Raw genomic sequence first — 144,179 nt, 5'->3', positions numbered from 1 at the left:
AAGAAAGTCGGGGAAGAAGCAGACTCCCCTTGGAGATGGGAGCTGGATGTAGGACTCGATCCCGCGACTCCGGGATCATGCCCTGAGCTGAAGGCAGTCGCTTAACTAACTGAGCCACCCAGGTGCCCCGATAGGTAGCATTTCTTAACTAATCCCTCTCCTCTTCTTGAAGCACTTTCTTCTTCTTGAATTCCAGGATTCCATACTTGCCTGGTTTTCCCCTCTATCATTAGCCATTTCTTCTCAGAGCCCTTTACCGGTTTGTTCCCATTGTACCGACTTCTGAATGGGGCTGCACTTAGCACTCAGGCTTTAGACCTCTATGTACATCAGTCTCTTACTGAGCTCATGGCTTTAATTGCCATCTTTTCCTTGATGTTTCCAATTTTATATTTCTAGCAAAGACCTTTCACCTGAACTCTAGCCCCACATGCCAACTGCCTATTGAACATCTCTGCTTGATAGACAACCCGCATCTCATGTTTGACAGGTTCAAAATGGAACTCCTTACCTTCGGACGGTTCCTCCTACAATTCTTCCAGCTCAATAAATAGCAACTATAACTACCTTTCCAATTACTCAGGCCAAAAATCATAGAGTCATCCGTATATCTTCTTTTTACTCCTAGACATCTTATCCATCAGTAAACTTCAATATATATCCAGAAGTTAGCCACTTCTCATCACTCCAGTGACTTTCACTATGGTCCAACCTGCCAATGCTTCTTACTTGAGTTATTGCAATAGCTTCTTAATTGGTCTCCTTACTTTCATTTTTGCTCCTCCTCCATTCAAGCCTCAATACAGCAGCCAAAGTGATTCTTTTCAAACATTCAATGGCAAAGCTCCTCCTCTAGAAACTTCCCCAAGGGACCCATTTCCCTGAACGCAAGAGCTAAATCTTTAATATGGTTGACAAGGCCCTACAACGCCATGTGTTTCTTGCCCCCTACGCTTCTCTACCTGAGTGCTTCTACTCTTTCTTTTGTTCATGCCATGCGGTGGCCTCCTTATGAGTCCTCAGATGTATCAAGAGTGTTCTGGCTTCAAAGCCTGTGTACTTGCTTTTCTTTCTGCCTGGAATGCTCATCCTCCAGACATCTGCTTTGTTAGTTCCCCAACTCTGAACAATCATTTAACGCCAACAGCTTTATTGTAATATTTCCAGAAACCACTGTACTTAACATTTCAACTTATCTCCTCATCCTCGGCTCTGGCTCTTCTTACCCCTCTTTGTTTTTTTTTTTTAAATATTTTCCCAATACCTAACCACCATCCAACACATGTATTTATTTGTTTGTTTATTGTATGTGTTCCTTAATAGAATATAATCTTCATGGGGCTAGGACAGGGATTGTTATCTGTTTAGATTCCTGTGTTGTCCTCTGTACTTAGAACAGTGTCTGGCACATATTGTGTGTCCAATAAATATTTTCTCAATGAATGGATGAATACAGGTGAGAAGAACAGTAAGGGAAGCCAGCATATATAAAACCTAGACCACCAGTATCAGAAACCACAATCCATTAGGAGAAGGATTATAGTAAAAGAGGTCGCAAGAGAGTACTATGTTGCATAAGCAACCAATCATATGAGAAGAAAGGGAGGAACTAATTTCCTTTTAGCAATCAGATATTATCTGGTGCTTTTTCCTCCTCATCTCATGGCCAGTAGGGAGGTGAACCTCAAATGTTAATCTAAACTCAGACTTAATATAAATCTGGAGAAGTCCTAATATAATTGAACTACCTCACAGCCAATGCCAACCTAGTATCCCATTTGAAAGAAATCAGTCTAAGATCTAAAAAGGAATTTATACTTTTCTTCCAGTTTTATTGAGGTGTAATTGACACACAACACTGTATAAGCCTAAGACATGCAGCATAATGATTTGACAGGTATATATATTTTGAAATGAATACCATGATAAGGTTTAACATCCATTACCTAGTGCAGTTATAAATTTTTTTTCCTTGTTATGAGAACTTTTAGAATCCACTTTCTTAGCAACTTTCAAATATACCATACAACTTTTTAACTACATTCATCATGTTGTTCATTACATCCCCAGTACTTACTTATCTTATAACTGGAAGTTTGCACCTTTTGATCATCTTTACCCAATGCCCCCCTTCCTCAGCCTTCTGCTTCCGGTAACCACAAATCTGTTTTTTTTATCCAGTAGTTCACTTTTTTTTTTTTTTTTTTTTTTTTAGTATTTCACATGTCAGTGAAATCATATTCTATTTGCCTCTGTCTGTCTTATAGCATAATGCTCTCAAGGTCCATTCATGTCACAAATAGCAGGATTTCCTTCTTTTGAATGGCTGAATAATATTCCTCTGTGTGTGTGTGTGTGTGTGAGAGAGAGAGAGAGAGTGAGAGAGAGAGAGACAACTTATTTATCCACTCATCCATTAATGGGCAATTGGGTTGTTTCCATGTCTTGGTTATTATAAGTAATGTTACCGTGAACATGAGGATGCAGTTATCTCTTTTCTGTTGTGATTTAATTTCCTACTGGTATGTACCCAGAAGTGGAATTACTGGATCAAAGGATAGTTTTATTTATAATTTTTGGAGGAACTTCTATACTGTTTTCCATAGGGGCTGTACCAATTCACATTCCCATCAAGAGTGTACAAGGGTTCCCTTTTCTCCGTATCCTTACAGACATTTATTATCTCTTACCTTGTTGATGACAGCCATTCTAACAGTATAAGATGACATCTCATTGTGGTTTGATTTGCATTTCTTTGATGATTAATGGTGTTGAACATCTTTTCATGTACCTGTTGGCCATTCGAATATCTTCCTTAGAAATATCTATTCAGGCTACTTTGTCCATTTTTTAATTGGAATGGTTTGTTTTGTTTGGTGATTGAGTTATATGAGTTCTTTATATATCTTGGACGTTAGCCCTGTATCAGATATATGATTTGCAAATATTTTCTTTCTTTTCATAGGCTGTCTTTTCTCTTTGTTGATGGTTTCTTTTGCTGTGCAGAAGCTTTTTAGTTTGACATAGTCTCACTTGTTTATTTTTATTTTCTTGCTCACGCTTTAGGTCTCATATCCAAAAAATCATTGCCAAGATTGATATCAAGAAGTTTACCCCCATGTGTTCTTCTAGAATTTTTATAGTATCAGGTCTTATACTTATGTCTTCAGTATATTCTGAATTAATTTTTGAAAGTGGTATAAGCTAGGGATCTGGTTTCATTCTTTTACATGTAAATATCTAATTTTCCCAGGACCATTTATTGAAGAGACTGTCTTTTCTCTATTGAGTATTCTTGGCTCCCTTAGCAAATATTAGTTGACTGTATAAGCATGGGTTTATTTCTGGGCTTTTCATTCTTCTGCTCCATTGATCTATGTATCTTTTTTTTTTTAAATTCCAGTATCTTACTGTCTTAATTGCCATAGCCTTATCATATAGTTTGAAATCAAGAAGTATGACACCTTGTTCTTATTTCTTATTGTTCTTATTTCTCAAGAATGTGTTGGCTATTTGAGATCTTTTGTGATTCCATAAGAATTTTAGGATTGTTTTTCCAAAATACTATTTAAATTTTTACTAAAGACTCATTAAGAGATACGAAGTAGAATTTACTACACAACATGTGGCATAATTCCTAAAGAATTCTCTTCCCTGTTGAAAGCATTATTTTTAAAATTAAAAACACAATTCTTTTTTTTTTTTTAAGAATTTTATTTATTTATTTGACAGAGATCACAAGGAGGCAGATAGGCAGGCAGAGAGAGAGAGAGAGGAGGAAGCAGGCTCCCCACTGAGCAGAGAGCCTGGTGCAGGCCTGGATCCCAAGACCCTGAGATCATGACCTGCGCGGAAGGCAGAGGCTTTATTTAACCCACTGAGCCAGCCAGGCACCCCTAAAAACACAATCCTTATACAAAAAAGTACATAGTGAGCGTATGTCAGAGTTTTATTTTAACTCATTAAGATGATGATGAAGCCATTCAAAAATGATAAGAGAATATAATGTATATGTAGTTTAGTGAAAGGAAAAATGAATGAATGCAGGAAGAAAATTGTTAGATACAAAACTAGTTTATTTCTTAGGGACAAATTAAACCATTATCTTTGGAGTTATCTTTTCTACTTTCAGAAGTAATTTGCATCGCTACGGGGCAAAAATTATTTTCTATAGGTGTCTTCATCAACTCGGGCTGTCCTAAAAAAAAAAAGGTCATAGATTGGGTGACCTAAACAACAGAAATTTATTCTCTCAAAGTCCTAGAAGCTGGGAAGTCTAAGATCAAGGTGTCAGCATGATCAGTTTCTGATATGATCTCTCTTCCTGACTTGAGGATGACTACCTTCTCTTCCCCATATCATCAGGTGGCAAAGAGATGGAAGGCAATTTTTTCTGTCTTTTCTATTTGTTTTGTTTGGTTGTTTTTTTTTTTTTTTAATCCCCCCTGGCGTCTCTTCTTAAAATGGTACTAATTGCATCAGAGGCACTCCTCACCCCCCCGCATGAACTTATCTAAATATGTTAACCTCCCAAATGCTTCATCTCCAAATCATACTGGGGGTTAGGAATTCAACATACAAACCAAGGAAAACTGGAGGGAGGTGCAATTCAGCCCATATCAATAGGCAAAATACGTTTGCATTAGCAGTTTTCTGCAAAGTTTAAAGGCTATCCTTACAAATTGTTAAATGGTCTAATAAAAAACTGGTAGTAAGTCAGACAACTTTACACCCTTCTGAATCCAGAGGACCCTTATGAAGCCCTATGAGACAGGGACCTAAAATGGAAAGGAAGTCATTTCACCTTTCAGTGTTTGGAACATTTTTCTTAACGTCATTCATTTGCTTCTCTATAGACCCATTCACGATCCCGATTTATGAGGTCTGAAGTTTGTACAGTTGTAGGAGGAGTGCTGTCTACGAAGAACAATATAACGTAAGCATGTAAATGCAGTCCTTGAGTCCCAGCAACTTAAAAAAGGATCTGTGCTAGTGAAAACTTCATGGAAAATCCATCTCCAGCCCTTTTCGTAAGCAATTTCCTTACCTCCTTCCAAATCTTTCTTCTCTTCTAAACATTCCATAAAAATCTTCATCTTATTTAATTCTCCTTTCCCATTCAAAATTTGTGTGTGTGTGTGTGTGTGTGCGTGTGCACGTGTATTTGTGTGTAGTAAATATATGCAACAAAAAATTCACCATTTTAATCATGTTTAAGTGTACAATTCTATGGCATTAAGTACATTCACAATGTCCTACAAGCATCTCCACTATCCATTCCCAGAACTTTCCATCATCACAAACATAAAATCTGCATCCATTATAAAATAGCCCCCACCCCTCTCTGCCCTCAGTCCCTGGGAATGTTTTTCTACTTTCTTTCTTTATGGATGTGCCTAGTCCAGATACCTCATGTAAGTAGAATCATGCAATATTTGTCCTCTCATGTCTGGCTTATTTTATTTTATTTAGTGTAATGTTACCTTCCCATTCAAACCTCGTCTCCAGCTCTTCTTGGCCCATGACTTTCTTCTCATGTCTTTCTAAAATAAATCATAGTAACAGCTCCAAGCAACTTCTAGTTCTTGCTATCCATTATCTCTACAGCAAGAGGTGAAAAGAGCCCTTATTAGAACAGGAGAGGAACTGGATAAGATGGTGAATATGAAGATAGTAATATGTGCCCCCTCAACACTTACACTTTGGGAAAAATTGAATACTTCTTTACACTAAGTACGAAAGAGTAATAAAGCCTAATGTGTACCTTTTGAAACAAGAATCAGGAAGCCTTAAGTCAAAAGAACGAAAACCACTCTCTGTGGAATTTCAGGTAGAGAGGACAAGGTGTGTGATATTTGAGGGTTCTAAAGAATGGCTGTACTGATTTTTTGAAAAGTCACCAGGAACACTCCATCTACAGAATATCCATCTCCTGTCCCCATACCAGTTCATCATAGCATCATCCCCGTGTGCCATCTGCTGGGATGACGAGTGACAACACCGTCCTATCAGAACCGCCACCACTTCCCCTTGCCGTGTTCCCCCGTCTTTTTACAATGATATTGGTGGCTGCCATGGGTATGGGATACACCATGTTTTCTTAGCTTATAGTAGCTGGCTTGAGATCCACTCCACGTGAGCATCAGAATGCCTGTAAGTCACCTTCATCATGCACTACCCCTTGAGTTAGAGACGCGATTTTACTCTGAACAATGACTGAAAGAGACAAGAAAAAAAAATTGGCAAATAGATTTGCAGAATGTTGACTTCATTCAGAGAGTGCATTCAATAAATAATGTAGTGAGGCTTTTGGAGAAGGTGACAAGATAAATGTAAATGCCCATTTTTCTATATATATATATAAAAATCCTCCAAAGCATGGCTGGCACTCAGCGTGTCGAATCTGTACAGCAGTGTGGAGTGCGGCTCTGTGACGGTCTCTGTCCTGGGCTTGCAGGGCTGCTGCCTGCCCCAGCTTCCCTGCTGAGGTAAGAGCCACACGGAAGTGAGGCCTTCCCTGGTGACTGAGAACAGAGCTTGTCAACCAGCTGGGAGACAAGAGTCAAGCGCTGGGAAAAGGTGGCAGATGAAAGGCTGGTGAGGCGCTAATGTTATTCCCCCCAGAGGGTAGCAAGTTGGAAGAAAGGCTTTCCTGCCTTGTGCAATAGGCTTTGTGCTCATGGGCCCTGTGGATGCCAGCGCCACTGGGTCGTGGGTAAGGAAAAACACCTGCCACTCAGCACTGAGGTTGCTAAAGCCACTTTAATTTTCCAGGAGAATCTCTTTTATGGGGGAGAAGGAAAGCATCAGGGGCATTGCTTAGCAGATTCTGGAACACAATGAGAGCTGTAATGAATGCAAAGTTGTTGGGTCCATGGCCTGAGGTACTCATTAATAGAATGCAAATGTTCTAGAAATAGATTTTCTTTTCCATTCCCTTTAGGGCATTCTATGTATTTCTGCTATGTCCAAAGAAACCCATTTTCCTTTATGCTCTGAGCTGAAACTCTTTATTATATGACTGGTTTAAAGATACTCTAAATATCCACCCAGCTAACATATACACGGAGAAGGGCAAATTCCATGCTAAAAAGAGCAGGGGACTCTGATGGTCAGCAAGGTCTTTACCAAAGTCGTGGAATGCAAATGAACAGACCACGAACTCTGTAGAATTAGGTTTTAGTGCCTGGAATTAATACCAAGACTCAGTTTTCTTCAATGCCCTCAGAGGAACAAGCAAAAGAGGAGACAAAAGAAAGCTTCTAGGCTAATCTGATGTTTATTAATGACCCCAGGCTCAGTGGAAGAGCGTGGAGCTGAGATTCAGTAATTACCATGTGAAGCAGGAAGGAACACTAAGCTAATCATATTAGATAAGAGACATAAAGCCAGAAAATGGGAAGTGAAGAGAAAGACCAAGCATCCAGGTTTCTTATTCCTTCAGCATCTAAACCTACCTTCTTACCCCAGGTCTTTTATGTTGAGAAGAAGAAAAATTACTTTATATTCACTCCCCCAGATCCCCAGCTCTCTTACCTATAATATTTCAGAGGTCCAAGGCTAGATAGGCAAATAAGACAGGGGTTTTCAAAGTGAACTCCCTGGTTTCCTCTGCCCTCCCTAACCAGGGAGCGTATGGACCTTGAACCTGCTCCTTCCCCTGTTCCATGCTCCTTTACAAACACTTAAACTGATGTACCTGAAGAAAGACTTACCGAGCCAGGATCTTTACTCCTGCCGCTGAACTTAAACTTCCCATTAAGGAAAGACCCAAATTTATGAGGCTCCCAAAGTCTCTTCCTTTCAGAGTTGGGAATGAATGTTATCATTTAACAAAATAGAAAATCTTAGCTAAAATACCATATTTTTCTGTTTCCTACTGTTCTGTAAATGTTAGTCTTGTTGCTAATTGCTGGATCTCTTGCTGACAGGTGCTTCAAAGGAAGCTCCCATGTTCAAGCTCGGATACTGCAGGCTGAGATGCTGTAGCGTAGGGAAGATTAGGCCACAGGTGGATTTTGTGGGTAAGTAGAAGCAGTGCGGTATGACAGGACAAGCACTTGACTCTGGGCTGGTCTCAGCATGGTCACGAATTCATCCAGGGAGGGACCTTGAACCCTTCATACCTCTGTTTTCTTTTATGCAAAATGGAAAAATACATTTTATGGTATTCTGAGAGTCCAATGAGACCATACGTAGGAAAAATTTTTAGAATTATAGAGAACCATGCAAATAAGTGTTTTTATACTTAACTCCATGTAGCAGCTGCCTCACTGGTATTCCCTCCCTCCCCACAATCCCAGCAAGCACCCAATAGTCACCTACCATTCGCTTTTGGATAACCTGACCAAAATATATCACATCTAACCCATCTCCCTTTCTCATGGTCCATGTTCCTCTACGCGCTCTTAAAAAGACACACCTGGGGAAAAAAAAAAAACCCACACATTGAACGGTACATTTATAGGATTATCCATTCTCGCCCCTAAGCTCCAATTTCCCAACTGAAGAAAGAACTCAAAACCAGTCTACAATAAAAAGCTTGTTTTTATAAATGCAGTAAAAGATTTTAGCATTATTTTTAAAGAATCTTAACATGGTTGAAATAAAATATACATTAATCATAAAATCTGTTATCAAAGTAACACCTCATCTTGTATTGTTTCACATGCCTAGACTTGGAAGAAAGAAAAAAAGTTGGATGAGAATAAGAGCTAAAATTTATTGAACATCACTATGAGCAAAGCACCCTGCTAAGTATTGTCAGATCTAAAGTTAAAAGCACGACTCATTCAAATATAAAGGGAGCACATGTCAAAGATTTCTTAACTCCTGAACAGGGGAACCATAAGAAAGTTCAAAAAGAATTAGAAGATGGAAGTATTTATAGAGACAGAAAAAGGAAGTGGACCGCTTGAATAAAACTTGTAGTTTAAGTATAGATCTGGTTCATGTGTTAAACGGCATAACAGGATAATCTTGGGGTTATCTTTTCAATCCAGAAAACAGCTGTATCTCTTCTGGATAAAATTAATTTGCATTTCTCTTTGACAAGAACCATTTACACTGCTAGTGATTTTCTACAAGTTAGCTTTTATACTTACAGAGTTCCAAAATATCCTAATCAATAGTAAATAGCAACTCAAACAAAAGTACCCACCTAGAGAATCAGAATTTACCCAACAGGTCTACACACAACCCTTGCTCAACACTGAAAAGACTTACAGATTTCTAAATTTTGGATAACTGTTTTTTTAACAGTAATTTATGCATAGTGTGTGGAAGCATTTAATATTTGTTACTTTGCGTGAATAGTGGTTCTGAATAGTGGTTATTATTAATTCCATTTACACAGATGAGGAAACTGAAAATTAAGGAGACAAAGAAATTTGTTCAACCTCAATATAACAAAGGTTTATCTAGATTGTTAAATATAAAATCCTTGCTTTTCTAGCTGCAGTGTCTATACTGGCCAAGGAAAAATGTTTTCATTTTCTTTATTGAGATACAGCATACATATGGTAGAGTGTAGCTGTCTTAAGTATATAGTTTAATGGTTTTTACATATAAGGATGTGTGTGTGTGTGCGTGTGTCTGTCTGTCTGTCTTTTGCCAAACACATATTACCATGATCTAGATCAAGATGTAGAACATTTCTAGTTCCCTGGAGGTTCTCATGCTTCTTTCTACTCAATAGCCACCATCCTGACTAACCTTAGGTAACCACTGTTTTGGACATCTCTCACCATAAATTAGTTCTGTCTGTTTTTCAGAAAATGGGTCATACAATAAGTGCTCTCTTGTGTCTGGTATCTTTTACTCATATTTATGTCTATAGCATACACTTATGCTGTTGCATGTGCTAGTATTCTTTTTGTAAAAAAACTGTTTAGTATTCCATTGTATGAATCTACCCAAACTTATTTATCTGTTCTCTTACAAAAGGGCACTTGAATTTTTTCCAATTGTTGGCTATAATTCATAAAGCTGTTAAGAGTATTTTTGTCTACCCTTCCATGAGCATGAGCATATATTTTTGTTGGCTGTATACTCAGGAGTGTTATTGTTGGGTTGTAGGTTATATGTATTTTTAGTTTTAGTAAGTACTGCCAAATATTTTTCCAAAGTGGTTGCACCAGCTTATATTCCCACTGGCAGTGTATGAGAATTCCAGTTAAGTTCATGGCCTAAGCAACACTTGATACTGTCACTTTTTCCTCTTAACTATATTAACTATATTGTGAAATGATTAACTATTTGTCTGTGCTTAAGTTTGGTGACTTTCCTGTTATTAAAAAAAAAAGAAAGAATACAATAGCTCTATAAAGCACTAGTTTGGGAAAATGAAAGCAAATAATATTAGCTCTATCTGAAATGAGTGGATGGATCCCAGTTCTTCTAATTCAGGGGCTACTTTAACAGGTGAGTGTAACATACTAAAACAAAATTGTGCTTTTCTGATACATTCCCTTCTGTTCATTTTGGGTACCTTGATCTTGGTGGTATTTACTAATTAAATCTATTTGATAAAAATATTTAGTAATATTAGAAAGCTTCTTTGAATTTAGCACATATAAAAAGACTGTTAGGAACCTAATTACTACTAGGTAAAGAACTATGCACATTTAAATAAATCTAACCATAAAAGAAACAAACTACAATTAATATGGAGAGCTCTCACTTCAGAGTGGTCCTTATGCTGAGGAGATAGTGAACACATGGTGCTTAGTAAATGTTTATGAATGATGCCGATTGCATACCTCTTCTTTCATTATCTGTTCTGAGTGGAGCTTTGCCTTTTTGGGTTGATGTTCTGTGTTTTGTCCTGGTCTGTATTAGAACGTTTACCTAAATCAAGGCAGACTTCTTTAAATTTGACAGCTAATTTACAGAAAATTTGCAGTTTCTGCAGATGTCCTAGATTCACATTTTTAACAAAATACAACTGTATTTCTAAATATGTAGTTATTTTCATTACTATTGCACAAATTAATATAATTTAGGAGGATGGCTTCATTCAATGGCCAGACTTTGAGTTTGCTGTCTCTTCCCTTTATTACCGTGAGTGGGTCTTTGATAAATAGCTATGATTTGGGGCAGGGAAAAAAAAAAAACAAAAAACAAAAAACAAGCTGCCTGGCTTTCAATCCTATTTCCATTACTTAACTATGTGCCTTTTGCCAAGTAACTTAACTTCTGTGTACTTCAGGTCTCATCTGTAAAATGGGAGTAATAATAACTCTAACCCAAGAGGATTGAGAATAAAAGGAGTTATTATTTATAAAGCATATTAAACAATATCAGACACACAGCAACAATCTACAGGTGTTTATTACATCAAATAAATTAAAAATCTTACCTTAAACTCTCTTCCCTCAATCGCTCAAAAAATCTCTCTTTGGATTCCTGTACGCCCTGTTTGAATGTAGCACGCAGGATCCACAGGTCCTCTCAGGCCAGCATATACACAACAGTCTTAACAGCAGAAGAGTAAAATGTCCAGCAATGAGTGACCCAAAAAACACAGGACAACATGCACAGATCACCAAAGCACTAAGCTGAGTGAAAGCCAGACACAAGAGGCTGCATATTGTATGATTCCACTTATTTGACATGCAGGAAAAGGCAAAACCATTGGGATAAAAAGAGATTGGTGTTTGCCAGGGGCCAGAGGTCAGAGAGGAGTTGACTGCAAAGGGGCAAGAGGAAGTTTGGGGATGGGGGAGGTGATGCAACTGTTTTATATCTTGACTATGCTGGTGATTAAACAACTTAAAAGTTAAAGAACTATCCTTTTAAGAGTGTACATTGTGCTATTTGCAAATCATACCTTAATTCTTTATAAGGGGAAAAAGAACAAAAGGCACCACAAAGTGTTTTACCAAAAAAGATCATTCAATTACACATAAGGAGTCCTAGAATGTGTGCAGAACCATGTCTAACTTCAGACATGGCCAGTTTTTTGTTTTGTTTTGTTTTGGTTTTGGTTTTTAAAGATTTTATTTATTTATTTGACAGACAGAGATCACAAGTAGGCAGAGAAGCAGGCAGAGAGAGAGAGGGAGGGAGGAGGAAGCAGGCTCCTCGCTGAGCAGAGAGCCTGATGCGGGGCTCGATCCCAGGACCCTGAGATCATGACCTGAGCCGAAGGCAGAGGCTTTAACCCACTGAGCCACCCAGGCGCCCCCAGACATGGCCAGTTAACTGCAGTTCTAGGAATAGACCTCCAACAATCCTGAAACTGGCCAGTTGCAGGATGATCTTGGAGAATTCATCTTTGCTTAACTATCTTGCAGGAAAACACTTGAAATGCGCTATGGTTGTTTTGCATCGGTTACTTCCATCTGGCAGTCAAAGGTCTGTTAAGGACTCAAGAAGGTATAGAAATAGCTGTAAGAATGGGCAAGGTGAGCTTCTCATGTCTGATGAAACCGTTACTCTGCCTGGTTGGCTTCTCAGGAGTTCTATGTCATTGCCCAAGCCTGGGAACCTGAAGCCGTACAGGGTCTGAGAGCATGTCCTCTCGTCTTTTGCTTTGCTTGATTCCAAAACTTCATCCTTTATCATTTAAGCATTATGAAACTTCTCATTCCTGTCCTGTGTCTGTTGGCATCTTTGCATCAATCATGACCCCCATGACAGCTAAGAAGTGTTCCCCACAAAAGCTACCTTCAACAGAAAATCAGAGGTAGCTCATTGAGCCTGTTGGGCTGTCTCTCCTTAGCTAGCTGAGTCTCAGATCTACTCTCTAGATGCAGGCCCAACAACTGCCCAGTTCCTGGTTTCTTGAAGGAGTCCCTCCCTGGTTCCCCCCCTCCCATTTGTCTCCCAATCTCCCAAAACCCTCTGCATCTTTGATTTTGCCCCTCAGGCTTGTGCCTAGGTTGCCACTTATTCCATTTTTCCTGGAGAGAGCTGAACAGGGCTTTGGATCCAGCGAATAGATGATGAGAGAAGAAAGCTGCATTTGCCCTTCTGCCCCTCATTCTACAATCCAGAAGAAGAGTCTAATTTTTTACACCCTTTTGGCCTGACTCCTATGTTTTTAGCTACAAGAGAGCTTTGCCTTCTTTCTACATAAGTTATTACATAAGCAAGTCCCTGAAGCTTGTCCTACCTTATAGTATCTGGAGTCCTGAAACTAAGTTGAGTTACATGCATCTGTGATGCCAAAAGCATATTACCTCCCACCATAGCAAACATAGATTAATTGGAGCCCTCATATGTCTATCTGGTCATTTTTTTTTTTCCAAGAGTGGAGGTCATAGACACTGAGAAGTGACCAGAAATGTATAATATGACACCAGTTTAGTAAGAAGATGGGTGGTTCTACAGAGGTCCACCATAGGTAGGCAAATCTAGCAAATGCTACAAAATCTGAGATTTGCCATTAGGAGACAATAGGACATGGGGGAAGCTCAAGAGAATGGGAGGGAAGAATAAGGACTGCATGACAGCAGCTGGAATTTTAAGCTGTGGTTCTTAAGGGCCACTGCATGACTTGGTTGCAACAAGCCCCTCTCCGGACTGAACTCGAATGTGTGGCAGTGGACCCGGGAATCTGTATTTAAAATATCTCCCCAGGGGATTCTGACATTTGCCCAGGTCTGGGAACCCCACGTGTAGAGGCTTCACCAGGAAGAAAGAGTCCCTCACAGTGCTATATTCATTCACACAAGGCTCACATTGACTCTGCAAAGAAGATCCTATCACCCCCATTTTCCAGAGGAGAACACTAAGGCACAGGGGCGAGGTCATACAGGTGGTGGAACTTGGATTTGAACCCAGGTAATCTGGCTTCAGACATCATGATGATATTTCAACAGAATTATTAAGAGGAAATAAAACAAGCAAAATAGGAAATACAGATTAACATATTTAAGAAAATTTAATATTTACGATGAGCTAACTGTTCACACCTTGCAGCCAGAAAACCCCTTCAAAGGAAACCTGCTAATCTCTGAACATTCCTCCTAAGGAGGTTTTTATTCCACTGTGTTTTATTTTCTCATTGTGTAGAAGGCCTCCTTTTTTTTTGGTTCTAACCTAGATGAACACCATGATGTCATGCTTCTTCGCCCTTTCCTGACCTAAACAGTAATGAAATTGAGGTCCTTGAAAAACTCTCCCATTCAGAGCCAGGACACTAAAAGCTTATTCAGATATGAGACAATTGTCCTGATATCATCTAGTCTAGACACAGGGACTTATGAAAGAAGGTACAATTAGAATCTTTTAGTCTGGAGTTGAGGTCTTCAGACAAGTTTTCTACATCTCTGATTTTAATATGTGTTATTTTTGTAAAGAAAGTGAGAGGGCAAACCTCTTTCTCAGGTCTTCACGAGAGCAGTTAACAATTTCCACATCCTCTAGAACTGTCCAAGTCAGGAACTGAACCTGCGACCGGCAGGCAGAATTTTTTTTGCATCGGCCACAGGACTCTGTACACCTAAACAACTGAGAAGCTGACCATTCACCGTCCCAGTGCAGGAGTAACATTTCCTGAGCTCCCACCAGAATAGGCATGGACTTGTTCAGGGTCCAAAATTAATTTATTAAGTTTGGCCTAAGTTGCCAGACAGATGGCCCCTATGTGACCATTTTTCATAGAGCAGAGTTATTGCCAGAACTGAAGACAGACAGACACACACACACAAAATCCCTTTCCTCTGGGGAATTCTGCTACGAATCTTGGTGCCACTGAATTAACAGACTGAAATGCTGTGGCAAGAGACCCATCCATGTTGTCAGAAAGCAGGAGAGACCAACAACACAAGTAAGGTATAAGTCGCTGAACTATTTCAGGTGCTTCCAATCAACACTATTCTTACTGGGAATCACAGGGAAGGTCTTCAGGACAAAGAGAGGGAAGAAGTGTTGTTTTTCTGTTAATGCAAAGCACTAGCTGTCGAATGGAAAGATGAAAGCGCAACCAACCCGTGTGGTTGATTTGCACTTGTGAGTAACCCTCACCTCCTCTTTCCCACCCTTCTCCCCCATCACCTCCTCCCAAGACATTCGCAGATGTTCCGTGCTATGGAAACCACTCCAGCATTCTGTGGGTCTACTCTGCTCTCATCTTCCTCGTTCAAAGAAACCTAACCCACTTTGTCATGGAATAGTTTTTCCAAAATACAAATCTAGTTCTATCAGTCCTCTGATGAAAATCTTCTGTGGTTCCCTTTTTTCCACACTGGTTGTCATGTCATAGAAGGTACTTCCCAGACTGATCCCAGCCCTCCCCTGTAGTCCACAGAATACCTCCCCAGGACAGCCTGACCATTTCCTCCCACGATGCCAAACCACGGAGAAATGTCCAAGACCTGCAGTTTCTCCTCCCTGTCTCGGAAACCATTCATGGTTTACAGAATAAGTCCTGCTCTGTCCTACCCCCATTCTGAACAGACAGTTACCCCTTTCCTTTTACTGAGCCCTCAGCCACTGTCATATTTGCTAACTTTGCTCGTAATTGCTAACTTTTGCTCTCCTGGTGATCAGGCAAAATAAATCTATCTTGTCTCTATGCTTCCTCTTCTCATTGCCCCATCTGTGCTCCTACATTGCTTACATGGCTGTCCCAGTCACTTAGTCAGTTTGATTGAAGATACTCAACTTGAGGTTAAAACACAGACCCATTTTATCTTTCCCATGGCTGCTAACCCACTTTGTTCCAGTCAGCTCTCCTTTCCCTTTGGATAGCCAGCTCCCTTAACAGTAGTTCATTCTGTCCCAGAACTCTTCAGTCTCTTCTGTTTGTTAAGACAGTTCAGTCCTGGGCGCCTGGGTGGCTCAGTGGGTTAAGCCGCTGCCTTCGGCTCAGGTCATGATCTCGGGGTCCTGGGATCAAGTCCCGCATCGGGCTCTCTGCTCAGCAGGGAGCCTGCTTCCCTCTCTCTCTCTCTCTCTCTCTGCCTGCCTCTCCATCTACTTATGATCTCTGTCAAATAAATAAATAAAATCTTAAAAAAAAAAAAAAAGACAGTTCAGTCCTGTTAACTGTCTTGTATTCGGCACAAATCCCTCTCCAGGGCAGACAGGAGAAGGCTGGGTTGGGGGTGCATCTGCTTTCTGACATGGTCGTCTTCTTCTTCTTTTAAGATTTATTTATTTGAGAGAGTGAAAGAGAAAGAGAGCATGCAGGAGTGGGGTGGGGCAGAGGGAGAGAATCCCAAGCAGACTCTTCCCTGAGCGAGGGGCCAGAAGCAGGGCTTGATCTCACCACCCTGAGATCCTGACCTGAGCTGAAATCAAGAGTCAAATGCCTAACTGACTGAGCCACCCAGGCACCTCTGATAAGGTCCCCTTCTTCAAGTATCAGAGTAAGGAGGAAGAGGATCAGGAGAAGGTTCCCTTTGTCACTTTTCTCTTCATCTTCAGTGGAATTGAGGCCCCTGGCAATTCTGTTATTTCTCACAGCTGGTTGGTTGCAGGAAAGAGGAAGAGTAGTCTTATAAAGAGTCGATGTGGTCAGATGGAAGCCCCAAAATTTCCACTGAAGAGAACTCAGTTCCCAAAAGCTCCCTAAGCATTGGTGGTTCCTTCCCAAGAGAATCCATAGCAACTCTGGCTGACCTTCCCTGCACACCCAGTGGAGGCATCACTCACATCCCTCATTGCTCCTTGACACAACTTTTGCTGAACAATTGAAAGGTCTTGTGAGGCTTACTGTTAAGAGAATTTCACTTGTTGGGGCACCTGCGTGGCTTAGTGGGTTGGGCCTCTGCCTTCAGCTTGGGTCATGATCTCGGGGTCCTGGGTTTGGGCCTCACATTAGGTTCTCTGCTAGGCAGGGAGCCTGCTTCCCTCCCCTTTCTCTGCCTGCCTCTCTGCCTACTTGTGATCTTTGTCTGTCAAATGAATAAATAAAATCTTAAAAAAAAAAGAGAATTTCACCTGTTATACCTATGTTATACAATAACATCTTGACAAGAAAAAGATTTGCTCACATGCTCAGATTCAAAGTAAATATTCTAAAAGCACCTAATTTATTGTGGATTCTTTTTATTTATTTATTTCATTTCCTCTTGGCTTTCTTAAGAATCTGTCTATGGGCTTAATTAGGGTATCATATGGAGCCAATCGCTTTTTAAAATTTTGTAATTTTAAATCATAAATAAACATTTGGATGTGAGGGTGATCTGGCTGTGACATCTGCACCCCATTGATTGCCAGGGTTGATTCAGCTGATCTGGCTGGCTAGGTAGGTGTCCCCTTCCTCCCTTCCTCCCTCACTGCTCCATGTGCGTCCCTCCCAAAGCCACGTGCTCCGTTGAAGAGGACGACCTTCCCTGATAGAGGAGAGGACCATTCTGCAGTCAAGGGTATATGAGTAGGTGTGCTCCCCTGCTAGGACCTCCAAACAAGCTCTGAAGGTCCATAAATAAATATTTATGATCTTTAAGTTATAATTAGATTTTAAAGAAATCTGGCCCAGCATTTCTCAAAGCATGCTCTGAGGAACTAGAGAAGTTCCTGACCACTCCATGGTCAGGTTCATTTGAGAAACAGCATATTGTCCAGAGCTCCCTCCTGGAGAATCACCATAGATACTGGAATATCAAAATCCCTGAGAAGTTGTGCAGTAAATAAACCTGCCTAACATTCTGGAAACTAAGATTTTGCAAAATTATCTGAGCTCTGAATCTCCTGCCCCAACTTTTTACCTTGTGTGACACTTACTGACCCAGTTTGGAACATACTGGCTTTTGCAATGCGGTGGGGTCGAATGCCAGAAAGAATATTAAGAAGTGAAGTTACAGGGCCTGGCTTAGTCTGCTTTGTACTCTGGAGTACCATGGGCACAGAAATTTATCTCCTGTGTCACTTCTCTAGCATCTATAAAACACGGAAGGTTTTAACTCATTCCAGCTCCAACCTGCCCCAAGATAAGCATTCAAAGCAACTACTTTGTGATTCAATGCCAAAAATTAATAGCAAAGCACCAATAGCTTTCCTTATATGCATCTTCCAGCAAACCTATGGAAATTCTGCCTGATTAGGTTTTGGAAAACCTTTATAAGAAACAGGAGGCAAAAGGCAGAAAGATTTTTCTGAAAAAGAACAGATTAATTTTAAACAATTTGGTTCTAAGATATGATGAGAAGTCAAAGAGGCGAGTTATCCACGACTTAAGTTTTTGTATACATAGAATCATACAAAATAGAGCCTATATATTTCCTGCCAGTGCTTTTTTTAGGTATTACTAAACACAATTAACACCCGGCTATGAAAATTGTAGAAATCTGAATTAATCAATATTTGGCATATGGTTTTATCAAGATGTTACAAATAAATTTTTTAAAAATTAGAAAAATAGCATTTTATTTCTCCAAAGCTATTGAATAGAAATAAAAATTCATTGTCAAGCATTGAGCATCTGGAGCATTTGGAATCTTAATTCTAAAATAATGCAAATAATTCTGAATGATGTCCACGAGACTTTTGTTTTATTTTGTTTTCAATCAACTTGATTCTTCCACCCCAGTTAAATAGTTCAGATTTCCTTTCTGTGGGACTCAGGCTGATTACTGAGGGTTCCTGCCACCTGAGAATGGCATCTGTCTTCCTGTCACCATGCCAACTCCACTACAAAGGAGGGATTTCCCCTTCTTTTTCAGTCTTCCCTCCAGTGAAGGAGAGACACACTCCTACCTCAGAAGAACACCGTTCCCAATTACAATTGGTTCTTTACTCTGCCTTTGTGTGAGAAAAAGGCTTGCGATGAAAACTCTTTGTCTTTTTAAATATGATTTTTGTTTTCTCACTACTCTTACTGACGTCTTTGTGTGGTGCGGTGGCTGGGATCCCACTGCATTTACATGGCAACCAGGAAATCAGTCATTCAGAGTTGCCATAGCAACCAGAGTGGGGGAAGGGAGAAGTCCATTTTATCACAGTAGGCTGTGTCCCTTCCCGGAAGCCTACAGAATTTTTAGAAAGAGGTCATTCTGAATACAACAACAACAACAAACAACACCACCACCAATAAATGCCAGTTGGCATCAGGGCAGCTGTGCACCAGCATCACAAAGCTCTCTGTAGAGGAGGGTGCCAGTGAGCCTGTGGGCGGGCATTGCCTTACCCCTTCAGGGCACTGGGTGCTGACTTGGTCTCCTAGCATGTCCCTCCAGGGAAGGCCATCAGCACAAGCTCCTGTACCGAATTGCCCAGTTTTCTCTAAAGTTTCGGGTCTGCCAAGGAAAGGCAGGTAACTGATGTTGTGTAAGCAGGGTGAATGTCTGGTTTGGGTTTGGGGCACAGCTCTACTTTTATGGTAGAAGAACCTTGAACTGCGGAAATGGGGCAAAGGGTGCTGTCCCAAGAAAAACGGAAGTGTCTGTTGAGTCTTGTTTCCTGCCACATCTGCTTCTGGAGCTGAGGGTAGTCATATTTCAATTTTTTTAAAAAAGAAAGTCATGTGAGGTTAGCCAGTGAGATTATCTTTTACAGGCTTGATAATTAGAATCCTCAACTGATAGGCGGATCGTGTTTTATAACAGACAACAGGCACTCTGGAACCCAGGAACAGACATGGCTCCCAGATTTAGTTAATCTGACCTTTGGGGAGCCGGAACTGACCCATAACAGATCATATTTATAACTAAACCTGAGAATGCACTATTTGATTTTTTAAAAATTTTCTAATGGCAATACCCTAATAGGCAGGGAAATAGGAAAGTTCCTCTGTAAAGGGAGATCCTCTGTTTTGTAAAGTAAGGAAAACAAAACAAAACAAAACAAACCCTCATCCTCCTTTTTAACAGCAGAATGTTACTCTTTTCTTTTTTTGAAGATGAAATGAACAAACTCTTGGTTTCTGCCCCTCCTTCCTCCAAAATGCCCTCCTTTGCTCCCTGTTTTCCATCTCAGTAAGTGACGCCAGCATCCATCATTCACTTTGGAGTCTTCCTTACCTTTCCTTCTCTCACATCCAATTTAGTAGCAAATTCTTACAGGTCTGGCTTCAAAACATACCCTGAATTCAGTCTCTACTCTCCATCTTTATTACCTATCATACCCAAGCTGTCCTCATCTTCTTGAGTTCTAACGGAGCCTTCTGACTGGTCTCCCAGTTCCTATCCTGGTCTCACAGGGCAAGGCAAATTAGATTATGTCATGCCCCCACTGAGATCTCTCCCAACCCACCCCAGGGCTGTGTACAACACTCAGAATGCAACCACGACCTGATGTGGCCTCTGCCTAGCCCTCCATCCTCATACACTGACTCTCCCATTGGCGCATTCTAACTCTCTTACGTTGACCTTGCTGTTCTTGAACACATCAAAGATCCCCTCATCTCAGAGTCTTTGCCCCCTGGGATACTCTTCCCCATACATTAGGAGACCTCCTTCCCTCACTTCCTTTGCGTCTCTTTTGCATCAGTTTGAGTCTTGGCTGGAAATGAAAGTCACACAGGTTTTAGGAGAATGAAAGGACTTGTTCACTGTGTGTAGGGACAAGGAAGCCAACAGGGAGATCAGAGACCATAGGTAATCTTGAAGGGGGAAAAGGGAAGAAAGAGTATTACAGGAGCACAAAGAGAGTTGCATCCTGAAGACCAATGGAGCTGCACCGAACAGAATGCTAAGGCATAAGTCACTGACCTTACTGTCTGTGCATTGGCCAAACACAGCTGGAAACCAGAGTGTAAGGGAGTCTGGGTAATACAGTCGGTTTTGGGTGCTCTAGAAGTTATCTCTGGTTGTGCACCAGATTGCCCCAAAATGCAGTGGCATGAAAGAGTAAGCTCTCATTATCTCCTTCCGTGGCTCAGGAATTTGGAAGCAGCTTATTGTGCTGTTTCCCAGCCCAGGTCTCACATGAGACTGCAGTCAGAATGGCAGTTACATGAAGACTCGTGAGGGATAAAGGATCTGTTTCCAAGGTGGCTCACTTACGTGGCTGGTGAGTCGTTCTGGTTGTCAGCCAGAGACCAAAGCTCCTCTGCATGTAGGTCTCTCCACAGGGAGGCTTGAGAATGCTCACAGCATGGCGCCTGGCTGCCGCCAGTGAGAGATCCAAAAGGGCCAAGGTGGAAGCTACGATGTCCCTTCTGACCTAGCCTGAATGTCACATCCGGTCACTCCAGCCCCGTTCTAGCAGCTCTGAGTCAGTGTGAGAGGAGACCACATGAAGGTGTGCACCAGGACCCAGTAATACCTGGGGGCCATCTAGCTACCACAGCACAGAACACAGCCAAGAAGGGTGAGAATGAATGGAAAGGGGTGGGGGAAGGTAGAAATCAGGGAATAGTGAGCAACCTTTGATTTAAAACATTGTATGCCCCGGTGCCTGGGAAGTGTCAGTTAAGCATCTGACTCTTGGTTTCAGCTCAGGTCATGATCTCCGGGTCCTGAGATGGAGCCCCATGTTGGGCTCTGTGCTCCATGTGGAGTCTGCTTGGGACCCTCTCCCTCCCCCTTGTCCCTCTCCTCACTCATGCTTGCTCTCTCTCTCTCTCTCAAATAAAATCTTTAAAAAATTGTATGTAATCTTAATTTTTTTTCCACAGGACTTGATGCTGACTGACATATATTTGTGTGGTAGTGACAGTGGGCCCTTGAATAACACAGGAGTTAAAGGCTCTGACCCCCCACACAATCAAAAATCCACACATAACCTTTGACTCCCACAAAAGTTTACTACTAGCCTACTATTATTGGAAGACTTACTGTAGCATAAATAGTCAATTAACACACATTCTGTTATATATTATATACTGTATTCTTACAATAAAGGGAGCTAAAGAAAAAAATGTTAAGAAAATTGCAAGGAAGAGGAAATATATTTGTTGTACTGTATGGAAAAAAAATCCACTTGAAAGTGGACTCATGCAGTTTAACCCACTAGTGTGTTGTTCGAAGGTCAACTGTGTTTTACTTTTGATTCTCCCCACTATCATATAAACTTCATGAGGTAAGAGATGGAGTCTATTTTGTTTCCCACAGGCCCCTAGCAAGCTTCCAATAAATACCTGTGTATTTCAATGTATAAATTATATCCAATTTTAGATAAAAAGTAAATGCTTTTAAATGACCAATTCTGTAATATCTGTACTCTTTTTAGACTAAAAGCTTAGCCACTCCAACGCGCCCCCCACCCCCAAACCCTCACCAAAGAGTACTGCTACTCAGTGAATTAGAATTTGCCTCTGGGAGCTTTGCAAGCAACACAGTTGCCTCTTAATCCCAGTCACCCTCTTCTGTTTGCTATTCCTTTCAAGTATTGTTGGTGTTTTCCCTTCATTTTAAAACCAGGTTTTCACATTTCTCCCTCTTAAAAGTAAATTAAATTGTCTTCTGTTTATCTGGCTCTCAGTTGAGTTCTCTTTTCAGAGGTCTTGTTTAAAAAATGGTTTTCTTGAGAAAAAGAAACACTTCCCTCCTAATCTTCCCCTTTATTTCCCCTCTTCGGTTTCTTGGTTTCTTCCTGAAATCTGCCAGGAGCACCTGTGGAAATTTCTTGTCCTCTGTGGCACTTCTGAGGTGAAGAGGTTGCTGACCTCTGGTTACCTACAGAAGAGAACAGAGAATAAGCAGAAAACAGTTCTGCTCTGCCCCCCGCAACCCCTCCCCCCACCAGGGAGCCCATGTCCATGCTGTTTTATCCCAGCTAATTGATTGTAAGAAGGCAGCCTCCGATCCAGGGTGGGTCATGCATACCAGGTGTGCACCCATGCGCCACATGACATCTACACAGAAGCCTTCGTGATAATTCCTTTTGGTAATGAGGCACAGCTATCCAGAATCCACACCAGAACCAACAGCTTTATCTCTAATTAATACTAAACCTCATCACTTACATATATTGTGAATATGAAGAGTGACTTTCTGTTACTGTAATGTTCACTCACTTCACAAAGATTTAGAATTTACTGTGGACCAGGCACTAACAAGACACAGGCTCACTGAGATTAAGTACAGAGATGTAGGAGTAGAAAGGTGTTTTGATTTTGCCATCTGATGATTGTCAGAAATGGTGGATCTTTGAAGAATTTCCTTAGACTATTATTCCAGAATAAAATGGGAGTCTGTTTCATTAACAATTAAGAAAATCTATTCATTCTGATCACTTTCACTTCTTCCTTGAAATCTTATTTTTCTCTAGTGGCATTCCCTCAGTTATGAGCACATACAGCTTTTTGTCCATCTTTATATTATTTGAAATTGTTGCTGCCACTTTCTTCAGATATGAAACCACTGGCACATGTAATCCTTAGGTAAGAATACAGGTCATGTAGTTTTCGGCTTTTAAATGTTAGAGTGCCAAGTGTGTTTACTAGGTATTGGTGGGGTTTTCTTTAGTCATATTTATGCTATTACATTTTAGTTCATAAATATCTATCTACTTTCTAGATGCAAAATATGAGGTTGGGGAGTTAGGAGAAATGTACATAAATATTTCAGTAGCAAACAAATGACTTGGCTGTGGTCTGGGTGAATTCCAGTATCTTGAGCTGGGAAGGATGTAATGACAATAACTGATCTCGAGCAAGTAACCCATTCTTTTCAGTTGAAAACAAAGCGAGGGGCGCCTGGGTGGCTCCGTGGGTTAAAGCCTCTGCCTTTGGCTTGGGTCATGATCCCAGGGTCCTGGGATTGAGCCCCGCATCGGGCTCTTTGCTCAGCAGGGAGCCTGCTTCCTCCTCTCTCTCTCTGCCTACTTGTGATCTCTGTCTGTCAAGTAAAATAAATAAAATCTTAAAAAAAAAAAAAAAAAGAAAACAAAGACATAAAGGACAATGTTCCAAAAAATGACAACCTTGCTTACCAACAAGATACTCTAGGACCATATTAATTTTTTTGAAATTACAAATAAATCCACAAATGTTTGGCTTATAATATTCCTGCTTACATTAATTTGTATCCCTTACTTGGGACACTTTTGCCTTTATTCACACATGCAACAAATATTTATTGCATACCAACTATGTGAGGTGCATGAAGCATTGTGGAAACTGCTAGATATACTGCAGAGTAAGACATTACCTGTGTATTCCAGAATTCCACATAGATTAGAGGATAGAGAAAGAGAAACACACCATGACAATCAAGTGTGATAAGAACTATAACCAGGAGAAGCAAGAGGTGATTTGTTGGGGGGAGGGGTGCTACACCTAACCCAGCCATTTTCTTTTCTTTCTTTTTTTTTTTTTAAAAAAGATTTATTTATTATGTGTGAGAGAGAATGTGAATGACTGTGACAGGGGCACGGTGTGGGAGGGAGAAGGAGAGAATCCCAAGCAGACTCCCCACTGAGCATGGAGCCCAATGCAGGACTCGATCTCACCACCCTGAGATCATGACCTGAGCCCAAATCAAGAGTTGGATGCTTAACTGACTGAGCCACCCAGGCTTTGCCAACCCAGCCATTTTCTTTGAGAAAACATCACATGTAAAAATAGTAATTTCCTGAGGAATCATCTTGTTTATTTTTGTCAGGTCAATAATTTGAGACTTCCACATTTACTATACACCACCCAGTTCTCTGCTGAATTTGCTTTGTGCGACACTTAAAGAATGTGGAGTAATTTCTTACTCTATAATTGATGTCATTTTTGTAAAGTGTCATAGGAAGTTACGGCAAAGGTTTTGCATTACTAAAGATGCACCTCCTAGTGTACGGATTTGCAAGTAATCAATGGATAAAAACTTTATTTGAGCTTTCCACATATGGTGGGACCTCATTATCATCTGAGCAAATAATGGATTTTCATACTAGTTTAATATCAGTCAGTTGGTAACATCTTTTCCACCTTCCACATCTGCTAATTTTTCGATTTCTGGGCACATTTTGGGTGGTACTGGAAGCAGCCACGGTGGTTTGTTGGCTCATTCTCTTAGAATTTTGTAAAATGTATGTTCTGGTGTTTTTGCAGTGGTCAGTATTACTCCTAAGTGTCTCCCACTGGGTCCGATTGTTCAGATTCAGTTAAAGTCACCAAACATGTACTGAGCACACACGATACGCAAGTGCTAGGCAAGGCGCTGAACCCGCAGAGAGGCACAACCCTTGTCCTCAGCACTCAGGGGGCTTCGTAGACTGGAGTGGATTCTGTAGGAGAGACAGACTCACCACCCAACACCTCACACCACAGAGCCTTCTTCAACGTTGGCCCGTGCTTCTGTTTCTGAAATTTTATCATAGGAAAATTCAAAGTGAGAACCTAGAAGGAAAATAGAGCTCGGTCGGGGCGGGGGAGAGGGGGAACCAAGGTCATAAGTAAACCTATGAATCCTCTTTATGTTAGGGAAATCAACAAAGACACCACGATTTTGAGGCCTCCCAACATCTCCTTTGGTTCTCCAGCCTTTTGTTAACCCATTTCCTGTGGAAATAGATCATCCTTCCTGGTTGACATATTTGGCCCCGAAAAATCACGTCCTGCCTTTCTGCCTTGCCCACAAATGATGGGAGTTCTTACTATATCGCTTTTCTTCCAAGACTCTTCGAAATGGTTTATTTGTGTGATGTTAATCTCACCGATTCATATCCTTTAATTCTGCTATTCCTTCCAACGGTTGTTTTTCCGAGGCTTTGCTGCACGCTGCGTTCTCTCACCTCTGTCATACTTGGTTGCTGTTCCTGTTCTTCTTGATCCTGTTCCTCACTTCCTGTTGTCCCTGATTTTCTGTGTGGATCTTCAGAGACTTTTTAGAAGGAACACGTTGTATTTGCAGAGCTGCTGTTCCTGTTTTGATGGTAATAACACATTTGATTTAAACTCTTTTATCAACCCTGCCGATGGTCTGGCTCCCATTTCTGCCGCTGGAGGGTCTGGAACGTTGTCTTCTTTTGGGAAGACCAGAACAGTAGACACATCGCAGGCAGTGTCCACTCAGGCAGTGTCTAGCTTTCTTCAGCCTGGCCAGAATCCCCCTGTTTGGCTGCATATCCAGGCCTCTCTGACTTACTTCCAGCTCTGATTCTGCCTCCCTCCCCATCTCTGGCCTTCTTCCTTCCTGGTTCCCTCCATAATTAGTGTCTTTTCCAGCTTCATGGTTAGCCTCCCTGCTCCGAGCTTCCAGCCTCCCTCAGCCTCTGAATCCACCCTCACCCTTCTCATCAACACTTGGGTTTGTTTTCTCGTGAGGTGTTAGGAAAGCGAATTTCTAGAACGCCTTCATCAGTGACAACTTCCCCAGGGCTTTATGTATGCAACGGACACACACACATATATTTTTGGGTTAATAACCCAAATTTAATTTTGGTGACATTTCAGGCATTATCAGAGGAGTATCTGGGGGGCTTCACTCTATTCCACTGAATCCCCCTTGTTAGCCCTGCCCAAGCTAAAGGGAAAGTGGAACTCATGCCTTTAACATCTTGTCCTCTAGAAGAACCCTTGGCCATTATTCTGCAGACCCCTGGTCCTGCTAGGTTTTCTCCTGGACCATGAACCAGGGACTGCCATTTTTCATTAGCGAGGGGTAGCCACTATCTATCTAGAAAAAGCTACTCTCTGCCTCCCTCACCTCCTGACTCTCTTTAAACCAAACATGAGTCAGTCTTCTTGCCTCCTAACAGCTGGAGGTAGGCTCAGATGTCTAGGCAGAGGCAATGACCTGGTGACATATAGATCTGAGTGGGACAAGATTTATTTGTACGTGAATTCACCTTCTTCCCATTCACTCTCTTCTTTGTGACAGCCCACATGTGCACTCCAAGAATGGCTCTGCTGGTTTATGGCTCCTGCCTGGTACGATAGAGTGAGGAAGGAGAGACTTCAAAACTGAAACATGGACAGAAAAGGAGGGAGGGCTTAGCCAGAGAAAGCAAGTGAGTCAAAATAGTAAAGAACTAGTAGGCAGACGAGGGCGGAGGAGAGAGAGAGGAACAATATTGTCAGGAGATTGGAGAAGAGTTTGGGGATCTGGCATGTGAGAGCCTCTGGGACAGCTGCGAGGTGGCAAAAACTGGAGTGTGCAGGAGGGAATGTGAAAAGTGTTTCTGGCTTATAAATTAGTCTCTTTAAAGTTCATCCAGAAATGCAAGTAAAGAACAGCTTTCTTTCCTTTTTTTTTAAATTTCTTTTTAAAATCTATTTTTTAAAATTACTTTTTATTGCCAGATTGTGCTTCTTTATAAGCAATTCCAGACATAGAACCAGGATTCACCTATATAATAAAAATACAGAATTTGGTGCTCGGGTACGATGGTTTTCTGCAACTTGCAAAAAAAATCGAGGGATTATTGTTTTTTATCCCATGACCAGGTTCTTGTATCAGACCTTTCCCTTTTCTTTCCCTCCTCTGGCACCCATAGGAATACAAAGGCAGGTTTGGAATTTCTGCCAACGATGCCTTTTTATTATACAAACATCTGTTTGCGAGCTGCTCTGGGACACACAAAGATGAATGGAACATGGCCCTAAATTTAAGGGGCTCAAGTAGTCACAGGTGAGGTGGACCTATAAGAGCTGATTAAAGCCAGGCAGTTCGCACTGACACAGAGGGCGAGGCAAGGCACCGTGCATTCCTAGAGGGGGAAATGCCCAATGCTACATGTATTTGTGTTCAGAGTGATCTTCTGAGTAAAGCTGAGCCTGAAAGGGTGAGTAGGGGTTGCCAACAGACCAAATGGTGGAAGGGAAAAGGGTATTTCTGGCAAAAGGAAGAGCGTATGCCAAGAGGCAGAGGTCCCTGGTGAAGCGTGCCGTGGTGGTGGCCTTGCAGCAGGCTGGGTAATAAGGTGAGACTGTAGCTGGGTGCCGTTCTACAACATCTTGTGTGCCAGGTGGAGGAATTAAGACGTGTCCTGTAGGCAACGTACCGTAGTACAGTGACAGTATCAACTGCTCATGTTAGCACTGTACTTCAAGTGGACATAGCTTAGAGACTGGAGGTAGAAGGATAAAGTCCAGAGTCTTGCAGTCATATAGGGGAAAGTGAAGCATTTGTGTAATAAGGCCGTGACAAGGAAAGAGAGAGGAGGGATTGGGTCAAAAGGATAGTTTGGTGCTGGAATGAAAGGATGAGGAACCTTGAATTGGACACAGGGTAACCGAGACAAATTGCTCCAATGGTGTTCCTATATTCTTTCTGTGGGCAACTGGTCTGTATGCCTCATTACATGAAATGGAGACTATGGAAGGGGGAATACGCTTTGGTTGAGGCAATATATAAAATTTGGGGAAGGTTAACTTCAAAGGACATTCAGCTAGAGCATGCTGTAGTACAGGAGAGATATCAGGCAAAATGATGGCCTCTTTATGACCATCAACCTCTTCTATGTGGTGGACATAAGAAATACAAGGTATCAATGACTACCAATAGGGCCATTGATGAAAGGTGGACTGTTCTACAGGTTTTGTGTTATGCATTGATAAAATGCATTAAGGATAGGCTCATATTTAGTTACTAACGGCACGAATGGTTAAAGGTGAGATGTAATGATATCTCCTAAGAGATGAACACTTTGTAGACTTAGTGTGTACTTACCACGCTTGTGTTAAGAGATCTGAACAGGATTAATCTTGCATATTTTCCTTTCTTCTTCAGAAAAAGAGGCAGTTAGGACAAGTTGAAAGCAATGGGTTTAATGACAGAAAGAGAAAGATCTTAAAATCTTGGTTTCAGCTGTGAACGGAGGTTGTTTGGAAGTTTCACAGCAACGGCCAGGTGAACCTACTAAGAGTTTTCTTTTTTTAAAATTTTATTTATTTATTTGACAGACAGAGATCACAAGAAGGCAGAGAGGCAGGAGAGAGAGAGAGGGAAGCAGGCTCCCCACTGAGCAAAAAGCCCGATGCAAGGCTTGATCCCAGGACCCTGAGATCATGACCTGAGCTGAAGGCAGAGGCTTAACACACTGAGCCACCCAAGTGCCCTACTACTAAGAGTTTTCTAAGGGCCAGAGGTGGAAGAGCTAGTCAGAAGGCAGCGGGCCAAATTCCTGGTAGATTTCATTGTCTGAAAGTGATTTTCCTATATAGAATACCACTATATAGGAACCATTCTCTACTGGTTGAGAGAGTGTGTGAGAAAGAGAGAGAGAGAGATTAAAAAAAGAGACAGAACTGTTTGAATCCAGAGTTACCACCAAAATCCCCTAGTCTAAAATTAGCCAGAGATTGTTTCCATAATCTTTCCAGTCATTAATAATTGCGATTCTCATTTTTTTGTTGTTTAAAAATTTTATTTATTTATTTGACAGGGAGAGAGAGAGAGAGATACAAGTAGGCAGAGAGCCAGGCAGAGAGAGAGGGGGAAAGCAGGCTCCCTGCTGAGCAGAGAGCCCACTGAGGGGCTCCACACCAGGACCCTGAGATCATGACCTGATCTGAAGGCAGGGGCTTAACCACTGAGCAAACCAGGTGCCCCAATTCTCAATTTTTTTAAGCCTTGCATCATATATACTGTATTTAAACTTTCCTTTAAAAGCTCCTGGTAACCTTTGACATGAAGACTTGTGATTTGGAGGAAATTCACGTCTGATTTCCATTGGATTGCAGGACACAGTGGGAATCTATATGTCCATTCTTTCCCCCTCCTACAATTCTGTTTGCTGGTGATTCAAAAGTAGTTCTTTATTTTTAATCTTTAAACAATCCATTTTGTAATTTTCTGATGTTAGTGAGTTGACATACGGATCCTTTTTGATCAAAGATTTCCAGAAAGAAAAGCAAACTCTGTTCACAGATTATTCAATCAAAACACAGAGTATACTAGGACTGTCTAGGACCATTTCATAGAAATTAAATTCTGTACCTTCCATGTTAATGTGCTGTGGTCTCAAGGTGGGTTAGGAAGATCTGCTGGAGGATTACGGCAAGACTGGATTAAAAAGGTGGAGCTGGGGATTAACTCCGTTGGTTAGGGAGGATTAGCTTTCAGTGCACTGAAAACTAGAGAGAGGTTTCTTAACAGCACTGCAGGGATACTGGAAGAATTTCCCCATGCCTCCAGGCCATGATTAATCTGTAGTTTCCCCCAAAGCAGCTTGTATTAATACTGAGGCTGAATAAATTTTCACCAAGATCATGGGGGTATAGTGGTGAATGTACTAACTTTGGGGAATCCAGACACCAAGGAAAGGTCCTGATGTGGCCACTGATGGTCAAAGTCCCATGCTGTCTCTCAGTTCCCACATCCTCTAAGAATAATAGGAGCTAATACCGAATGCTTTCCAAATCCCAGGAACTATGAGCATTTTGTGTACATCTCTTTAATCCTCACAGTCTCCTGTGGGCTGGGACTATAATCCTCTCTGTTTTGCAGGTGAGGAAGTGAAAGACAACAGAAGTTAGTTTCCCCAAGTTCATATGGTCAGTAAGACCACTTGGATTCCAATCCTGGTAGACAGACTCCCTTACCCTGAACATTACACCATGTCCTAAAATGAGGGAAAAGGATTAGAGGATGGTGAAGGTCTGTAGAGCCTTACCAGTATGAGTCTGTGAGTGTGTAGGTGCGGGGCGGGGGGGCAGAGGCAGAGATCTCTCTCTAGGCTGGGAATCCACACCATTCAGATCTAGCCCATTCCCTCACACCACTGAGAAATCTTTTGGGAATACGTCTTCACTGCTAGGCTACAGGTAGCAATGTGGGACTTGGTTTGACTCCGGTGCCCCACAAGGATACTTAATCAGGGCCATTCCTTTCTGAGCATGTGGGTTAAGTAAGATCTCAGTGGTAGTGGGACCTTGGAGAAATGAAGCTGCCGGAATGTTGGCCACAGAGCAAAATGCTGCAGCAAGAAGCTGCAAGCTGCAGGCTCCCAGCCGGCTGCCTTGAGAGGGACCACGTAAAGCAGGAGCAGCCATTGAGGCTGGTGCTGGATTTCAGGGCCAGAACCTGGCCAGCAGCTGTGGCCCCCCAACACCAGCAGCAGCAGCAGCAGCACCATCCACAGCTGGCCAGGGCAGGCTAAGCAGCCGGCTGCAGGAGGGGAAGCCCAGGGGGCGGACAGGCAGTGGCTGGAAGCTGTCGTGGAGGTGAGGGGAATGAGAAGGGGGAAGGAACAGAGGCACCAGCGGGACTTGGAACAAAGGAGGAGCGGGGTTCTGATCACAGTAGTGTGAGCAGCGCAGGAGGAGGCGAAAGCGCGAGCTTGAGTGAGAGGGAAAGAAGCAAGCAGCGAAGAGCTACCCAGAAGAGGAGGAAGTGGGAGATGCGCCGCTTCCTGTAGAAAGCACGAAGATTGAAGACAAAGCTGGGTGGGGACTAGTCCCTGGGCTGCAGGCGCCGCTGCTACACACGCACAGCGCACAGCGGCGGCCGCTCCGTGGCAGCTCCTACTACTGCTGGGCTGGGCGGCGCGGGGCGGGCTGCGCGGGGCGGGCTGGGCGGGCTGCTCCGGGGCTCGCCTGCACACTTCGGCTCCCACACAGGAGACCGGCCGCTCTCCGACCAGCCGCGGGCGCCAAGGTAAAGGGGACGCTTTTCCGTTTGCTCCTTTTTCCGTGAGAAAAGGACCCCCGCCTACGGTTTTTCGGGGCAGATTTCTGAGGGAAGATAGGGACTTGGTTTTAGGATTGGGGGAAAAGGATCAGGATGGGTTCTTTTAGAAGGGCTTTTGAGAATGATCAAATTTGTAGCACATTCGTCTTAAAAAAAAAAAATCATTGGCGTCTAGCTTTAGTGATTCGTCAGGAAAGCACGCTACATGCAAGGAGCCCTTTGCATAGTTCTCTTGGAGGAAGAGCAGGGATCAGTTGAAATGAATTGGGGCTCTGAAGCTGTGGGCTCATCATCTGAGCGTGCAGTCCCCTCATTTTGAGGGTGTAAATTGTGGAAAATGTTGGTTGCATTACCTTTCTTACATATTTCACTGAGATGTCTTCTGTTTTGCAGTGTAATGACTGATTTTAGTCTTTTTCTTTCTGTTCTTCCTTCCTTCCTTTTTTTTTTTTTTTTTTTTGTTTTTCGTTTTTGTTAAATCCTTTTGTACTCAGGATTTGCCAACAAAGACTGGAATAGCGCATGTGAGGGGCAATATTTACCATTTAAAAAAAAAAAAAAAGGTGTCTTCCTCCCTGGGCTCTGTGCAGCTGCTTTCAGGGTAGCCTCAGAAACAGCTCCCATTTGCCAGTAGGTCTCCTCCTAAAGTTGCATCTTTTCTCAAAGGAGCCTGGCGGGTTTAACTTGTCCAGAATCAGATATGTATGGATTGGATGTTTCTGTGGATTTTATTCATCTGTAGGTCAAGACCCATATTAACTTCAGTGAGGGACAAAATGTGGAAGTGGAGCAGGGTTATTTCTTTATCTGTATACGCTGTAAGCAGAACCAGATAGTAAAATCAGAATGCAATTTTGTTCTTTGCTTATCTTGAGCCATGGGTCCTGTTAATGAGAGCCCATAACCATGACTTGCTCAGATTTATGAATGATACCTAAAAGTCCAATAAATAGGTCTAACAGACTGGAAAATGACATTATGAGATTTCTTTGGCAAGATATGGAGGAGGAAGAGTTTAAGACCCTAGTGAAGCATGATTTAAGAAATTAAGCTTTGTCTCCAACGGAAAGTGTGGGTAAGCAATAAATGGTCATTGATAAAAGGTTTTTTTTTCCTTGAATTTTTAGAATGAAAGGATTAAAGGATTTTCAAAGGAAAGAAGGAATTGCTTATAGTGGAGTAAAAAACAGTAAAAAGGTCATATTTAGACACTCAAATTCTTAAAATACAGTTTTTAAATCCTACATATGCCATTGAGAGTGAATATGCTTCCTCCTTTATTACCATTCTCAACTATGAAGAGCTGTAAGCTCTCTTTTTTAATGCCATTTTTCTGAAATCGATTTGGTGTCTCAAAATTTGTGGTGTAGCAGCACGTTTTCAGAGATAAGACTCCTTAGTCACTAAAAAAAAAATGTCACTTTTTTAAGCTTACTTATTAAATTAAACTTGTACTGTGCCTAAGGGGTAAAATATCACTGGTGTGGAAACCATGGAGTTTCCTTGCGGATTCATTGAATTTAATCAAACCTGTAGGTGAGATAAGTCATTCGCTTTCTTTCACAGTTGCACCTCCCATTTCCCTCCTAAAGAATAAAATATGTAAAGATAATCTCCCACAGAGCAGGTGGAGGGTAGATCTTGGATCCAGAATGCCCCTAATCGGAGTTCCATGATCAAGCTGCCTGTCATTAAATGAAGTAGAAAGTTGGGAATTTGGGCTGTATGAGGCTCCCCCCTTGGTCCTTACTCGGCTGCGGGCTGGGTTTTCACTAGATCGTGCTAACACCCTGCTTTGTTTGGGGATGTGTACACAGTCTGTGTTATTCTCCTCTGTGTGTTTCACAAGAGTGAGAAAATGAAACCTTGGCCCTTAGGCACAGGGGAGTCAGAAGGACCCCCCATCCTCTTTCACAAAACAGCTGAGAGTTGCCTATTTTCTGCACTCCACAAAACATTTCCTTAATTGTTCAATTCCATCTTGAAGCACAACATTAGTGAGTAACAGCTGATCAGTAACTGTGATGGTAGAAGGTTTAGGAAAAAGATAAAAATGCTTCAGTTCTATAAAATGAGACTCTTTCCACTTGTTCTGGCCATATGGAATATTGAAAGACATAATGCTTTTGCTCAGAGTATTCCGGGGCCTTTGAGGGAGTCGACCTACACTGAAATTTTAATCATATGGGTTTTTTTTCTGCCATATGGCCAATGGCTGGGTGGAAACATGACTCCCATTATTTCGTGTCCAGCCCTGGGCCTCATGTGGTAGGCACGGAGTGAATGTATTTGGTTGACGGACTTTTTTAGCTCACTTCAGAAGGCAGGTCTAACTTTTAAATATAAAAGCTCTATCGTCAAAGCAGAAAGCCAGTTCAAAAAGACAGCTGTGGGTAAAATAAAAGAACATTGAGGTGTGAAAAGAACACGGGCTTCGAGAGTCAGGCAGATCTGCCTTTGAATCCTACCTCTGGTTTTTACTATTTGACCCAGCACGTTAACGTATAAACTTTAGTTTCTTCGTTGTAAAGACAAGCTAATAGTGCATAATCAAGGTTTGATTTTTGTTTGTGTTGTGGTGTTTTGGTTTTGCTTTTGTGTGTGACTATGTGAGTGCCTGGTGCCTAGTAGGTACTCAGATGTCAGTTTTCCTTCCCTGGTGGCATAAGGAAAAGTTAGCATGTTGTTCGCCATTGCCACCACTGCCAAGGTTCCAGGAGACACATTTTTTTTTCTTTATTGGGGTAAAATATGTATAACATAAAATTTCCCATTTTAACTATTTTTAAATAAACCTTCTGTGGCATGAAGTATATTGACATTTTTGTATAACCATTACCACTTATCCATCTGCAGATCTTTTTCATTTTCTCAAACTGAAACTATTCCCACTAAACAATAACTCCCCATTTCCTTCTCCCCACAACCCCTAGCAACCGCCATTCTACTCTCTGTCTCTAGGTACCTCATACCCGTGAATCCTGTAGTATCTATCTTCTCCGGCCTGGCTTCTTTCACTTAACTGTAATGTCTTCAGAGTTCATACATGTTATAGCAGGTGTCAGAATTTCCTTCTTTTTGGGGGCTGGATAATATTCCATTGTGTGTATATGCAATGCGTTGTTTATTCATTCATCTGTTGGACACCAGGTTTGCTTGCATGTTTTAGCCATTATAAATAATGCTGCTGTGATCATGGGTGTACAATTATCTGTCTGAGTCCCTGCCTTCACTCTTTTTGGGTACCCAGAGTTGAATTGCTGGATCAAATTGTAATTCTACTTAATTTTTTGAGGAATGACCATACTGTTTTCCAGAGTAGCCGTACCGTTTTACAATCCCATAGCAGTGCTCTGGAGTTCCGGTTTCTCCTCACCGTCACCAACATTTGTTATTTCTAGGGACTTTTGTTTTTCTTGATAGTAGCCATACTAAGGGGTATGAATTGGTATTTCTTTGTGTTTGACATTTGCATTTCCCTAAGGATTAGATGTTGAACATCTTTTCATAGGCCTAGTGGCCATTTGTAAATTTTCTTTAGAGAAATGTTTACTCAAATCCTTGGCTCATTTTTTAATTGGATTGTTTTCAAGGAGACATTTTAAAATGGACACATCTTAACACAGTATGTCCTAAAGATCCTGATTATAATATTTGAATTTTATCTCCTGCATATACCAGTATTATCCCTGCCCAAGTAAAATACTTCTCTCAGAAGTAACTTTTAAAATCAAAAGGAGAAAGTAAGAAAATCTGCATAGCTCCTGATAATTGGTGATAGCAAGAACCTGATAGTGAAATCCAATCCCTATTGTAGACAGTCACACTAGTGACCCTTCTGGTCACATGTGGACCAGACTACTACAAAGGAGGCATTGGGCACTGTCCTTCCAGCATCTTTCTAGTTTCTTCTCATCAGCTGGATGAGAAAGAAATGCTCAATAGTTGGCAGTGTCAGGAAAAGGAAAGAGCATCTGAAGTGCTAAATTGTTTTCCAGCTCTTTCTAATGGAGAGCATTAACCTATGGAGAAGGAGCTATAATCATTAAATAACAATAGATTTCTGAGAGAGGTTTCTACTAACGAAATGGGATTCTAATCTGAATTTCACTTTTGAAAATGGATCATCACTACACATTTCACCCCTGATTCTGAAACTGGTGAGGCAGTGTATGGCCAGGGCTGAGGGGAGTTGGACAGGAAGATGAAGAGGGACTCTTAAGAGAAACAGTATCTGGGATTTATGGTTGTTTAGAGGTTGACCTTGAATGGTTTGAAGAGCTCCTGAATGATCATATGTGAAATTCTTGTAATGCACTCTTTGTGTGTGTTTTTTTGGTTGAATAATGAACCCCATTTTGTTTACTTTGCAAATCTGTTTTTTCTACAATTACTGGGTTTACTAGATCCAGGTGGAGAAGGGAATTACAGAGTTGTGTTAAGACTTAACCCCTGGCCCGGGGCGCCTGGGTGGCTCAGTGGATTAAAGACTTAACCCCTGGCCTGTGACCTCATGGAATGGTACAACTGAAAAAGACCTGGAGATGAGCTTGGCATGTATCAAACTCTCCATGGTGGATAATAGAAGTGGCCCAGAAGTTAAGTTACCTTTTTAGAGTTGCACAGATGATTAATACCTTATGTTCCAATTCAATCTCCATTTCACCTCCCTTTGTGTTAGATCAAATGGACAAAGTCTTCACACTTTGTCATTTTTAAAATTTTAAGACAAAATTATTTTCTTTAAAAAGAAGACCATAATGTTTAAATTTAACATTCTATGTAAGTATGCAGTTTCTGCACTCAAATTTATTTCAGTGTAAAGATGGCACAGTGGGATTTGAGATTCAGATATTCAGGTAAAAGCATTAGAGATGTATAATGTTCCCCCAACCTCTCATGTTAAAGAAAATAAGTTGTATTTAATGGGAGTCATTGTTCAGACAATCCCTAGGGGACTTCATTAAACATTAAAAAGAGGGAGCTCAATCTTAAATTCTAGTGATAACATATTTCTTAGAAATGGTACCACTGTATGCCAAGGTTTGGGATATGACAGGGTCAGCTCTTTTATCTCTTGGCAAATATATGTAAACAGTCAAGCTCTTACTGGAGAGGCTTGGGAAAACCAGTCCCTTGACCCCTTCCTCCCTGTTCCTTTGGCCTTTATTTGTCTCCCTGCAAGCCTGGTTGTCAGGGTCAGACCTTCCCACAATCCTCTCCTCAAGCACCTGGCATTCAGTGCTAATAAAGAAGCTCTAGAGCTGGGTTCTACTGCAACATTTGCAGGGTCATTGCTATTCTTTGAAACCCCTTTTCTATTTTTGAATTTCATATTTTACTATCCCCTATGCATTTTCAGTAAATCCATTAAGCCCAAGTCCTTCCTTTATTTATTATAGGCATATTTATTATTATTTATTCCTTTATTTATTTATTGCTTTTGTTTGTCTGAGAAGGCATATATTACAGGCTTCCTCAGCCTCATTACTTACCACCTTAAAATTTCTCTGTGTCTCCATTTATTCTCTTTCCCTGTTGTCCTAGGTCAAATTAACACAGCCTTTTGCTGAAGCCATGAGTAAACTCTACTTGCACTCTCTTTTCCATTTCCTTTTACATTTAGGTGACTATGTTCTGATAGTAATTCTGTTCCTTTCCTACGTATTTGGTTCCTTCCCTTTATTGGCCCTTTCCTCTTTGCCTGTAGATGTGGTTAGTTCACACATATAAATTTAAAATTAAACCTGCTGCCAACAAAGCTTCCCCTTGACTTTTATAACCTCTACTAATTTGTTCTCTCTCTAACCTTAGGGGAAGAAAAATAGTTTTCCCACTACCCTTCTAAGTTCTCATCTGGGAACCCTGTAACAAAAGGAAGATTAAAAAGAGAAAAGCACACAGGTTTATTAATATGTTATACCTCATGTATACCCAGGGAAAAGTGAGTAACTCTCAGCGGTGGCTTAGAATTCAGGCTGAAATACCATCTTCAGCTAAAGACAGAGGGGGAGAAGTGGAGGAGGCCAGTTATGGGGAGGTGACGAGGTAAAGTATGGTAAATAAGAGTAAGATTTTTTATGCAGACTTAAATTCATGCCTGTCTACTGACTAGAATCTAGTGATTTAGTCATCCTTTCAGGTAGGAGAGAGAGGCACCTTTATAAGTGGAGATTTCCTTTATAAATGTAAATTTCCCTTACACAAGTGGTAACTTCTAGTCTGTTTTCAGAATTTCTCCTGTGTCTGCTGTTTCCCAAAATAACCTGCTCAAAATAATCCTTATGTCAAGGAGGCATATTTTGGGGTGGCACATTCTGTCACCCTTCTTAGTTCTCTGGAGGCTCCCAACTTCCCCACTGACTCCCAGGTTCTATTCCCTAAATATGTTTGTTCTCAAGATTTGAATTTTCTGCCCCTTAATTTCTCCCTCTCCCTTTATCAAATCTTTTCTATGATTTCTGTCATTATCACCATGAAGGTCAGTTCCAAATCTGAGCCTTCATCCTGATCACTCATCTGCTTTCTAAACTTGTACATCAAGCACCCTACAAACTTTCAAGCCACTGAAAATGAAACTTAAATGTCCAAATCTGTGCTACCATTGCCTTTCCCCACTCAAAACCAGCTCTTACCTGATTCCCTGACTATTAGTGACACCCCATTCTCTCAGTCCCTCATTTATAAAATCTCAATTTCGGTGTTTCTCAAAAAACAGTTCAAGTTATAGCCAATCCCATAGCTTTTTGCACGGTCATTGGGAGGATATCTTGACACTATCTACTCTTTTCCGTGTTGATAACTGGTGTCTTAGTTCAGGCCCTCCTAACCTCCAGCTAGGCTGGTTGGTTTGTGTTCTTGCCTCTCCCTAGAAAAACTTTTCTACTTCCTCTTCCACACTTCACCCCACAGTCTTACTTCTCTGAATAGCCAAATTCCATTTGTTCTGTAGATGCTACTTCTTCCATGAAGCCTTCCTGCATTTCTTCTCTGCCCTCCCCAGTAAGAAACAATCTGTACTTCCCCTGAAATCTTTTGTTCTTTCTTCACAGCAGTTAGCACATTCTAGTGTGTATAATGGCAGTCTGAATTTTTTCCCCTTCAGCCAGCTCTTTGAGGACAGGGTCCACACCCAGTTCTATCTTTGTCTTCCTTATAGTATACAAATACAGTTTTATGGGGTTTTTTGTTTGTTTGTTTGTTTTAAAGATTTTATTTATTTATTTGACAGAGATCACAAGTAGGCAGAGAGGCAGGCAGAGAGAGAGACGCGGAAGCAGCCTCCCGGCTGAGCAGGAAGCTCAATGCAGGGCTCTATCCCAGGACCCTGAGATCATGACCTGAACCAAAGGCAAAGGCTTTAACCCACTGAGCCACCCAGGCGCCCCTGTTTATTTGTTTTTAATTTCAGCTTTATTGTGGTATAATTGACAAATAAAATGGCAAGATATTTAAAATGTACAATGATGGATTTGGTACATGTATACATTGTGAAAATATCCTCATTATTGAGTTAATTAACACACCCTTCACTTCACATATCTGTTATTTTGTGTATGTGTCTGTGTGTGTGTGAATATTTAAGTTCACAAATGCAGTTTGTTTATAATTCATTTATTTATTGAACTTTCTTTTGTCACTTATTTTTGTCACTAGGATAGATATTCTAGGAGCTCTCTAGGAGCTCAGAAACTACAGGGGAAGCAGGCAAATGCTGACATAGTTACACTCCAATTGGTCAGCTTGTCCACAAGTCTTAACTGCATGTCTGCAATGTGCCACGTGTCCTGCAAGGGGCCGGGGAGACTTGGATGAACAAAACAGGCCAGTTCTTTGTTTTCTTGGAACTCACATTCTAGTGTTGGGAGAAATCCAGTAAACACATAAACAAATGGCTTTTAGATCTGGCTGCATATTCAATATTACTGAGGGGTACTTTGGAAAAAAAAAAAGTACCCAGGTCCCAACCTCAACCCAGCCAGGTGTGGGGACCCCATCAACAGAAACATGTTCTAATACAAGAAAATATCTGGTAGTGAGAAGTGTGGAGATGGATGAAGATAGAAACAGGTTGAATGATGGAGATTGTGCGTATGATGGTGGTGGTGATGGAAATGTGTAATCCCTGAAGACCTCGTGGTGAGGAGAACACCATGTGAGGATCTGGGGAGAGAGGGTTCCCAGCCAGGTGCAGGGGCCTTCCTGATGTAAGGATGTGGTGAAGTCCCAGAGGAAATGTTCTTTTCATCTACGTGAATAATAATCTATGAAATAGGTTTTTCCTCTCCAGAAAGCAGCTTTTGCATTAAACTAGGCAGACTTCAAATGCAGCATACTTGGTGGCTCTGTTGAGTACTTGGTCTGGGTTAAATTTTATTCAGATCAAATTGATTTACACAGTCAGGAAGACTGCTTTGTTTAATTATATTTTCCTACACTACAGTCGGCACTACAGGGCTTGTTATCTGAATTAAATGCCGATGTTATTGTTTAAAATAACAGGAATTTGGTATTATCTCTTAGATGGACAAAGTAGAGAAAGCATTGATTTCTGCCCTTAATTTTGTTTGGGGGAACCAAGGAAAACCTTGCAGAGGAGTCATTCAAACCACACAGAGTCAAGCGCTTGCTCATGGTTGAACGAGCAAAGCTCAACACCTTTCAGCAATCAAGTTGAGAACTGGCATTTGCCAGGCATGCTGTTTGTGCTGCTGTGTGCTGAGTACTTTATGTACATTACTGTTTGCCATGAGTTTTAAAAATCACCCTATGAGATGGGAAGAGTGTTTTTTTCTATTAGGGCCCTTTTGGCTGTTGGTAAAGGAACACCATACCAAAGTGGCGTAAACAATGGAATTTGCCTCAAGAGGTCCTGAAGGAAAGGTAACCCCAGAGTTATTCACAACTGGGCACTGTTCTTAGCAACCTGAATTCTTTCCTTCCCCCTGTTCTGACATCTTCAGCAGGTGGGTGCACTCTTCTTAGGCTTTTCCCCTCCCCATGCTGAGGTGGCTGCTTTCAGACTAGCGGCTGGATTTCAGTATCTAGAGGCACAGTGAAGGGACTCATTTCTTTTCACGTACCTCTTGTTAGTGTGACAGAAAAGCTGTCTCCAGCCGAATTCCCCTCACAGTTCACATGCCTTATCTCGAGAGACTAGGCAGATGGAACTGCTGTGACTAGCTCACGTGAGAGCTTCCTCCTGAGGCAGTGGGGGTGGAGGGGGAGGTGGCAGGGTGGGGAGGTGAGGACGGCAGCCTTTCCTCTCCGGAGAGCTCAGCCACCAGATCCCAGAGAAAAGGTCTGGTTCTGTTAGCAAAGAAGAAGGAGTTAATGATTATCAGGTAGGCCATGGTGTCATGGAGTCCGACACCATTATTACTCCTGGTTTATAAGTGAAGATATCAAGGCTTAAAAAGGTTAAATAACATCAAGATCACACAACTTGGAGTTGGACAATGTTTCCATGCATTTCCCATTGAAAAACACAAAGAGCTTGTTTTTGTTCATGGTGGTGATCTAGGTAGATTGGAGAACAAATCCTGAAAGAAAATACAAAATGGCTAATGTGAGACTTAGTAAAGAATGGCCTTCTAAACATATCATTTCAGAAGAAAATACATCAGGTCCTATGACGCAATAAGGATATCATTTAATGTAGACAACAATTAACTTAGTCTTGCATTATCTCCATTGTGAACACACACACACACTCACATACACACACACATTAAATTTAATTTTTCTGACTGGTCAGTGAAATCAATTTGATGTGAATAAAATCCACTCTGGGCCAGGACAGGAGCTAGAGAGGTTAAGGGCTCTGTGTATGGCGCCTGTTAGACTTAAATGAAAGCTTGTTTTCTCTCGAGAGGTGTGTATTTTGTTGATTACAGCACCTGTACAAGAAGAATGACTCATCTCTGGAATTCCTGATTATGAGTTATTTCGAAAATTGGTTTTCACTTTCTAACTCTGGAGGCAGCAGTCACTTCCATTACTGTTCTCTCTTCTTCATGGTTCCTACTTTCCACGGAGGTGGTGGGTATATTTGAGAGGCCCCATATGTGAGGCAGCCATAGTGGAAAGGGAGAATTTTGAAGTGGAATTGCTGACATTACAGTGTTTTGACAGCTTGTCTTGAGGTGTGCTTTCTTTGCCTCCTCATCAGGGCAAACCAAGGATTAATAGTAGGAGTACCTTTTCTGTAATAAATGACGGAGTGCTTCCTACTCATATTTGCATTTTTAAACAAGAGAGTAAAGTTAATTTCTAGGCCTTGCCAATAGAACTCTGTTTAAGAGTGTTTTTCTGATCTGTACAGAAATGAGAAAAATTGTGAAAAAATTTTAATAGGAAAAAAAATCTATAATTTTAGAGTCTCTTTGGAGAATTGAGCTGGTCCTTTGCTTTTGTAAAAAATATCTCATAGGGGCACCTGGGTGGCTCAGTGGGTTAAGCCTCTGCCTTCAGCTCAAGTCACCATCTCAGGGTCCTAGGATCAAGCCCCGCATCAGGCTCTGTGCTCAGCAGGGAGCCTGCTTCCCCTGCTCTCTCTGCCTGCCTGTCTGCCTGCTTATGATCTATCTTTCTATCAAATAAATAAAATAAAAATCTAAAAAAACCTTATAAAAAATCTTATAAATGATTGTTGTATTTATGGAACATTGCTGTGGATGGACATTAAAATGGTTTCACTAAGAAAAAAAAAACTTGCTATTGAACAGCCCCTAGATTTTAATTAAAATAATATAAAAGGTAAAGTGAAAATTTCTAGGTAAAAAAAAAAAATTACTTGTTTTTTACTGTGCCTTAATCCTCCAATATGGGCTTAATACACAGGGAAGCATAGTAGTTAAAGAATACCAGTTTGGAATCAGAACCTCTTGAGCAAGTTACTTTCTATGCCCCTGGTTTCATCATCTATAAAATGGGAAATAATAAGGACAATACCTACCTCACAAAATTGTCAGGAGAAAATAATATTAAAATGTTTATGTAGCATAGTGCATGACATATAGTAACTATTTAGAAGTGTAGCTATTCAATTATTATTGTTACCACAGAGCTGGAGTAGAGCATCTTTTAACCTATCAATGGGATTCCTATCAAATTCTAGCAGAAGTGATTGTTGGCCCAACCTGAGTCATAGGAACAAAGAACTTGGAGTAAGGAATCACCTGAGGAGGCCTTTTTCTTTGGGGTAGTCAGATATCGATGTTTTAACCTCGGCATCTACTCAGCCTTGCACTGTTTGTCCAGTAATTTATGCCCTCAGTCATAAATATTTCCCGTTTTCCTTCTGGATTCATGATAGGCTTACTTTACACTTCTCTGTCCACTTTAGTTAAGTACAGCCCCATCTCTTGTATTAGCCAGCAAAATGAAGGTAGAAGTGCTCTTTACCACTTCCAGGAAGAAGCTTCTGAGAACCAGCATGCGATTGCTGTCCTGGGCAGTTGGCAGTGGTAGAAGCACAGAAATGGGGGCTGCACTCTTAAGCCTGGGTCTTGGGGTAAAGACAGTATGGGGGGGGGTCCTGTCCACTGACCTGCGATGCGCATGTAGTGAGAATGAGAAATAAACTTTGGTTCTACATCAAGATTTGGGGGTTGTTTGTTACCATACAGTATAACGTAGCCTATCCTGACAGATTCATTCTGGTTATCTCTTCAAACTCTAGAGGAAAAGCATATTATTGGTAATAGTACATAAAATATGTAGCCATTGGGAAACTGTAATTTTTAACAACTATTTTGTGTGTGTGTGTGTGTGTGTGTGTGTGTGTTATGTGTTGTGTTCTATGTAAGCATCAGGAGATAGAGTTTTAAGTTAAACAGATTTAAAAGTTTCCATTTACATTTCTTTTAAAGTAAGGTTTATATACAATTCATGTGGAGGAAAACTGACATAAAAAATTACCAACCTATTTTTTTTTTTTTTTTAAAGAGCGAGTCAACCATCTTGCCCAAGTCAGGACTCTTGAGTTCTAGGCTCAATGCTGTCATTGGAAAATGGTCCCTTTCATTGAGAGCTTACCCAGAATGATGCCTTATGAAGCAAAGAATCTTTCCAAGATAACAGACTAAGCCACACCCATGGCCTTTGTCTCTGATAAGAAAATGGTCTTCCTAAGCCCTGTGGCCCTGTTCCAGTTATAAACAATGACACTTGCTACATAGAGGGTCTTAAATAATGCGAATTGTATAAATGAAGCAGTCCACAGTTTTTCCAAATGTCTGGATTCTTTCATGTTTGCACTTTTAAAGATTTATTTATTTATTAGAGAGCATGTGTGCATGCCTGTGTGCAGGGTGGAGGGGTAGAGGGAGAGAGAGAATCCCACGCGGACTCCACGCTGAGGGGCTCCAGTTCATGACCCACGAGATCATGACCTGCAAAACCAAGAGTGGGACCCTCAGTTGACTGTACCACCCAGGCACTCCCATGTTTAATGTTTTTATTTTGGACACTGGTTTAAAAACATCTTGGCACTAAAACTTACCTCTCTTCTTTTGTAACACTTCGCATGTGGCTGACCGTGTGCCCACAGATTTAGGCTATTTTACTTGATATTTTTCACTGCCGCTTTTATTTCACTTGATTATTTCATTTGGGTTTCTAAAACTACATTATGAAATACCTTAATTATTTAAATTAGGGACAGATTAATTATCTCCAGTGTACAAACTCAAATTAATTTCATTATTAACCCAAGTTTTAAATTGATTAATCTTGGAGCGGTTAAGGAACCAAGTGGGGTTTTTTGTCATCCTCAAGGAGAAGGGCATATTTGATTTGATGAATCTCTCTCCATCACAGCAGTTATGCTAATAGGGGCAAGAAATTTGCAAGAAAACTTTGAATAGCTTTTATAAACCACCCAGAAACCGGTGTGTCTGGGGCTTCTGGGAGAACAATCTGTGAGTCATTTTAAAAAACAAACACACTCATAATCACAGTGCATGTTGTTACCATGGTAATTAGGCCTGTTGAGTTGGCTTGCTTATGTTCCTGTCAAGAGAAGAGGGGGAGAGGAACTGAGAATTCAGAGCTTGGACTCTGAGCTTCTATTTGCCTGTTGCAAGAGAGAGTTTAGGGGGTTCTTGAAAACGTACTGGCATAGTCATCCTAAGAGGGAAGTGAGGATACTCTGGCATCCTGCCTTTGTTATTGAATACAAGTTAGCCATATTAGTGTCGGGTGTTGTGATTCACAGGAGAGAAAAGGACCATTTGGTGTTCTCTCGGGGAGAAGGTAGGGGGAAGTAGGTCCTTTATCTCATGTATAATTATATAGAAGTCTCTAAGGTCTACCTAGGGAAGTGTCTTGTGTGTAGGTCCACAGGGCTCTAATGATCTAAAAGGCACCAGATACCACTGGCAAAATGTTATAGTGGATTAAGGGATTAAAGGATCTGTGTTATAAAGCGTGTTATTCTAGGGGCACTTGGGTGGCTCAGTGGGTTAAAGCCTCTGCCTTCGCCTCAGGTCATGGTCTCAGGGTCCTGGGATCGAGCCCCATATCGGGCTCTCTGCTTGGCAGGGAGCCTGCTTCCTCCTCTCTCTCTGTCTGCCTCTCTGCCTATTTGTGATCTCTCTCTCTGTCAAATAAGTAAAATCTTCAAAAAAAAAAAAATAAAGTGTGTTATTCTATTATGGGTACACACTGGTTTCAGAGCTGATCCCCAAGGAGACGAGGTTTCTTTTCTCTAATTTATGGAGTAGATGTGACTTTTTTTTATCTTGGACAGTCCTCTTATAATACAGGCCCAGATGAGGGAAGTTCTGTGAGCTCTGAAAGATCAGTCACCATTCCAGAAGAAAGTAAAATCAAAATACAACATTTGTTTGAGGGGGTTACCTGGGTGGCTCAGTCATTAAGTGTCATCATTAGGCTCAGGTCATGATCCCAGAGTCCTGGGATCGAGGCTCGGACGGGCTCCCTGCTCAGTGGAGAGTCTGCTTCTCCCTCTTCCACTCCCCCTGCTTGTGTTCCCTCCCTCTCTCTGTGTCAAATAAGTAAAATCTAAAAAAAAAAAAAAAAAAGTTTGAGGATAATCAACAGAGTTATTGGGCCACTGGACTTAACAGTAGGAGTGAGTCATTATGATTTTATCTGAGGGACAAACAATAGCCTTAAATTAAAGATACGAGTTAGTGCACATGAAGCTGTTTTTAAATGTTTCTAATTTTACTTTAAGAGGTCTAGGTATCCTCTTCAATGGAGAATTTTAATATGCTGACTAGAGTGTTATTTTTTTTAGAGTAGTCCTCGAGCAGATATTAAAGCAGATTTTATTTAAAGCTAAAGAACTTTTCTTTATTAAAACTATTTTTCAGAAGCCTTGAAATAAAGTGCCATGAAGTGTGATGAAAAGGTCATACAAACTCAGGGAGTTGATGTGTGATTTATGCCCTTGAGAAGATATAATAACTACTTCTTGCAATTGTAGATTTCATTTTTTCTCTCATATATGGACAGAAGGCACGTGTTGCTTGAACTCTATTCTCTGCTATCTTAATTTTCTTAAAATTACTAAACCATGCTTAACTTAAATTTTTTTTTTTTTCTGGTAAAGTATTTCATGGTGATCATTGAAAATTTGGAAAATACTTCAATTATAAAGAAATGATCCCCTCTGTTGATTAGGTTGATTGAACTGCATGTAACAGAGGTTTGATTTCACAGTGGGGCGACAGAAGTTCTTTCTCTTTCACATAATGACCCAGAGGCGGGTGGGTCCAGGGCAGGAAACATAGCTCTGTTCCCCAGGATCATCCAGGGACCTAGGCTTTTTCTATCATGTTAGTCCATCGTTTGAACCTGTTTCTCTTGATTTTTGATCTGAAGTGGCTTGCCCTACGGATCCACTTATGACCACCAGGAAGGGAGAACGTTGGAAAGGCAAGGGCAGGGCCCAAAAGTTGCGCAAATCATTTTTGCAGTGGTCCCACTGAACTTTGTCTCATAGCCACACACTTTGAAGAAATGGAGGCTGGGAAAAGTAGATATCCTTGACACATAGGATTCCTACCTTAAAAATCTATTATAAACCTGGAAGAGCAGAGCAGATAGATACTGGCCATATCTAGCAATTCCTGCTACTTCCATTATCCCTATAGGATAGAAGGGGCAATATGCTGTTTACATTTTGATGTACCTTCTTCCAATCATTTTCCAGAATAATCTAGATCAGAAAGATTATAACATTTACTAGAAGATATTATTTGGGATATATTAGAAGAATATTATATGTGAAAAATATAAAGTGTATTTGAAAAATTATCTTAGAAAATATACTGAGGTCACACTATATATAATTTTGTATTTTTTCACATTACTTTATATCATGTGTATTTTTCCTCATCATTTAAGGTTTTGTGTCTATTATTTCAAAGGTCCATCATGTAGAGTTTTTGTTTTACTTAATAAATTACATTACTTGTATTTAGGCTATTTCTAACATCTTGACAAAAATTCTTTGTCTACCTTTTGGATTTTTTTTTTTTTTAATAAAGTCAAGGAGTGCTATCACTAAGACAATGATTGAGGATGTATTGAGGATCTTGATGAAAGAGTCAAAACTAGGGGCACCTGGGTGGCTCAGTGGGTTAAGCCGCTGCCTTCGGCTCAGGTCATGATCTCAGGGTCCTGGGATCGAGTCCCGCATCGGGCTCTCTGCTCAGCAGGGAGCCTGCTTCCTCCTCTCTCTCTGCCTGCCTCTCTGCCTACTTGTGATCTCTCTCTGTCAAATAAATAAATAAAATCTTTAAAAAAAAAAAAAAAAGAAAGAGTCAAAACTATTTCCCTGGGAGGCTGCTAGCACCAATAATGCTGGGCCCTGAGCCCCCTTGGACAGGCCTCTTTTGCAAGTCCCACTAATCATTGTTACCCCTAGGATTCATTCTCTGGAAACAGATTGGTTTTGGCCCTTGGCTTTTTTATTTTTCTTTGCTGTCATTAATCATGAGATAATGCTTTCCTAATAACTTTGGCTCATTTTAAAACATATGATCCCTTCTGGTCATCTGGGAATATAATTGGTTGGGCTGAGACTCCAGCACACCTGGCAGTCTAAAGTCACAGGAGATCTTTATAGACATGGATATTCATTTGTTCCTAGGACCCAAAGTGAATTTCACTCAACATTCTCCGAAGTCACGTGGCCAGGGGTGTCCATGTCTCTGCTTCTAAACAACCTACACACTGTTAGACACTAAAGATGCTTTTATAATTCCTAAGTTGTCCAGATCTACCCTCTAAAAGGGCTGGATACACACAAGCGGAAATCCAGCTCTGTTCATAGCTGCTGGAACAAGAACGTGTTCTGCCTCTGCCCCTTTGGTCCTGTTGGGAGCAAATCAGGTTAGTTCAGGGAAGAACACTTCTTCTTAGTCATCTCACTCAGGCATCTCTGTCACCAAGAACTCTGGTTCCCTTAGGTTCCAAGCCTACTTGATGTTTCATGTTTTTCGGCAGGCCAGAGAAGTTCACGAAGAAAGAGACTCTTTTTTTTCGCATCTGCTTCTTATTTATTTATTTATTTATTTGACAGACAGAGATCACAAGTAGGCCGAGAGACAGGTAGAGAGAGAGAGAGAATGAGAGAGGAGGAAGCAGGCTGCCTGCTGAGCAGAGAGCCCGATGCGGGGCTTGATCCCAGGACCCTGTGATCATGACCTGAGCCGAAGTCAGAGGCCTTAACCCACTGAGTCACCCAGGCGCCCCACATCTGCTTCTTAAAAGCAAAAGTTAACACAGTGTTTGTGTCCTGGCTCAGAAATGCAAGCCTCTGAGACCCTCTGCCCTTAGAGCTATTCAGCCCTTACCACCAAACTCTATTTACAGAAACACTCATTTGCTTATTCAGCTCTTATGTATCATGTTATTTTTCCTTTTTATTAAGGAAAAAACAAGAAGCATTCATTTTCCTCTCTGCTTTCTCAACAGCCCAGATCTGCCAGTGAGCCTCAGGCTTTGGGAACTGAAGAGGTAAGAATTAAGGAATATTTTCTCCCAGGAGCTTCTTGAATCTAACCAGAACTTGAAGCAGAAAAAAAATATCCTAACTGATCCTGTAGACGAACACATTTAACATGTGATGTTTATCAACAAGAAATATGCATAGAGGCTTTCGCAAAATTAGCAAGACTTCAGGATTTAAGGAAAAAGCAGCTACCCTTGATAACAGTTAAAATCAGATGTCTCGCCCAGATTTTCCCATTTTCTTCTAAAAACCTGAGTTGGAGAGCCTTGAGGTCACAGCCTGAAAATGTATTCCTATGGCACCAAACCTGATTTGATCGTTTGCGGCTACTGAAGACATATATCCCCTGTGCAAGACAGACCTCATAGTAGATTAGATCAGAGAAGGGTAAGCCCTGTTCTTAACAGATTGGTTGTAGACATTGTAAGGGCTTTTCCAGCAGCAACAAACAGTAATAACAAAAGGTCAATCTGATGCTGTAGGGCTTTCTTCTTAAAGAAGCTGACTTGGCTTTTGAAAAGAGATAAAGCCATTGAATCTGGTTGTAGACTTGAAAGGTCCTCACCTTGCTGAGACAGGTGATAATGTGTTTGCCCTCCCTGACCTCTAGTCAGCAATGTGGATTTTCCTCCTATTTTAAAATTTAACCTCATTAGGAAAAAATTTCAAGCTTTTTCCAAAATAGAATAATATCATGGACTTCCAAATCCCCATCACTCAATTTCCACAACTGTCAACTCATGGCCAGTATTTTTCATTTATCCCACACCTATTTCTCTTCTTTCCCCACTGGACTATACATCAGTTGTTTGAATTTGGTTGTTGGATTTTTAATTGTTTATTTACATAACTATTTAGTGATTACAGGAGAGTACTAATAAAAAAATCCTACCTCCCTATAACCTGATTTAATTACTGGAGCTGGTCTTTCATCATGTATTTATTCAGCAAGTTTTGAGTATTTGCTAGTATTAGAAATTTAGAATCTCTGGTGTAGAGGGGCAGCTAGGTGGCCCCGGCAGTTGAGCATCTAACTCTTGGTTTCTGCTCAGGTTATGATCTCATGGGTTGTGAGATCGAGACCTGCGTCGGGCTCCACGCTTAGCAGGGAGTCTGCTTGAAGCTTCTCTCCCTTTGATCCTCCCCCCCATTCTCTCTCTCTCTCTCAAGTAAATAAGTAAATCTTTAGGGGGAAAAAAAAAGAACCTCTGGCCTAGAGCTTATTAGAAGAAAGGCCTGTGTGAGTGTGCTCTAAAGACCGTATATAGCTACCCCATAGTGAGGTTCTTTTGAATTTAAGTACTTTGTGTCTTATAAATGAGTACGGAGCCATCCTTATATTCTACCAAATATAGTAGTCCCCTTTTGTTTGTGGGGGATACATTCCAAGACCCCCCAGTGGATGCTGAAATTGCACGAGTACTGAACTGTATGTATTCTGTGCTTCCTCATACACACACACAGACACACATACACATATATGATAAAGTTTAATTATAAATTAGGCACAGTAAGAGATGAACAACAATAATAAAATAGAACATTTATAGCAATATACTATAATAAAAGTTATGTGACTGTGGCCTTTCAAAATATCTTACTGGAGGCGCCTGGGTGGCTCAGTGGGTTAAGCCCCTGCCTTCAGCTCAGGTCATGATCTCAGGGTCCTGGGATCGAGCCCCGTATCGGGCTCTCTGCTCAACTGGGAGCCTGCTTCCTCCTCTCTCTCTGCCTGCCTCTCTGCCTATTTGTGATCTCTGTCTGTCAAACAAATAAGTAAAATATTAAAAAATATATCTTACTGTATTGTGCTCGCCCTTCTTGTGATGACACATGGTCATAAAATGCCTACATGGGAGAAGAAATGAAGGGAATGACATAGGCATTGTGGTGAAGCGTTAGGCCGGGGATCACCTGCTTCCTCGCAGGTGACCAAGGGCCACTGAAACTGCAGAAAGCTAAACCTCGGATGAGTGGGGACAACTATATCACTAATAATGAAGATGGTCTTATATAAGTATTTGATGTTCTCTGTCTGATGTTTGTGTTGATTTCTTTCATGCTAATGAATGGACTTAAATTGCCTGGACAATCCAGGCAGACTTGCTCCATGGGAGTTGCTGGCAGGTGGGATGGGACAATTCTTCCTTGTACTCTTCGGTATTCCTCTTCTTGGCTCACAAAAAGCATGTGGCATCTTCCAGTCATTGTGATATCCACAGCACCCTAAGGAGACATTGAGGACTACTGTGTCTTTGCACACAACTTTAGAGGGGTTGTCCTTTTCCATTCTCAAGCATTTTTGCTCAATGCAAAATTACTGATTTCACTTGTGCTCAGTGGTTCCTTATATAAATGATCATGTGCTAACAAACTAAAGAAAGAAACAAAACGAAGTAGACATGTAAAGAAAAATGGTGTTTTGTGCTACTGAAGGGATTTTGAGCAAATTTGCTCTAGTACCAAATCTGTTTTTTTAAGTCTATATAGAGAAGTAAATTAAACACTGGGTAAGAAATGGTCAAATATTGGGGTTTAGGGCAATATACTACTAAAGCATCATGCAAATTGAAAAGCAGCAGTGATGAAGGTTGTATTCTTGTTTGCTGTCATAACAAATTATCACAAACTTGGTGGCTCAAAAGCAATAAAAATTACCGTTCTGTACGTTTGGTTCTGGAGGGATCTCTCTGGGCTTAAAGCAAAGTATAATAGAACTCCCTTTCCTTCTGGAGGCCCTAGGAGAGAATTCTAGAGTTTACCTTCCTCTGTCTTCCAAGCCAATAGCATTGCCTCTCTTTCTGTCTTCTACTCTATCTACATCTCTTAACTCTGAACGCTTCTTTGATTTTAAGTCCCCATGTGATAAGATTTGGCCCACCTGAATAATCCGGGATACTCTTCCCTGCTGAAAGTCCTTAATTCAAAGTCCCTTTTCCCTTGTGAAGGTTACACATTCACAGGTTCCAGAGATTAGGACATGGACTTATTTGGGGGCTATTCTGTCTACTACAAAGTGAAAGAGATTAGTTGTTCAAAAAAGCAGAAAGGCCTCAGGTAGCAGAGGTAGGAGTGTCTAACATTTCATTGTGAGGGGTGGAACAGGGTTAGGGTTCCCAGATTGCTGAAGCAAGTTCCTGTCTTGACTCTGCAAATCCTGTTTGTAGATACAGGCCCTGAAGGCTTTTACTTTTCTTGGAGTATCTGGCATTGGATCTGGTGGACAGGTTGAAGTCCCACAGCTTCTTTCTTGGCCAGACCTTTTGGTACTATGGGTGTGACCTCTGGAGAGCATGCTGATTTTGGAGTTCTTCTAACACTGGGGTGTTTGCCCACAATGTGCAGGTTCCAAGGTCTTTGAATAGTACCAAAGAAATGGGAGATTTTTATTTCATGCTGTTATGTCTGCCTGTCATATTATGCTATATTTATTAGGCTTTAAAATGTAGAAATTGGAGGAAAAAATAACAATATCTTAGAACCTCACTGTAGTGGTATTTATTATAGCTAATTTCAAAATATTGTTTAATTTCCATCATATATCAGGTAGGTCATCCCCACAAAGTAAGAAACCATTTCTTGCCTCATGAGTGAAATAGACCATTGGGTTATTTTTTGAAAATCATCTTGGAGTAGAATGTTGCTGGAAATTTTTGTTGGAGATTTTCAGCTATTTTTGTAGCAAATCCCCTCTCTATCCACGTTTAGACATTCCAACAATGCAGATCTGAAGACCAAACCTAGGACTAGCAATAAGCAACAAACCATCCTGATTTGTCCAAGACTGGAGGTTTCCAGGGACACAGAACTTTTGGTGCTAAAACTGGTCTAGTCCTGGGCAAATTGGGACCGCTGGTCACCGCACCAGATGTCTAACAAATGGCTCTAGTGGAAAGTAGCTGTCATGTCCATGAATTGTTAAAAGAGAAAAAATTTTTTAAAGATTTTTTTTGAGGGCGCCTGACTGGCTCAGTTGGAAGAGCAAGAGACTCTTGATCTCAGGGTTGTGAGTTTGAGACCCATGTTAGGTGTAGAGACTACTTTTAAAAAAAATTAGATTAAATAAATAACTAAATAAAGATTTTATTTTAAAAGTAATCTCTACACACATGGTGGGGCTCAAACTTAAAATCCTGAGACCAGGAAAGTAACTCACTCCACCGACTAAGCCAAGCGGGTGCCCCAAAATAGAAATTTTGATTAAACTAGGTAATGACAACAACCCCCAAGGTTTGGGTTGAAAATAGGAGTGATTCCAACTCTTAGAAAGTCTGTATCCACATATACATGCTTGTTCAAACCAACTTTAAAAAAAAAAAAAAAAAAGACAAACCCCAAAACACTGACTGTCAGATTCAGCACTAAGAAGAACCTGTGACATTTAGGAAGTGTTACATTTCATGCCCTACACTTTCAGTTCTCCAGTGTTATCAGCACCTTCCTACAAGATGCCTTCCATGAACACATCTTTAATAACTTCATCACTAAAGTGACCACAGTATCTCACCACATCTTTTTCTCAGCATGTCGGCGTGTTTGGAAATGATAAAAACTGAAGTTTGCCAAAGCAGCATAGGGCTCTCTCTCTCTTAGTTTGAATCCTGTCTTTTGTATGATGAAATGGAACTTTCCCACCTAAGAGGCAGCATAGACTGTCCAGAAAGAGGTAAGTATTAGGAAGATGATGTTGAAAGCCTGAGGGGAAGGGATTGGAATGGATTCTGTCTTGGTATGTTACGCAGCTCAAGAACTTGGTGCTTCTTGACCTTCCACATGGAGAGTGTGAGCTGCTTGCCCAGATCTAAGTAGCTGCATCTGGGTAAAGACTTGTTCAGTCCTTCTCCTTATTTCCATCATACACTGCCCTGTGTTAGCCACAGCAAGCCAGGCTGAGAAAATGGGAATACTGAAGGTCCTACGGTCTCACTTTTTACATTTCTGTGACCTTTATTTGGATATTTTTGTTCTTTAAGCCACTGGGACCAAGAGGACTCCAAGAACAATGAATTAGCTTCCCCAGAACAGACTTTTTTGACTTTCAGAAGCTAACACTCTTTTTTCTTTCTTTCTTTCTTCTTTTTAAATGTATTTAATTGTTCCCTATCTTCCAAACTGCCCTAGTTGGTAGGTATAAGGAATTCTTCAATAACCAGCACTCCCCCAACCACTACCACTTTCTTTTTCCAAGATAGATTGAGCTCTCTCAAGTCATGGAGGTCGGTCTGGGTTTCTGACAAGGAGAGGTCTGAGATAGAACGGTGGGTTATGTGGGTATCTTCCTCAACCCCTTTTTTGGGTTCCTTCCTTCTAGGACAACCAATCCTGATTTCATTTTGTTAGGACTAGCATCATTTCAGCTTTAGACCACTGCCGTTATTTGGCGAATCAAACAAGTTCCAGAAGAAATGAAAGCATACCCAATCAGTATGCGGTCATTTAAACCCAGATTCTTTTATTCTTTGCCAGTGAGAAATTAGAGAGTAAATAAATAAGAGGTCCAAATGACTACTCTGGGTGCATGGTTCCTTTGGGGGTAATAGAAAGTCTTGGAACTAGAGAGAGGTGATGACTGCACTGCATTTTGGATGTACTAAGTGCTGTTGAACTGCACACTTTAAAATGGTTAATGGTTAATTTTCTGTTATGTGAATTTTACCTAAAAACAAAACAAAACTGATTGGATTTCAAGCAGGGTCGGGGGAAAGACTGCTTCTCTCTCTCTTTAAATTCTGGAAGAAGTCTGAGCCATTTTAATGCACTCAGGTTAAGTTTCTAGACCAAAATTATTGTTCTATCCTGTCCCATTACTCAGAGAAGGTATTTAGACATAAAAGTGTCTGCAAGGCAGCACTGATGAAGAAATGCTCCAGGGGGTGAAGGAGGGACATCTCTGAGAGTTAAGACACTAGTTGTTCATTAAGATGTATAGTTTTTGTTACTAGATTATAGACTGGCCTATACACTTGGCAAAGGTGCTCACAATAAAAATTTGTTTTCTAAGTTGAACGATTTAAAACACTGGACGGTCTTCTGACGTTCATGGGATAGAGGTTGTGTCAACTAGGTTGGACCATTTTTTAATATCCTGTAGTTGCAGACTGCAGTTGGATATGATCAAATGGAAAGAGCCCAGATGTGATAACTTTAATGAAATGTGAGCAAGGTAACAAATTTCAGATACAGAAATTCCTTTTATTAAAACATCTCCTTTGACATCCCCGGGAGCTGTCACATGACCCAAGTCTGATGGGGACTTGTTTTAAGGGATGCTTACATAAGGGCTCACACAATCCTTGGTTTAATTATGAAGCTTTAACATTTTTTTAATTCCTTCTAGATTTAGAGGCAACCATTCTGACCTTTCTGCAGAGATGTAACTAGGCAACCAGTAACAGGACCTAGCCAGTACACAGCATCTGAACTTCATAGCCATTGCATCATTTTAAAAAATACCGTTTAAATCCGTCTTTTAGCTCTGGCCTCTGCTGCCGTGTAACCTTTCATTTCTTAGAAAATATCATGCAAATGCCCAAATGTAAAAGAGAATGGTTCCTAGAAGCCCAGCAGCCTCCGAAGTTCATAGGCAAGTGTGCCTATAAGAACAGCAGTAACAGAATTGTGAGGTAGCTGCACGCGCTGTGCTTTTATAGTTGGGAATTAAGAAGATAGCTTTCATGTTTGGTGTGTGAAGGTGTAAGAGTTTAAAATCATATCCTCAGCAGGTGGCAATGAATATTCCTCACCGTATGATTAATGGAAAACATGTACAGTCACAGAGATGAAAGCTGGCTTTTATTCTGATGACTTTGATTTTACTTTGCTGGAAGGGTGGTCACTAGAAAAACCTCGTTTGATCAATAAATAAGAACTCACTGAAAGCTTTTTCTGTGTCAGACCCTATACTAGGTATATACTGTTGTCCTTTTCTGTGATAGCCATGGTTTTAATTTAGATTTGTGTTATGAAAGGAATAGAATAGAAAGGAATAGATAATATTCAAGCAGTCGAGACAAACACAAATGAAAACTAGAAGTTTCTTTCCAAACACTAATTTTTAGCCCCACCCCCTGGAGGCTACCACTGTTAAGAGTCTCGTGTGCGTCTTCCAGAAATGTTCATTTTTTTGGTTAATCTGTATGGGAAAGGTGAGTTTGATAAGTGCCACTAAAACCATCTGTTAGTAAGCTGCTCTTCTGGACTCAGTCTTTTAATTTGGAGATGCTCCTTGAACTTCTTTCTGAGTTGTGCATTTTGAAAACTGAAAAAATATCAGCACCAAAGTGATACCAGTAAAGCATAGTGGGAGGGAGGACTACACTGAAGGATGTTACTGTGTAATTTTAGCCTCCCTTAAATTTACATTTACAACTTTAGTAATAAGCTTTCAGGTAGTTCCTTATAATTTTCAGAATCCTCTGGAGTACATTATCTCCCTTGATCATGTTGATGACCCCATGACCGTTCTCAGAGGATAAGTAAGTTGCCCGTGAGCACAACTGACAAGGGAAAGGATCAGGATTGAACCTGAGACTATTCTAAGTTCTATCCTTGTGCCAGACGACACTGATAACTGTTAGGAACAGAGAGACCCACAACGCCTTGGTGGCTCCTCCATGACAGGGCTGTGCTGTAAAGTGGATGGCCGCTGGACTTGCGCTCGGAAGATCTGGTTATGGTGTTATTCTGACTCTGCTCTCGGACAATGTATTTAATGCAGTACATACAAATTAGGGTGGCTGGCTTACTGCTCACAGTTTCTTCACTGACTCTGGCTATTCCTGTTTTGTTTGTTTGGGTAATACTGGCCACAAGGGTGGGGACTTGACCCAAGCTGGGGAAGCCACAGTATTTCACACCCAGACCACAGAAGGCGGTTCAAAGGGTGGACGTGACCCAGTGGGGGCCAGGGTTCTTCCTCTGGAATATTCCAACGCAAGTGGAGGATGAGGCCTCATCCTTCCTCATCTCAGGCCAGTAAGAGTCACATAAGGCCGTGTTTGAGTCTGCTGAAAAAAAGAAGTATGATGCCCAGAAAGGAAGCAAATGAGAGAGACAGATAAAGGGAAAGGAGAGCACTCACTAGCAATCGGAGACCATGAATTCGGTTGATGTGAGTCAATACATTTCCATTTCCGTTTTTTACTTAAGCTAATACAAGTTGCTACAAAGAGTTCTGAATGATATCTCCAGGTCTGTTTTCTCACCCGTAAAATGGGAGTTATAATATTTCCCCTGACTATGTTGGAACTGCTGTAAAGATTAGTTGAGATAATGAGTTGGAAAACACTGTAAAGTGTAAAATGCTGTACAAATGCAAAGCAGTATTATTCATTGATACGTTGCATTGACTTAGGGAAAATCAAAAGCATGAATTTACCACTCATTTGGAAAATAAGTAGTGAGAACATTATAAGAGCCATCTGGTGTTATGCAAAATTAAATGGAAGCTGCCAGAGTCCTCCCCAATTCTTTTTTTTTCTTTTTTAATCTTCTCTCAGATACTCTCTGAGTTCTTAGGCACTCATAATGAATACAAAGATAGAGCTTACCTTGCTGGCTCAAGTTAGTTCAGTGAGTTTCTCCCCTTGATCTGTGGCTGAAATCTTTAGCAAACAGGAACACACACACACACTCTCAAACCAAACAAAAATAGTCCCATATTAAATAACAACAACAACAACAATAGTTAGCTCTTTTTTACTTAAAAGATTTGTGCTATGTGACATTTTGCCTTCATTACCGAAAAATCATCAAAAGAAAATTAGCCTTAAAGTAGTTATGTAGTTATTCTAGTTATAGAATTTTCTTCATTTGGGAATTATACAGTTGGGTTAATTCTGGAGACTGGAGATTAGTTGTTTTGGGCTTAGATGGGATCAGATCCATCTTTTTCCTTAATGGACTTAAATCTTTGATATAGGCTTTCAGTAATCAAAATCTGTTTGAGATTATAATTTATGTCTGACACAGAAGCATCACTTCACTTTTATAGCATTTTTTACTATATATGATAATACCTCTCAATGAAGGAAAACAGATGGTACCTCTGAAATCTGCTCTCTTTCCTAGATTTGCCATTTAGGCAGTTTTTATTGTAGCAAACATCTCTTTTTTGTATTGATTGTTAGACTTCCCCAGAAGTGGTTTAAAGTCTCAATCTAAGTAATGTATGAAGAGATGCTGAAGGCGCCATGGAAATATGATTTATAAGCATGAAGAAGGATGATGGAGCAACCTGAAGATGTTTTACATCTCTCACATTTTAAAATCCGAGAAATGCCTCCGCCACCTTTCCTGTGCTCGTATATCTTGTGAATATATCTTTGTGTTACATGACCACCGGTGCAGTAAGTTTGAATCAGTGCTGTTTGAGCTCTCCATTCCACATCTCACCTAGCCATTGTATATTTTTGCCTGGGCTTGGTATCAACCCCATGAATGTCAGTGTTTTCATATAAATCGAAGACTTGGAGTTAAGTTCATTTTCTGAATAAGGCATACTCTTAGCCCTCAGAAAATGTCTGTTGTACTGGAAACATTTGGCATCTTCAAATTGGTTAATTTTAGGAGAACTTAATAAAGAGAATATTTACGAGGACATGGGCAGAGTTTAGGGAAAGTGCACTTCTCTTTGGCTCCTTTACTATTATGGGACTGAAGGGATGAGGGTGGGGAGGAGTGGCCTCCTGAGAGAAGCTGCAGCCTCCAGGAAAGGGGTGGAACCAGATTATAATGACTCTGGAGGCAAGGATCCCAGAAAACCTATAAGCTGAAATGATTCTTTTTCCCTCTGAATTGCTTATGCTCTCCATTGGCCAAACCCAACTGGAAGATAAAGAACAAACCTGCTTCTGAGTTCATCCATTTTAGTTTCCTGAGTCATAGAGCTTGGTGGAATGGGATGGAAAATAGGTCTGAAGGGGCAAATGGAAGATATCTAGCATAGGGAACCTTCATTATGAAATTCTTGCATGAAAGAAATGGCATTCCTTCCTCCCCCCAATTTAGCTATCTTACCAAAACAATAGTTTTAACCAACTTGCATTTTCTTCATTAATTTTACTTACTCCAGGCTATAGCCCATGATCAGAGTGGCCCAAGCACAATGGTAGCATTTGGACAAACTTTAGCTGTGAATGTACATGGTAGGATGATCTGGAGGTTGTACAGAGGTGAGGAAGTGACTCTGGTGCTTGTCCCATACAGAGAGGGGATGGTAACCTCAACCTAGAGCCCAAGTTTAGTGCTAGGGGTGTCCAAAAGCAGATAGACACCTCAGAGCAACTTTGACTCGTCCACATTCTTGGACCTCCCATATTTCAAAAGTGGAACCTATAGTCCCAGGGAAATACAATGCTCGGCTAATGAGTGAGTGGCTAGTTTTGTTTTGTCCAGCTTGCTTTTAATCTCAGATGAGTCATTTTCACTTCTTTGACCCAGGGACCAGGATTACTTCCTTGATCTAATCCAGATTAACTACTCTGATCCACTAAAAATGAATAAATCAACTGACTCGGACTAATCCCCATAATTGGAGAGGTAATTGTAGGAGCTCACCATGATAGGCAAGAGGAAACAAATTTGGAACACCACAATAAAGCATGAACCTCTTCTGTGGGCCAGAAAATTCCCTGACTGGGGAAGTGCTGGGACCCAGGGATTCCAGAAAAAAGAGTTGGGTCTGTAATAGGAACTGTGACTGGCAGTGTGGTATAGAGAAAAGAAGGTGGGTTTGGGGGTTAAGAGTAAGAGATCTCAGTTTAATACTGATGGCAGCCACCATGGCAAATTATTGAACTCTCAATCTCAAGTTCCTTTGTGCATAAAATGAAAATAATTTGACTTGTTGCAAAATTAACTAAAACCATGTATGCAAAACAAAGGCAGTTTTTTTTTTTTTTAAAAATACAGTAGTCATTCAGATACTTTTTTGGGGAGTATACTCACTTTTTTAAAAAGTTTCTTTACAGCTTTATTGAGATATTACTGACATACAGTAAATGGTACATATTTAAAGGTAATAAGTTTTGAATGAAGACACCCATGAAACCATCACCACAATCAAGATAATGAGAATTTCCATTCCAGAGTTTCCTCATACCCAATAACTGTCTTTCCTTCCCATGCCCATCTCCAGGCAGTCACTGATCTGCCTTCTGTCACCCTAGAAGAGTTTATGTTTTCTAGTATTTTACATAAATACAATCATATTATGTATGTTTTCTGGCTTTTGCTCAGCATGGTGGCAAGAGACACATCCTGGTTGTAAGGATCAGGAATTTGTTTCTATTATTATGGAGTAGTATTCTGTTGGATTGGTGTGCCACCATTTGCTCACCCACTGGGAGTCATGTTTTGTTTCCTTTCCCCTTCTTCTTTCTTCATTAATACTATAAGAAAAAACTTTCACATATTCCATGTTACCACAGTTGACCTTTTCATTGATATCCTCTGGGAGTAGGGTGGCTACTACAGTTGGGTATAAATGCAGATAGAACAGTAATTGTGTTTATTAATCCCTGGTTTAGGTTGATTCTGAACTGAAGCTCAGTTCCTTCTGCTTCCTCGGCTTTCTTTTGCTCTTTCACAGAAATAAGCAACCTGGGGCATACAGCCCAAATGTCCATCAACCGATCCCTGGATGAAATTGCGGTGTATCTATGCAATAGAATATTATGTGCATAAAAAAAGACTGAAATACAGATTCATGCTTACAGTGTGGATAAACCTTGCAAACATTATGCTAAGTAAAAGAAACCAGACACAACAGGCAACGTGTTATATGGTTCCATTTATTGAAATGTCCAGAATAGTCAAATCCATAGAGACAGAAAGTAGATTAGTGGTTAAAGGGCCTGGGGTGGTAGAAGGGGAAATGGGGAGCAACTGCTAATGGGTATGGGTGTTTTTTGGGGGGGGGAGGATAAATGTTCTGGAATAATAGTGGTGGTAGATGTATAACTGTGAATATTCTAAAAGTTATTGCACTGTATACTTTAAAAGAATGAATTTATACAGTGTGTATTATATTTCAATGAAGCTGTTATTTTAAAAAAGCAGTCTGTAAAACTGCTTGGAGAAAAAAATTCAACAGCAGCCATTAATTTAATTTCCCCCTTTTAAAATAAATTTGCTAACGGAAAACTCAAGGCTGTTTTCCTTATTGATCATACTGCATTTCCAGGTCTTGAGCACCACGTAGAACTTTCTAGCATTAGGAAGTAAAAATGTCATGTCTGTACATAAGTCATATTTTGGAGGTGGCTCAGTATCCTACTGTTTTGCTTTACTTGAGATGATAAGGGGCCTAGGGCTACATTGACTTTTTTGTCTTTTCCTTTCCTTTTAAAAATAACATGTATTCAGTTTGTCTAATCACTTTTTCCTTTGGCCTCTGTTAACTAGATGCAGGATATCCTGTCAATAAAGCATCTTAGCTAAATCAGAGTATTCACCAAGCTCCCAACAGCAGTAGACAGAATAGAGTGAGTAAAGTCGAAGTCCAAATATTCAGAATAATCCTCGGAAGGGAAAAGAAGCCGGTAGCTCAGAGTTTGTAGTGATTCAGTCAGAGGTATAACTTTGATTTCAAGCAGCTGTAGAGGATGGGAATCAAGACAGATTTCCTCCCTTTCTAATTGCTTTCCTTTACCTGGTGAAACACCGCCTTATTTAGAATACCCTTAGCTGCCCCACTGCTGTGAATCAGGACTAACACTGTAATGTCTGGAAATAGAGCTCCACGTGGTCTGCTCTCAATAAATCTTTGTTTCCTGGGTACTCGCAATTTGTAGTGGATAAAAGTCATTTTTATCCTACTCTTGGCAATCTTTTTTTTAGATTTTATTTATTTATTTGACAGAGAGAGAGAGAAGGCACAAGCAGGAGGAACAGCAGAGGGAGAGGGAGAAGCAGGCTCTCTGCGGAGTGGGGAGCCCCATACAGGACTTGACCCCAGGCCCCAGGGATCATGACCTGAGCTGAAGGCAGACACTTAACCAACTGAGCCACCCAAGGGCCCCTACTTTTAGCAATCTTTATAGCCATGGTTTGAGTATTGGTGTCATATGGTTTAAATCATAACTTAAATAAAATATGAACCCAGGGTGAAAGTAAAACCCATGGAACTCTACTCAGCAATGTTGCCTTTGTTTTTTGCTATAACTTAGCAAAGGAAATTTTCCCAAGGTGACATGCTGTTTATCTGGGGTTTTCTGTGATATTCTGTCCAACCTCTGGTGCACTACAAAAAAATTGCATAAGAGAAATTTCTGTTTTACCTTGATCCTGGAAGAAGTGGCTCCCAGGGATGTCCATCCACTTATGGAGTATATCCATCCATTCTAGAAATATATATTGTGTTATATTCTATATATCCTTTCTAGAAGTCTGTCCCTATATAGGCATAGATTATATCTCTTCATCCTAGAAATATGTCCATTCATGTATGTATTAAGCATCTATAATGCAAAATATGCCAGGATGTTTAAGTGACTTCTCCAGTAGTAGGACAGGCTTTGTAGGCGTAAGCAGACATTGACCTAGATTCTTTCTCTGTGGGTGTTCATGTGTGCCTGAGTGAAAGATACCATACGTCAGAAGAATACATTCACATACACACACACTAAAGACTATTAATAAAACACGCACACATACATTTCCCCCATCTTCCGCCCTCCCTACTAGTTTTAATGCTAAGTATCACTTTTAAAGACTCCCATTTTCCCATCGTTGTTCCTTTCCTTTCTCCCCATTCCTAGAAAGCCATGTTGTGGACTTTTTATCATTCCTCTGCCTTTTTTTTTAATTGTTTAGTGCTGCCTGTTCCTGAAATGGATTCATGCTTTTTTTCTCATTTGGAATTTATTCAAGATTATGTTTTAAGATTCATGCAGGTAGATAGCTATCATTATTTTTACCACTCTCAAGTATTAATTAGTGTATCGATACTGCTCTTGCACTGTGAGACATATGCCATACTTGATCCATTCTACCCATTTTGGTTGCTTCCAGCTTCTTGCTTTCATGAAAATGCTGTTCTGTACCCTCTGTCCCTCTGTACATCTGTCCTAGTCATCATCCATGAGTTTTCTAGGACGTGTGCGTTGGAGGTCACTTGCTAGGTCATAGAATATCCAGTGTTCAACTGTATTAGGTAACGCCATATTGTTTTGAAGTGGTTACACCAATTTATTATTCAGTAGTAGTGTAAAAGTGTTTTTGTTGCTCCCTTTGTCGATACTTAATGTTCTCTGAATTTTCATTTTTACTAGTCTTGTTGCAAATGTATTCTGAAATTCTTTGTTTTAAATAACAAAGAATTGGTTTGCAAAAAATTGGGTGGGGGTTTTGCTTTGAACTACCTTGGTAAAAGAGACAAGAAAATAAATTGCTTTTGGTTTGCTACATTTGATAAAGTTAAACAGACCATTGCCATAGGGGTACCTTGGTGGCTCAGTTGGAGTGTGTCCCTCAGGTTCAGGTCATGATCCCGGGCCCTGGGATCGAGCCCCACATGTAGGGTGCCCTGCTCAATGGGGAGTTTGCTTTTTCCTCTCCTTTTACCCCCCCACCTCCCTGCTCGTGCCCTGTCTTGCTCTCTCTCTCTCTCAAATGAGTAAGTTTTAAAAAAAGAAAAAAAAAAAAAAAAGACCATTGCTATAGATTTTGCCCCTAGATATAGGTGTTCAAGTAATATCCAGCTTGAGTATCTTATTTATTTGCTGTTTTTTCTTTAATTTTTTTCTTTATTTGATATTTTTAATTTGCAAGTTTAACAGGTAAAATAGTGCAAAGATGTATCAAGAGTTGTTTATTCACCCTTTGCTTCCTTATCTCCTCCCTTCTCCAGATAACCAGTGTCAGTGCCCCGGGCTGTATCATTTCACATTTTTTTCATGCTCATACATATGTAATAAATATATGTTAGATTGTGACCTATGAAATTGCCATTTTATTAGCTCAAAAGCTGTTGAATATCAGCGATATTTGTATAGCTCCATCACACACAAATATCAGTAATTTTCTACAGTGAAATAACGCACATGTGCACACTGTGTTTTAAGATTTCTCCAATATAATTATTACCATCAACTATGTTTTTACATGATAAATGTCACATTCACACAACTCATTGGTATGGATCTGACGCACTCATGTTAGTGAGTGTGTAGTGTTCACAGCCCCGTCCCCCATGGAGAGAAATTAATCTTGTCTCCCTTGGTTGTGGTTGTATTTTCCTGGACGAATATGTCTTTATACATCAGTGCTTCACTCTGGTTGAATCCCAGGGCAGAGGTATGGGGAGGAGTGTTGTTGAGTCAAAGGGGATATAGATCTCAAATTTTAAAATGCGTTACCAGATTTCTTTCCAAAAGAGTTTACAGTTCAGGCTCCTGCTAGCAAGTAGGAGACTGCTTGTTTCCTACATTCTGGTGACCACTGGGTATTATTACTCTACTGAGTGAAGAATGCTATTCTGTTTTAATTGATATCCCTTGATATCAATTATCAAGGTGAGGTTGAGCATATTTTCATATGCTTTTATAGCTCTTTTGTATTTTTTCTGTGAATTTTTATTTCTTATCTTTTGCCCATGTTTCTATAAAGGTATCTGATTCCTCAGTTTGTAGGGGTCTTTTGTTTATTAGTGATGGTAAGACTTGGCTCTTTATGTTGTAGTTACTTATTTCTTGGTCTCCCATTTGCCTTTGATTTTTTTTTTAAGATTTTATTCATTTATTTGACAGCGAGATTCTGCGAGAGAGGTAATACAAGCAAGGGGGAGTGGGAGAGAGAGAGAGAAGCAGGCTTCCTGCTGAGCAGGGAGCCCGATGCGGGACTCGATCCCAGGACCCTGGGATCATGACCTGAGCTGAAGGCAGACGCTTAACGACTGAGCCACCCAGGCGCCCCATCATTTGCCTTTGATTTTGTTTATATCTCTTTTGCCATTCAAAAAATATTTTTTATATTTAGTCACGTGTATGCATATTTTTCTTTACAGTTTCTTATTTTGCTTAGGGAGGTTTCCTTTATCTAAGATAATATAAATATTCTCCTAACTCTTCTTCTAATACTTTTACTGATTTATTTTTATATGTATATATTAAATCCATCTGGAATATATTTTGTATATGGTGTCAGGTAGGAATATAACTTTATGTTCTTTCAAATGCGTATCCAGTTTGATGACACCATTTATTTTAAAGATTTTATTTATTTATTTGACAGAGATCACAAGTAAGCAGAGAGGCTGGCAGAGAGAGAGAGAGAGAGAGAGAGAGAGAAAGAGAGAAGCAGGCTTCCTGCTGAGCAGAAAGCCCGATGTGGGTGGAACTCGATCCCAGGACCCTGAGATCATGACCTGAGCTGAAGGCAAAGGCTTAACCCACTGAGCTACCCAGGCGCCGGCCAACACCATTTATTTTAAAAATGCTGTTTTCTCTACTGAATTTCAATGGCACTGTAGTCCTATATTGTTTCATATATGCTTATATCAATTTCTGTATCTTGCCTTAGAGTTCTTGGGTCAATCTCCTATTCCTGTGTCAATATGATACTATCCTGATTTCAGTAGTTTTGTTTTAAGTTATAATATATAGAAAAGCAACCAAGTCCCATTTCACTCTTCTTTTTCAATATTTCTTGGTGTCATTTGGCTTTTTTTTTCCTCCATATAAACTTTAAGTTCATTTTGTTACAGTCAAAAAAGGGGTAAAAATCATTGGAGATTCTGATTAAAACTGCGTCATATATTAATCTGGAAAGGATCAACTTTTTTTATATTCTTTTTTTCCCCATGTCTTTCCATTCCAAGTCTTGTTTTATATATTTCAAAAATATTTTGTAATGGTTTTCAAATAGATACTGAACGTCAAAAAAAAATGTGTTCCTCAATATATGAGTTTTTGTTTCTTTTAGAATTGATAATTTGGTTCAATGGCTAGATGTAAGATAAATATAAAAATACATAGCTTTTTTTCTCTTAGTGCTAAAACTTGTCCTTAGACTAAAATACAGAGGAGTTCCTAGTTTCAGTCCCCAGGGATAGATGTGATAAGCTGACTTAAAGAATAGTAAAGAAGAGCTTAGTGCTACTTGATCTCATTCCAGCGCTGCTACTATGGTACAGCATTATTGTAGGTGAAAGCAGCTCTCTAAGCTTTGCGTGGTTAAGCATGTTGTTTCTTCATTTGGCTCTGGATTAGCCAAGACTTTCTTAAAAGTAGGATCTTAACAAAGGAGACTAATTATTTACATTTCAGTTTTCGTTGAAACATAACTTTATCTGTTGAACAGAGGCTCATAAAGACAAAATCTTAAGTATAAGGTAGATGAGGAATATTACTTATTGTAGAATTTTATCCTAAGTTTAAAAAACACCTACAGTACTCCTGTATTTACTTTTAAAGGATAGAATTAACAAGTAGAGATTTTTTTGCCCCTTAGAAACCAATGGCTTAAGTAGCAGTATAGACAGCCTTCTTCATAGTAAACTTACTAAAATGCCAATGAAAATGTCTCAAAAATCTTCAGTAAAATAACCTTAGTATTCAAAAAATTTTTTAAAAAAGTGAAAAAGAATTTTCAAAATAACCCAACTAATTTTTAAATGTTGGAATGCCAAAGAACAAAATGATGAAAGAATAGAAAAAAATTAACTTTGAAATTGCTTGGTACAGAACAACCAAAATAGTCTCAGTTGGAATTCAAGAAATGACTTAAATAGACTCTACATGATAATAAAGAAGATAGAAAACCATGAGACAAACGCCATGTAGTAAAAATTGGAATAACAGTAAGGACATTTCTAGAAGTAGTAAAGCGTTTACATAGAGAACTTCCAAATAGTTAATTAGGCAAGTATGCTTATTAACTAGAGAATCAAATCCAACATTAGATGGCTTATGTAAATAAGTATAAATAATGGCAGACCACAATGACTCATGGCTAGAATTGAGCACGGTGTTTTAAATTAAAAATAATAGAGTCAGTACTTAATCTAATAGAAGAAATACATTTTAAAGAATCAGCAACTGAAGGTAAGACGTGTTTCCAGAATTGATCCAAGTCTTAGCCTAGACATGGATGTTAACATCTAAAGAAAAATATCAAGACATTACTTATAACATTTTCAAACTTCAGTGAGGAAGAAATCTTACAACAGCTGGAAGAAAGGCCAGATAATATTCAAAATACTGATTTCAGAAGTAGCTGCGATTGAGACTATAAACTCTCTAGGGAAATGAAACATCTGCAGTTCCCTTTATGGAAAAAAATTATCCAGGCAAGATGTCATTCATTTGGGAAAGCTAAAGAAAGATTTTCGCATATCCCACCAACCCTAAATAGTCACTGACCTTAGGCTTTGGGTCCTAAATAGGAATTTCTTCATATTGTGGCTGTCTTATCAACTCTGAGTATGAGAGAGGAGAAACCCTAAATAGAAAGGATCAATACTTCTCTGACCACAGACCCACTGCAGAGTAAGACTTGATAGAAAACGTAAAGGGAACTAATATTTAGAGAGTATCTACTATGTATCAGTTTCTTTATGGCACATCATTTTATTTAATCTTCACACCTCTGGTGGGATGATCCCCTTGTTCCAGATGAGAAAACAGTCTCGGATTAAATAATTTGCTTTGTTAAGTAGTCGTCAGAATTTGAATACCTGTCTTTCTGACGCACAAGAAAAATAGAAGTTTCAGAATAACAGTCCAAAGATAGAACAAAATAAGATGGAGAAGGGCTTTAGCCCATAGCTCAAATGTCCTTTTTTCTCAGAAAAAGAAGCCTAGGAATTTTGGGCTTTCCATGGCTATAATTAGAAGTTAACAGAAAAATCAATTTGATGATTATCATGATTGTGGGCATGTGTGTGTGTTAGCATACAGATATGGCTTAGGTAGAAATAGTTTTATTCACTGCTTTCTTCCCAACATATTTCAAAAGAGATGGGAGTGTATATACAGTGTTTGGTTAATACCAGTGGCATGTATTAAGCAAAAATAAAAAAATAGCAAAAATAAGGGGAAATAATGACAGGTGATGGTCCAGATATAACAATCCTAACAGATATAACTTATCCCACATGAAAAAGATGCACTCAGACGTTCATATATTAAAATATAAGGTTGGGCTATGATACATTAATTAAACAATAAGGAAACTGAGAATAGTGATATCTGAGTACTAGTATCACAACAAAATGGCTAAAAGGGAAAAGTGTTAAAAACAAAAGGAACAAGCAAATAATGTTGACATGCACAAGTAATGGTATTAGGTTGGGGTCTGCTTTGGGTGGCATCGTTCCAAGAGTGAAGGTTAATTTACCATGGAGTGTATTCCAAAAGCCCTGAGAGCCAGGGAAGAGCTTTGGCCTCTTGAAATTTAGGAATAAATGTTGTATACCTCCTGGTTTACTACTACGGAGTAGAGTTAGACAGTCAGGCTTTATCTTGACTCAGATATAGTGGAGTCAAACCATTCTCTCACTTATAGTTAGGAAATATAGGTGTTTCCTTGGTTTGGTCATCTTGGAGACAAAGATGCTTCCTAAGGTCAGCCAGCTGTAAAAGAGATTGCTCCAAAGCTAACGAGAATGGAACTGGATTTGGAGGCAGCATTGCCGCATTGCACAATTCCAGGGAGAATAAGTCCGTGATGCGAAAGGGGTGATGTTAGAATTAAGAGGTTATACAGTTGGAACCAAGTTTCCAGTTGAATCCATACTCTATGGTAACTTCAAGGAGAGATGTATTGAGAAGGTTAGTTAGTTAGAAAGTTAGTTAGTTAGTTAGTTAGAAAGTTAGTTCCTAGGTGGGGGAATTAGTGATCAACTTTGCTTTCTAGGGACATAAGCCTATCTGTACTGTTTCCTGTCTTTCCCTGAGTAGATTCCCAAATAGTTTGGGATCCCTTCTTACCCGGTTCTGAGACAACAGAGAACTCCTTTGGTGAAAAGCTAGTTGGAAGTGAACTTGGCCATGTAGACGGAGCATGTGATTGACTTCACTGTGAGGCCAGAGTCCCATAAGATTATAACAGCTGCATGTCCCACAGTGTGTTGAAGGAATAGGGTATTAAAGGAAGGTCATGGGAAATATCTCCATAATAGCAACATTCTTTTCAAGTTCCACTTTGAAATGAAGCTATTGGGAGACAAGCCAATATGAAAGGGGCTCTATCAGTAGAGAGACCCTCTGACTGTGGATTTAAGACTCTTCATCTCTTCTCTACAAGGTTCTTCCTCTCTGGGTATTGTTTTTCATCTGTTGTATTTTCCATCTATGGCTTGGACTTCTCAAGCATATTCTCTCTGTCCTGTGGTTACATATGTTAGAGACCACAGATTCTAGTTTACAGATCTCATGTTCTGAAAACTTTGGAATGGTATTATTCTAACCATTTCCCTCATGCTGCCTTTGAAGCTAATATTATTGCTTACAAATGATTGTGAAGTATTTAAATTATACAGGAAAGGACAGAACATTTACTTTTTTTTTTCTTAGTGGTTCTTTCGAATGGTTTGCATAGTGAATTTTAAGGGACTATTGCCCCTGTGTTTAGGTTTTGCTGGGTCTCCCATAGCTGTGCATTAAAGTAGATACACAGAAGAAACACCACAGACTTGGCCGAGAGAAAAGATTGCCCTCTTTCCTTGCTCCCTTATCCTCACTTAATAAAAGTGAAAAAATGCAATAAAGTAACATGAAACAAAGCTAAAAAGATCACTCATTAAAACAAGAAAGAGAAAATTGTCAAAATAATAGTGAGCAAAAGCTCCATGGAACAAACAAAATAGCCACAGAGGACAAAGGAAAGTTCTTTGTCTGAATTAAAAATAACTACAAATGGTAGGATATGCATTGAATACAAATGTGGGTTTCACTGCAGAGCCTGCCAGCTCAGTAACTGCACAGCCCCTGAGAGGGGGTGCCTTTGCCACCTTAGGGAACAGCTTCCCAGACAAGTGCTACCAAGTCACTGTCCCCTGCCTTCTTGGGTAGTCCACAAGAGTAGTTAGACATCATCAGCCTTGCCTTCAATTTTCCTGCCTCCAAACGATGAGGATTCAGTAGAAATAATACAGGTAGGGTGGTCCAGACCACTATTTAATAAAGACCTAAATTTCGGTTATATTTCTCCTTCAGCAGGAGTGAGATGGGAAAGAAATGGAAGGAAGGCTATTTGTAATAAAAAATCTCCATCTCTGATAGTACCTCCTTAACGTTCTGGAAACCCATGTCTATCTGGAATTGACTTTTAAGGACTTGTGTCCCAGCTCGTTTGAGACTCTCGCCTGTCTCTGCAGCATACCTCTGGCTCTGATGCCTTGTTGACAAGTAAGAGTTTGCTTCTGGGCTCTTTGGGGGAACTCAGTGGTTTTCCCTGTCCCAGCCCATTTCTGCCCATCTGCTTTTGCAGGGGCCTTGCCTCCGCCAAGATTGAGCCATTCTGGGGTGGAGCCCCCAGACCCTGAAGGAGTCCCTTCCCTGGGACTCAGACCATCCCCAGCCCAGGTCTTCGTTGGAACTGACGCAAGAATGGTGCCAACAGTAAGGCAGAATTGTGATTTACATCAAAATTAAGGGTAGAAAAAGGAAAATAAACATCATGGGTTTTTTTTGAGGTTTCATCTTTTTAAAATTATGGTGGAATACACATAACATGCAGCTGATCATCTCAACAATTTTCAAGTGTACAGTTGAGTGGTATTAAGCACATTCTCATTGTGTTACCATCACCACTAACGATCTCCAAAACTCTTTTCATCTTGTAACACTAAAACTCTGTCCCTATTAAACAATAATGTCCCATTCCTCCTTCTCCCCAGCCCCTGGCAATCACCATTCGACTTTCTGTCTCTATGAATTTGACTACTCTAGGTACCTCATGTAATATTTATAGACAGAATTTGTTTTTTTTGTGACTGGCTTATTTCACTTAGCTGAATGTCTTCGAGTTTCATTCATGTGTCAGAATTTCCTTTCTTTTGAAGGCTGAAAAATAATATTCCACATTTTGTTTATCTGTTCATCTACAGACAGACCCTTAGTTTACTTCCACCCCTTGGCTATTGGGAATAATGCTGCTATGAACATGGAAGTACCAATAGCTCTTCAAGACCCAGCTTTCGATTCCTTTGGGTATATACCCAGAAGTGGACTTGCTAGAGCATATGGTAGTTAAGTTTTTTATTACTGAGGAGCCACCATACTCGTTTCCACAGCAACTGAACCATATTATATTCCCACCAACAGGACAGGAGGGTTCCCTTTTCCCCACCTCCTCGCCAATACTTGCTATCTCTTGACTTTTTGGTAATAGCCATTCTAACAGATATGAGATGGTATCTCCTGGTTTTGATTTGCATTTTTCTGATTATTGAGCATTGTGTCATATGCTTATTGACCATTTGTCTTCTTTGGAGAAAAGTCTGTTCAAGTTCTTGCCTATTTTTTTTAGTCAGGTTTTTAGTAATTAAGTTTTAGGCATTTTTTAAATATATTCTGGATATTAACCCATTATATGATTTGCAGATATTTTCTCCCATTCAGTGGGTTGCCTTTTCATTCTGTTGGTTGTGATCTTATTTGCACATTTTTATCTTTGACATAGTCTAACCTGCTTGTTTTTTTCTTCTGATGCCTGTGGAAAACAATTTTTTTTTCCTCAGACACATAGGAAGCTATAAAATGTATTCTCTACTTGAACACATGGGAATTCAGTAAGAACTAGGAAATCAGAAATCATGTCAGAGGTCACATTTTATGACTATAGTACACCTAACTAAAGAAAGTTCTATATATGAAATAATTAAGTTGTAGATGAGCAGCACCAAGGAAGAAATGTATCACTTTCAGGTTTGCTTTATAACTTCATTTCTTTCGTCACTCAAGTAAAGAAAAGTGCTAAATGGATAGAGAAGAGAAAGGGTCTGCGGTGTTTTAGGATAGGTAGAAGCAAAAGGGCAGAGATATTTTGGAGAAATTGCAAATGGACAGTAGTTAGCACATGCTGATTTATTAATTTCTTATATTGGTATCGCCAGTTGAGAGGATAAAGCCCCAAACCACAGTTACTGAGCAGCAGAGCTGGGATGGGAACCAAAAGCCTATTTTTCCCTACCCTATCACCAAGTGAACGAATTGTTAAGTAATTATTAACTAATAGTTAAGAATTTCAGTTGAAATGTTAACAGGACACTTGGTTAGAGTATAACAAAATTATTCCAAAACTAATTGGTAAAAATTAACTTTCAAACCATCAAAGAAAAAGAAATAAGGATGATTCAATATGTATTATAGTGTCTGATAATTCAAAATATGTGATACAGAATTAGAAATGGAAATAGATTATTGTAACAGGATAGAGACCTCAAGAGTAAGCCTTCATACACTCAGGTTTTAATATATAATATGCTGAGCTTAAACAGTTGTCAGGAAAAAGCAAATCATCATTTTATTAAGGCTAAGATGAGTATAAATCCACATTTAGAAAAAGTAATAGACCAAGGTCTCCTACTAGCTAGTAGTTTTGTTTGTCCAGAGGTGTATATGTGAGTATGTGTGTGTGTGTCTGGATTCGGTGCTCCCATGTTGGGACATCTAGGCTACGGTTTGCCAAGGACTCTACCATTTCTTGTAATTCTCATCTTGTCACAGTTACATTTCTGTGCCTACCTGGCCCCTCAGCCATTTAAGCTATGGCTTCTGATGTGTTCTCACTCTAGTTGAGTGTTACTCCCCTAGACTCATGTAATTGATCAAACATCAGAATCACAGGGAGGTCTTATTAAAACACAGATTGCTGGGCCACACCCCCAGAGTTTCTAATTCAGGAGCCCTGAGATAAGCCCCAAGAATGTGCATTTCTAACAAGTCCCCACATACAGTGTTGTCCCTGGACTTGGGATAAGTGCATAAACTGGAAGTGAGCATTTAGAGACTTTTCTGCTTTTAAAAGGAACTTCTGTATTACAGAGCATTTGGATTCTATTGAATCTAGTAATAAAATAAGCGTCTATATTTTCTATGACCTTTAAAATTTCACTTTTGTGGAAATGTATTTTCACTGAATTTTACAAAAGCCTTGGTCCATAGGGCTTGGAAATGTAAAAACCAACAAATGAACAAACATGTCCACAGCCACAGGTTATCTGAGAAACACAGTCACCAGAGTTCTGACCAGCTGGCATTTCCCTTGGTGCTGTCATGTGGTCTGGGGAAGGCCACAGCCTGGAGGCCAGAAACTTGATCTAGTAGGAGAACCAGAGTTGACTAAAGTCACAACGCAGACACACGTTGTCCGTTCCACAAAGTACTGGAATGTAAAACCACATGCCAATGACAGTTTATTAATCTGCAGAAACTGCCGCTGGATGGGTTACTCATATTGGCCTGACCAGTGAATCATTTCCCTGCCTGAGAGACCAACTTATAGTCCAGAGGTTACTCAGTGAGCATGAACATGGCAGAAAAAAAGGGCTAGATAAATGGTCTCTGTGTTAGTGTCATCAGGCTCTTTGCCTGCTGAAGACACAGAGATACACCTGCCAAGTGGACCTCACATCACCCCAGTCAGTGCTTCGATAGATGGACGCCTACTCATAAAGCTTCCATTGCTGAACCACCAACTTTCCCTTCCTAACTGACAGGTGATGAAATTAATTTAGTCAAGTTACTGTCGTCAACCTAGCCAGCCGTGTCTGGAAGTAATTCTGTCTCTTTGATGATGTCTTTGCCCATCTTCACTGCAACCTATTAGGTTATGAGTGTCAAAGCCAATTTTGAAGAAGTTGAGAACATGAATCTCATACACATACGTAATGACTACGTGTCAAGGATTTAATTAATTCATGAAAGGAAACAACGAACGAAAAACCTTATTTGAAGACTGTAAGAAGTGTGTATGGTCAATGGAGAAAGGAATGCCATCACCGAGTTCCATACCAAACTGGCTAATCCTCTATTGAGCAATTACAGGCATAAGTCTGGGGGGGGGGTCAGTTTTCCAATTAAATAATTTGTATTTCTACCAGAAAGAAAAATCATCTGTAATTTATTAGTCTCCTCTCAGTGACTCTTTAGCTTTTGTAGACTCTGGACCCTAATCAGCAGTAAATCAAAAAACCATTCCTTCTCCGAAGGGTCAGATGAAGCCAGGGAATCTTGTTAAACCATGCTCTTGTATCATTTTGAAAGGGCACATGAATCTTTCTGTTTTATTTCTGAGTTTTGGGAAAAAAAATTTGTAGCAGATTTAATAGTTTTACTCTTGGAGAACAATCTGATTCCTTATTCGCAAGTGCTGTGGAAGAGGGTAAGCTGTCCTGAGGGCCGAGCAGAGGGAAGCTTTTCAGTCCCTTAACTATCACCTTTCTGAGCTCTTCCCAGCCAGAGAGACTTGGCCTCAAAGGAATTTGGATCTACTGTTCGTCTAATTGCCAGAAAGAGTAGCTCAGTATTCATAATTGGATGAAAGTGATGGTGTAAATATGCCCAGAGGCATTTAAATGCTCTCATCAAGTTTGACTGTGGGTTTTGTTTATTTAGATTAGATATTTGCAATGCATGCAAATTTCAAATGTGGAGCATCGAAGGATGATTCTATGTGTTCCCCTGTTCTCGGCAGGTTGACTACCTCAGGTGTTTAGGAATGCTTAGGATGTATTATCTAAGAAGATGTCAGATCTATAGGAATTACATTTCTCAATAGTCATTTCATATGAAAGTCTTATCTTGGTTTAGCCAGGCCTAATAATCAGCTTGCACATAGAAGTAGAGCTGCATTGGGTGTTAAAACACTGAAATGTTTTCTTTTCGGTTGGTGAAGAGAAATGATCTCTCCATTGAGATTATGAAGTATCTAATGATGTCTTCCATCAGTGGCCATGGAGGTGGCAGTGGACTTGGGAGGAGCATGGCGCAGGTACTCAGGGCCCCGGCAGCCGCTGAGTGGTTTGGGAGGCAAGGGTGGAGGGCTGTGCAGCACCCTCCTCCTGGCCTGGGGCTGTCCAGAGTTAGTAAGGGTGGCAGAGTGGGCACAGGCCCTCTGGGGAGCACTGGCATCCAGGTATACAGCAGTTGTGAAAAGCCTTCAGCATATCCAGCTGGAACAAAGATCCTGGAGATCTAATGGCTTTTAATACAATGGTGAAGTCATTGACATGGTTCTTATGTGATTTGAACAGGTGCATTATAAAAATCAACAAGTGGTTTGGAAATTTCTAGAAGGTTTCGGTGAATTATTTTTCCCATAATATATCATTTATGAATATTTAAGTATATAGTTAGTTTAACAAATAGAGGAATGTTAAATATATTTTGGTTAAATATTTTGGCTTATTACATTACATCTTAATATCTTATTTTGGCAGTTGTTAAATATTTATTGAATAAGACTTTTATTTCTGCCTATATAGAAATTAAAGTTATTCAATCAAACCATCAAAACTAAGGGAGGGGTGCCTTGGTGGCTCAGTTGGTTGGGTGTCTGCCTTCGGCTCAGGTCATGATCCCAGGGTTCTGGGATTGAGTCCTACATCGGGCTCTGTGCTCATTCCCCCTGCTTCCTCTCTCCCTCTCCCCACCATCCCCCCCTCCCCCTTGTACTCTCAATCTCTCTCACTCTCTCACTCACTCACTGTCAAATAAATAAATAAAATCTTTTTTTTTTTAAACTTAAAAAATGAAATGGGAAGGCTTTGTTAATAGGTGTAAAATGTACTGTCTATATTTAAATAAAGAAGGTGCTTATTCAAAGCTGAAATGATGACACAAGCCTCCAATAGGCAGACAGTTGAATGTTACCAGGCAGTTTGTATAAAAGTAAAAACAGGCAGAAGGGAAGTTCCCTAAGGGTAGGGACAGTGTCTGACACAGGCCTGGTCTCCTGGTAGGGATTTGATAAATGCTAATTGACTAAGTGAGTGACTGAATCAATATATGAAAAAGCTTTTCATCCTCACCAGTAATTAAGTAAATGCAACTAAAACATTCATGAGATATAATTTCACACATACTAATTTAGGAAATTAAAAAAAATAAAATCAGTGGCAGAGAACCACTGGGGAAATGGGAAAACTTGTCACCACTTTTCTGAAAGGACCTAATTAATTTATTACTAGCAATCAGGGCTGCTTACTTTCTTTATCCATTTTGGGGATTTATCCTTAGGAAACAATGTTAAAGGAAATGAAAACTTTCCTTAAAAACATTTATAGTAGAGCTGTTTATAATTGCAAAAATTGGAACCAATCAAAATATCCAACAGCTCAGTGAAGTAGTGTGCTGTCCTTTGAAATGATACACATGAACGTTACATAGAGAAGTTTAGAAAAGATGTTAACTAATATGCATGGTCTGCTTGCAGCCATGTTTGAAAACCACACAACATCGATCTGTGGAAAGAAAATCTCAGGGCGAATGGAGAGAATCTAGATGAAAAGCTGTCAGGGTGTAGTTCGCATTAAGCTGCATTTGCTTATGAATGAACAAGATGTGTTAAAAATTTACCTCCCTTACAGATTTCCAATTGAGGACGTCACTAAAGATCATCGTTAGCACATTAATATTTAAGCCCAAATGTATTTTCTGAAGGTTATTTTCTCCCTGCAATTTACATTGCTCTTCAAAGATTTATGATACCTCAATTCAAATGAGGGTGTGTAGTAACAATGGTCAAAGCTGTTCCTGGTATCCAGGAAGATTTTTGTGAACAAAGTATAGTCAATCCTCATTATTCCAGATTCCATATTTGTGAGTTTTTCCAATCACTGAAATTTATTTGTAACCCCCCAGTCAGTCCTCCTGACACTTTGTGATAATTTGCTGGCATAAACAGTGAAAATACAGAGTTGCTCAACACATATTTGCCCAGCTGAAGTCAAACCAAAGCAACATTCTGCCTTTTTGTTTTAGCTCTCATACTGGAAATAAGTGTTTTTTCCATGGTCTGTTTAGTGCGACGTTTTTCATATGATTGCGTCTTTTTTGTTGTTGATGGTGATTTTACTATTTAAAATAGTCCCCAAGCATTGTGTTCAAGTGCTCTCCCAACTGCAGAAACGCTATGTATGAGGTGACTTTTGGAGAAAATATGTATGCTAGATAAGCCTTGTTTGGGCATGAGTTATAGTGCCGTTGGTCAGTGTTCAGTGTTAATGAATCAATAATAGAGTGTCTCTCTATTATTATATCTCAGGCCCTCAAGTGCAGGGCTTGAACTCATGACCTTGAGATCAAGACCTGAGCTGAGATCAAGAGTTGGACACTTAACCAGCTGAGCTACCCATGCACCCCTAAAGTGTCTTAAAAAATTATAATAAAATATCTTAAATAAGGTATCTTTGAACAGAAATACACATAAAACAAGGTCATATATTGATCATTTGACCAAATATTGTGACCAGAGGCTCCAAGGAACATAGCCCTGCATTTTCCTTGAATGCAATGCTAATTAACATTTGCTAATTCAGTGTTTGTGGTAACTTTATAGAACATAACTACCATGAATAATGAGAGTTGACTGTAGTTTAGTGGGAGCTTAAACTTATGTGTTCACAGCTGGTCTAATATCATCAAACAAATCGTGGGCAAGGCAGAAAATGACATCTGTTTTTAGTTTATGGTAAATTGTTTTACTCTGGTTGTGAACACACATGGTTCTAGACCTCAGTGACTTCCAATCCCTTTTTCCCTCTAAGATCAACAAGAATATTGTTATTTGAGTATTGTAGACCTGCATAATAAATCCCAAGAAGATGGCAGGAACCTTAGTAGATAGATGTTTCCAGTATTTTTCCTTATGTCTCCACAAAATCAGAAACTGGCTACTATAAATTCTTTGGTTTGGGAAGAACTCAGATGTGTGCCAGGGTACCTGTGACCTAAATCTTAGACAGATAACCCATGCTGGACATCAAAAGACTCACACCTCAGAGAGCTGTGCTCTGCTCGCCAGCTCTATCCACTCTCGGTACTCTTAATTACAAGCAGTGGTAAACAACTTGGGTGAATTTTACCATAGAAAGAATTTATCAGCGGGGTATGTGATGCTCATCGAATCTCTGGAAGACATGGAGGATCTTTAGTTGTAGAGTATAGAGAGTCAGAAATAATAGCCAAATCATGCCACAGAGCCGGTCCAGAGAAGATGTCACTATTGACTTTCTGGGAGCAAACACTGTAGCACATAGTAGCTGCCATCATACCCACATCCACCATCCCCAATTTTCCACGTTTCAAGTTTCCATTTTGAAGTCAACAGCAAGTTGGGTGATGTACCTGTACTTTTGCCACAAGAAAGCCAGGGAAGCAAATTTTAGCCTCTGCCTCAAAATTTAGGGAAAAAAGTAGAAAAAAAGGGGAAAAAGAATGATGAAAGTACTTTACCATCCTGCACAGCTTATGTGAGGGTAGTTCACGCTGTTGCTTCTTTCCTCTTCCATAGTTGATTATTTCATATTAAAGTTTTTGGCCTACTGGAAATTATCATATAGTATATTTTATATGCCATACTTACTACATAAAAAGACTGCTTTTCTTTTTAAAATGTATATTCTGTGGATGTAAATCTATACTTAAAGTATGATTTGTTTTAATCAGTGTATGGAATCTTCACATTCAGGGAGTGGGTAAAACGAAATGAGAATGCAGTTACATCTCAGTGAAGAATGACAATTTTTTTATCTCTCTGATCCTGTAACAACTCTAGAATAATGATTCTCAATGTATCAATTGGAAAAGTCTTTTTTTTTTAAGTAAAATTTTACAAATTTCAGTACATAAGTTGTACTTTTTTTTTTAAGATTTTATTTATTTATTTGACGGATCACAAATGGGCAGAGAGAGAGGCAGAGAGAGAGGAGGGGAAGCGGGCTCCCTGCTGAGTAGAGAGCCCGATGTGGGCCTGGATCCCAGGACTCTGGGATCATGAGCTGAGCAGAAGGCAGAGGCTTAACCCACTGAGCCACCTAGGCAGCCTATAAGTTGTACTTTTGATATCCATTTGTTAAGAAAGCTGTTAAGAAGAGTGCTTTTAAATGGACTTGCATCTGGTAGATCACACTAGCATCTACTTATATTTGTGAAAATAGAAGAACATGCATGTGTAGAATGTTGAGTTTGAGAATTCCCTGTAGGGACTCCATGACTTCATTACTAAGCCATACTGGAGGCACAGACACACCAACTCTAGATTTACTCAGGTTGGTGGCGACTACAAAGTCTCCTTAGACCAAGCTGGCAGTGAATGAGTGGTGCCTTGGGAGAGATTGGCCCTCCTTGGACATGCTGGCTACGATCCCTGAACTCTCATTGATTTTTGAGGTGGTGGATCATACACACATTTTTTTTCAGTTATGCAGAACTGTACAATACATGTATAAGCCATTTTCAAGCAGAAAATAAAAGCCATTTCTAGAATTATTTGAAAAAATGCTAATGGATAGATTAAAAAACAAGGGTCTTGAGTGGAAAATTACCAATAGTAGATCAGAAACATCTTCTATGAAAATGAAAGCTCATTTCCTTCTCTGTGCTTGGCATCAAGCAGAATTAAACCTACCGGTGAAAAGAGTCCGTTTCTTTTATCAGAGACCTCACTTGGCAAGGAAATAATGGGCAGATTTTTGAGCTGTTCAGTCCTTTTCTTTAAATTATGGGTGTTCTCTTGTGACATTTAATGTGAACCACTACCTAGGTCAATAATGTGATTGTTTGATTGGATCACATCTTTAAAATAAAGACAGAAGTAAAAACACGGAATTTTCATTTGAAGACTGGAGACCATATCAGTTCCAGTTCCTGTGTCTCTGGTGACCTCACTTGGATTCAGTCCCCACCCCTCATCATTAGTGGTACGCTCCTGAGGACAGGACAAAATGTCCTATACTAACTTTAGTTGCTGGTCTTTACCAGTTTGAGGTTGGTACAAAGCAGGAACTAATATGCAACTAAGTTTTGAACACAGAGATGGTAACCTTAAAGGACTGTTTGTGTAGATTAGGAAACAGGCACTAAAAATTGCATAGGTGATCGGGTCCTGTATTCGTGATCTGTGGCTCCATAATAAAGTAATCCAAACAGGTGTCTTCAAATGACAAATACGTATTATCTAATGGTTTCTGGCGGTCAGGAATCCTCAACCGGTTTAGCTGGGAATTCTGGCTTGGGTGCTCTCGTGAGGCTGCCACTAAGTTATCAGCCAGGGCTGCAGCCATCTGAGACTTGACCGGGTCTGGAGGACTGGTTCCAAGCTCATTCATATGGCTGTTGGCAGCAAGCCTCACTTCATCACCGCAGGGGCCCCTCTGTGCAGCTGCTCATGATGTGACCTCCTCCGGTGTGAGTGATCCAGGAGAGAGACAACTCAAGACCAAAGCCCCAGTCTTTTATAACCTAATGGTAGAAGTAATGTACCATCAGTTCTGCCACATGCTATTGATGGCACAGGATGTGAGTACCAGGGGACAGGAATCATTACTGCACATCATCCTGGAGGCTGCCTACACTGGTTCAAGTGACTGGCTTTTCTAGAAATCATGGATTGGAGAGTTGCCTTCTTTGTAAGTCTAAGGACAGCATCTTGATGGAGTGAGCAATGACGTATCCTACTTTGAAAATAATTTTTATCTTTGTTTAAAAGCACAAGCATTATGATTTTTAAGTAACATGCAGTTATAAAGACTAAAGAATAGACACTAGTGTACAATATAGAAATTTAAAGTTTTCTATGAACGCCTTATAATCACAATTTATAATATATGTTTGTATATTGCTATAAAATATATTGGTTTAAAAAAAATTCTGGGGCGCCTGGGTGGCTCAGTGGGTTAAGCCGCTGCCTTCGGCTCAGGTCATGATCTCAGGGTCCTGGGATCGAGTCCCGCATCGGGCTCTCTGCTCTGCAGGGAGCCTGCTTCCTCCTCTCTCTCTCTCTGCCTGCCTCTCTGCCTACTTGTAATCTCTCTCTGTCAAATAAATAAATAAAATCTTTTAAAAAAAATAAAAAATAAAAAAAATTCTGAATCTGAACAGGATATTGCTTACATCTTTCAAAGTCAGAGTATACATTCATTTTGCATAAGTTGCATAGTATTCTATTAAATGACTGTAACAAATAGGATGACTGTACCAGAATTTTCTAACCAGTTCCTGCTGTTTGACAGTTGAGGTTTTCTCCCATTTTTTTACAAAATTAGAATCATGTTTGTACATATATTTTTGCATGCTATATGAGAATCCTTCAGAGCAAATTTTCAAAGTATATCCTTGAGTGAAAAAGAATGTGCATTAAAAATTTACTAGATACTGCTGAATTGTCTGCTAAAATATTATATTCACAATATTTTATGACAAAAGTGCCCCAAACACCTGCCTTCTAATGTCAGCATTACTTGGATACTCCTTGCTGTGATTTTGAGGGAGGCAATGGTGGTATACTTGGCAGAGAAATCTCAGAGACAAAGAAGGGTGGCAGGCAGGGGAGGCCTGCAGTGAGCTCAGACAGTTATCAGGGACAGCGGTCCAGAGTTCACACAATACCAGAGTCCCGGTGTGGCATCCCTGTCTTGAGTCTGAGCACTGGGCATGTTTGCCCTGCTCATCTCTTAATGAGATGACTCTGATGTCTGTGCATCAGTGAAGGAAGTAATATAACAGACCAGAAGATAAGTGGATAGAAAAATCAGCTTAACCCAGATCTTCCCAATAGTCCCCCACTATTTCTTCCTGAGAATCTCACCATGGCTTTGCCTGACACTTTGGACTCAAGATCCTTTAATCCTTTAAACAGCACACAGATTGTCTGAGAAAAGTAATGTCAGTATCAGCCACTGATATGCAAGCAAAGTTATTATTTCACCTTAGTTGAAGAGACTAAGACTCTGAATGCATGGAGTTCGTTCATTCATGAGTTCGTTCAACAAAGAATAACCATTGAGTACCCACTGCAGGCCAGAAGCTATCCTAGGCCCTGGGTATGTCATCATGAGCCAAAACAAGGGCCAATGTAGAGCTGGCAGTTAGTGGAGAAGGTGGACAATATTCAAATAATCTTGTGATTGTATGACACATATATGATACATTTTTACAAACTATAATCATGTCTAGGAATGAGCAGTAAAATTTCAAGGAGCAAGGAAAGTGGAGATCTAAAGGTTGAGTTTGAGGGTTGCTGCAGGGGATGGGGAGAAGGAAGGGGGTGATTGGGCGATGGGCATTAAGGAGGGCACGTGATGTAATGGGCCCTGGGTGTTATATGCAACTGATGTATCACTGACCTCTACCTCTGAAATGAACAATATACCATATGTTAATTAACTGAATTTAAATAAAAATAAAGGAAGGAAGGGAGGAGGGATGGATGGGTGGATGGATGGATGGATGGATGGATGGATGAGTGAGTTTGAGGTCAGTAGGAGAGACCCTGGGAGAATCACACTGGACAGAACACAAAGTAACAGCTAGTGTGCTTGCAAAGGCCTTGAGGTGGGAAGGAGCTGAACTGTTTGAGAAACTGAAAAAACGTCTGTGTGGCCAGAGGGAGTAAGAGCTGAAGAGACTGAAGGGGCCCTGAGCCAGATCATGCAGGTCCTACGCATTTTGTTAGAAGAAGTGGTTTGAGAAAGGAATTCAGGATACGGACATGCTCGTAAAGGCAGATCTGGAGAAGGCAGAAAGTGAAGGATGTAGGGCTGGAAGGGAGGAGTGGCGGCTGGGGAAAAAGCTCATCTGCTCCAATAGCCACGTGCCTCCTGTACGTCAGCGTCCGCCGGGTCTTCATGGGCACAGTGCTGTCGGGCTGGGACCCCTGATGACACATAGCACATACTCAGGGGCAGAGCAGCCTTGCCAGGACCTACCATTCTCCCCTCATAGACTTCAAAGACTGTGCCCCACTTTGCCTTCCAGCTGCCTGGGAGGATTCCAGCGAAAGTCCATGCCCGATTCTATTAATTGAATTACAGAGGAAAGGCCCTAGTGTATTCATCAAACCTTAATCCATCTCCACGTTCCCTTACAATGTTCAATGTTTTAAAAAGCCCATGGCAGCGTGCCTCTACAGCGGCACTTAATTGACATAATATGGGTCACCTGTCTACATGGAATTAGCTGGCAGAGCTTCCAGAACAACCTACTTTTCCTCCCTTTTGCCTTTAGTTTTTGAACTTCTGAAAATGCGTCACGGCTGCTCAAATCAGTTTTGAGCCATTATTGACTAAAGAGGGGGTCGAGTGGAGAGCTGCGCCTCTAGCGCCAGCATTTATCCAGTAGTGCGGTTGGGGGTGGGGAAGGGAATGCGGTCAGGGCCTCGGGAACTGGGCCAGGGACCTGTCCTTGCTGCTCACCAAGCTGGTCGGCTTCGGCGTTTGCAGTCGTGTAAAATGAAAAGTATAACATGGCTTGATGTCATGCTTTTAATGTCAGGCTTTATCAAAACGGTGCAGGTGTGTGTGTTTGGTATGGGGAAAATGAATGAGTTCTGCTTTGGAGCAGGGAAGGAATTCTCATCCAGCCCTGTGGGAATGAGATAGCCCCTGGGCACAGCTTGGTGTTCCTGTGTCCTGATCAAGCCAAGCAGGTGGCCTTGGAGATGTGCCATCTGAACTCAAATCCTGGCACCACCACCCCCCCACTTACTATCTGGGAAACCTTATTGATTTAATGAACTTAACTGAGTTTCATTTTCTTGGGAATAATGGTAGCCTCCTCATGTGGGGTTTTTATGAGGATTAAGAGTTGAGGCATGGAAAGGCCTCTGGTTAACATGATTATTTAGTAGATTTAAAATAGAGCTAACAGGGTCAACTGGGTGGTTAAACAACTGCCTTCAGCTCAGGTCCTGATCCTGGAGTCCCGGGATTGAGTCCCGTATCAGGTTCCTTGCCCAGTTCGGAGTCTGCTTCTCCCTCTGACCCTGCCCCCTCTCATGCTCTCTCTCTCACACTCAAATGAATAAATAAAATCTTAAAATACAATACAGTTAACAGTGCCTGGCACTATTCTAAGTGCCTTGAATACATTAACATATTTAATTCTTCCAAGATCCCAGGAGGTATGCATGACTGTTCTCATCATCCCCACTTTCCAGATGCCCAAGATCGGCTGGCTGGGAGATGGCAGAACTGAGACCCAAACTTGGACCGTTGGGCTCCAAGTCCTAGCAAGGCTGCCACAGTGCTACTCAGCCTTATATATGTGTCAGCTGTCGTTATTCTTAGGGAGGAAAAAAAGCATGGGAGAAATACAGCAGAGAATATTGCCAGAAATGGGAGATGAGAACACTCAGATTCCTTTGGACCTTGGACCTGACTGTAAGCCTCTCCACCCTCCACCGGACCCCGCGCCCCCACCTCTGCTACCCCTTTACCTCCCACTCCCACATCCCTTAATTCCAGTGTCTCAGTCTAAATACCAAGTATAGCTTAAATACCATACTGAAACCTCTTGGTCCCACTTAGACCAGAGAGGGAGAGAGAGAGACTTTCTGCTGTTTCTACAGCTGCCCTGGTTAGTGAAGGCCAGCCAGGGGTCTATCCAGGGGTACCATATGCCACCATGGACAGGGCAGATCCCCCTCTTGTGGGTTGAGTCCTGTCCACTTTCATTACTGCCTGGCTTCTTCCAACAAACCAGAAGTCCCCAGGTGAAATTCTCAAAACAGAATTGGACGATTGACCAGATCTGACATTCTGGAGGAGACTTATTCCCTGCAGGGTTACCAGCCTTGATTCTTTCTTCTAATATGTCAGTGATTCTAATATGGGGCCAAAGTCCCCACACTGGGAAACAACATCGTGTGGACGGTCCTTTACCAATACCTCACCCCAGACAAGATGGAATCCAGGTTCCAAACACTGCAATCCGCATTTCCGTTACCTGGCTTGGTTTTGTTTTATTTCCTTGAGGTGGGAAATGGCTTAGGAAAAGCTAAAATACGTTTTTAGATAAAACGGCTGAAGTTCACTAACTTCTGTTGGGGGTTATCTGAACCTGTAATCCATAGTTCTGCTTTCAGAGGGCTGGAGTCTAACCTTGTCTGCTACCTCATTTATAATGGTGGGAAGGGAGACAGGAAGCAGAAGTGATGAGGGCACATCTGGGTCGATGGTATATGGGTGTTCATTGTTTTAACATTTCTGTGCCTTTGCAATTTAAGAAAATAAATTGGGGAAAAAATAAAAGCATTAAGATAGGTTTTGGGGAAGAAGTAAAAATAATAATAATAATAATACAATTGCTCCTGATGGGATCTTTGCTCTGTGGGAGGGCATTACAGGATTAGTGTTATTTTCCTCCAGCCCATCATGCATAGTGCCAAGGGGAGCAGCAGAGACATGGAGAAGTTGTAGGGGGAGTATCGAATGGAAAAAGGGTGCTTCTGATAAAGAAAAATAAATAAGTGTCCTGGCTGTTCATAGTGTCATAAAACTCAAAGTTACTGTGGGAGTGAAGCTTTCAACCTTTAAATTGCTTTCATAAGTATAATATTAAGCTCAAGGTGCTCCGTATGTTCCCTTGAAACTAATTCAACAATAACAACAGAAATGTTGCACATGTATCTGGAAAATTTTTTTCATATATGTAATTTCATTCTGTATATATATTATGAATAATGGACAGAATATCACTAAAAATCTTTAGATAGTAGGATTACAAATGACTTTTATATTCTCTCTATTACCTCTCTGAATTTTATAGACATTTTTCAAGTGACAGGTTATTTTATAATCCAAAAAAAGTCATTATTATAATAAAAAATAAATGTTATATATGTGGTGTCTCTATATAACTTGTTTTCTGTATTATCCACTATTAACCATGGCATCAAATGGAAATATACTCCCTTTATCTGGAAAATAAAATTAGAAATTTCCGGAGAGTGTGTCCTGCATCTTAAAAAGAAATAATGAACAAAACCTTTGATGGCTTTATTCATACTCCTGATTTATGAATTTTGGCCACCTTAATAATTTGCCTAATTTTGAAGAGTTTTGCACATTTACTGATTAACAGTGCTTTAGGCAGTACTTCCACAATTTCGCCTTTGCTTTTTTTTTTTTTTTTAAACTCTTTGAGTACCATCCTGGTCTTGTAATTTACCTAGATGCATGTAGTCAGTCAGTCTGGTCAAGAATGTTGTGTGCGTTTACTACTGTTTTTTATTTAATTGCTCAGACATTTCTCTTTTACAAGATTATTTTCAATGGGAATCTTCCCAGTGGCTTCCTCAGAAAAGATCCATGGCAATAACTCATTTAGTTTCTTGACAAACATATTTTCATCCCCAGGCCCACATTATGTCCACAAATAACCAAATGATTTTTTTTTATTTGTATGAATAAGTTTTATAAAGGATATACAAAACTCTTTCTGGCCTAATTTAAGTTTTTTACTCAGTTTGCCATATTTAGTAGGCATATTGGTTCTGGGTTTGGGTGGGAATTTCCACTGGGGTACTTAATACTGGGAGTCACTGGGTCTTTGCTTGCTTGCTTGCTTTTTTATTTGCTTTTGCAGGAGATACTTAAACATTTTGTAGTCTTTTTCTTGGCTCTTGTGTAGGTCTGTCACCACTTTTATTCCAGGGACAGGCTGCCATACATGATAGTGCCATTGCACAGGGCTCATTAGGCAACATAAAATGGACATCAAGACCAAGGTAAAATGGAAGAAGACCGCCATCTTGGACAACCTCATTAAGTCCACAGAAATCCTGGTGAAGCAGAGCTGACCACATTAGCTACAGTTCCTGCTTTAATCCTTTCTTCCTGAATCTTTCTGAAGGATTCTCCCTGTTCAGTGTGCCCAGGTAGAGGAGGAGTTAGGATAAACACGAACGGTTTTGGGGGGAAAGGTTTGATAAATCATCTTGTATGCTAAACCTCTATGTAACATTACCCAATAGTAAGGAGATGTCAGCAATCTTTAGCTATTTAAAGCTTTAACTAGACCACATGAGTAATGTGCTTCAGGTGCTTATCACTAATTAATTAATTCATTTGTAAGTGAAATACCTAATTAAGGCAGTCTAAGGGAGCTCCTGTGCAGCCCTGATGTGGTGGGTCCAGTAACAGAGACTTCAGTTGGCGAAATTTGTTGGACAGGTTCCCCTGGGCCAGTTAGTGTGATCAAATTTCGTTTGAAGTGTTTTTGTGTGTGTGTGTGTGTGTGTGTGTGTGTTTTAAGTGTAGTGTGGGTTTGAGCTGGTATTTAATATTGGTCAGAATCACTCACAGATTCTTAGCTTTGGAAGAAACTTGAAGATAATGTGGTTGGGATCTCATGATAAAACAAGGGACCTGGACAAAAGATATGCGTGACCTGGTGTGATGCCTTATTGCAGTGCGCGCTGCCATCGGGAAGGGCCAAAGAGCCTGTCACTTCCTGACTTCTTCCTTGACTTTGATTTCAGGGACATTTCTTTCTACTTAAAACTTTGCTTTGCCTTTACCCTGCTGGAAAACTATGTAACCCAAAGTGTTCGCCATTTTGCCTCAGCTAGTAAGAAACTTTAGCCATGTTTAGAGCTCAAGTATATTAATCAGTTTAATTATCTGTTCCCTATGCTCCCTTTCATCTTTTGTTCTTTTCTTAGAATAAGGACATTGTCCTTAAAGGAAAAGAGCCTTGTAAAAGCCTTGTAAAACTCATGGATAAAAATGCAATTTGGGGTTGAGAAATTTATATTTAGTCATATTGGGCCTCTGTTCTGTTCTAAGGGAAAAGGACACATTTGAGTGTAATAATTATGACTGACTTATAATGAGATTTATTCCTTATAAACTGTTATTGCCTCAAATAAAATGAACAGAATAAAGAGCAGGAATGAATGCAGCAAAGATACCTAAGCTGCTCTCAAGATATAGGACCGATTTAGAGAGGCAGCAGGAAAACAGATTAAACTTGGAATAAATGGAAAAGGAGAGGGAAAATGGATATATAAATATAACCTATTAGAAGCTACCAGTTCTCTTCTGCAGTCAACTTCTCAGTGTGGCGTCTCCTCACACTACCTTTCACACAGTGCTCACTGACGCCTTCCCCTCTAATCACAGCTAATGTGACTTCTTGAAAAACAAAACAAAGCAAAACCCTTCCTCTATACATTTTAGATCCTTAAAAGATTATCTCTGCAACACAGAATGGATGTTTTTTCTAAAATGTTTTGTAACAAAATGCTCTTCAAAAAAAAAAAAAAAAAGTGGCACTGCCTTAAATTAGTTCTTTGAAAAAAAGCACATACTTAGCATGAAGTAGTCCTTTTTTGCCTACCCACATGAAGTAAGGGTATGTGCTGAGAACTTTGGAAATAGTTGCTACAGTCTTTTCTCAGGAAGAAACACAGGAGAGATACCACATCCAGGCTTTTCTGTTCTCCTGAATGTCTGACAGGAGGTAAACGTTGCAACAATATTTGTTGTAAGGTAAACCTATAATTACTGTCATTTTTAGAGAGGGAGGCATTAGAAATACAAAGGATACAGTGGGGCTCTAAAAGAATATAAAAGTCGACCTCAAAAATATATTCCTGAAGAACAGGAACGTCTTTCGGTTTATTTCTTTATCCCCTGTTGTACAACATCCTACACAGAAGAGGCATCAAATGTATAAAGAAGATTGACTTAGTGGCTGAAATTAGGCATCATTCTATCTCAAATCATTTTTCTTCTGTAGGAAATTTCCTTGTGTTGAGTGGTAGCTGATAGTGTCTAACCAAGGGCTAATTTTAGATGGAAAGTCATGTTTTAGATCTATTATTATTTTAGTCAGAAGAAAACACAAAATTGAGTGGGTGCTGGAACATATCCATTATTTGCCCCCTGGAGATATGTGGAGTAGTTCAGAATAGTGTACTGCTGGCTGACAGAACATGGTGGGAAAATTTGCACACTGGCTTCCCACAAGTACCTTGCAAATTCTGGGTTGTTATTTCATATTTCAGTCACTGGGATGCCTATGTTTTTAACATTTTAAAGTGTTAACATTTCACCACCAAAATAATTCTGAAACACACACACACACACACAATGGAAATTAGTCAAATTAAGCACACTGTCCTGGGATATCTGGACTTGTGGCTAGTGCATCTTCGTCCATGGCTAATGAGAGAGGAACAAGCCAGGAGCAGAAGAGTGGGTCCTGGGAGACCTAGCTGCTTGCAGTGTGGTGAGGGCAGTATGGGGCCACTTTGGACAACACCCAGGTTGGTGTAGCTCTCCCAGCTGTGCAGTGTGCTGGACAGAGGATGTCAGAGAATAGTGTAAGGCTCCAGGGTTATCTGCCAGCTGCAACCCTGCCTCCCATTTAATAGTGTTTATTAAGATTCAAGGAGGAAGGTCTGGCAGAAGGCCCAGCCGAATGGGCAGAATATAGGAAACATGACTTGGGTGCCTAGGTGTTCTTCACTTCTCTGGCTATGCTGTAGGGCTCAAACCGCACCCACTGCTAAAGATCTGATTGTGTATATAGTGCCAGGCTTGTTCAGGGCTGGCTTGGATACCATGTCAGCAGAGTCTGCTGACAACACGGCTGTCTTGCTAGAAAGGCGAGGAGGTGGTGGCTAGGAAAGACCTGCCTAATGGCCTTGACCTAAACCTTTGGTGGTCCTTTGGCATAGAAGCCCATCTCCATCTCTTCCCCCAACCCCTTTAAAATGATGTCTCCATTTTGAAATTTCTTCCGTCAGAGTAGAAGCAGTCCCCAAATGCTCTCAAGTCAAAAATACTCAGTCACCACACTTCCCAGTGAAACTCAGCTGCTGCTGGCAAGAGGAATGGAGAAGGAGCAATTTTTCCATAGCTGCTGTCGTACAGACCCAGGAGGAAAGCACAGGAAAATTGCAACCCGTTTGTCAGAAAGCAATGACATGACTGGTTCATCCTGCAGTCTCCTCTGGAATCTTCCTATAAGATGCAACATGGTCTAGAGAATTAGAACCAGCACCTTAGCCCAGTGCTGGGTATATTAGAACCATGTCTTTTTTATTACTTAACATCCAGAAAATGGTATAAATCCTGCACTCACTGACTTTCCTCTGATTCAAGGTATTTAGTATTAATCAAGGGAGATTTTTGTTCCTTGAAAGTAAAAATCAGGCTTTTTATTTATTTTTTTGAACCATACCATTGAGCTATTTTGCCTTTGACCATAAAAGCAAATCTGTATTTTTAAAAATCATTTTCTTACCAAACATCAGAAATACTGTATTATTTTTCAAACTAACACATAAGCAACACCTCCCTCCCCCAAAAAGGGAAAGGGACCAGAGCGACAGGATAAAGAGCCAGAATGACAGGGGAAAAGCAGTGGGATTCAGTGGCATAGACGTGATCCATAAACCACTTTTTTTAAAAAAAAGATTTTATTTATTTATTCGACAGACATATCACAAGTAGGCAGAGAGGCAGGCAAAGAGAAAGGGAGGCAGGCTCCCCACTGAGCAGAGAGCCCTGATGTGGGCTTGATCCCAGGAGGCTTTAACCCACAGAGCAATCCAGGCGCCCCTCTAAACCACTTTTATTTAACAGTGTCAAAGACACCTGCCGAGGTTGTGCCCTAGTAAGATTTGGCCACATCGCCAAGATGGAATCATGCATGTTGCTAAAGAGTGGGTCTATCTCTCCCTGCACAGAATACCTTTCTACTCACACTGCTTCGTAATTGTTCTTATGTAGATGGAAGTCCCCAAGGAGAGCACTTAAAACAATGAAGTTGACTTCTATCTCCTTCATTTCAAGGAAAGAGCAGATCTTGTAGTTTCATCTTTATAAGACAAGGCTAGGGTTGAACTCAAATTTAAAAACTGTCTATTTATCCCAACTCTTTTCTAAAAATAAAAGAGCAGTTTTTCATCTCTGGCATAGTCCCTGGGAAAGTGCTTATTTACCTTGTGTTTTGCAGACTCTTCTCCAAAACGCTAAGTAAACAAGTAAATACACTAACGTATATAGCACAAAAATAAGACAGCTTTTTACTTGAAGCTGGCTGTGGAGTAGAATTGGTTACTTAACACAAAATTAACACTGCTGACTGGAATCTGTTTTCCTGTGAAAGAATTCAAGTCTAGTGTTGTTGTGTTTTAGAAGATATTCTTGTACATTACCATTGAGGAAATAGAATTTAGAAAACTTTATAATTCAGCTAGCATAAAAACTTGGTTAATTTAAATTCTATTAATTCACAGTTGGTTTCGGTTCTGATAGTGACTGGATTGACATTGTATTCAACAAAACTCTTCTTTGTGGATAATAAGGCACGTGATTAAAATGCAGTTAATTTATAAACAAGATTGTAACCGTAGTGTTTAAAATGTTAAAAGAACAATTTGGTTTTGGACATCTTTGATGTCTTTGGAGCTAGCTCTCTACATATAAATAGTGAACGTGCCAAACACAGACTGTTTTTTCTAGTCTTTCAAGCAAGTCACTAATGAAATATCATATAGTATATTCTGATCACATACTTTGGGATTCACCTCAGAACTTAAAAGTAATACGTTTAGGGGCGCCTGCACAGCTCAGGCGCAGCTCTGTGCATCCATTTCCAAAAATGTAAGATGGGGGAGAATATTAGTACCCACCGTATAAGTGAATCAGTTTAAAGTAAAGTACTTAGAACATGTCTGCCTCTGGCAAGTTCTTAAGAAGTGTTACTATTATTACTAGGGATGCTATTGTTACTAGTATAATGGTGTTACTACTATTACTGAAAGGAGGTTATCTCCTTCAAGGATGCCAACAGAGGCAGAATGTTTAGGACACTAGAGCAAACATGTAAACAGAATAGTGTATGGAAACCAAGACTTACATTTCCACTGTTTCTACCACACCTCCCTTTGTTTCAAGCATGTTCCTAAAGGGCCAACTTTTTATTGCTTGAAGAGGGGCCATAAGCCATGAAATGCTTTATTTGATATCTACAGGCTCTGTCTTCTTCTTAGGACACAGGCAGGTAATTTATGCTTCTGGGTATGAGGTGTGTACAGGATATTAAACTAGTGCTAATTTCATAATGCTGTCATACCTACAGCTGGGACAAGACCACAGAGATAAATGCCATTACCAGAGGTGCTTAGATACTGATTCTCTTAAGGCAATTAGTTGTTCTTTTTAAGCAACATAATGAGACCGTGTAAATTAAACCTGGGAAGGGTTTTCAAAATCATGAAAAAAATATATTAGAAAAATATAAGTATTAACTGTAGCTGACTTCTACATAGATATTCTCTTAACAAAACTAATACAGAATTGCAATAAACAGCACTTTTTTCTCTTCACTACTAAATGCATACAGATCTCTGAAATCCTGTCATTTTTTTCTTTGTACTGTTTCCTTAGCATTTCCTGTAGAGGTACCACCTGGATCCAGTTACATTATGATAAATTCTTATTGAATATTTAATTAACAAACAATAAATGAAGGAGACTTTACTATATATCCCATTTCTTCTGTGTATGTGTGTGCATGTGTGTATGATCATGTGACAAACACGTCAAATTATAAAACTCAATCCTTTTCCTATGCACACCTCAGATTTGTGGATGTCTGAAATAGTTTAGGAGATTATGTTTCTTTATCAAAAGAGAGAGAAACCAGGATAGTATGATGGGAAGGAAATTGCTTGTGAACTCGTGAAATATAAGATGTAGCTTTTTAGATAAAAAGAAAAGGAGAAGAAAAAGACAAGAAGTGGAGTCTACTCAGAAAACACGACATGACAAAACAAAGCAACAACAACAAAACCAACAAAATTCATTCCCTGGCATTTTTCTGGAGGGCAATGCCCTGGGATCTCTCCTAAATGTTCTGCGTGTGGGTAGCTCCCTTTCCCCGGGGGGGAGAAGACCCCAAGTGGCTGTGACCAGCCAGTGCCCCTTAGCCCTGACCCCACTCCCTGTCAGCCAGAGACACTGCAGTTTTACCTCCGAAGTCTGACACTTGGCCCTTCCCTTCCTTTGTCCCTGGCTGAGCTGCATCCCCCATTGAGCCTCCTCCCTGTCTTCAGTTTCTCCTCCCTCTCCAAAGACCGCTCAGAAGAAGCTCAGTTTTTCCTAAAGAGTAAGAAACAAAAAAGTCTTTATGTGGGAGTCTGTTTAAGAAATAACCGACTCCTGTTTATAAAGGCCCCTTTCATTCTGCTTGCTGGTATGTGCTTCCTGAGCAGCCGCGGGTGGGACGGCTCAATGGAGCCCAGTCAGAGACTGCCACTGCTAATTTCCAAGGCTGCCACGGGGGTGGAGAAGTGCTGTGCCTGTGGCCATGTAGGTACAACCCGCCAGAGTTACTCAGACGGGCCCCAGGAGCTCAGCCTTAAACAGCCTGACACACGTCTTATTAGCAGTGCAGTTCTTTCTGCCAAATAACTTTCTTTATGCGTTCCCAGGTATGGGGTGGTTTTCTTTTTCACAAAATACCCTTATTTAAAAACAACTGAGGAGAGAAAATAAAAGGCATTAAGTAGGAAACCTTGGGTTTGGGCCATAGCGTGTGTCACATTTCCGGCGGAAGCCATCAAGATGGCGCCCAGGACCCGGCAGAGCAGTTCTGCGAGAGTTCCCTGTTGTTCTTGGGTCTTAAGTGAGAGTGACATAGTGGTTGGGGCCCCTGGGTGGCTCAGTGGTTGGGCGGCTGCCTTTTGCTCAGGTCATGATCCGAGTCTTCCATCTGACTCCCAGCTCAGCGGGAAGCCTGCTTCTCCCTTTCCCACTCCCCCTGCTTGTGTTCCCTCTGTCTCTCTCTCTATTGAATGCATAAATAAAACCTTAAAAAAAATTACATAGAGGTCACCAAGCCTGGAGAAAATCTGAACTGTAGAAGTAAAGAGAGGGTTGGTTTAGTGATGCACAACATTTTTGAAGTGGTGAAATCAAATGGTTACTTTGAGTTTTCCCCATACATATACAAATACGTATGTAAACACATTTGCATTTTTCTACTCTGTACTAGTAGATGTCTCCACTTGTGTGTGTGTGTGTGATTTAGATTTGAGTAAAAAGACACATGTTTGTGGGACTCCAAATGGAGTTCGTAGTACCTCCTGAAGCTGGGAGAATGCAACCCCCAACCAGGATTAATATGGTAAAAGTTTCACTTAATTTTATTTAAAAATTGTTTTATAGTAAAGCAAACATGGAATAGAATCCAAAGTGGATATGAATTTAAGGCAAAAGTGGAATGTAAGCTCTTGCTTATGACTGGAAAGGCCCACAGATTCCTGAGGGCCATAGGTTTACTCTCTCCTCTCAGCGTTAGCAAATACTCTGAGATGCTTCAGTGTACAGAGGTCCAGCACGAATAGGCAACAAAAATCAAAAAGATTCTCTGCCCAAAGATACTTAAAGTCCCACTCCCACTTTTATCCTATAATTATAAATTTATTAGCCTTTCAGGTTTCTCTTTTTAAAAGCGTATGTCTCTTGACAGGTTTAAGCTGTTGGTCATTCACATCTTAGTATGAGTTACCTTATTAGCTTTATCTAACTAATTACCTACTAGCTTTCCATTTCGACTGGCTTTACAGACCAAATCAGGAACTGTGAGTTCCTTTTGTAGAGTTACTTATCTGTGGACTAGCGCAAGCCAGTTCATTCATTTGAGCCTGTTTCCTAATCTGAAAATCGGAATGTTAGCATCTTCTTTGCTATCACAGAACAGCTATGAAGGCAAAATGATATAATTCACATGGCTGACCTCTATGAAGTTACAAAGTACTATTTAAATATCAGTTATCACTCAGTACTTTTAGGTGACATTAGTGGTTATCCTCGTGGTTATTAATACATTTTAGTTGAGATTCGTTAATAGATGAAGAAGAATGGCACAGGGAGAGGTAATTTCGAAATGTAAGACATTTGGGGAGATCAGGCTCACAGCCTTACCTCACAGGGGGACTTCGCTATTTGAAAGTATTACAAATCAGAGGAGAGAAGGGAGAGAGGAAAGAGGCAAGAAAATGCCAGAACAGATTTCTGTTCTGCGTTCACCGTAGGAGCCTTGAGGTGGAAACACCCGATGGCCCCAGCTGCTATCCTAGAAAAAGTTGATAGTTGAGAGTCATCTTTAATTGTTAAGCAACCCCCAAGAAGACACAGGCTTTGGAGTTCTGAGTATCATATTTCTCCAAATAAGGATCTGCCAAAAGTATACATAATTAAGGTAAACACTGGTCCTGTTTATCTTTCAAAATATGTAATGCTCTTATCTACGTTTGATAACCCTGTACATAATCTCTTCTTTGGTGTGCAATATCTAATAATTGCAGCCACCATGTACTATGTTCTATGTATGTACTATATTCATGCACTAAGCATGTCCAATGAATGGGGTACTATGCTAGCATTAAGATCTAGGTACTATAATACTCCCACTTTACAGTTGACAAAACTGAGGCCGAGTATTTAAGTAACTTGACCAGGTAGTGTATGGTAGCAGATCCAACTAAATAAGACCAGGTAGCATGACTTTAGAACTGGACAGACTCTGTGTTTCCTTACTCCCAACCAATGGCAGAACCATTGTGAGTAAGAGTAATTAAAATGTGCAGAAGACAAGAAGCACTCAGAATCTGCTTCTGTGGAAGTCAGAGGACAATCTCTTCTTTGGGATCTAGTGCTCCAATTCTCTTGTACAGGACTAGGACTTGACTTTGAAGACTTAAATATACTTGGAGAGGTGAGGATGGACTGGGGTCAGAAAGGAGAAGGATCCAAGGAAGTACTCAGTTTTCTTTTTGTTTTTTAAGCTAAATAAGAGTTTGAAAAGAACAAAGATTTGAGGACATCGAGAATGTAAAGTGTCCGTTTTTTAAAGAAGTGCCCCCTTTCTTTTTTAAGATGTGAACCCTCAGATCTGCTGTTAGCCAAAAGTTACACTGAGTTATTTTGCTGTCTTGCAAGTCTTCTGAAATCATCAGCTTGACATTATGTTTGCTTCTGCCTCCAGGCTTCACTAAGGCACATCTAAATTTATTTAGAGAAAAGTCATGAAGAGCAAAGCAAAAGTAATGGACTTTATGCCTTTGAAAAATAAGCTCTCTTTTCTCCTAAACAAGTCATAGAAATTCAAGGCAAAAGTAGATTCATAGGTAAGGGGCAAGGCAGAAGTTCTATGTCTGATTCAAGAATGAGCTCTGGACTAACTTTTTCAGGCACAGAGGGGTACAGTGGGGAGAAATCTAGGGTGAAGTTTGATGTCTTGGCACCCCACGACAGACCCCGAATCACCACTGACACAGAATAGTGTTTCCAACACTGTCCTCTGTCACAGACTTCTATTTTCCCTTAATTTGGGTCTTGCTGACACACAATGCCACAGTTTCAGGTGTACAACATAGTGATGGAACAAGTCTATATACTATGCTGTGTTACACCACAGACAGAGCTCCCATCTGTCACCACATCATGCTACTATAATATCATTGACTATATTCCCTGTGCTGTACTCGATTATTAGTTTGTGATTCTGGCCAACTTTTTGTTAAGTCAATCAAATACAGACTAACACTTACAGTCGAGGAATTAAAGTCACCAAAAGGTAATCATCTTTTTGAGAAAATACTTGGATATAGGTACCAGATATTTGCATTTCTCTATTTTCAGACTCATTTATGTTAAACAACTTTTTAGTTATGGACTGATCAATAGTAACTGGAATGCGTGGAGACCTTTCCTGAGCTCTTCAACAATGAGGAAAAGGCAGTTGTTGGAAGCAGATGGGACTGTCTCAATTGAGGCAAGTTGCCAAACACACTTCAACTAGTTCCTTTCCTTGGGCTATTAATTGGAAAAGGCTTTCTTCATTCCTGGGCTGTGCTGGCCTTCTCATTTTTTGTCTCCCCTGACCATTAGCAGTTCCATTTGGTCAGATAATTCCATCTGAGTTGATAGGTAGTCTGGCAACACGGTAAACAACTTTGTCTGGAATCAGATGTCTGCTGTTTATCTGGAACTGGTGTCATTTTGAATTACAGTCACTACACTTATTTTCTCCGTCTCCTTTCCCAGTTTGAGTATTAAAATTGTCCAAATTCAGATTTTCTTTTATAATTCAGTGCCTCCAGTTCGATTAAGACCCAGCTGCCATTAAATGAATAACAAAAAATAACACCAGACCTGCAAAGTCAGTCAGGTCTGATTCTTTATGTCATTGGCTCAAATTGTGATTCCACAATGTCCCTCATACAGGAATTGAAAAGCAAGTTCATAGTAGTGCTGATTTTGTTTTCTAGGGGTACTTTTTATGCACCAGATTCTTCTTTTTCCCCTCCAGCTTTATTGAGATATAATCAGCATATGACATTGTATAAGTGTAGGTTATGCAATATGATGATTTGATTCATGTATATAGTAGAAAATAATTACCACAATAAGGCTAGTTGACACATCCATCATATTACATAATTACCTGTGTGTGTGTGTGTGTGTGTGTGTGTGTTGAGAGCATTTAAGATCTCAACAACTTTCAAGTACCTAATAAGGTATAGGTAGTATAATACTATACTAATACAGTGTAGTAACTATAGTTACCATGCTATACATTGTATCCCCAGAACTTATTTATCTTATAACTGAATGTTATCCATTTTGACCAACATCTCCCCACTTCCCTTACCCCTGGCCCCTGACCACCACCATTCCACTTATAGAGAAATTCTTATTTAACCTAACTGACCACTATATTTCACATTAGTGCTCTTAACTATTTCTTCCTTTCTTTTTCTGGGGGGAAAAATGGTTCAGGTGCCTCTCCTGGGTTCTTCTGGCACCTGGCCTTTCTCCAGTCTTAGCCTGTAAGACACCATATTGCAACTGCCAACTTATGGGTCTGCCTTTACCTTTAGAGCATAAGCTTCTTGAACACTGAGCTCGTGTCAGCTTCCCTGGCTCCCAGCACAGTCTGGCACGTGAGTCTCTAGAATACACTGATATTTGATAGAAAAGTAGTGCCAGAGGGCTGGCAAGAGTTCTGTTTAATTGCCCAGTTAGATTAAATAAAGCTACCCAGATGTTAAGGAAGAATGATCTGTTATGTAAAGGAAAACTGAAAGTTTTTGAGACCAAGTATTCTGGTGTGCTTTGCAAATGATGTTAAGGGAGATGAACTGATCCCCTTGTGTCATTAGATCTTAAGGATTTGTCATGACACCAGAGTACTTCATGGAAACCAGATCTTCTCTGGAGGCCCTGTTGGGTGTTTGCCTTTTTTCAGACTTTGTACAATCACAGCATCTGGTGTGAACTGAACCCTTGTCTTTTTGTTCTCATCAAGTCACAGCTTTAGTAATTTTAAAAGACTTCTATTAAAGATTCTTTTCTGTCATTTGTGGATATGTAGCGCTCTTAGGAATAGAAGCATCTCACGGACAAGTGGGATTACTGACATTAGGGTTTTTAAGACCAAATCCTAGGAATTACAAATGACTCAGGAAGGTCAGAGTATTAATTAGATCTCTGTAAAATGAACTGGGCTCATTTGCTGAATCAGGGATCCTCTGTATGACAGACTCAGCGAATAAGCTAGCTTAGATACAGGATCAGTTGTGTGTTTTTATTTTTCCAGCTATTTAAAATTGTTGCTGTAATGGGACCAGTGACTGTTTCTGTTCTGCCCATTCCTATCTACCCCCAGTGGTGGATGCGGTTCCTACCTGCAAGACCCATCTAACATTTGCTGAAGAGGGGAAAGCTGGGAGGGTGCTTGGAATCCAGTCACTCATGAAGCAGCCTTGTAAGACACACAGTGTTTCTGAAAAAGAGTATCCATAAACTGCAGAGTTTTCTAGCCGTTACAGTAGAATTTGCTTCTTTAAGAGAGGAAACAGAGGGCGCCTGGGTGGCTCAGTGGGTTAAGCCACTGCCTTCGGCTCAGGTCATGATCTCAGGGTCCTCGGATCAAGTCCCACATTGGGCTCTCTGCTCAGCAGGGAGCCTGCTTCCTCCTCTCTCTCTGCCTGCCTCTCTGCCTGCTTGTGATCTCTCTCTGTCAAATAAATAAATAAAATCTTTAAAAAAAAAAAAAAGAGAGAGGAAACATAAAAAATGTGAAGCATTAGCCATGAATATAAGCTTTATGTGCCTAGAGCCAAAAGTAATTGGGTGTGGGTGAGGTTAATGAATATACAAATACTGAAACAAAAAGTCTGTCCACCTCTCTTTCCTACTCATTATTGGTTTGAGTTTCATGGAATTATTCTTTAGGATGAGAGAAGACAGAACGCACTGGCCACAGGGACTCCCCTGATCCTTCTGTGCTTGGTAGGGCAGAAAACATAAGGAAGGTGGGGAGCTGGCATTGAGAGAGGAGGCTGGCAGGAGTAATTGATGGAGGTTGCTCTGATACCAATTTGGCAGGTAAATGGACATTTTAATAGGCAATTTAATGCCTTTGGAAACTGTTTGCTAGGACAATATTATCTATTCTCATCAGCCAGAAGAAAACCTATCATCCTACTTTTAAACTCAGCAGTAATGAAAGCATCTACCTCTAGAAATGCCAGAATATGTTTCTATATACAGATGACTGATCAGCCCTTCCCTGTCTGGGAAGTGTCCCATTCATCCTAGCCTCAGCCTGTAGACTCTGAAGAACCCTCAGCCAAGTAAGTAGTGATCCAACCAGGCACAGAAGAGCCAACCAAGGCTCTTCAAATATTCCTTTGGCATATTTGGTCAGTGCACTGTATAAATATGGTTGGAACACTCTCATTCATCTTCAGCAAGATCAGCTTTGTTTTGTTGCAGGATTGCAGAAGTGCTTGGTAAATCCTACCCTGCCAGATCCCTTGGTGATAGGGGACATAGGAACCATGAGCCTGACTAATCCAACACTACCATAAGCGAAGTGACTCTGGGTGTCAGCTCTGTCCTTACACCTACTTTGTGGAGGAGACTAGTCATTTATGCAGGAAAGACCTAGTAAGAAATGGGATTCAATCTTCCGGGGTAAGTGGAAGTTGTGAGAGATGTAAGAATTGGCTTATTGTCACCATCTGTGTCCTTGATCAGGTCACCTGATCTTGCTATTGTTTCTTCATCTGGAAGTCTATTTCTGTTTTGTCTTAGAGGTGTTTCCCCAAAGCAGTGGAAAATACAATAGGAGTTCATGAAGGTAATCTTCCACTATTATACTTATCATTCTGTGTTGATGGCCTAAAATTAAATGGAACAAATAAGCCTTAGGAGTATCTCTGACAAGTTAGCATCAAATCCCCTACAGGTTATAAAGATGATGTTTAGAGGTTCCAAGAGGAAACTTGTTTTAAAACTAACTTCCTGTAGACCTTTCTAAGAGTTCCAAAGTGCCCAAGCTCTCAAGGCCTATCTATAAATAATCAATAGAAGCAAATCTCCTTCTGGAAAAGGTCTCTTTTGACAAAGGCACGATAGGTGTTTCATTCATTCTATAAATAGTTACTGAAAGCCTGCTGTGAACCAGACACTGTTCTAGGCACTAGTGATTGAGCAATGATTAAAACACACTTATTTTCTATGCTATGGAGCTTATATGTTAGTAGGCTATACTAAATAAATGCAGGCAATACAAGTAATGAAAATAAAAATAAATACAGATACAATATGTCAGTTAGTTCCAAGTACCAAAAAAGAACACAAGGCTGGGTAGAGAGCATGAGAAGTATAAGAAGGGGAGGTACTTTTTTAGACAGGGAAAGGCTCTGATAAGTTGATGTTTGAACAGACACCTGAATAAAGTGAGGGAGTAAAATATAAGAAGAACAGCCCAAACAGAGGGGGCGGGATGTGCAAAGGCTCTGGGACAGGAGTATGTCTGTCTTATTCAAAGAACAGGAAGGAGACACTCTCGCTGTATTCAAGTAGGCAGGAAGAGACTGGTGGAAGGTGAAATGAGAGAGCTACCCATGGACGTTATCATTCAGCTCTTGTAGACCGTGTGAGAGTCTGAGCTTTTACTCTGAGTGAGGTGGGAAGCTGTTGGAGAGTCATAAACAGAGGACTGACATCATTCTTAATACATTTTATTAACATAAACTCTAGCTGCTATATGACAAACACACTGAAAGGGGCCAGGGCAAAATCAGGGAAGACAGGCTGATACTGAAATTTTCAAGCAGGAAATAAAGGTGGCGAGGGTCAGACTGGTAGCTGTGGGAGGAGAAGGGGCTGGGTTCTAGATATATTCTGAAGGAAGTGTTGAGGGATTTGCCGGGAGATTGGAAGTGAGCTGTGAGACAAAGAAGAAAGAATGTCAAAGTTTTTAATCTGAGCATCCAGAAGAATGGAGCTGCCATTGGCTGCCATGAGGAAGACTGTAGGAAGAGCAGGTTTGGGGAGAAAAATTAGAAATTTGGCTTAGGACATATCAAGTCTGAGATGCCCATTCCTGTGGAGAGGTTGAGGAGAGAGTTGGCTCTAGATTTCAAAAGCAAGACTGGTAATGGAGATAGAAGCTTGAGGGATGGAAGCCAAGAGCTCATAATTCAGCCATGGGTCTGAATGAGATCACCTGGTTTGAGTGTAAACATAGAAAAGTGTAAACATAGAAGAGTGCAAACACACTGAGACCTGGGGATCAAGGAGATGAATAAAACCAAGAGGAAAGACTGAGAAAGAATTGAGAGGAAAGACAAGAATCTAGAAAATAACAAGAGTTGCGAGGAGAGGAAGAAATTGAAACCCTTGTGCACTTCACTGTTGGCAAGAATGTAAAATGATGCAACTATTATGAAAAACGGTATGGAGTTTCCTCAAAAAAATTAAAAAAAGAACTACCCTATGATCTAGGAACCCCACTTCTGGGTATATATCCTGCAGAATTAAAAGTACAATCTATGTTCATAGCATAATTATTCCCAATAGCCAAGTTCTTCAGTGGATGAAAGGATAAACAAAATGTGATATGCTTATTATACATATGTGTATGTGTGTGTGTGTGTGTGTGAGAGAGAGAGAGAGAGAGGGAGAGAGAAATATGGGATGCTAGCCGTAAAAAAAGAAGGAAATCCTATCACATGCTACAGTGTGGATAAAATAAGCCAGTTGCAAAAAGACAAGTACTGTGTGATTTCACTTATGTGAGGTGTCTGAAGTAGACGAACTCATAGAAACAGAAAGTAGAATTGTGGTTGCCAGGGGTTGGGGAGACAGGGAAATGAGTTGTTCAGTGGGCATAGAGTTTCAGTTTTGCAAGATGAAAAAGTTCTAGAGATCTGTGCAATGTGAGAATGGTTAAGATAGTAAATTTTATGTGTCTTTTACCACAATTAAGGAGAGTGAATGAATGAATGAATCAGTAAATCAATCAGTGAGTCCTAACAGTCAAGAAAAAGCCACATCCTTGAAGTCCGGTGAAGAGGCTATGCAGGAGATAGAAGCAATGCACTGTGTTAAATCCTGCCAGAAGGTGGTAGTAGCTGAATAATGGCCACCAATGATACCAGGTTCTAATCCCTGCAATTGTAAATATAACTTTATATGGATAAAGAGCCTTTGCAGATGTGATTAAGTTCTTGACATGGAATCATTATCCTAGATTACCTTGGAGAGTTCCAGATTCAGTAATAAGTATCCTTACAAGACAGAGGCGAGAAAAGGGCAATGTGATCACAGAGACAGAGCCTGGAGTGATGGGACCACAAGTCAGGGATCTCCAGCAACCACCAGAAGGTAGAAGAGGCTAGAAATGGATTCTTTCCTTGAGAGTCTAAGAGAGATCATGGCCCTGCTGCCACCATGATCTCCCTTCAGTGGAACTGATATTGAATTATTATCTTCCCGAACTGTGAAAGAATAAATTGCTGTTGTTTGAAGCCATCAAGTTTATGGTAGTTGGTTCCAATAACCACAGCAGCCTGAAGAACAGGTCAGGTAAGGAGAGGACTGACCAAGTGATGACTGGATTTGAAAAACTGGAAATCGAACCTGCTGCTGACCTAGACGAATGTAATTTCTGTAAATTAAGTGGAGGAGAACCCATTTGGAGGGGCTATAGGAAAATATTGAAGGAAGGGAAGTGGATACAGCGAGGCTAGACACATCTTCCAGTCATCTGTAAGGGAAAACAGAAAAAAGGGATTCTTGCTGGAAGGGCATGCAAGGTCAAGGTTTTGTTGTTTTTCTAAAGATGGGAGATGTTTTGTCATGTTTATATGCTGATGGGGTCGCTCCAGTAAAGAGGAAGGAATATTGATGATGCAGATGAAAATGAAAGAAAAAGGACAAGGGTCAGGTTCTTTAATAGGTAAGGTGGAGCCAGTGTTGAAGTGAAGGGGCTCCTCACCAAGATATTTTAAAAAAAGAAAGAAAGAAAGAAAGAAACCAACAGCAGCAAAACCAAGGCATGAGCAGTTCATCATCACAAGAGAAGAGAAGGCAGTTATTTATGAGCACAGATGTGCATGTACCCGTGAGTAGGTGATGTTGGTCATGGGAGAGCATAGGTGTGCTCGTCTGGGTACTGCTGGGTGATGTTTTTTAGTGAAATGAGAAGTGTGAAGCAAGGTCATCAGCTGGGGATGACGATGGGGACTGAGGATGTATTAGAGGCTTGAGGAGAGAGGAAAAGGTGTGGAAAACATTACTGGAGGTTGACTGAGGAAATATGGAAGAAAAACTGGGCAGCGCTACAGACCTACTTGAAGTTAATATCTGTGCATTCATGGTTATGTTTTACTTGGCACTCTTAAGCTGCTCAAGGATGGATTGAGAGTTGGAGTCCATCAGGGTTGGGGATTTTTATAAGCTGGTATGACTGAGGGAGATAGAGGCCGTGTTGCTGTAAATTTGAAGGGAGTGGACCGCATAACAGACCATGGAGTCTAAGCCTGGTAAGGTGGCACGTGAGGACATGAGGGTTTTGAGGATGATGAAAAGGAGGCATGCTAAACAGGTGGGTGTCCTGAATTTTTATAATCAGGGTCCAGCGGGAATGATCTGGAAAGACAGAAAATAGAAAGCTTGAAATCTTCCTTTCAACCAACTGGGTTCCTCTCAGTCTTGGGGTCTTACTGCATATTTGTCCACTCTCCTTGAACATTTAATTTTGGAATTGGGGCTGATGCTTAACTATGTTGAGAAAGTCCTGGAGCTGTGGGATTCAATGGTACACTGACAAGAGTGAAACCATATTAGTATCTCTAAAACAACCAACAAGAATCAATCATTCACATCAACACTCTCATTTTACAGAAGGGGAAACCGAGGCCCAGAGAGATTACAATGACTCATCTGTGATCACTGGACAAAGCTGATACTCGAATCTAGACCTCCAGCCTTGGAATTCAGCATTCTATATTACCCCATGCTGATTTCCCACATTGTCTTTATGAACATCCATCAGTTCAGTACCTTGGGGAGTTGTGGATGTCAGCTCAGAGAGCATCTTCACAACTCTCCCTAATTCCATGCCCTCTGTCTTCCCTTCATGCTCCCATCCAAAGACACCACACATGTTCCAAAGAGATGGCCTCCAGAAAATTCCTTGGAGAGCTACACAAGTTTCTCTTTCCACACAACATTAAACCCATTTTGTTAAAGTATAGAGATTGGCTTGGCAAATACTCTTTACTCACTAAACAAGGCACCTGTTAGTCAAATTTGCCCATCATTTACATTCTTTACAAAAATAGCATGCGTGCGTGCACACACACACACACACACACACACACGCCACACATAAAACTAAGGTGAGAAAATGAAGTCCAGTGCCTCTAGCCTTAGTAGATCAGACAGTCTCACTGTTGGGTGGTGATTATCATGACGTGGCAGGGGGTGGGGGCGGTTGGCAGAAAGAGCGGGATCATATTTTTTCATTTTACCAACTCCCCACCCCATTCTCCTGATAGAGTTTCTTTAGGGGTGACCACACATGGGGACAGGGTGGGACTTACTTACTGAGAAATCTGAAGAAATTTGAACCTTAATAATTCTGATATTAGGCAGCCTCAGGAAACAGGGTTAAGTCCTTGGTTCTGACACTAGGGGATGGCTGTGTTTCCAAGGCAATGCATTTCATTGCTCTGCCCTTCATTTTGTTGTTGTTGTTGTTGTTTTTACCTGCAAAGTAAGGTCTTGTTTCAGTGAGTTTCAAATGCCTCGTATTTAGCCTCTCTTTAAGGGTTAGTGGCATATGTTTGCAGAGGAGTCATTTTGGAGCCATTTTTTTTAACTTGCTCATTCCTAGAAAAATCCTCACCCCTCACCCTGCAGAGGCCTTCCTGCCTTGACCCCCCAGGGGCTGCCAAAACGGAACTAAACTTGTTAAATGAAACAGTGCCAACCGCAGGCTCCAGACGTTCAGAGGCATTTTTGAAACCTGTGTCACAAGTGATTTTCATCACTTATACTTTGGCATATTAAACCAGTGATTATAAAAAAAGATTTGTTGTGGGTAGATGGTCCTGTAAGATAACTTCTGGCTCCTGCCAGTCTCTGAGATTTCATACCTCTGTGAACTCCATGTTAAGGAAGGTCAGTCAAGTTCACAGCCTTTGCTTTCCTTGAACTGCTCTTGGTACCTGGGGACGAATCTCAAAGTTGTGCATTCTGAGAGGCCAGGCTATGAAAAGAGTGAGCAAAGTGGCTAAGTAGCTCCTGAAAATAGTCTGCGCATTTGCAGTGGTTTCAAGATTGCACGTACCTAGTTGTCAGATGGTCATCGGTGTGCTGAAAATGGTTGAACTTTAATGTATGTGAGTTATATCCTGATAAACCTGACTTTTAGAAACAGTATCTGTAAGACAGTCTCCTGGTCCCCAGGTCATCATTTCAGACAAATCCCTTTACCTTTTGGAGATGGCGAGTAAACAGCTGTGCTGTGGAGAAGGGTCCCCCCCCCTTTTTTTGACAGGCAGAGATCACAAGGAGGCAGAGAGGCAGGCAGAGAGAGGGGGGAAGCCGGCTCCCTCCTGAGCAGAGAGCCCAATGTGGGGCTCGATCCCAGGACCCTGGGATCATGACCTGAGCTGAAGGCAGAGGTTTAACCCCCTGAGCCACCCAGGTACCCTGAGAAGTGTCCTCTTCTTGATGCCCTTCCCCTTCAGTCCAGGGGACTTGCAGGGTAATCAGCGTGGGTCAGAGCTGTCTGTGTCCTTGCTTAGTGATAAAGTAAAAGAAAGGGTTATGTGTCCCTTCACCTTTAATTTCTTAGGTTTTTTTTCCTCTACCCAATCCTTATAATCAAAGATAATTTATTTTATGCGCTTAGAGTAGTAGTTGTAAAAAAAATATTGTTTAGAAGAATAAAAATGGCTCTGTACTACATGTCAGAGATGTATGATAGCCTTAAAAGAGGATATAAAATGTGACAGTTGAGTAATGGGAAACATTAAAATAACTTCATTCTCTTATGGATATGGGGGGGGTGGATAAATCTTACAGTATGCCTAATGGGAAAACATCTCAGAAATTCAGCATCGATGCAAAGCCCAGAAAATGATTATGTGTATTAGTTAATATTATCTTCCCAACATGATACTTCACACCCAAAAAGTAAGCATTCCAAGTTGGGGAAAGGTACTTGAAAAATGGCTGGCAAGTTTCCTTTGGCTGTCTCCTGATAGAACAGTACAGGGGAGTTTTGCTTTCTGAATCTCTGTGTTTTCCAGTTTTCTGATAATGTCTATGTATTTCTTTTACGTATTTAAATATTTTTAAAGTAAAAAAAAGTTAATACTTATTTTTTAATATCTTAAAATATTTCAAAAAGTCAGTTCGAGACCAACGTGCTCCTTGCTGTCCCTGACACTAACCCAAGAAAAGGGAGCCAAGGCCTTCTGTGCTGCATTTCAAGGGCTGTGGCCTCACACTGGGTTTCTGCCTAAGCCCGTGGTCACTGCTCCGTGGAGGCTGGGGGAAGGTGAGGCCAAGACTACAAAGGAGCTTTGAGCATCACACGGATGTTTACACTTTCAAACAGTGTGTTTGTGTAACTTTGCAACTGAGAAAAGTTATTGATGATTTATATGTTGCCAAAAACAACCTACAGGGCATGTGGTTCCCTGGGGATCAGTTCCTCTCTTGGCAGTAGCCAGGAAATGAGGAGAGGAAAGAAGGTATAAGTCATAAGCTTATCCTTTGCCCCAGTTATGTGGGTATACTAAAAGATCAGATGAGATCCAGAGCCTGGGAGATGCCCTTTTAGGGAATATGCTTCATTAGTCCATTTGCTACCAAACAAAAGCCACCATTAGCAACCTGTACTGTGGAGCAGTGTTTGATGGGCTATCGTGAGGGGCATGGATGAGTCCGTGCTCTGGGTACTCATCCTCACAAGCAGCAAACGTGTACTGAAGCATCTAAGACCCATAAGGCGGGGTGCGGAGGGTGCTACATGAAGGACTTTCATTCATTTAACAAATATTTATCGAGCACCTACTGTGAACACCACAAGCTATTTGCTCTTAGTTTATATTTAGAGGAGGAGAAAGATGGATGCTATAAAAATTCAGTGACTTCAGATGATTATAATGCATTGAAGAGAAAAAATAAACAGGGAGCTCTGCCAGAAGAAGGATGGGCTAGACAGGACACTTTATTATACAGTGTAATCGGGAGACCTGGCATTTGAATGTTGTCTCAAAAGAGAAAGCAGCAGCCATGGGCCCCACCGGCCAGGGCAATGCAGCGTGGCAGACAGGGAAGGCAGCAAGTGCAAGGGTCCTGTGGTGGAGCCTGACTTGGCCTGTTCAACTAGTGAAGAAGGTCAAACAGGGCAACTTTGGAGATAGAAGGATAGGTGTAATAAATATTTATGGGAGAAAGCCCAGATGAAATACTAATGATAAGAGCAGTTAGTGTGCAATATTTATTTTCTTTCTTTTTTTTTAAAGATTTTATTTATTTGACAGACAGAGATCACAAATAAGCAGAGAGGCAGGCAGAGAGAGAGAGGAAGGGAAGCAGGCTCCCTGCCAAGCAGAGAGCCCGATACGGGTCTCGATCCCAGGACCCTGGGATCATGATCTGAGCTGAAGGCAGAGGCTTTAACCCACTGAGCCACCCAGGTGCCCCTGTGTGAAATATTTATTAAAAAACCAGAGAAATGACTTGGTTTCTACTAGCACAGGCTCCTGGTTTGTGAGTTTGAGGGCCTGAGGAGGTCGCTGGGGTAGGTGGTTGCTGAGGAAGGGTTCTCCAAGGAAGGGAGGCTAGGGCCTGGCTGCAAGACATAGGTGCACGTGAGGGAATAAGCCATACAGGGAGATCATGAACGCTCGGGCTTGGGCTATGTTGGGTAAACAGAGAACAGGCTTTTTTGGCTGAAAGCTAGGGCTGGTGAGGTGGGGTGGCCACAGGTACTGTAGATATTGATGGAAAAGCTGCTGTGTATGCAGTGATGCTCTGCCGGTCTTCACACACAGGAAATAGACCCAAGGAGGAAGCAGAAGACAATTAGCCTCAGGTGCTTGTCTTGCAAGTTTATTCTGTGCCCACAGGAAACCCTTACAAACACTGTAGGTGGATGTGAGTATTCCCTCAGAAGATACCAGTAAAAGATAGCAGCGCCTTCTTAGAATTATGGAGGGAGCCCATAGGGTTCTCTTTGTGGCCAGTTTCCGTGGAAACTTACTATGTTTAACACATGCACATGCTTCTGAGTCACACACTGTAAGCACTTAATAAATCCTTGTTTACTAATTTTTTTAAGGTTTTATTAATTTATTTGACAGAGATCACAAGTAGGCAGAAAGGCAGGCAGAGAGAGAGAAGGGGGCAAGCAAGCTCCCTGATGAGTGGGGATCCTGATGTGGGGCTCGATCCTAGTACCCTGAGATCATGACCTGAGCCAAAGGCAGAGGCTTAACTCCCTGAGCCACCAGGCGCCTCCCCTTGTTTACTAATTTTAAATTGCAATTGATTTTCAAATGTTCGCCATCTCTTTAAGAATCGTCAGTGCAAATTAGAAATTTCAAAATCAGATGTGTAGATTTACCCACCTCCCCCCACCCCACCCAAAGGTCTTGGTTAATAGAGGCACAGTTGGTCATAATCCTAGATATTTTTTCTCTCTGCCTTTCTTAGTTCCTGATTCCTTTTCCATGTTCCTTGTTGTGAGGGTTAGAGATTATGTATGTAATGTTTCTAGGTTATAGTGCTTAGTAGTTGCTCAATAAATGGTGGTGGTCATTTCCTGCTCGTGCCTGTTCCTTCTGTAGCAGTCCATACTTGGGTGTTATCACAAACATTAGGAACACTTGTACAACCCTACAATCCAATTGAGCTCCTGAGGACCAGAAAGTTTAAGTGATTTTTCCCACTGAAAAGAAACAAAACAAAACCAACCAACCAACAAACAAAAACAAAAACAACCCAGCCAGGAATGTCAGAATGGACCAGAATTCAGGTCTACTGTCTTCTAGTACCTGTTTCTCTAATCTTGTACCACCCGTCAATTCTATCATAGGAAATATCCCTAGACAACATGGTGGTACCAAACATCAGTTGAAGGGCTCCAGTTCTTACCAGGGAAGCTGCATTGAAGAGCTCGGCCAAAGCACTTCGGGTGTTACCGTTTTGAGAGCCTAAGGATCCATTTGAGCAGAGAGGCAAGGAAACAGGCGTGCTAGTCTCCCCGAACTCCCGGGGTTGCCTAAGGCTTAAGATCCACTGAGGATTTAGAATTGAAGCAGTGTTTTTTTTTTTTTTTTGGTTTTTTGTTTTTTTAAGAGAAATTAATTGACCAATAAATAATTTCCTACAAGGAAGCAGAAGGCCTCTGACTATCAGCTTCCCCTTGCCTGCTGTTGTGGAGCATTAGACATCAGTAGGTTAACAGAGCCATTTCTATGGAAACAAGCTCATTTTTTCCTCTTCGGTTGGAACCCTACTGGTTCACGGTCAAGGTTTCTTTTTTTTTTTTTTTTTTAAAGAAAATCCAGCACATACCATACAAAATACGGGTCTTTTTGCCTTCGTGCAAACAACGCCCATCTAACATCTGAGAATGCCAGCTCTCATTTGTGGATACAGCCATCTGCATTATCCAGGGCTCCGATAAAAACTAAAGGTCGCGTGTCATTTTTAAGTTGCAGCATGCTCTATTCATTACTGTTTCATTTTACAAAATCTGTGAAACCCATGATTTCGAACCACGTTTTCCAAGGGCTATGTTTTTGTCAAGGTGGTTAGCAGCTAACCAGTGATGCTCTTTCCAAGCAGAAGGCTGCATCTCACAGAGATGTTGTTTCAAAAACAGCAGTTTACTGGAAAGCAGAGAGCTGTCATTTTCAAATAATGGTTTCTGGCACCCAAGTAAGTCAGGGAAGCTGTGTTGTGTCTTACTCTCCACCTACACAGCATAGATGGCTCCCATGCTGATTTGAGGGATTTCAGATGCAATCTTGTCTTTCTCTCATTTGGTAAGTGGCAACGTCCCAGCAAAACCACATGGTTTCCTGAGTAGAGTTTAAGTCGATACGTTGCTCCCTTGGTTCATGTCCTTCCCCAATGACCCCATAACATTTTTGTTTGGTACAACTTCTGCACCAGATCTCACTCCCATTAGCTCTCTCCGTAGCTACAAAGACCATAAAAACTGCTGTTATGTTTGTGAAATGGCCAAACAGATACCACAGTCCCCAGATTAGGATCAGTCTGCTGCATCTAAAAATGGAAATTGAGAAGGGCTGGAAGAACATTTTTCCCTGATGGGGGCTTGCTTTAGAAACACCCATCTCTCTAATGTTCCGACATAACCCAAGCCTTGGTTTCCTCCAGATAGGGATGCAGTACTTACGTCCCTGGGGTTGTGAGGATGAAATAGGGACTTGGCCCAGGGCCTGGCACATGGCAAACCCTTGGTTTACAAGCTAATACTCATTTTTAGTATGAGTTCCTGGTCCTCTGGTAAAAGAACAAAGCTTTTGGCCTGTAAAACCAAATTTCCAGAAATGAGAAGCATTGGAAGATGGGGAGGGGAGAGAGGAGGCGGGGAAGGGGTTTGGAAGGTTCCTGTTTTGTTTTATTTACAAATCCATCCTTAGCCAGCATTGTGCAGTCTCGTTCTCTGCATTCTGGGTGCTCAGGAACCCCCTGCGACTCCTCTTCTCCCTTCCCTGGGGCTCCCCTCCCCTCCCCTCCTCTCCCCTATTCAAATACTAACCAGTGCCCCCTGGAGTCCAACATTATTTCTCATACATACCTACTATCCCCAAACGCTTCCACGCTGAAGTCTGTGTGGACATCCGTTATCCTACCCTTTTCCTGACAATCCCCTCCCCATTCTCATGTCCTTTTTATTTGCCACCATACGCCTACTCTATAGCCTCCATATGCCTACTCAAAAATGAGCAAAGGCAAGTGAGGAAACCAGGACATTATGACACCCAAAAGACATCTTTGTCATGGCTCCGATTGTTGAAACACGTAAGATTGGGAAAGAGTGAGCCCGTGGGGCAGAAATTCCAACCCTGACACTCTGGGGCTTGAAAGTGTTGAAGGAGAAGCAACAAGCTTCCCAAATAAATCCTCTATTGATTTAAAATTTCCCCAGTGGTGGGAGAACCAAAAAGAAATTAGTGTTTGCTGATTAGTAGAGATGGAAATGTGCTATTTTGGTATTTTCAGGTCAAAGTGGCCAACTGGTAATACGAGGAGCTATCTCACAAAAAAGTACCGTGAAACGAGGCAGTCTGTTTTTACAATTATTATTCCACTCACGCCGCAGCCACAACTCAGAAATTCACTTGTGTTCTGACTGCGAAAGCCCTTCCCTGGACCCTTCATATATATACTCTCATCAATTTGGTGATGGTGGTTCTTACTTGCTACAGAATGAATTAGGGTAGGGATCCAAAAAACAAAATCAACAACAAAAAATGAGTTTGGCAAAATGACCAAACTGAACTTATGCTGAGCTATAAGCCATTAACAAAAACATTTACCCAGGTGACTAACTGTAGAGGCTCTGAAGAACTACAAATTGAAATTGTTAGGAAATGGTCCTCTAATTCAAACCCAGCCAATAACCGATCGCCAACAATACGGCTAACTGACAATTGAGAATAATGAAGATATCATCAAATAACTGGGAGACTGTAAACCTCTGATTTGACTGTAAACCTAGAATTGTTTGTTTTATTGCCAGTGTCATCTTAACCTGTAAATATATAAAACAAGTAAATCAAGCCCCCTTACCACCAACTGCAGATATCAAAACACAGTTCTAAGGAACACACAGTTGTAATTAAAATGAAAGGCCAGAACGAAGACTGGATGCCGTGCTTAAAAAACACCATTAGAACCTGAAAAGAATGGCATCCTCCCCAATTAACCTATACTGTCTAAGGCAAAGGTCTCATTATCAAAACATTTATTTATCTTGGTGCCACAGAAATAAGGAGTTGTGTGTTAACTCCCAAGCCTAAATGACAAGAAAATGTATGGTTTCTTAACAGAAGAGTTCCTCCTGAAAGAAATGAGAATGCTGGATGTATTTTTAGAAGAAGAAAACTCATCTAATGGTTATTATTCTATAACAAGCCCTATCTCTCATGTTCAGGGGGTGGAGGGAGGAGGGGTGCTTCTCTTATCAGTGAAAAGAGTAAAATGCCTTCTGTATGATTCTCAGGCTTGGAATTCAGGTGGGATAATTAGGACATTCTTCCGGAGTCCTACCAATCTCTCTCACACAAGCTCTGTAATTGTTCTAGGAGCTTCGGTTGTTTGTATTCTTTTTGCTTACTGGCAGATATGACCCAGCATAATCTCACTCCACCAGCACATTGCAAGAGATTGTGCTCTCTTTTAAATAAGCAGGGACTAAATATCCATAAAGCACAATAATGCTAATGAGAATTACGAGCACTTAACACTTATTCATTCCTGGGAAGGTAATAGGGATCCCAAGACATAATATAAAAGCCAGTTTCCTTGAACCTTTCCTGGTGGAGTACTTTCTCTGAGCAGATTTTTCATGCATGGATCTATGACTGTTTTTTTTTTTTTCAGTGTCCTTTCTGATGGAGGGGCTGGGAGCAGTACAATTCACTGTTGTCTGGCACTCCACAGGGCATTAGAGTTTCTGCCTCCGCTCTCTAAATGCCATTAGCACCCTGATGACTGTCATAACCCAGGCCACCCCCACACATTTCCAAATGCTTCCTAAGGGGTTGCACTTCCCTTGATTGAGAACCATTGCCAGTGGGTTTAGTGTGGGGCTTGGAAAATAGATTGAATCCCATTTGGAATTTCCAGAGGGTAGATTGTTCGAATTTTGAGAAGAGATCTTGGCTGTGGAATCTGAAAGAATTAATCTGTGGAATTCTAGCTCTCCGATTCAAATCCAGAGATGTGCAGTCACCAATTTCAGTACTTGGGAGGGGCTATCAACTGCTATTCGGAAGAGGGTCACACCAGCACTACCAACCTTTGATCATCACCCCAGCTGATTCCCAGAGGTGTTTTGAGGTTCCAGAAGTGAGCTCAGGACTTCAGAGTCTCCCCAAGAGAGGCAGACACTGGTTCTATTTCCCTCTGCCCCACTAATTTCTAGAAGAGTTAGAGTCCACAGATGGGTGCATCTTTGAGGTGGGCCTCTGATGGTTCTGGGGCCAGGCTGGACCCCCACAAAGGTGAACTATGGTGTATCATAAGGCAATCCAAAGACTAGCTGATGGGAGTGAGCAGGGAGCGGTCTATAGGAATTAATCACTCTCTCTTTTTAATGAAAAGTTTTTTGTTGTTTGTTTTTAAAAGGGGTGTACACACACCTGTGTTTTCAAGCTTTGTCCACATGATCATTTCAGCAGAATTTTACTTTTTCTTTTAGCTATTTCAGTGGTTGCTATATTCAAACCATTTCCTTCCCTCTTAAAATAATGTCTGCCCGATTTCAGCCATATGTAGAATGAAACAGGAACCTTAGTAAAGGGTATCTGATATGCATCTGTGCTTCTGCCTAAGCACCTAACAGGACTCTGTCAACAACTTCTCTTGGCCCATGTGCTCACAGGATGCAACACCCTTTTCTCAACAACACTTCTCACCGCATGCAATCGCTGTCAGCTTGGGTAGGGACAGAAGACAAAAGTTTTTGTCTCCCGCATTAGGAATCTGTGATGTAGCACTACACTTGTCTACATGAACAAGGAACAATCTGGAAAGGATACTAAGGAAACAATTCCATTTGACAGTAGTGTCAAAAATAATAAAATATGTAGGGACTTAGAATAGAATTAACTTGGGACTAGAGAGCCCAGAAATAAATCCTCACATATACAGTTAAATGATTTTCAAGAAGGGTGACAAGACCATTCAACTTTTAAAAGACAATCTTTTCGACAAATGGTGCTGGGAAAACTAGTATCCACGTGTAAAAGAATGAACTTGAACCCTTACCCAACACCATATACAAAAATTAACTCCAGGTGCATCAAAGACCTAAAGGTAAGAGCTAAACCTCTATAACTCTCCGAAGGAGAACATAGAGCAGAAACTTCACAACATTGGATTTCCTGGATATGACACCAGAGGCACAGGCAACAAAAGAAATTTGGACTTTATGAAAATTAAAAACTCTTGTGCCACAAAGCACACTATTAACAAAGTGAAAAGGCAATCTATGGAATGAAGGAAAATGTATCTAAACCCCATATATCTGAGAAGAGGTTAATATCCAGAATATATAGAGAGCTAAAACTCAACAACCAAAAAAAACCTGATTCAAAAATAGGCAAAGGTGGGGGCGCCTGGCTGGCCTGGTTGGTGGAGTGTGCTGCTCTTGATCTCAGGGTTGTGAGTTTCAGCCCTACCTTGGGTGTGGAGATCATGTAAAAATAATAAAAAAATTTTTTTAATGGGCAAAGGATTTGAACAGGTATTTCTCCAAAGGACATAAGCAAATGGTCAATAAGTACTTGAAAAGATGCTTGACATCACTGATCATTAGGGAATGCAAATGAGAACCACAAGGAGATACCACCTCACACCCATTAAGATGACCATGATCAAAAAAACAAAAATGGAAAATAGCGTTGGGAAGATGAGAAATTGGATCCATGTGCACTTTTGGTGGGAATGTAAAATGGCATAGCTGCTACAAAAATCAGGATGGCTATTCCTCAAAAAGTTAAAAATAGATTTACCATATGACCCAGCAATTCCACTTCTAGGTATATAACCAAAAGAATTGAAAGTAGGGTCTTGAAGAGATATTTGTACATCCTTGTCCATAAGAGTATTATTTACAGTAGCTAAAATGTGGAAGCAATGGAAGTGTTTTCAACAGATGAATGGATAAGCAAAATGTGGTATAGACATGTAGTGAACTATTACTCAGCCTTAAAAAGGAAGGAGATTCTGACACATGCTACGACAGATGTAAACCTTGAAGACATTATGCTCTGTGAAATAAGCCAGTCATGAAAAGATAAATACTGTATGATTCTACTTCTACGAGATACCTAGAGTAGCCAAAATCATAGAAACAGAAAACAGAAGGTGGTTTCTGGGGCTGAGGGAAGGAAAGAATGCGATTTCCATTTATTGGGTACAGAGTTTCTGTTTTATAAGATGAAAAGCATTCTGAGCGTGTCCGTGTGTGTGATGCATTGTCCAAGTACCTCAGGCTTAGAAGACCAGACTAACTTTTCTTATCTACCATAGCCACTTTTTAGGAAAATACATATTTCTTGGGAACACTGGTCTAGGAACCTATAGCGCTTTCAGTCTTCAGGAGAAGGATTTTATGGGAAAGCAGCTGGAGGTGAAAAAGAAGAAAATGCACAAAGTGATTCTAATAGCTTGAGGCGCCTGGGTGGCACAGCTGGTTAGGTGTTCTACTCTTGATTTTTGGCTCAGATCGTGATCTCAGGGTCCTGGGACTGACCCTTGAGTCAGGCTCTGTGCTCAGCCTGGAGTCTGCTTGAGCTTGTCCTCTCCCTCTGCCCCTCCTGCTCACACTTGCATTCTCTCTCTCTCTTTCTCTCTCTCTCGCCTTCTTTCTCAAATAAATAAATATTTTTAAAAATAAATAAATGTGACACTTGACTTTTTAAAATTTAAATTCAATTAACATACAATGTATTATTAGTTTCAGAGGTAGAGGTCGGCAATTCATCAGTCTTAAATAGTACCAAGTGCTCATTATATCACATGCCCTCCTTAATGTCCGTCACCCAGTTACCCCATATCTCCAGCCCCTTACTTCCAGCAGCCCTCAGTTTGTTTCCTATGATTTAGAGTCTCTTATGGTTTGTCTCCCTCTCTGGTTTCATCTTGTTTTATTTTTCCCTCTATTCCCCTATTTTTCCTCTCCCCCTATGCTCTGTTTTGTTTCCTAAATTCCACATATGAGTGAGATAATATAACTGTCCTTTCTGATTGACTTATTTCACTTAGCATATAGCCCTCTAGTTCCATTCACATCATTGCAAATGGCAAGATTTCATTTTTTGATGGCTGAATAGTATTCCTGTGTGTGTGTGTATACCACATCTTCTTTATCCATTCATCTGTCAATAGACGTGTGGGCTCCTTCCATAGTTTAGCTAATGTGGACATTGCTGCTATAAACATTGGGGTGCACGTGCCCCTTAAGAGCACCACATTTGCATCTTTGGGGTAAATCCCTAGTAGGAAACACTAGATTCTTTGGGGTCATATAGTAAAACTAGAACACTGAGGATGTATCTTCCTAAAACTAAAACCAAAGTCTGTGTTTACTTTTTCTATTAAGTCCATTTAGTTTTCAGAGGTTTTCTCTCCCCAACATTTCTAGACTTACATCCTACCCCTTCTCTCTTCTTTTTCTATCTCAGCCCCCAACTCCCCACTTCTCTCTTCTGCCATGCAGAGGTCTTTTTCCATAGTAGGTAGAATGAAGTCCCCCCAAAGTGTCCATGTCTCCATTCCTGGAATGTATGACTATGCTATGTTAATGGCAAAGGGCAATTAAGGATGCAGATGGAATTAAGGATGCTAGTCAAGCTGGCCTAAAGATAGGGAGGTTGCCCTGGGTTATCTGGGGTAGGGGGCAGTAGAGTTGCCAGGTTCTTAAAAGTGGAGGAAGGGAGAGAGCAGAGTCAGAAGGGGATGTGACTATGGAAGAGGTCAGAGTGATATGATGTAAGAATAACTCAACTCACCTTTGCTGGCTTTGAAAATGAGGAATAGGACCAAGAGCCAAAGAATGTCTGTAGCCCCTAGAAGCTAGGGAGAGGCAAGGAAGTAGATTTTCCCTTACAGACTCCAAAAGGAATACTGCTCTGCTGATACCTTGATTTTTAGCCCAGTGAGACCTATTTCAAACTTCTGACCTCCAGAACTGCAAGATAAGAAATTCCTATTGTTTAAGCTCCTACATTTGTAGTAATATGATATGGTAGCAATAGAAAACTCATACACTTTCTATCTTAGTCTCCTAAGACAAAAAGCCATAACTTTCCCAGGAAACATGAATAGGCATTAGAACATAGAATTTCCTAGATACTCAAATGAAAATACTGGGTCATTTACTCAGGTGATGGTAAATCTATTGTCCAATGGCAGAAATACTCTTAATAATGGTGGTGTAAACAAAGTGGGTACTTATTTCTCTTCACATAGATGATAGCCAGTTCGCAGCTGGCATGGTGGCCCTACAGTGCCAGTATGTGCCCAGATCCTTCCTGCTTACCCCAGAGTATAAACCTAAAGGTTCAAGGTGAAACTCTGTGGTCAACAAGACCATCTTTCAGGCCAGTATCAGGAGGAGGGGGAGGCAAAGAGCACACCCTTCTCCTTTCAAGGGCACTTCTACTTATTACTCATTGGCCAAAAGTTGGTCGTCTAAGTTTACTGACCAGCAAAGGAGGCTGAAGAATGTATATTTCAGTAAAGTATGCCCAGCTAAAATTCAGGGTTCTCATGGGCTCTATGAAAAAGAAAAGCAAATTGTTATTACCAATAAAGAAGAGGAGAAGTGGTATTTGGAGGCAAGCTATGGTTTCTGACACAGGTTACTGTGTAATCTGATTTAGATTCAAGGGCAGATGAAGAGCTAGCCAGACTCCCACATCTCCCTCAGGCCCAATGAGGATTTGGCAATTCTGTGATAATCTATATTCTAGTGTGGTAAATTCTAGTTTGGAAGGAATGTTAGCTTCACAAAACAGTGTCCAGGGTCTTGTAGATCACGACTACTTCCAACTTTGGATGAATGAAAAGAGTTAGGCTATGCTTCCTGGTAAATCAAGATTCCATCTTGGTCCTGTGACGTTTTGCACGGGTGTTAGATTTTTGTTCGATCTGGGGACATATAATTTCCTTGTGGGGCTGAGATGATTGGGTTCCTAATTATGCTGATGAAATCATAGTTGTTAAAGCCTCTTGTTGTTGTTGCTGTTGTTTTTTGGTTTGGTTTTACATAAAGATCCCTCCGCTGATCTTCAAGCACATGGAAGTAGAGCTCAGAGATCTTTGTGGCTTCAAAATCCCTCAGTCTTCCTTTCCATTTTATTGTCTCTGATGCCTTTGAAAATAACTGGAGGGAACAGTTAATTATCTTTCAATTATACTGTAAATGTTATGCTTTTGGGGTGGCTGATTTTGCAGTTTTCTTTATAAAATAACACTATGAAGGGACCTCTTTGTTTACAAAGACATATATAATTTCTTCTTTTGCCTTGAAGATCAAGATACAAATATATAAGAACCAAAGAAGGTAATTTACATATTTATGCTCTTTTGGTAATTAAAAATTGTTTTTTGATTTTACTGAATACGTAACAGTCTTGTATTGAATTTTTTAAAGATTTTTTATTTATTTATTTGACAGACAGAGATGACAAGTAGGCAGAGAGGCAGGCAGAGAGAGAGGAGGAAGCAGGTTCCCTGCTGAGCAGAGAGCCCGATGTGGGGCTCGATCCCAAGACCCTGAGATCATGACCTGAGCTGAAGGCAGAGGCTTTAACCCACTGAGCCACCCAGGTGCCCCACTTGTATTGAATTTACCACGGATTATATTTCATTTCCCAGGTTTTCTATGTGTCCTCTTTCCTTCTTGAGATGGTTGCCTGATTTTACTTTACCTCTGGATAAAAATATTCCCCAAAGCTAGCAGAAGTCACACTTTTTAATATGTCTTCAGAACAGGATTCAACTGTTGACTGAAGCAAGGCTTGAATGCCTCTCATTTCTTGGGTCATGCACTCCAGCTAAATTGCTGCTCTCAGACATTGCTTCACTGCGGGGTGTCGGTGACCTCAAAGAGCACATTTATACAGACCCAAAATAGCATATGACACCTTGACATGGAGTGAGACCTGATCAGAAAGTGGAGGAAATGGGCCCCCAAAATAAAATAGGGTACTTTCCGTGATGAACAACAACAGAAATTGAGACGGTGGGTCAAGAAAGAATTAGAAGAGAAATGAAATTGGGATAGGATTTGAAGCGGGTAGGGGAAAGGATGGGGAGGAGATCTGGCAATCCCAGAGGCAAAGAAACCATCTCATAGTTTACATAAGTACAGAATGCCACTCTCTGAACATTTGTGTCCCATATCCATATTTATAAAAGTAATAAGTCCATTATACTGAATACAGAATTCTGCTGGTGAACCCATTGATGTCGTTAACAAGTTAGACATGGCAGGACGCCTGGGTGGCTCAGTTGGTTAAGCAGCTGCCTTCGGCTCAGGTCATGATCCCAGCATCCTGGATCGAATCCCACATCGGGCTCCTTGCTCGGTAGGGAGCCTGCTTCTCCCTCTGCCTCTGCCTGCCATTCTGTCTGCCTGTGCTCAGTCTCTCTCCCTCTCTCTCTGACAAATAAATAAAATCTTAAAAAAAAAAAAAAAACAAGTTAGACATGGCAATCCTTCCCCCTTGACATTGCAGATGAAGAACTGTGAGTGAAGTAAATAGTTGTGTCTAGCCATATTTCAAATAGAATAGAGAGAAAAGGCTATATTTTTTTTAAAATGCTGGATAAACAACACTGAAAAAACAGACATCCTATGCAGCGTCTCTGCAGTGTGATAGACTGAAGTGGCTACAGTTAGCTAGAAAGTTAGTGTTGGAACCCACCAGCAGAACATTGTAAGCTTGGTATCTTTAGTCCTAAGGGATTACTTTACCATTCCTCTCTGCTTGCCTTTCATTCTTCATCCTCTGAGGGCACTTAAACAGAGTATCTGACCATAGTAGTACCTGAAAAATAACAACACTTATAACGCCTGCTGTCACCCTTACCATTTTGAGCTCAGTTCATACATTAAGATAATTTTAATGACTTTCTTCCTTAATTCAGCAGTGCATCTTATTCTAACTGATTTGGTAAACAATCTTCATTGTTTTTCCCTGAAGAATGGGTAGAAGTGCAGAGGGGTGTGTGTGTGTGTGTGTGTGTGTGTGTGTGTGTGTGTTGGGGTGGGGTGGGAGGATCTGGAAAACCACAAGCACATGTCATCTCCTGGTCTGCCTGCAGTCAGACTTGGCACTGGACTGGGGATGGAGAGGACTGGGAGAGCCAGGCCTCACCACAGCCACTCTTTTGAAGTTCCCCCATGATGATGAACCTGTACATTTGGCAGCTCCTGAGTGCCCTGATGCATTCTTCCCTCCTGTGTTCTTTCCTAGTGTATCTGAAAAACCCACCCAGCATTCCAATGGCTAGCAACAATACCGCCAGCATAGCACAAGCCAGGAAGCTGGTAGAACAGCTGAAGATGGAAGCCAACATCGACAGGATAAAGGTAAGGACCACATCACCCACACAGACCCTCCAGCCTTCATTATAAGGAGCATGGTTTGCAGGCCTCTGTCCCTTGACTCCCCTTCTATGGAGAGTGATGAAAGCAATGAGAGCAAGAGAGAAACTTAATAATTAGGCAAAAAGCTCATTTTTCTAATGTGCTTTATCTTCTCCAAATTTCTCCAGAATAAAATGACAGCATAAATGAAAACTGGTTCTCCACGTAGAATTCAAAACAGAGTAATAACAGCAGAAGAGACAAACAAAAAACAAGATCATGGTTGAATTCTAGCCAAGGAAATCGGAGAAAACACAAAACTTACCAGCTGACCTCCCTGATTCTGTAGAGACTGTCTTTTCATTTGGGTTTTAGCTTTTCTGTCTTGGTTTAGGTTCTAAGTTTAATTGTCTGTCTGTCATGATTAATCTTTCTCTTCACCACTGTAGGTTGTATTTAATAACTTATTGGATTTTTCTTCCTTCAAAACACAAAAATTACACATGGTCTCCCTAAGAAGTCAAACAACATAGTGGGCTAATGAAAGTATTTTATCAAATGGAACTCAGAAACATATCTCATTTTTTAAAAAATAAAGCTAGAACATTCATCCAAATGCCGAAATTCTTTTTAAAACTAGAATATTTTTCTTATTTCCTCCATACCAGAGTTAGCAACCTGAACAACCCACCCAACCTTGGAAGTATGCTTCTAGAGCAAAGGTCAAAAAATTAAGGCTCATGAACCAGATCAAGGTATTATTAGAACAGACCCATTCATATACACATTGTCTATGGCTACTTTCTCACTACAATAGCAGAGCAATTGCAAGAAAGACAGTGTGGTCCACAAAACATAAAATATTTACTGTCTGGCCTTTTACAGAAAAGTTTGCTGACCCCCAGTCTAGAACAGTGGTTCTTAGCTTACCTGTACTTTCACATTACCCAGGGAACTCTAGAAAGATCAATTCTAAGACCATACTCTAGAACAATTAAATTAGAATCTCTTGGGGTATGAATCAGGCATCAGCTTTGGTTTTTTCCCTTTTTTTTTTTTTTTTTAAAGTTGTCAGTTAGTTTCAATGTATAGCCATGGTAAAGAACCTAGGGGAGGGGCACCTGATTGGGTCAGTGAGTTAACTGTTACCTTTGGCTCAGGTCATAATCCAGGACCCTGGAATAAACCTCCAAGTAGGGCTCCCTGCTCATTGGTTAGTCTGCTTCTCCTTCTCTCTCTCCCTCCTGCTTATGCTCTCTCTCTCTCTCTCTCAACTAAATAAATAAAGCCTTAAAAAAAAAAAAAGAAGAAGAAGAAGAAGAACCTAGGGAAAAGATTTGCTCCTCCTCCTCCTTTTTCTTTTTTTTTAAAGTAAAGTCCACACCTGATGTGGGTCTTGAACTCATGACCCTGAGATCAAAAATCTCATACATGCTCTACTAACTGAGCCAACCAGACACCTGGGGTTTGCTCCTTCTAACTCCCATCAGCTATGGACTGGAGAGTCTTTCTTCATAAATAAGCTGAGCAAATATCCATAGGCATCTGTCTGTCCTCATCTTTTTTGAGTTCTGATAATGGGGCCATGTAGGCCCATCTTCTTTTCTTTCCACAGCTTTAACTCTTCTTATTCATGAATGAGATAAATACAGGGAACTCACCATTTGCCTTGCTCCTTTACAACACCTTCCTCTTTTCCTCTTTTCCCTTTGCCTCTTCTTTTTCACTCCCTTGCTGAAAAAGTACAATGTGGAAGGCAGGCACAGAATCTGCTGTAAGAAGTGAGGGGGTTCAAAGACCATGGCATCAAAGAGTCATTTGGTTCTTCTTTTTTTTTTTTTAAAGATTTTATTTATTTATTTGACAGACAGAAATCACAAGTAGGCAGAGAAGCAGATGGGGGGGGGGAAGCAGGCTCCCTACTGAGCAGAAAGCCCAATGCGGGCCTCAATCCCAGGACCCTGAGATCATGACCTGAGCCGAAGGCAGAGGCTTTAAACCACTGAGCCACCCAGGCGCCCCCATTTGGTTCTTCTTTGGGAGGGGTGGGGAGAGAGGAAGCTTCTGCCCATGGGCCTTCTGGAAAATGTCACTTTGCCTTTCAGGGTGGCCCAACTAAGATAAAAGTATTTGTGAAGCGCTATTGTGGTTGGCATTTTCTCTCACTGCTCAGGATCCTCAGATCTGGCTCCTGAAGGAGGTTGTGATGGTGTTAGAGGTGATGAAAAGCCAGCAGTGGGAGGAAGAGGACGGAAATAGGCCTTTTCAACCATAAATCAGACCTCCATCCTCCCTCACCTGAATTACTGACTGCAGGGGGCCCCTAGTGGATCCATGAAATCCATCTCAACCCTGTCTCCATCCCTGCCATCAGTTATCCTCCACATTGCTACCAAAGAAAATTTTCTCTAAGAAAATCTCATTATGTTCCTCTCGCACAGAAAATCTTTTCATGATTCCCATCACCTTTAAAATAAAATTCAAACTCTTTAACAGAATATGGAAGGTCCTTCTGGCCTCTGCCCCTCTTTTTGGCTTCATTCCCTTTTTTTTTTTTTTTTTTTTGCCTAGAACATTCCCTCTCCTCCTTTCTATTCTTCTGCTTTAAACTCTGGCAACTCCGTGAAGACTCAGATCAATCATTACATCCTTTGAGAAGCTTTCCCAGACCCTCCTCATAAGGTTGAATTTGGGCCAGTTTTCAGTTGTTCATTTATTCTTTTGTCTAATAAGTACTTTGTTGACAGCTTTTTAAACGGCCAGACCATGTTAGGTCCTAGAGATGCAGAGATGGAGAGGGAGAGACGAAAACATGGCTCTTGCCCTCAGGGATCTCCTAATTTAGGAGGGGGTTACAAAAAAAATATGAACAAGACCTATCACATAAATAAGATATGCAGGAAGCATGATCACCAGATATTATCAGAAAGAAGGCGGCACCACACCCTGACTCCCTTCCTATACTACTTCTCAAGACACCAGAGGCATGGCCACTGTAAGAAAGAGAAAGCGTTTATCTAACAAACCGAGCACTAGGTGGTGATCTTCCTAGGAGATCTTCGCATCCACATCTCTGGACCCTTGCTCTGTCGTTAGACCTCAAGTTGTTGGAAATACAGCGGCAGCTTGTCACTCAGCCTTTGTCCTGCACATCAGAGCCAGGCAGGCATGCTGTGGTGAAGTGTCAGATTATTTTTAGTTCAAGCTGTTGGCTAACCTGCGACTGTGTTGACAGAGTTGTCAGCTAGCTGGTTTAGGGCTTGGCTATTTGCCTTCAGGACTCCCTTCAAAGGCTTCTGAGCACTCGGGCTTCTCCACCTACTTTCCCTGCATGATCCTGTCGGCAAGAAAGGGCTTTTCTCTGAAGATCCCATGTATGTGATTCTGCAGGCAGAGAAGTGACCGCTTCGAGTTCTGTATGGCAGCAGTGGCATTATGTACATCTGGCAGAGCCCACTGTGACTGAGGCCGTGAGAAGCAGGGGGCAGGGGACACAGCTGGCACTGGTGCTTCGAGAGTCCCATCAGCAGGGGCGGTCTCATCCCTCCTGCAGCCTCCAGGATAACTCAGGCTTCAGAGAGAAGCTGTACCATAACAAGATCTGAATAGCGTATTCATTTTTAAACCTTATGTCCTATCCCTCTGCATCACAGACCCCGGGAGAATTGAGCTAATGAACCCATTATCTGTTCATAAGCCTCAGGCATATATAAATTATACTCCCAGCCTTTCTGTGTTTCTTTGTTAGCATTTCATTCAAGGACAGAAAGTAAAGAGAAATCAAAGGAAGCTGGGAAGGGATCTAGGGACAGGGACAGAGAGGGGCGTAGAGACTGTGGCACTCAGATGTATGAGACAGCAATATAGTCACAGAGATGTTGAGCAAAGACAGATGAAGGGAGCTTTTCCTTAGAGCACAAATTGAGAGAGCACGTCCAAAAGTAAAGGACAGCAGGTTTCAGTGAAGTCTATTTATTCACCACTCTGGTAGGGCTCGTTGGGTTTCTAATAATAGAAGCCTAGGCCAAGTTCACTTAAGCAGGAAGAGGGGATTGATTATAAAAGATAGAGTGTGTCTCAGATTCCAAGAGCAGAAATGTAGCTGGGTAAGTCGTAGAAATAAGAGCTGGAAGACCATCAGAAACCAGGAAAGCTCTGTTACATGCCCTTGCCTCACTCTGTGCGTCTGTCTCTTTCTTTTCCCGGGAAGAATAGATTTCTCAGCTTCCTGTTCCATGTGGCAGACATGATGGCTGCCCACAGCTCCCAGGATCCCATGTTACTTCCAGCTCCATGAAGAAAGAGATAGGTTGATTCAATTACCTTTAGTCTCAAGTGCATATTTGCTAGAATGGCATCTCTGTTCTAGTAGAACAAGTGAACCATCTGCAGTTCAATCAATGGACATTAGAATCAAACCACAACAGTGCTCTAGGAATTAACCCACACTCCATAGTTAAGGAGGAGTGAGAATCATTGTAAGCTAGAAAGATGCTCTTTGACAGAGGGCATCGTTAGCATCATGAAAAATAATGTAGATGTAAGAACAAAAGAAAGCCAGGGCCAGAAGCATGGGTGAAATGATTGCTTCTAAACTAATTGGATGCTCCATAAATTGACCCCACATAAAAATGTCAAATTTCTTTCTCATTTCTCCCAAGTATTCGTAATAGACCTTTCCAACTTGTTCCCCTTATTTTCCCAAGAGTATGCTATGTAAATTCCCACTTCTCTGGTTATTCTGGGTTCCTCAGTGAGAATGCCCTTCCCCTCATTCTTTTCCTGTCTACTACAGACTGAATGTTTGTCTCTCCCCACCTTCCCAAGATTTTGTTGAAACCCTAACCACCAATATAATGATATTTGGAGGTAGGGCATTTGGAAGATGATTAGATTGGGAGGGTGAGCCCTCATTAAGAGGATTAGTGTCCCTATAAGAGACCCCAGGGAGATCCCTCATCCCTGCCACCATGCCAGGTAATAGTGAGAAGACATCTGTAAACCAGGAAGTGACGTCCACCAGACACTGAATCTGCCAGCACCTTGATCTTAGACTTTGCAGTCTCCATAACTGTGAGAAATAAATTTCTGTTGTCATTCATCCAGTCTAAAATATTTTGTTACAAAAGCCCAACCAACTAAGAACCTCCCCAAATCTTACTCCCCAATCAGGGGTCAGCTCCAGTCCCCACTTGTCCATAAATATTTTGCCATTCTGACTATGTTTACTAATTGGTTTCATTTTCATCAAATAAATTTTTCCATAAGACTACACAGTCCTCAGGGCGCCTGGGTGGCTCAGTGGGTTAAAGCCTCTGCCTTCGGCTCAGGGCATAATCCCAGGGTCCTGGGATCAAGCCCCACATCAGGCTCTCTGCTTGACAGCGAGCCTGCTTCCCCCCATCCCCCACCCCTCCACCTGCCTCTCTGCCTACTTGTGATTTCTATCTGTCAAATAAATAAATAAAATCTTAAAAAAAAAAAAAAAAGACTACACAGTCCTCAAAGTCAAAGACCATGTAATTTACTTCTCTGTACCCTTCAGGGTGCTGGGGTACAGGCATTTAAGAAACTTTTTTTTTTTTTTTTTTTTTTTAGTGGATAGCTTCAAGTTCATGTACTTAGAATGTCACATAACAGAACATTAGAAGCTATATTTCACATGACATTTCCAATGACATTTATGGTTTAGGAAATTGCAAGCATGGTCACATTGGCCAAATAAAACTGTGGTCATATGGGCACTGGGTGGCTCAGTCAGTTAAGTGTCTAGCTCTTGATTTTGGCTTAGGTCATGATCTCAGGATCCTGGGACCAAGTGCTGCGTTGGGCTCTGCACTCAGCAGAGAGTCTGCTTGAGGATTCTCTCTGTCCTCTCTCTCTCTCTCTCTCCCTGGAAAAATAAATAAATCTTAAAAAAAAACCCACAAAACTGTGATCATAGGAGAAAATTCATTGAAATACAAAAATGAAGAGAGTACAGTAAATACTTTCATTTGTTGTGTTTGATTATAAGAAGCCAGTATTTATTGTATACTTCCTTTTTATAATAATTCAACATAAAAACAGATTGATTTTCATAACTGACAAATATGTATAAATTATCAAACACAAACATTTCTAATGATTGAATCATCTTTCTGATGACTGACTCATAAAAGGTTGGAATTGAGCGTCACAGAAAATGGTAGTGAGAAATGGACCAGTTAGATATCATCCTTGGTAGTAGAGAAAGGACATATATCCTAGGTTTGGGACTTTTGAAGTATTTTTTCAGAATTTGAAATGAAATTTTTAACATCTCTTCTCTAAAACGCTTGCATTTGAGGTGCGCCTGGGTGGCTCAGTCGATTGAGTGTCTGACTCTTGGTTTCAGCTCAAGTCATGATCTCATGGGTGGTAAGATTGAGGCCTTCATCCAGCTCCATCCTTGGTGGGAAGTCTGCTTAAAGATTCCCTCCCTCTGCTTCTCCTGCCACTCACACACTCTCTCTCTCTGAAATAAATATTTTTGAAAAGATGCTTGCATTTGATTGAGGAGAATGAGATACTACCTCCTCATTGACCAGTTGAGAGTATTTTTAGGGATAATAAAATCAGTGTAGTATATCAAAGGACATAAAGAGGAAGGGGTCATATTCACAGTTGGCTGGTCCTCATTCATTCAGTTTGCTGAAAATGAAGCAAAAAACATAAAATTGACTCACACATACATTAGTAACTAAGCTTGACACTTCATTTTTATGAGAGTTGATATAACTTTTAAAAATTCCATATTTATTAAGCACCGTGTACATGCTTACCTTTATGCATTGTGTCTAGGAGCTATAGCAGTAGTACTGTTAAACCCTGATAATTTGAAATCCCTAGGAAAAGAATTTTTCTGAATAGCCCAGTTTTCAGGTCAGATGAAATCTCCCTTCTTAAAAAATGTAACTTCTTTGGATGACACTTTGAATGTCTTTCTCTTTTTATTAAATAGAGGAAATTAAATATAATGTGCTTTTTTGATGATTCATTTGAAGTTATTAATTTCAAGAATATTTCCTATTTCATTTTTTAGAAAAATCCTATTGATGTACCATTCATTTAATACCAGCTTGGAGGAGAGGGGAGGGGAAGACCACTTAGATGATTCACTCATTATTTTATAAATAAAAAATAGTCAATATTTATTTATACAATTTTACTTCCTCTAGTATCATAATCAAAGTTTGATCTTGGGCAGTCTTCACACCCAGAAAATACCCTTTAGACTTAATTTTGGCCACCAGCTATGATGGGGGTGCCATGATGGTGTGAGACATCATGGCAACCTGCTGCCTTTCATTCTCAACATTGCTAGTCTTGCTGTCCATAACACCTCTCATATTTTCAGTATGGTTCTAGGGCATTTCAAAGAATCCTAATGTTTTTTTCTGCAGTCACTTGTGTTTAAGCTGGATGTTTTCATTTTTTCTGACTTGAACTACATTTTAATGATTCAAAGAAATATGAAGACTTAAAAATAGCCAGTTGCTTTTGACCTGAGCTAAAGACCTTTCTAGATAAATGTCAGACCAGTCTCTCCTACTTTGGAAATTCTGTCTCATCCCATAGGTTTCATAGTTTCTTTTGTCTTCAGGTACATCGCCGAGCCAATGACAAACGATGAACATCCCATTTCAAGCCTGCCTCCCAGCACAGTCCTTGAGGTCTTTTTAAGCAACAAATTCAAGTTAAGTCAACCCTGACTGTTGCCTTTAATGCAGGCAACTCAACTGAAGGACTTGACTGAATGACTGATGCCCTTACCACACATGTGATTTCCCAAACATAGAGGCAGTGACCCCCTGTCATCTTTGCCTGATGGCTTGCAAGCATTTTGTGACATCAATTTAAAAATGTGTCTTCATTTCAGAATGTAATGAAGACAGAACTATATCCTTACAGACTGTTTAAATTCTTAGGTCTGATTTGTATCCTGACAAGTGCTTCTCAGAGCTGTCAGAATGTCTGCCTAGAGTTGGTTCCTATTTTTTCAGAGCCTAAAATCAAAGTTTGGTAAACTTTATTGGAACTCTCTAGGGTCACCGTTTCTTTACTTCCAATTTCTTAGCCCCAGTCTAGCTGAAGAGGTTGCTGGATAGCTGGGTTTCAGCAATGGTCAATCTGAGAAGATCCACGCTCTTAGCAAATGTAATTCCTTCACGTGTGCATCAGCTAATCTAAGCTCACACTCCACCACCTGTCCATCCTGAAACATCAATTTTGATTCTCTATGTCATCATTTCCATCAGTGTACAAATGTAGTATTATTTCTCCATCTTAAGTAAAATTTTATTTTTTCCCCCTTAATTGCCCACTTCCTCTTCCAGCAACGACCTCATTTGTTTGCTCTGCTTTGCAGAACTTCTTGGAGAAGTTGTCTATACTCATTATCTCTAATGTCTCTTTTCCCTTTCTTTTGAAAAGTTATTTTTACTCTGGAAATAATCTCAAATACAGCAGGACTGCAAATGCCATACAAAGTATTTTGTTTTCCCCTGAACCATTTGAAAATAAGTTGTCAAAAGTTACCGCATCAACACCAAATACTTTAGTATGTGTTTCCTATAAGTAAAAACATTCTTCTACATAATCATAATGCAGTCATCAGAATTAAGAGACTAACACTGATTCGTGACTACTTTCTAGTCCTCAGGCCCCATTTAAGTATTGCAAATCGCCCTATTCTCAAAGCCCTTTGAGAAAAGGACCCAGTTCAGAATCATGTGTTGCATTTAGTTGTCCTGTCCATCGAGTTCCTTGAATTTCATGGCCTTGACACTTTTGAAGGTTACGGGACATTGACTTTGTAGAACACCACTCAAGTTGGGTTTGTCAGATATTTCCTTATGATTAAATTCAAGTAGCAAAACGAGAACATAAATATAGAATTGATGGGGATTTTTATCTCATTACATTTTATCAATGGCGTATGATTTCAAATTGTCACTTATTGGTAATATTAACTTCATTACTTAATTAAGGTGTTATCTTCTAGTTTTTTCATGTAAAGTTCTTCTTTTGTCTTTTGTAGTTAATAAATACTTGGATCTTGGGAGATAGACCTTGAGGCTATATTCACTACCCAACTCCTCACTAAAAATTTGTTTTTAAAATTGTATTTAATTATATTGATATTAGACTCATGGCTTCCTCTTTTATTCAGTGGTTTACAATCTGCTTCTATCATCATTTATTTCGATGTCTTAATTGGCACAGACTGAAAAGCTAGCTACCACGTCCTTCTGACGTGATTCCATCTTTGACTGCTTCCTTAGTGCTTGGCACAAAAAGATGTTGTAGGGTCCTCTTATTATTTCCCTGCCCTGACCTTAGAATCACCCTTTTCTCTAAGAGCTAATTAGTTCCTTTGAGAATGGTATTTAGAAATGAAACCCTGGATGCTACTTGTTCTCATTGCTGAAGTGTTTGAACTGTTGCTGCTCCAAGTTCCTCTCAGTGGACAGCGTTAGAGAACACTATACATGTCTATTTCTTTATCTTTGTATCTGTATATATGTAGTCATGAGTTCACACCAACACCACCAGGTCCTGTCCTACATCACAGAGTATATTCTAGCTTTCTGCTTCCCATATTTGTAACTCCCTTCACCGACAATGAGGATCCTAGCTCCCCTGGTCTGTATTTGGCCAACTCTCCTGTAGAGAACCAAGGTCCCATTCCATGACCTCTCCTCCTGACATGGATGCATTCACATCCCACTTGAGTTCCTACACACCTTACCAGGCTATCCTATACAGATGCTCTCCTCACCCTGCTCAAGCTCCGACCTCCCACTATGGATCCCTGATCGAGTGTGGAGCCCACTTTGCTTAGTCTCACCCAATCCCTTTAAGACTGAATTGTTCATGAAGAAGAAGGAGGAGGAGGCCCCATTTGCTTGTAACCCCATTCTGGTGAGGCTTTCACCCCCACTGTTCTCTTGAGCCTGCTCTCACCAAGGTTGCTGGTGACTACAAATGGCAAAATCTAATAATCAATTCTCCATTTCATCATACTTGACCTACAGGCAACATTTGTCATGGCTGATGATTCCTTATGCCTTGAAGCATTTTCTTCAGCATTTGGTTCTCAAGAGTCCCCACTCTCACAGGGGACTATGTCTAAATTTCCTGTTCTGGCTCCTCCTGGGCTCCCCAGTTTCTTACAATGAAGTGTTCTGGAGTTCAGTACTTGTTCCTCTCTTTTCTATCTAAATATACTCTCTACTTTGACTCTTGACTCCCACAAAGTAATCGCTGCTTTCCCCACAGCATTCGGAGTACTCCTTTACAATGCAAGTCAGTGCTTCCCCTCCATTCCTCCGTTCTGTAAGTTTTCACCCAAAGATTAATTGCCTTCTCCGTTAAGCCTAGCTGCTGCTTCTCCAGTAGTTCCCCAACCCCCTACACACACTCATATTCTTAATCCCTTTTACCCTGCTCTACTTTTCATTTTCCTATAAAACTTACTACCCTCTGAGGCACCTGGGTGGCTCAGTTGGTTAAGTGTCTCAATTTCAGCTAAGGTCATGATCTCAAGGTTGTGAGACTGAGCCCCATGTTGGGTTCCACAATGGGTATGGAGCCTGCTTGAGATTCTGTTCCTCTCCCTCTACCCCTCCCACCCCCGTCTCTCCCTCTCTAAATAAATAAATAAATAAATAGGTTAATTAATGAAAACTTATACCTTCTACCATTCTCTATAACTATTGTACTTTCTTTTCTTTTTTTTTTAAATTAAAGATTTTTTTAAAAAGATTTTATTTATTTATTTAACAGAGAGAGATCACAAGTAGGCAGAGAGGCAGGCAGAGAGAGAGGAGGAAGCAGGCTCCCCGCTGAGCAGAGAGCCCAATGCGGGACTTGATCCCAGGATCCTGAGATCATGACCTGAGCCGAAGGCAGCGGCTTAACCCACTGAGCCTCCCAGGCGCCCTATACTTTCTTTTCTGTTCTCTCTATTCTCCCATTCAAATACTGTATCAGCAATTTGATGATGCTGTTCATTAGTGTAGTTTGAGTCCTGTTTCTTCATTTTGGTTTTGTTGAGTTACTTGAACCTGTGGGTTTGTTGTTTTCATCAACCATTACACATTTTTCAGCTGCTATGTCTTCAGATATTGTTTCTTCCTTCTTCTGCACCCACCATCTTTCTCCTGTCCTTCAGAAACCCCAATTATATATGTATTCAGGTCCTTAAGTTATTGTCTACCCAGGTGTTCTATTCATATTTTTTCAGTCTACTTTCTCTGTGTACTTCATTTTGGAGAAGTCCTGTTGTTATCTTCAAGTTCAATCATCTCTTCTTCTGCAGCATCTCAATCTGCTGGTAATTCCATCCAGTGTATTTTTTATCTTCAGAGATTTGATTTGGATCTTTTAAATATCTTCCATATCTCTTCTTTTCATGTTTTGCTTTCCTTTACCTTCTTGATTTTATGGACAGTATTTACAATAGCTATCTTAACAAGATCCTTATCTATTAATTTAATCATCTGTGTCAATTCTGGGTCGTCTTTGTAGTAATTCTTCTCCTTATATGGGAGAGATTTTTTTTTTCCCACTTAATTATATGCCTGAATTCTTTTTTTTTTTTTTTTTTTTCAATTGGATTCTAGATATTGTGGCATACTGGAATTTTTTTTGTATTCCTTTTAATATTTGGGGGTTTTGTTCTATGGTGTGATTAAATTACTTGGAAACATTTTGGTCTATTCAAGACTTACAAGTGAACATTGGCATGTGGGTCTGTAACAGCCTTTAATCTAGGCCAATTTGGCACCACTCCTGAAGCAGTACTCCTTATAGGACTCTATTCAACCCTCCAGTGTTATGAGATCTTTCTACTCTGCCCATGGAGGCACAAACTACTCCAGCCCTGTCTGATCACCAGGGATTATTCCATTTGACTCTTTCTGAATATTTTTGCACAGCCTCAAGCAGTTTTCTCCCACATATGTGCTGATCAATATTCAACTAAAGACAGAAGGAATCCTCTGGAGGCCTCCAGAGCTCACACTTTCTCTCGCCCTCTTTCTGTGTCTGTGAAGCTCTTTTTTCTGTTACTCTCTCCTCAACTCAAGGAGATTCCTTAACTCTGTTTTGGTGGCCCCTCCCTGTACCATGGCCTAAAAACCCTTTTTACACAGTCAGCTGGGTCAGTCACGGGGCTTCTGTTGTCTCCCTTCTCTCACTGATCACTATCCTCTGCTGCCTATTGCCTAACATTTATAAATTGCTTGTTCCTATATTTTTCCAGTTTAATTAGTGTGTGTTTTTTTTTCATCATAATCTGAATTAGAAATCTGGAAAAATACATAAGTTCTGCAAGGACAGGAATCTTTGTGTATTTTCTTCCTTTCTTATTCCAAGTATCCAGACCTATGCCTGGTGTATTAGGTACTCAGTAAATATTAGTTGAATAGAATATTTGTTGAATAAGATTATGTTTGAGAACTCCTTCAGGAATTATCTGAGTGTCTACCGTGTATCTGGCACTGATCATACACAGTGGTAGATAAAGCAGATGTAGTTTCTGTCTTCCTAGAGTATAGTATCTAAAGTGAAAGGCAAATATCAAACACAAATAAACAATGGTTGTTGTTATAAATTGTAAGAAGTGTTTTCCTATAAAGGAAAAGAATGGGATGAAAGTGCATAATGAGGAAAGTCATTATTGGATGAAATGATCATTGAAGACTCTGCAAAGAGGCAATATCTCATTTGACACCTAAAGGAACAGAAGGAGTCAGGCTGTTGAGAAAATGAGGAAAAGAATAGTCCGGGGATTGTATATGAGAAGCTCTGAGACAGAAAAGAACTTGGAGCTTCCATAACATTAGCGGAGGTGTGTGTGAGGAGGGAGGAATGCCACACATGAAATTGGAAAGATGGGCAGGCCCAAAGCATGCAGGCTGTTTTAAGATGTTTTGGTTCTCTACAAAGTACAATGGGAAACTATTAGTAGTTTTGAGTAAGAGTGGTATGAGCCAATTTATATTTTTAAATTAACTTTCTAGCTGCAGTATGGAAAATACTACTCTTGGCACAGTAGTAAAAGCTGGGAATTCATTTACAACTGAAATTCTTAAACTTTTTTCTGCCCTAGACCTGTTTGGCAGCCTACTGAAGCATATGGCCTCCTTCTCAGAGTAATGTTTTCAAATTACAAAGGAAGTTAATCATACTGAAATACAGTTTATCAGAATAGCTTTTAGAAAACTATTTGCGATATAGTAATATAGGTACTCCTTTATTGGCTGATTATAGAAGATCTAATATTGAGTCTATAATTATACAGTGGATGAACATAAATGAAATGTTGTGATCTTTACAACAGTACTTATGGTGTGATGGGAACTATCTGACTTCTATGGCTAAACAAGTCAGAGGGACTGCTAATGCTACTGTTTATGTTGTCTACATCTGGGAATGTAATGGACAGAAATGCTAAATCTCTATTTGAGGTTAGTGAAAATAAAGATGTAACTTTTATCATCAACATTCACAGACCAGATCACCCCCTGAATTCTATCTGTTGACCCTGTGTTAGTCCATTTGAGCTGCTGTAACAGAATACCATACTGGGTGGCTTAGAAAAACAGACATTTTTCTCACAGTTCTGGGGCCTGGGAAGTCCAACATCAAGGCACTGGCAGATTCCATGTGTAGTGAGAGCCCGTTCCCTGGTTAATAGATGGTTGACTTCGCACTATGTTCTCATATGGCAGAAGGGGCACAGGAGCTCTGTGATCTCTCTGACAGCACTAATCCCATTCATGAGAACTCCAAATTCCATCACATTGGGAGTTAAGTTTCAACATATAAGTTTTGGAGGCTATGAACATTCAGTTTATAGCAGACCCTTGGAAAACCCAAATTAATCACTTTTTAGTTAAGAAATTATTTCCGTAAACATGGAGAAAGAAGACGGGAACCTAAACTTGGGTAGTCACCACAGCAATGACAATAAGGAGAAAAATGTGAAGTATTTTTGGAGGAATAAGCAGTAGGACAGGAAAGAGACTGAGTAGGGTTACTGGGGAAATCTTAATGGAAGTAGGGATATACAGTGTAAAGGATGCAGTGTGCGGAACGTTAGCAGGGATAGTCAGAAAGAGTCTTTCCCATTGCTGTGACTCACTGAAGGCAGGGGACAAGGATGACCCTATGGGTTAGAAAAGAAGGATTAAGTCAGGAACGCTAAGACTCACTACTCACCCACTCATGATCTGTGAGACCTACAGCAAACACCTTCCTAATGAAGCCTCAAATTCACATATTCAAGATGAGGACAGTAATAGCTTATGACCCATAAAATTGTTGTAAGCATTAAGTAAGATACTATATGTAAAGGGGTGAGCACAGTTCTGACATATAGCAGGGGCAGAGAAATATTTGTAATTATTCTCATTACAGCTAGGATTCTGAAAATGTGTTGGACTATCATCCACAGGGAAGTGCAATCTAGTTAAGGAAAACAAGATAAAACTCAGAAAATATTTTGAGAAAGAACGTATTTGGAATCAAGTGTTCAAATGTAAGATGTAAACAACTCCTAAGCTCTTCATTTTGCCCAATATAGCACTTTCTGTGTCATAAAAAGATTTTGAAAATTTCTGCCACGCACAGGCCGACCTTGTTTTATTGCGCTTTGCTCTGCTGCCCTTCTGATACTGCAGTTTCTACACATTGAAGGGTTTTTGGCAACCCTGCATTGAGCAAGTCTATCTGTGTCATTTTTCCAACAGCATTTGCTCCCTTCACATCTCTGTATCCCATACTGGTAATTCTTGCAATATTTTAAACTTTTTCATGATGTGTTTTGGTGATCTGTGATGAGTGATTATGACTTGCTGAAAGCTCAGGTGATGGTTAGCAATTTTTAACAATGACGTATTTTTGAATTAAGGTATATACATTGTTTGCTTAGGCATAATGCTGTTGCACACTTAATAGCAGGATAGTATAAACATAACTTTTATATGCCCTGGGGAACTGAAAAATTCATTTGACTCATTTTATTGTGGTATTCACCTTATTGTGGTGGTTCTGGAACTGAACCTGCAATATTTCTGAGGTATGCCTGTGTTTGTGTGTGAATGTTGTATTGTGTGTGCTGGTGGTGCAAGTGAGTTTTACACATTACTCTTGCCTAGTCTTCACTGCTTACAGCTGAGCTCCTGTTTGGAGTAATAATGACTGTGGCTCAAACAAGTAAAAGGCACACACACAAAAAAAGTCATTGAGATTCAGTCTGAAAGTCTGTCCTTTGCTTTCATTTAGAGGAGCTAAGGCAAGAACAGGCTGTTTCCTTTCATTCCGTCATGGTAGCATTTCATAAAGATGCACAAGGAATTTCAATTTCAGCTTTTGGAACTAGCCCTGCATTTGAGTAGCTCATATGTAGATAGCTGTGGCTTAATGGCAAAGCATCAGGGTTTGGTTCTTTTTCTGCCAAGAGCTTTGCTATATGACATTGAACAACTCAAGCCATCTGCTGAGCCTTAATTTGTCACCTATGAAAGGAATTTAACACTTCTTACCTCGGGATTATTGTGTAGAGCAAAAGAGAAAACCCAACATCTGAAACATAATAGGAGCATAATAATATTTTTATAAGAGATGTAGTGTCGATTAAAGAGCAATGCTTTACGCCAAAAACTGTAACAAGAGACAGAGGTCCTTACATAATGATAAAGGGGTCAATTTATCAAGAGGATATAACCATCATAAATATATATACACCCAACACAAGAACACCTAAACATATTAAGCAAATATTACCAGACCTGGGATGCCTGGGTGGCTCAGTTGGTTAAGCATCTGACTTTGGCTCAGGTCAGGTTCCAGGGTCCTGGGATCAAGTCCCAGATTAGGCTCCTTGCTCAGCAGGGAGCCTGCTTTTTCCTCTGCCTGCTGTTCCCCCTGCTTATGCTCTCTCTCTCTGACAAATAAATAAATAAAATCTTTTTTTAAAAAAAGCAAATATTACCAGACCTGGACTTGAACTATACTTTAGACCAAATGGATCTAAAAGACATGTACACAACTTTACATCCAACAGCAGCAGCATACATGTTCTTCTCAAGTGTACATGCTACATTCCTCAGGATAGGATGAATAACAGGCCCCAAGATAAGTCTTAGCTAATTTAAGAAGACTGAAATTGTACCAAGAATCTTTTCCAACCACAGTGATATGAAACAGCAAACCAATAGATCAAAGAAGAAATTATAAGGTAAATCAAAAAATACCTGAAAACAAAAAAGTAGAAACACAACATCCCTAAATTTATGAAATGCAGCAAAAACAGTTCAAAGAGGGAAGCTTCATTTCACCTATATTAAAAAGGAAGGATGGAAGGAAGGTCGGTCTGTCCTAAGTAACCTAACTTTAGACCTCAGGAACTAAAAAGATCAAATTAAGGCTGAAGTTAGCAGAAGGAAAGAAATAAAGATAAGAGCAGAAATAAATGAAATAGAGACCAGAAAAATAATAGAAAAGATCAATGAAACCTAGCGCTGGTTTTTGAAAAGATGAACAAAACTGATGAATCCTTAGCAAGGCTAAGAAGAAAAAGAGGGAAGACTCAAATAAAACCACAAATGAAAGAAGACATTGACGTTGATGCCACAGAAAAACAAAGGGTCATAAGAGACTAGTATGAAAAAATTATATGCCAATAAATTGGATAACCTAGAAGAAATGGATAAGTTCCTAGAAGCATATCCCCTTCCAAGACTAAATCATGAAGAAATAAAACATCTGAACAGACCAAAAAAGAGTAAAGAGATCGAATCAGTAGTTAAAAAGCTCCCAAGAAGGAAAAGCCCAAGACCAAATGGTTTCCCTGGTGAATTCTACCCAATATTTAAAAAAGAATTTATGCTAATCCTTTTCAAACTCTTCCAAAATCAGAGAAGGGAGTACTCCCAAACTCATTATAAAAGGGTAGAATTACCCTGCTACCAAAACCAGATATGGATACTACAAGTTAAAACTACAGGCCAATATCCCTGGTGAATATAGGCAAAAATTCTTTACAAAACATTAGCAAACCAAATTCAACAGCACATTGAAAGGGTCATACGCCAAAGTTAAGTGGGATTTATCCCTGGGATGCAAAGATGGTGCAACAAATCCATAAATGTGACACATCACTTCAGTAGAATGAAAGGTAAAATATAATGATCTCAATAGAGGCAGAAAAAGCATTTAACAAAATACAACATCCTTTCATGATAAAAATTCAATAAATTGGATATAGAAGGAATGTACCTCAACGTGATAAAGGCCATATATGACAAGCCCACAGCTAGCATCATCCTCAGTGATGAAAGATCGAAAGCTTTTCTTCTAAAATCGGGAACAAGACAAGGGTTCCCACTTTCACCTCTCCTATTCAACATAGTACTAGGAGCCCTAGCCAAAGAAGTCAGGAAAGAAATAGAAATAAAAGGCATCCAAATTAGAAAGTAAGAAGTGAAATTGTCTCTGTTGGAAGATGATATGGTCATATATAGAAAATTGTAAAGATGCCACACAAGAAAACTTAGAACTAATCAACAAGGTAAGCTAAGCAGTGAAGTAGCAGGATAAAAATCAGCATCAGACATCCATTGTGTTTTTATACCAAAAAAAAAAAAAAAAAAAAGAAAGAAAGAAAAGAAAAGAAATAGAACAAGATATAAAATCTCATTCATAATAGCATCAAAAACAGTAAAATACTTTGGAATAAATTTACCCAAGAATATGAAAGGACTGTACACTGAAAACTAGGGTCTCAATGAAAGAAATTTAAGACACAAATAAATGGAAAGCTTATCTGTGTTCATAGATCAGAAGAATTAATATTGTTAAAATTTCCATACTACCCAAAACCACCTACAAATTCCTGTAGTCCATATCAAAATTCCAATGGCATTTTTCACAGAAATAGAAAAAAAAATCATAAAATTCGTATGAAACCACAAAAGACCCTGAATAGCCAAAACAATCCTGAGAAGCACAAAACTGGAGACATCACACTTCCTGATCTCAAACTGTTTTACAAAGCTGTAGTAATGAAAACAGTATGGCATAAAAAATAGACACACAGACCAATGGAGTCAAATAAAGAGCCAAGAAATCAACCCCAGTATATACCATTAACTAATATTTTATAAGGGAGCCAAAATACTCAGTAGGGAAAAGATTATCTTTCAATAAGTGGTATTGGGAAAATTGAATAATAATATGTGAAAGAATGAAACTAGATCCACATCTTACACCACTGAGGAAAACTAACTCAAAATGGATCAAAGGCTTAAATATAAGACCTGAAGCTGTAAAACTCCTAGAAGAAGACAAAGGAGGTGAGCTACTTGACACTGGTCTTGGAAATGATTTCTTGAAGATGACAGCAAACATACATGCAACAAAGGCAAAAGCAAATCAGAGGTCTACATAAGACTAAAAGGTTCTGTAGAGCAAAAGACACAATCAACAAAGTGAAAAGGCAACCTTTGGAAAAAGAGAAAATATTGCAAACCATATATATGGTAAGGGGTTAATATCCAAAATATATAAAGAATTCATGTAAGTAAAAAAATCTGATTAAAAATGGGCAGAGTATGGGGCGCCTGAGTGGCTCAGTGGGTTAAAGCCTCTGCCTTCGGCTCAGGTCATGATCCCAGGGTCCTGGGATCGAGCCCCACATCAGGCTTTCTGCTCTGTAGGGAGTCTGCTTCCTCTTCTCTCTCTGCCTGCCTTTCTGCCTACTTGTGATCTCTGTCTGTCAAATAAATAAATAAAATATTTTTTAAAAAATGGGCAGAGTAACTGAGTCGACATTTTTCCAAAGAAGACATATAAATGGCCAATCAGGATATGAAAAGATGTTCAATGACACTAATTAGGAGAATGCAAATCAAAAACATAGTAAATATCACTTCACACCTGTTAGGATGGCTATTATCAAAAAGACAAGTGATAACAAGTGTTGGTGAAGATGCAGAGAAAAGAGAACCCTATATGCTGTTGGTGGCATGTATAATGGTGCAGCCACTATGGAAAACACTATGGAGGGTCCTCAGAAAGCTAAAAGTAGAACTACTGTATGATCCAGCTATCCCAGTTCTGGATATATAGCCAAGGGAAATCAGAATTTCAAAGAGTTATCTGTACCCCCCTTTTCATTGAAGCATTATTCATAGTAATCAAGATATGGAAACAACCTAAGAGTTCATCTGTGCATGAATGAATAAAGAAGATGTTTTATATACACACAATGGAATATTATTCAGCCATGAAAAAGGAAATATGGCCTTTTGTGACAATATGATGGACCTTGAGGGCGCTATGCTAAGTAAGATAAGTCAGACAGAGAAAGACAAATACTGTATGCTATCCTGTGAAACCTAAAAAATCCAACTCATAGAAACGCATAGAAAGAGTCCCTGGTTGCCAGGGGCTGGATGTTGAAGATATAAGGAGATATTGGTCAAAGGCTATAAACTTTGAGTTATAAGATGAATAAATTCTGGAGACTGAAAGTACAGCACAATGACTATCATTAACAATACTATATTATACACTTGCAAGTTGCTAAAAGAGTAGATCGGAAATGTTCTCACCACACACATACAGAAAAAGGTAATTATGTGAGGTGTTAATTAACTTGTAGTCACAGTTTCATAATACAGTAATATATCAAATCATTGCAATATACACTTAAAGTCACACACTGTTATTCAATTATATCTCAATAAAGCTGGAAAAAAGGTTAATAAAAATCTTTAAATGAAAAAAAAAAAAAAAAGGTGAGATTGACTTTTACACAACCATTCAAACAGTATACCCTAAACCTACCTGGAACCTTAGAATGTGATCTTATTTGGAAGTAGGATACTTCTAGATGTTGAGATGAGCTCATACTGGATTAAGGTGGGCCCTAATCCAATGATTGGTAGGTAGGAAATTTGGGCACAAAGAAGAGAATGCCAAGGGAGGACAGAGACACACAGGACAGAAGGCCATGTGAAGATACAGGCAAAGGTTGGAGTGGCATGTTTATAAGAAAAGGGACATGAAGGATTGTTGCAAACTACCAGGCACTAGCTAAGAAGCATGAAACAGATTCTCCTTGGCCTCAAGGGGGAACCAATCCTACTGAAACCTTGATTTTGAACTTCCAGTCTTTAGCACTGTCAGAGAATACATTTCTGTTGTGTTAAGTCACCTAGTTTGTGACAATTCGTTAAGGCAGACCGAAGAGACTAACAGATATGCTAATATCTATACCTCTTTATATCAGTCAGAGTCGACTGGGCTTTGTTGCAGTAACAAAAAGGTCCTCTCCTCCCATTCTTAAGGGCTTACAACAACAAAGATCTACTTCTTACTCCCACCACATGCCCTTTATGGATTATCTGCCACTCCATGCTGTGCCACTCTGAGCAGGGACCCTGGCAGATGCAGTAGCCTCTGTCCAGAATATTGCCTCTATCTGGCCTGTGATGAAAGGAACAGAGAGTCTGAAAATTCAAAAAGACTTACAGGGTTGGAAGATGAAAGCAGTAAACCATAAAATTGAAAGGCCTTTAAGTGACACAGCTCCAATCAACTCAGCCATAAGGCAAGGACCAAATCAAGGGTGTGGCCACTGTGACTTTTGTTGAAACCTCCAAATCCATTAAAGTGGTTCTCAGTATATTATTCAGTTGGACAAATTGGCAGAGAGAAAGAGCTTGGCAAACGATGCATTGGGTCTTGATGCTTCTGCCCCAAAGTTACCCACATCACTTCTGTCACATCTTATTAGCAGAGCAAGTCTGACGTCATTGTGTGGGTCTGTGTAATCCACCTGTAGGGTGGGGCAGTGAATTTTTTTTTTTTTTAAGCAATGGTATCATCCATTCCACTCTTACAGAGGACTATCCTTTCGGTAGTCACTTTGAAAGGCTATCATAGGTGTACAGTGATGTTAAAAGCTCTTGGAATAATCTCCAGAGCAAGTATGTCATGTGAGAAAGTGACTCTTAGCTTTATGGTTTTTGAATTCAAATTGACATTCCTCAGGTGGATCATTCACTTAGCCCCCAGATGTAGTTAAAATTGACCTCTGGTTTATTTTCCCAAATCAAATCTATCCTCGAGTAGTGAAAATTTGCCATTCTGAAGGCTGGTTGAAGGAAGGTATTCCAGACCATTCCCAAGACGAAGCTACAGAAAAGTGAGAAATGGCTGCATCACTGAAATCACTGACCAGCCTTGCAGTGGGACTCCTCCCTACAGGATTCAGTGCCAGGCTGAAGTAATATATATTTCAGATGTTTGATAAATTATATGCAATGATGCAATATATGAAAACTGAGCTTGGGAGGCTCAGTCAGTTAGCATCTGCCTTCCACTCAAGTCATGATCCTGGGGTCCTGGAATGGAGCCCCGCAAGGGGCTCCCTGCTCAGTGGGGAGTCTGCTTCTTCCTCTCCCTCTGCCCTTGCCCGCCCTGTCCCCAGCCCTGTGCACTCACTCTGTCAAATAAATACAATTTTAAAATCCATCCATACATAAAAATGCATAAATAAAAATAAAAAGGAAATTAACATGGCTTCACCCTTTCCATGTGTGGAAACTAAGCAATTTGCATGGATTATCTCCTTTAACCCTTGCAGCCAGGGCTGGGACTAGGGTGAAGTGGGTAAGAAGCCACAAAATGTATGGAGACCTGCATTGTCTGGACTGTGCAATGCAGGGTTGAGCCTCACGTGACCCTAACAGCTAGCACCCCATTCCGTTTGTGCTCTAAGAGCCTCACTCACCTCGCCCTAGTCCCTTACCTGCCAGAGACAGCCACGTGAATCAAGATCACCAACCCCCTTCTTTGCAGAGAAGGAAACCAAGAGCGCCTCTTCCCCCTCCCCCCACCGCCTCACTTTCCCATGAGCTAGTGACCTGTGCAGTCCACAGAGCTGAGCCCAAGTCCTTGGGGGATGGAGGGGTGGGACAACTAGACTCAGAAGTCGGCCCTGGCTGCCTGCGCATGCCTGGATTGCTTCCGCAAATGCTTCCTCTTAAGGTCGGGTTGTTTTTGTCCTCCTCTTCAGGTATCCAAGGCTGCCGCAGACTTGATGGCCTACTGCGAGGCTCATGCCAAGGAAGACCCCCTGCTGACCCCCGTCCCGGCTTCAGAAAACCCATTTAGGGAGAAGAAGTTTTTCTGCGCCATCCTTTAAGTCTTCGCGAGGAGCCTGTAGAGCCTCGGGGCTCCTGGGACACTGATGTTGAGTTTTTAGCAAAGTGGGCGCCTTTCTAGTCCACAGCATTTAAAGAGAGGGAGGAGAACCATCCTGGAAACTCCAGGCTATGCATGTTTAAAGAACCGGTCCCCTTGATGAGAATGAAAGCCAAACCACATCCCGAGTTAAGAGATCTGATATCTGCAGAACTGCCTGGAGGAAGGGAATATGTAAAGATAAAATCCGCCTCATTTCTTTTCTGCTATCCCTTCCCAAACCTTATGTTTCTGCTTCATATTTAAAAAAATAAAAATAAAAACAGACAGCTGTACTGAGCTAAGATATGTATGACCTTCTTGGAATGAATATTGCCTTTAGAATACCCTTTGATAAGCTGAATTGTCCAGTGTAGCCGCGGTTTGGTTTAATGGCATTGATGTTTAGTCTTTGTGCCTTTTTCTTTTTTCCTTCTCTCCTGCCTCTCCTTCCCATCCCTTCCGGTTAGAGTAGTGCAGAGCGAAGACTGGATTATCTACGAGACTGAACTCCAAGGATGAGCACCCAAGTGTTTAGGGAGCTGTTCCCCGTGTTTTGTCCTCATGGTGATAACAACAAAAAATGCCCAGTTGTCTGTGTTCTCTTATCACCATTCCTAACATTTGTACATGATAGCTTTGATTCTGCAAGTAAAAGTAAATCATGTGTTGTGACTGGTGCTTTCATATATTTGTGACGATTTTTTAGTAATCCTGCATGAAAATGTCCCTATGTTACATCCATTCAGAAGGTTTGTTGTTTTACTCAAGTTTGGAACAGGAATGAGAAGGAAAAGAAGCTGGAGAAGAACAAACTCAGTGTCTTGTAAACTGAGATGACTTCAGAGCCTTAGCCGTGCCTAAAATACCTCTGAGTTCACGGTGGCTTAAACGCCTCTTCAACGTATTTTCCAGAATCCAAAGCATTTTGGTTGTATCTAGGATTCAGGGCAGCACAGGAATCAACGGGCAGGAGAAGAAAGGAAGGATTCACCATCAGTGAGGAGACCTTTTTGTCATAGAGTAAGAGCCAATTTCATCTTTCCTTGCATTGTGGAAATTTTAGATTGAAAGAACACTTTCTGTTCGTTCAAATATCAGGAGAAATAAACCAATGGCTCCAGAGAAGACCCATTCTCAGAATCCCGGCTGTTCACCTGCCAGGGAGAAGGAGGCAGGTTAGGGGCCCACCAGCACCACCAGAAGGGGTTCTGGCTCTCTCTTGCCACTGGGATAGTCTTTGCTTTTCACTCCCCAAATTTCTCAAAAAGAGCCTTTTCTGGTTTTGTTCTCCATCTTGTTCGTTAGAGTCTCTCAGTCCTTCTGTACAACTTCCTTGCCGCTAGAGCTCTCTCTTCCTGAGAGGTGATATTGAAACTGATTCTTCATTTCAGCTGTAGCCTTCCTCAGTAAGGGAAGGTACTGGAAACCTGCATCACTTTTTCCTGTGCCATTCCCAAGCAAAAGAGGACCGGTCTTACAGCTCGCTGTTTACTTTGAAATTGCAAAAGACCATATCCAATTTCATTCTATTCTCTTTCCCTTCTCTTCCTTCTGTTTAAAAAAAAAAAAAGGTGAGGAAGGAAAAGAGAAGATATAAAAACTTAATAGGCCAAGGACAGATTTAAAAAGGGTTAGTAAATATTTTCCTTAGCTCCTTTTTAAGGGCATGGTGGTAAAAAAAAAATAAATATATCCTACTGGGGCAGGGGCAAAGGAATGCCGAGACACTTGCAAAATGTATGACTCGACTTCTACAACCGGGTACTTGTGTTCAAACCTTGCGATGTTGTTACAGTCAGAGAGACACTAATGAAGATTTAGTGGGAAGACCCTGGCCAAGTATTC

The 144,179-nt window shown here is 40.5% G+C and overlaps 1 protein-coding gene and 1 non-coding gene across 3 annotated transcripts; both read left to right on the top strand.

Moving 5' to 3' along the window:
* The first annotated feature begins 31,285 nt into the window (after positions 1–31,285).
* On the top strand, positions 31,286–143,919 carry GNG2 (G protein subunit gamma 2). 2 transcript variants are annotated; one of them, XM_044229827.1, is made up of 4 exons: positions 31,286–31,367; positions 48,354–48,395; positions 119,935–120,050; positions 142,165–143,919. In XM_044229827.1, exons 3-4 carry the CDS (start codon positions 119,964–119,966, stop codon positions 142,291–142,293), a joined length of 216 nt encoding a protein of 71 aa, XP_044085762.1. In that variant the 5' UTR covers positions 31,286–31,367; positions 48,354–48,395; positions 119,935–119,963; the 3' UTR covers positions 142,294–143,919. The 2 variants fall into 2 exon arrangements, with proteins under 2 accessions (XP_044085762.1, XP_044085763.1); XM_044229828.1 differs by lacking the exon at positions 48,354–48,395.
* TRNAQ-UUG lies at positions 135,876–135,958 on the top strand. The gene has a single exon. It is a non-coding gene; the product is annotated as a tRNA-Gln (tRNA).
* Positions 143,920–144,179: the final 260 nt, after the last annotated feature.

The sequence above is a fragment of the Neovison vison genome, chromosome 13 (genome assembly GCF_020171115.1).
Source record: "Neovison vison isolate M4711 chromosome 13, ASM_NN_V1, whole genome shotgun sequence".
Classification (NCBI taxonomy): domain Eukaryota; kingdom Metazoa; phylum Chordata; class Mammalia; order Carnivora; family Mustelidae; genus Neogale; species Neogale vison.
The sequence above is the reverse complement of the archived record's forward strand: the minus strand, read 5'-3'. Positions and strand labels throughout refer to the sequence as shown.

Excerpts from the sequence above, each read along its gene's own strand:
- GNG2 (XM_044229828.1), top strand. The coding sequence starts at position 119,964 with ATGGCTAGCAACAATACCGCCAGCATAGCACAAGCCAGGAAGCTGGTA. Across the intron at positions 120,051-142,164 it reads CCAACATCGACAGGATAAAG|GTATCCAAGGCTGCCGCAGA; the intron begins GTAAGGACCACA and ends CCTCCTCTTCAG.